At 39.7% G+C, this 123,458-nt stretch overlaps 5 protein-coding genes and 5 non-coding genes across 16 annotated transcripts; 6 read left to right on the top strand and 4 right to left on the bottom strand.

Moving 5' to 3' along the window:
* Positions 1 to 35,021: 35,021 nt before the first annotated feature.
* LOC146360813 (sodium/myo-inositol cotransporter-like) lies at positions 35,022 to 45,624 on the top strand. Of its 2 annotated transcripts, XM_084921979.1 has the most exons (5): positions 35,022 to 35,120; positions 38,529 to 39,457; positions 39,538 to 39,733; positions 40,887 to 41,014; positions 41,113 to 45,624. In XM_084921979.1, exons 2-5 carry the CDS (start codon positions 38,830 to 38,832, stop codon positions 42,357 to 42,359), a joined length of 2,199 nt encoding a protein of 732 aa, XP_084778105.1. In that variant the 5' UTR covers positions 35,022 to 35,120; positions 38,529 to 38,829; the 3' UTR covers positions 42,360 to 45,624. The 2 variants fall into 2 exon arrangements, with proteins under 2 accessions (XP_084778105.1, XP_084778106.1); XM_084921980.1 differs by lacking the exon at positions 35,022 to 35,120 and having other exon boundaries at positions 38,335 to 39,457.
* A 9,354-nt stretch (positions 45,625 to 54,978) lies between these two features.
* On the top strand, positions 54,979 to 75,207 carry LOC146360812 (ATP-dependent RNA helicase DDX3X-like). 5 transcript variants are annotated; one of them, XM_084920637.1, is made up of 20 exons: positions 54,979 to 55,313; positions 56,943 to 56,994; positions 57,488 to 57,535; positions 58,233 to 58,289; positions 58,971 to 59,171; positions 59,325 to 59,427; positions 59,636 to 59,752; positions 60,292 to 60,391; positions 60,479 to 60,614; positions 60,700 to 60,797; positions 61,621 to 61,719; positions 61,812 to 61,972; positions 62,062 to 62,206; positions 62,444 to 62,588; positions 63,202 to 63,252; positions 64,336 to 64,517; positions 64,655 to 64,772; positions 64,913 to 65,066; positions 65,199 to 65,326; positions 66,771 to 75,207. In XM_084920637.1, exons 1-20 carry the CDS (start codon positions 55,269 to 55,271, stop codon positions 66,848 to 66,850), a joined length of 2,220 nt encoding a protein of 739 aa, XP_084776763.1. In that variant the 5' UTR covers positions 54,979 to 55,268; the 3' UTR covers positions 66,851 to 75,207. The 5 variants fall into 5 exon arrangements, with proteins under 5 accessions (XP_084776763.1, XP_084776762.1, XP_084776765.1 ...); XM_084920636.1 differs by having other exon boundaries at positions 58,230 to 58,289; XM_084920639.1 differs by lacking the exon at positions 58,233 to 58,289.
* Positions 75,208 to 75,271: 64 nt separating this feature from the next.
* On the bottom strand, positions 75,272 to 81,840 carry tgds (TDP-glucose 4,6-dehydratase). 2 transcript variants are annotated; one of them, XM_084920642.1, is made up of 12 exons: positions 81,614 to 81,839; positions 80,416 to 80,482; positions 80,209 to 80,277; positions 79,921 to 80,011; positions 79,668 to 79,816; positions 79,484 to 79,582; positions 78,663 to 78,722; positions 77,933 to 77,976; positions 77,666 to 77,831; positions 77,515 to 77,570; positions 77,262 to 77,359; positions 75,272 to 77,189 (listed from the first exon to the last, which is right to left on the bottom strand). In XM_084920642.1, the coding sequence occupies exons 1-12, from the start codon at positions 81,658 to 81,660 to the stop codon at positions 77,071 to 77,073; spliced, it is 1,065 nt and encodes a 354-aa protein (XP_084776768.1). In that variant the 5' UTR covers positions 81,661 to 81,839; the 3' UTR covers positions 75,272 to 77,070. The 2 variants fall into 2 exon arrangements, with proteins under 2 accessions (XP_084776768.1, XP_084776767.1); XM_084920641.1 differs by having other exon boundaries at positions 75,272 to 77,359; positions 81,614 to 81,840.
* Positions 81,841 to 82,238: 398 nt separating this feature from the next.
* Positions 82,239 to 89,564, top strand: gpr180 (G protein-coupled receptor 180). Its single transcript, XM_084922269.1, has 10 exons — positions 82,239 to 82,491; positions 83,393 to 83,536; positions 83,666 to 83,760; positions 85,345 to 85,450; positions 85,747 to 85,927; positions 86,150 to 86,199; positions 86,325 to 86,482; positions 86,664 to 86,861; positions 86,942 to 87,019; positions 87,171 to 89,564. The coding sequence occupies exons 1-10, from the start codon at positions 82,353 to 82,355 to the stop codon at positions 87,324 to 87,326; spliced, it is 1,305 nt and encodes a 434-aa protein (XP_084778395.1). The 5' UTR covers positions 82,239 to 82,352; the 3' UTR covers positions 87,327 to 89,564.
* Positions 89,565 to 90,874: 1,310 nt separating this feature from the next.
* On the bottom strand, positions 90,875 to 90,956 carry trnas-cga (transfer RNA serine (anticodon CGA)). Its single transcript has one exon. It is a non-coding gene; the product is annotated as a tRNA-Ser (tRNA).
* A 676-nt stretch (positions 90,957 to 91,632) lies between these two features.
* smim11 (small integral membrane protein 11) lies at positions 91,633 to 94,803 on the top strand. The gene is made up of 3 exons (XM_084922637.1): positions 91,633 to 91,723; positions 92,495 to 92,730; positions 94,277 to 94,803. Exons 1-2 carry the CDS (start codon positions 91,709 to 91,711, stop codon positions 92,681 to 92,683), a joined length of 204 nt encoding a protein of 67 aa, XP_084778763.1. The 5' UTR covers positions 91,633 to 91,708; the 3' UTR covers positions 92,684 to 92,730; positions 94,277 to 94,803.
* Positions 94,804 to 95,055: 252 nt separating this feature from the next.
* Positions 95,056 to 95,174, bottom strand: LOC146360807 (5S ribosomal RNA). Its single transcript, XR_014799615.1, has one exon. It is a non-coding gene; the product is annotated as a 5S ribosomal RNA (ribosomal RNA).
* A 319-nt stretch (positions 95,175 to 95,493) lies between these two features.
* LOC146360806 (5S ribosomal RNA) lies at positions 95,494 to 95,612 on the top strand. Its single transcript, XR_014799614.1, has one exon. It is a non-coding gene; the product is annotated as a 5S ribosomal RNA (ribosomal RNA).
* Positions 95,613 to 121,980: 26,368 nt separating this feature from the next.
* LOC146360805 (5S ribosomal RNA) lies at positions 121,981 to 122,099 on the bottom strand. Its single transcript, XR_014799613.1, has one exon. It is a non-coding gene; the product is annotated as a 5S ribosomal RNA (ribosomal RNA).
* Positions 122,100 to 122,418: 319 nt separating this feature from the next.
* Positions 122,419 to 122,537, top strand: LOC146360804 (5S ribosomal RNA). Its single transcript, XR_014799612.1, has one exon. It is a non-coding gene; the product is annotated as a 5S ribosomal RNA (ribosomal RNA).
* Positions 122,538 to 123,458: the final 921 nt, after the last annotated feature.

The following is a 123,458-nucleotide window of genomic DNA, read 5'->3' as shown; positions in this document are numbered from 1 at the left end:
TTCTTTTACATTAGGTGGGCAGCCAGGTGCACGGGCAGCAGGCTGAACCATGGAAAGCCTCCAGAGGCAATGTGTTGTTCTAAACAATGGTCGTAATTATAGTGGAGAACATTTCAGAGATAAGTAAAGAAAAATCAAAGCAGGAGTAACAGGTGTGAGCCAAAACAGAACTTCTAGGACATGATCATGACCTGCTGCCTTGGTGCTGACACAACCAGCGTTGGATTTGTTATTAAAAAAAGTAGCGCATTACATGATGCTTATTACTTATTATAGGAAAGTAACACGGTATTTTACTTAATTACTCAGTAGTAATATAGCTGTAATTTGTTACACTACTTGTTACATTACTTTCACTTTTACTCTGTAAAGGACCTGAAACACACACCAACACAAATCCCTATCCTAGTGAGCGCAAGTGATTCTACTGTAGCTGTTTCTACAGGTAGAAATGAAGGCTACTGCAAGTTGCCTTTGTTACCTGGTGAAGTTCAGGCTCTGGCTGCTGGGCTGGGGTCAGCTCAGCTTTAACATCATCTAGGATCTTGGCTAGCTTTATGTTAGCATGCTATCTGTGCAGATGCTTGCAAAGAGTTGAGGTTTATTGCAATTGTTTTTGTCTTGGAGGCAGGTTGCACTCCACTATCATGCTCTTGTTCTTTTGTGCATTAAAAATAAATGTAATGTTCATATTTCCACTCCTGAACAGCTGTAGACTGCTCCACCATTTTCCTCCTCCTGCACACAAAGTGACGTCAGCTGCAACGTGCGAAGGAAAAAGCCACGTTTATTTGATTTCTTCCCTTTTCTATCCACTCACTGTGTGAATAACTTTGTAATGCAAGTAACAACATAACTATAATATATTGTAATACAATTACTGAATTTAGTACATTAATGTACAGTCATCTCTTTGAATGTGTTATACCCAACACTGGATACCACAGTCACCAAGACCTCTTACCACAAAGTCTTAATGGGTCAGAATATAAACGGTTGGTTTTAACGTTGAATGATTCTTAATTGTGTTATTGTACCAGTGGTAGATCTGCTTTCTGCCTTCCTCTCTTCCTATCTGTTAGAATGTGAGTGTTACTAATCAGACTTCTTCAGTGGCTGTGGGTGGTCTAAGAAAGTCTCCTGCAGATGTATCTGCTCTCGATCTACAATTAGTTATAGTTAAACCTTGTGCTGACCTCCATTCTTTGCCAGGTGGTTGTTCTACCTGTGGGGCTATAGCGCAGGCCTTTTGCACCACTTCATTCACTTACCACCTTGCTTGAATTCCCTTGTGTCTTGCACTTGCTCACCTGTCTCCTCCCTCTTCTTGGGAAACCTGCTGGAAAGCCTGCCTGACCCATTCTAACTCTGCCTGCATTATCGCTCTAAGTGACTGGGCCTAGTTACTTACCTGAAGATACTCACTTGAAAATAATCCCTGCCTTCATTTAAATTTCTCTCCATATTTGGAATTACTATTGGATAAGATGTGAAGCTAGTGCACATACAGATTTCAGCACCAATGTTGTGTATCTCAGTCTTGTACAGCAGTGTTCCCTTAGACTCACTTACGTGTTGGAAAGCCTCAACAACTCTTGCAAATGATTTGATCCAGTGAACCTTCTCTCTGTTCATGGTTAAACTGGATGTATTGTAAACTGATAACTTTGTTTATCTTGTCTGGTATTTAACCTCTACCATCTATGGATCCAGGAACTGCAGGTGATACAGTTACAGTATAACTGGCACAATCCATAACAAACAACTTAAGAGAAGCGCCATTAACCTCAAAGAAAGGCCCCGGGTCTGCTGTAACCCTTTAAAGCCGGTCGGAGTGGGCACGCTCCGTTTTGCGTAACTACTTTTAAATCCCGGTAGCACTGCAACCACGTAAGCTAGCGCAATAATTTTTTTTGCATATGAAACTGGAGGAGTTGTACTTACATCTTATGCCATCAGCTTGTCCTAAGTCACAGTTTCCTTCCACATATAGCTTTGCAGAAACTGCATAAAAAGCGCTTGCAGGAACAAAAACATAATATTCCAGAAACACGCTTTGCTGATCCGATCAGCTGTTTGTAACACTTCCTACATCCATCAGCACGAACTATCGCATGTCCGCCATGACCTGCCCGAAACCGGAAGTGACGTCATTTTGCGGAAATGTAGTTTCTTACCATCAGGGCCTTATGAGCCTATACTGGTGTTTTTAAAAGTTATGTTTGACTTTGTGACTTTCTGTGTCGTTTCTGGGATGCTTAGGACTCATGTTGCACTGCTGGAAATAGTTTATTTTGATGCATATGCTGTTTTTTTGCAAATTTGCATTATAATATTTCTTTTCGTTTTTCCTGCAGTATATAAAAATTGGTGTATTTCAGAAATAAAACTATGAAGACACTTAAAATAAATTTCCTGTGGTGGGAAACTATTTTGTGCAACTTTTTTGTATTTACAGTTTTGAGGGATAAGCCTCTTAAATTTCTCTAACTAGAAATATATGTTAAAAAAACAAAAACGATTTTTAAATGTTTTTTAGTTTATTGCACTTTTTTGCAATTTATGTAATTACTATGCACTTAATGCATACATATTATTATTATTTGGGCTATAATGGTTGTATTGATGTATAGCAACTTGAAATGCTCCCAGAAATGGCACTACAACATGTAAAAATATAATATAAGCTCTGGCGGACTTGGTTCTATGGTAGGTCTTAAAGGGTTAAACCCTAAACATCATCTCCAGTCTTCCCAGAAATGGACTCAAGAATCAACAATTACATTTCTTAAAAATAGCCACAAAATGGTGAATACAGAGCACTGTGGACACACACAGACACTGATGATGGTGCACAATGTGTATTGACATCATAGCTGTAATTCCACGGCTGCAGGGATGTAAGCTAATGCTCCATGAAGAAGGCATTAAGGCAGAAGTGATGAGGGGAGTCAGACCGACTTCGACATGTCTGTTTGAAGTCGTCTGAAGCCGCCGCGACTCTGCAACTGCTGTTCTGCAGACTCTGGTTGCTCCTGATCAACTTACGAGCCCGTGAAGTTCACGTTCCAGAGCGTGAACATAACAAACATAATCTCAGGTTCTAAAGTTAATTTACAGGAATTAATAGAAAAAATATGTACGCTGTTTAAAAATAGCTACAAGTGAATTTCAAGTACGATGATAATTTGATCGCTGGGACGTAACCCTCAGGCTGAATCGAGTTAGATCGTCACATCCTATCATCGTATCCATCACTCCTGTTTTTAAGATCAACAAAGCAGAAAATGAAAGCAGTATAAAGCAAATTAAATGAGGAAGCTCAGAGGGAAACTGCGTCTGTATCATCTTACTGAGTACTAAACTTGCTCATAAAAGTGAGCCCTGTAATCCCTCTCTCAGACATAGCTACTTTAAAAGGCTCACAGTCCATCGAACAGCATGTCTTCGCTAGGATTTACACAGAAGGTTGGATTTTTTATTTTAACTTTATTTTTTTACGGGAAATTCTCTGCTTTACTGGATCTTGTTCATGAGGGCAAAGGCAGAACTGCTGCACTTAGTTAAGTATGTGGGCTTTAACTCAACACACCATTGGCTGCTTTGGGCCTTACAGCTTCAAATTACCAGCACTGCTCACAAGTGAGGGGAAGCAAATGATGACTGTGGGACTTTTACATTATTGGTATGGTGTTTGATCATTTTCAGAATTAGCCTTAAGTTCATATACAGTACCATTAATTACCTATTTTGCTAAGAAACTGGGAAATATGTGTAGCAATTTATTAAAATATGTGCAAACATAGATAGAAATACAGTATATAAGGTAAAAACAGAGTTTGTACAATTCTAATGAGCTGGAAAGTGAATATTTAGTATGACCACCTTTATTCTTCATCATAGTCTGAACTCTCTTAAGCAGCTGTCTTGTCATGTCTTTAAGCAGTCTTCAGGAATAGTTCTCCAGGCTTCTTGAAGGACATTCGAAGCTCTTCTTTGGATGTTTCTGCCTTTTGTTCTGTTCTCCTTCAACATGATCCCACACTGCTTCAGTAACGTTGTGGTCTGAGCTGTGGGGAGGCCAGTCCATGACTGATAATGTTCCACTGTTTGCTTTCACTGCACTTACAGTGTGTTTTGTAGCCCCATAACATTACACAGCATCGACCACGTTCTACAGATTGCTTTAAAACATGTCATATCTTTCTCCTGACCTCCTCTGTACCTATTGATGATCATATGAACCAAAATTCTGGATTCATTATTCCTTGAAACCTGTTGCCACTGATTTTCAGTCCAGTTCTTGTGCAATGTGGTATACCTCAGCATTTTCTCCATTTCTCTTCTTTAACAATGACTTCTTGATAGTCACCCTTCCACTGAGACCATTTCCGCAATTTCTGATGAGGCTTCAATGAACAGTAGATGAACTGAAAGGCCAGGTGTATCTGCCAGGTCTTCACTTGGTTTTCTTTTTTTGTTTCTTAAGAACATGACTTTTAGATACTGTTTATCTGCTGTAGATAAATTTTTAGGTCTGACACTTCTTCTTTTGTCCTCCAGTCCTCCAGTTTCCTCTTTCCCCCCCCCCCTTTTTTAAGGAGAGACTGCCCACCATGCTGAGATATGCAACGTTTTCAGCTAATAGCTCTTTGGAATCACTTTGTTGCTACAAAAACACAATTTTATTCTAAAAACTAACTTAAGAAATTGAAAAAAAAAAGATGTGTTTTTGCACAGGCTGCTAGTAGCAAAGTGCCTAAAGATATAATCATAAATTAGTTCTTCGCTAAGTTGTCTTTGTAGACACAACACAGGTTCATTACTTGAGTTAGGCGCCTTTTTAATGCTTGAATGATTCATAGGTCAGAGTTCAGTGCTTTAACAAAGAGAAGATCAAAAAAATGGTCAGGTGCAAGGATTGGATTGAAAATGAGCGAAAAAGAAGCCAGTGTCCAAAGAAAACCTTTAGAGTGACTTCAGCCTGGAGAACTGTTGTTCTAGACATTGTAAGGAGTAAGAAAAAAGTTCTGCTCACTGGAACCAAATATAATGAAATGAGGCGTGGCTCGAGACTTTTGCACAGGGCTGCATGAAATTTATAACCCAAATTTTCCTGAGTTTTAAAATTTCTTCTTGTGGTCATTTTGGTGAACTGAACCAGCCATGATGTGGCATTACATAAAAGCTGCGACTACCGGTGTGACTTTCAACGAGGGCTGAATGGTTGATGTCAGACAATGACGTCTGCTGTTCTGCAGATTAATGCCCAGTAACGCGATACGTAACACTCTGTAACTCTGCTTCTCCTGCCAGGTGGAGGCAGCACAGCGAGGATGTGGGTCAAGTCATCTTTAAAATGTGATGCGGTGCTTGTGTGCAAAGTTAGTCGACGCGTCATCAGCGAGTTCACGGTCACACAAACCCTGATGGTGAGCGAGGAGAAAACGTGTCACACTTCACAGTCACCAATCTTTAAATAATGCATCTCATTACAGAAAATACACACACTCGCTGCTCGCTGTAATGGATCCAAGCATGGAGGAAAACATAACATTCAAGTAATTTTATTGTCGCAACTAGTTAAACTGAGCCCCTGGTGTTTATTGCAAAATTTATTTCAGTAGGTCTTTACTTCATTTTATGATGATTGTGCAATATTTAAGCCGTGTGGAACCACTGAGCTCTTTTTCTGAAAGATTAGCTCAGTATTTTTTACATGTACGGTTCCTACTAAACAAGCAAATGGAGCGTGTTTGTTTAGATCAGGAAAGAAGATGGTCCTAATTGGAGTAAAGGGATTTTTACAGTGGAGCAGACTAATTATGATTATGACTGATTATAAGAGTCTTTGATCTTTGTGCTTTTATTATTCCTCTAAATTAAACGGCACAAAACAAGTGAATGTTAAATAGACTGGACCTTGAAAAAGGCAGGTAGGCAGGTGAGTGAGTGTGGAAGCTTGGCTGAATTTAAGTGACATGTGTCATATTATTGGAATTACTTTCTATTCTTTTTATGAATCGGCTGATACAGGCTGATTATAACTATATACATATATGGTGTGTGCGTGTATACAGAGCCTTTTTTACATGGCACTGATCTTATTATCATTCTCTTGTGAATATTTAACAAGGCAGCTCAGCCACTTCCTTCATCCGCTCCAGTTTACATCTCACAGATCAGCCGGTGTAAATCTATTATACACATAAAGTGTCAGAGCTCATCATTACCACGCTGACCCTTCATTACTCTGCCTGTTATGATGCTCTGTGGGTGCTCACACACTTCCCGAGGCCTTCTTACATTAACCTCTTTTCCACTGGGAGAAAAGGACAGCTTCAGAGTCTGACCCGGTCTTTGGCCTTCACATAATGAAGAGTGTGGTTAACAGTGAATATCAGCATGCCGCGCTTGAGTGCAGCCATCTTCCTGTTTATGTATGTTTTCAAAATAAAGGTAACATGTTATCAAGCTGCACAATGATCATTAACCCTGTTATTGGCTTGCACGTTTAGTAGCACATTAGGTTTTCAGTCATCGTAAAGCATAATGAATCGTATTGTTTTACACCCACAGCTATTTTTGTTGTTTTGCCCATCCCATTTATATCAATGATAGTCGGCTCATAACAGATACAGCTCTCTGTAAAGTGCACCATGACATCTAAGTCCTCCCAAATTATCATTAAAGCTGATTTAGTGAAGTTTAAATAAAAACTTATGTGAAGATTTATTCCACGAGTGTTGTATTCTGTATTGAAGTTCTCAAATTCCTACTACACGTCGCTCGAGTTGTTGGATAACAGTGTGTGTCACTCGAATGCTAACTGGAGCAAGCATGGCCCACAGACCTGTTGTACCACATATTTTTGACACTGCCCCCTTCTGACAACAGACACTTTCTGCAAGGATATTATATTTAACTAACACTAAACTGAAAACATTTGAACTAAATGAAAGACAAAAACCAGACTTAAAAAAATTAAAACCAATTGAAATGATTTTGTGAAATTGGAAAACTAAAATAAAATAAATGTCTTTAGTTTTAGTATTTGTTTGTTCGGTAAAATTTGATGGACGTGTTTATTGAAACTCTGCATGTCTACAAGAATAACACTATGATTCAAAAGTACTGTGTTTTTATTGTATTACTTGTATAGAGTACTACTAAATATAATTATAGAATAGGCTTACTAAAGCTAAATAAAACTAGATTAAAACTAAACATTTTCAAATAGAAAAAAACTAAAACGAAACAAGAAAATCCAGTCTGGAAACTAACTAAAACTAAACTGACAAAAAAAAGAAAAAAGTGAAAATGAAATAAATAAAAAAAATACAAGTTAAGTAAAAAATACAAAACTAACTATATGAATTTCTCTGCTGGCAGATGTGGAACCCAAAGCTGCCAATGGAAGACCAACATGTTTTCACCGCTGAACCATAATTTCACCAGTAATTCTAAGTGAAGTTGCCGCTGACTTTACCCACAAAAAAACCCTTTTTTAAAAAAAAAAAAAACTTAAAATGTCCTGGTTATTTTCTGCTAGTACATCATCTGTTTTTTCAGTGGAAGTTGTGCAATTTATTTAGATATTTTGAGTGGAAGAAAATCACACTGATGAGGTTTCAAAAACTCACAAATAGAGTTGAGATGGGTGGAAAAGTCCTGCATTTCAAAAATGTTAAATGGAAATATCTTTACAGTTTTTTCCCAGTGTGCATCACATGTATTGTAAGGAGGCATCACATCAACATTCATGTAATACTGGAGAAAGCAATCTTATATAGCTTGCTGAGACACAGCAGTGCCCAAAACAGCAAACTTCTTCAGCATTTTTAGCCTTCACGTGACCAGCTAAGGTGAGTGGTGTAAACCTTAAACTTTTTTTTTGGCTGCCTAAGATGCACTTTGCCCATGTGTGAAAGTAACTGAGAGCACTTGTTCTGTGAGCTGGAGTATCTGCTGCACAAATCAATAAGCATATTTTGGAGCTGCAGTCTCACACTCCTCTCTCTGCAAAGAGGAAGGTTACAGCGGTTCAATAACGTTAGCTCAACGAAAGCTAAAGGTCGGAATTAAAGAGTCTAAAAAAACCCAAAAAATGGGAATTCAAAATGTTCTCACTTTCTCCTCTGACAAACCAAAAAGCAGTGAGCAATTTAGAATCTTCCATTAAAATAACCTCAGAGACATTAGATGGCAGCTGGGTGATATTACATTTTAATAGCACAGCTTGCAGTCATCCTCTGCTGAATCGCTCCAAAGGGGCGTTTGAAGAACTGTATGTGCTTATGGTCTAGATTTTTCCCTTTTCTGGGGAATGTGTGATGAGAATGCACGTTAAATATTACAAAAGAACTCTCCTGTCGGTATGTAAGTGCTGCTATGCTTGTGTGTTAATATTATGCACGCTGATAAATATAAAGCTTGACAAAATTACAAGTGATTATATTAAAATCCTCTTGTATTGCATTGCATCTATCGTAACTGACTGGTTTTGGGGTTTTTTTTATTAATTAATGAATGAGTTATTTTGCTTTGCCTTGGGCCACTGCTCATATCAAAATAAAAGTCTGATTATGCCTTAGGGTGTAAGCTAGATCGACCTCTTCTCTTCTGCCAGCGCACAGTGCATGCTCTCTTTGTCTGTGCTGCTTGATGTTTTCCACTTCTCCCGGGTCATTCCCTCCAGCTCTGCACCAACAATGCCTACAAATGATTTTCAAACACCCTATTCATTAATGCAGGACACTTCTAATTGTTGTTTTGTTTGTTTTTTGGGAGATGGTATGCTATTCTCCTAAAAATTTGTGTCTACATGAGTATAACCTGACTATACCTGATACTGATTTTTGGTCTGTAAATAAAAGCTGGGCGCCCCTTGCTTCAGTGCAACAGCTTTTCCACCAGCCTGTTCAGTATGTCAGTCTCTCCCTTGTCTTCCAGTTTGTGCACATATTGGTTTCTTAAACAGGGAAACATGACAACTGTGTCCTAGGTCTCTTCTAAAATTTCAGTGTGGGAAACTAAGTGCACCCCACAATTCAATAACTTGTAGAATCACTTCTAAGAACAATGATTTGAAGTTATTGTTTTCTGTGTGACTTTATCAGTCTCTCACATCATTGTGGAGGAATTTTGAGCCACTCTTCTTTACGTTGTTTCAGTCCATTGAGATTTGTTCCATTTGTTTATACAAAACTCTCCACATCATTTGAATCAGATTGAGATCATTGTAACACCTTTTCTTTTGCAGCAATTCTGTTGTTAACTTTCTGCTGTGTTTGGGATCTTTGTCCTGTTGTGTGACCCAGTTTGGCCCAGGCTTTAGCTGTTGGATACTTTGGTAAATAGAGGAGTTCATGGTTGACTTAATGACTGCAGGGTCCCCAGGTCCTGGCTGCAAAACAAGCCAAAATCATCACTCCTCCACCACCGTGCTTCACAGCTTGCATGAGGTGTTTGTGCTGATATGCTGTGCTAGGTTTTGATCTTAATGTGCTGCCGATCATTATGACCAAACATCTCCACTTTAATCTCATCTGTCCAAAGGACATTGTTGCAGAAGTCTTGGTTTGTTCAGATGCAACTTTTTACAGACGAGTCTTAGTCTTGATGAAGACAAGAGACTTACTCTTGGCAAATCTTCCAAACGAGCCAAACTTGTTCAGTGTTTTTCTCATTGTGCTGTCATGAACTTTAACATTTAACATTCTGAGTGATGCCTGTAGGCGTGTAGATTCTTGAGTGGGAAAATTACTTCTCCCACTCAAGAATGATGGTCTTCAGATTGTTTAGAAATAGTCTTATAACCCAGGGGTCTCAAACTCGCGGCCCGGGGGCCACTTGCAGCCCAAGTCACCTCTACTTGCGGCCCGTATATTGGTGTGAAGAAATATAATGCAGTTTGGCCCTTGAAGTTACTTTTTTTGTTAGGTAGGATTTGTATGTCTGGATTTTTATTTTGTTAAATACGAACAAATTTCTAGCAGAAGTGCTGCCACATGTCTGGGCGGAAAGAGAGTCTCAATTTGTTTATTTGGTAGTTCAATGAAAGGCTTCAGTTAGTTAAGCACGTGCTGTTTTTCATCTGATGCCTAATTTTAAGACCTGCTGAAGACCAGATTATTTTATATTTCTTGACGCACAAAACCGTATAAGGTAAGCGCCATTTCTGGCAATATTTTTCTGCTTTTCAGTTTCCTGTTGTAGCAACATCACAAATGTGGGCCGTGTTTCGGAGTGGTGTTAATTAAGTTCAGTTTTTTTTTGTTTTTTTTTACTTTGATCAGAAGTGGTTGATGATACTGCTGCCTGTTGTAACTAGTCGCACCATCCTTCCATTACCTCAGCACTGACACTTTCTGATTACTGATAGTGAGACGCCACAATGCTCATTCCCACTATGAACAGATCCACCAGGTCTGTGTTGCCGGAGGGACATGGGGAATTTTTACTGGTACGGACAAAGGTATAGGTACACACACTGTAGGTACATCCAGTACCTTCTGTTCTTGACGACTGCTCTCCGTTCAAATTCTACATGCGGTTCACAATAAAAAGAGCCAGATACACATCTCTAGTTCCTTTTTTCTGACCCTCTTTAGGCGTGTATTTACAGCAATATCCCGGGGCAATAGAAGCACACAGTCTCCCCACTGTAACCAGTCTGGATTGAGTTGGAGGTTTGCTGCAATTCAACCAGTTGCCTAAATGACCAGAGGATATGCTGTAAATACAACTGTAACTTCAGGGATCAAACCTGAGCAGTTTTCTAAAAGAATTCCCACCAGCTGCAGCTTTTTACTGGTTATGAATCATTCAGACGCTAAAAGCTGTTTTTTTTATATCTCTCTCCCTGTGGTATGAATCATTAACAATTACCCTCCAGGTCGTGCACTGAAAGGTTCCTCAGAAACAAAAGAGTGTCAAAACAAAGGTAGAAATGCCACAAAATACATTCGCATTTTTAATTATGGAGCAAACATATTTTTCCAGTCAGCAGCCTCACTGATGAGTTCACAGAGTCACAGAAACAGGAATATTTGCAGCACAGGGAATCCACAGACCCCAAAATGGCAAACACAGGTAGTCGGAGTCACGACTACAGCAGAAGTCGTTGGTGGGGTACATTGCAGTAAGACCAGCGTAAACGAAGGGCAAAGACTGTGAATGGCTTATTAGGAACTAGCTGGATGTAGGGAATGGGACAACAAGGACCTTGGATGAAATGAGAAATCTAGTGGTCTAACATCTGGTAACAAAATACCAATGTATAATGTTCTTGGTCCAAGCTGTATACAGTGTCATACCCAGTCCAGCAAACTTCCACATTTGGGGCTGAAGGAAATCGGATCTCTGCCCTCTTTGCTGTGGAAGAGAGTCCTTGGATCACCTTAGCAACTCCCTAAAAGCCTTTCAAAGACTGTGCTGTTGTTGGCCCCATGATCGGGCACTCAAGGCAATGGCTGATGGCAGCCATTAAAAACATCAATGAGTGTCATCACCCAAAGACTTGTAATTGCTGGAGAGACACCAAGCTAAAGCAAAGGATGGCCTCCTCATCACTGCATCAACTCAGAGGAGGACTCTAGCAAGCAACTAAAGTTTCCAGCCCAGACAAAACCATCATGGCTGCTGCCTGACATGATCACTATATCAGAAATTGATGGTGCTGGAATAAACAGTGCTCTGGAAAGAGCACATAGATGAGGTAAAAACAAAAAAGTGTGCCAAGTACCAGGACCAATGACTGTGTAAATGACTTTGAACGTTTTTAAAAAATTGACCAGAACCCAGGCAGAAGGAAAGGGTCGAGATGTGCTGCTGAGGATTTGCTGGACATTCACTATGCAAAGTGCTTGGATCAACAGAGGGCCATTAGATCAAGTACTGATGCTGCAGTGAAAGCCACGAATAGTTACCGCTGGAAAGCAAAATGAGGTCTGATCAACCCTGGCTGGGTTGCCTCAGAAAGGGTTTTTGATGCTGACACACCCAAACACCCGAAACAACCAACGACCCCAGGTTACATCAGTGATGGATCTTTTGAGATCTCATCAACAAAGTGCACTACATGTTTGAAAAGGATGAATACCCAAGTTAGCTCATTGTTCTTATTGGCTCTTATTACTAATGTAATAACTTGCAGACAGCATTTTGATTTTGCAGAATAATGTTGCAATGCAGAATAAAATATATAGAGTGGTATATAAAAAATGTAGAATCTTAATGTGAAATGCAAACATAGCTTTTAAATAAATGCAGTGGAGAAAAAAATTCCAATATGGAGTTTGGTTTCCAGCAGAATTCTGTAACTTCTGAGATAGTCGTACATTCACAGGTTACAGCGATGTTTCGAATTATCATTAGCTCTTTAAAATTAATGATTTGCAACAGAACAAGATGCAAACACTTTACTCCAAGATCATATCAAAGACCTTTTTATAATGTCTTTGAAAATACTTACATATTCTTCCAATTACGCAAAACCACCAAAGTGGTGGAGAGGTGGACCACGGGCAGAGGAAAACACCTTTAATTTTGAAATCATTCATTCATTTGTTAGTTTTTATTCAGCACAACAAAAATGAAGATGGTTAAGGTAATATTTAAGAAATACATTTTAATATTTAAGGTTTTGGATTAAACTAAAGTGGATAACTTTAAGATGTTTCATTATTTACAACTTTTCCCTTATTTATTTGTCTAACGTTATTGCATTTACAGTGGCGTCTAAATCAGGTCCTGGGGAAGTCACTGAAACTAATAAATGATGTATTCATGTCACAATGTTCCCCTTAAAAGAACATTCATATTATAGTAATGCCATTTTGTGTGTGTGTGTGTGTGTGTGTTAAGCTGTGAAAAAAATCAATTCTGCTCTGATTTGTAGCCTTCAGGTTTCACTTCCTCTTCGTGTCGTGGTACATGCATCCAGAGCATGAGTGTGACTGAACCACGAGGCTCTTCAAGTCCACAAACATTCAGGGTAACTGAGGTCAGGTTCTCTGCATTTAGCAGCTGACTGCCCTTCATCACTCAGATGGTCCGAATGACTGTCTGCACCCAGGATTAGACTCACACAGAGAGTGAGATGGAGGGCTGCTGGGGGTGCAGTTCAGCTCCGATCCTCCCATGGACCGTCTCCAAAGAGCAAGCGGATTCACTGCTGTCGAGCCACCAAGCACTGTTTTCTGTTTCTTTACTACTAAGCTCATTCACAGCTAATAATCTGCTCTAGAGATACAAAAGCGCAGCTTTATATTTTCATTTGAACTTTTCTTTTTTGAGATGATTTAGCTTTTTGGGTACTTGGGTGCACAGAAAAGAGCATAATATGATATAATGTGTATGCTGGTGTATGGGGAGGGGCGATAAGATATAGAAAAAAGCCCTTGTATGAACATGTGTGTGACTGTGTGAATGAGGCTTGTAGTACAAAAGTGCTTTGAGTGCTCTGAATACAAAAGTGCTAGTCCACTTACCATTTTGCTGCACTGTTGCATGTTTTAACATCAAGTCCACAGAGAAAAGAATTTACTGCCAAGCATATTTCTGTGTTTCAGATAAATGTAGGGTAACGTTGTGGCATCTAGTCAGATTTTCATGCCTGAAATTATGAATTTAGAAGTTTTGAAACTAAAACAATGAGTTGAGGACAGCTGAATGAGGACACAACTACCCACAACTTTGATTGATTTTTAATTTCAAATATTTACCAAATATTAAAAGTTATTTAAGTTTTAAAAGTTCAAACTTAATTGCAATTTTATAGCAACAACTATAATTTCACATATTCCTTTTCCAATTTCTTTGAATTCATTGAACTATACTCATAATATTCCCATATTAATAAGGATGAACTAACTATTTTTTAGTATCTCTCTATTAATTTTCCCTCTGGGTGATTTTATATCCTAAAAATTTGAGCTCCTGAGTCATTAAAACAATAGTTTATACAACCAAATTTGTTTCCAGCAGGCACAGAAGCAGGGAGCAAATGAGAACTGCTGTGTAGAAATGTCATTGAGTTTTATTTTATTAGTTTAGGTTTTCATTTCTAATTAAATTGCCATAATATGAATCGATGCGTGGACACACACATAACCAACATTCTGAGGATGGACTTAAACTGGGGATGAACATACGGTTCACTCTGTAGCTTTCATTTGAACTCATTACAGGGAGTGCAGAATTATTAGGCAAGTTGTATTTTTGAGGAATAATTTTATTATTGAACAACAACCATGTTCTCAATGAACCCAAAAAACTCATTAATATCAAAGCTGAATGTTTTTGGAAGTAGTTTTTAGTTTGTTTTCAGTTTTAGCTATTTTAGGGGGATATCTGTGTGTGCAGGTGACTATTACTGTGCATAATTATTAGGCAACTTAACAAAAAACAAATATATACCCATTTCAATTATTTATTTTTACCAGTGAAACCAATATAACATCTCCACATTCACAAATATACATTTCTGACATTCAAAAACAAAACAAAAACAAATCAGCGACCAATATAGCCACCTTTCTTTGCAAGGACACTCAAAAGCCTGCCATCCATGGATTCTGTCAGTGTTTTGATCTGTTCACCATCAACATTGCGTGCAGCAGCAACCACAGCCTCCCAGACACTGTTCAGAGAGGTGTACTGTTTTCCCTCCTTGTAAATCTCACATTTGATGATGGACCACAGGTTCTCAATGGGGATCAGATCAGGTGAACAAGGTGGCCATGTCATTAGTTTTTCTTCTTTTATACCCTTTCTTGCCAGCCACGCTGTGGAGTACTTGGACGCGTGTGATGGAGCATTGTCCTGCATGAAAATCATGTTTTTCTTGAAGGATGCAGACTTCTTCCTGTACCACTGCTTGAAGAAGGTGTCTTCCAGAAACTGGCAGTAGGACTGGGAGTTGAGCTTGACTCCATCCTCAACCCGAAAAGGCCCCACAAGCTCATCTTTGATGATACCAGCTTGCTGGCGTCCTCCACCTCCACCTTGCTGGCGTCTGAGTCGGACTGGAGCTCTCTGCCCTTTACCAATCCAGCCACGGGCCCATCCATCTGGCCCATCAAGACTCACTCTCATTTCATCAGTCCATAAAACCTTAGAAAAATCAGTCTTGAGATATTTCTTGGCCCAGTCTTGACGTTTCAGCTTGTGTGTCTTGTTCAGTGGTGGTCGTCTTTCAGCCTTTCTTACCTTGGCCATGTCTCTGAGTATTGCACACCTTGTGCTTTTGGGCACTCCAGTGATGTTGCAGCTCTGAAATATGGCCAAACTGGTGGCAAGTGGCATCTTGGCAACTGCACGCTTGACTTTTCTCAGTTCATGGGCAGTTATTTGGCACCTTGGTTTTTCCACACGCTTCTTGCGACCCTGTTGACTATTTTGAATGAAACGCTTGATTGTTCGATGATCACGCTTCAGAAGCTTTGCAATTTTGAGACTGCTGCATCCCTCTGCAAGATATCTCACTATTTTTGACTTTTCTGAGCCTGTCAAGTCCTTCTTTTGACCCATTTTGCCAAAGGAAAGGACGTTGCCTAATAATTATGCACACCTGATATAGGGTGTTGATGTCATTAGACCACACCCCTTCTCATTACAGAGATGCACATCACCTAATATGCTTAATTAGTAGTAGGCTTTCAAGCCTATACAGCTTGGAGTAAGACAACATGCATGAAGAGGATGATGTGGACAAAATACTCATTTGCCTAATAATTCTGCACTCCCTGTATTAAGCTGCCCTGCTGAACTTTGCTGTTGTAGTTCACGCAACCTGCACCAAACATTAGACACATCTGGTGAAAGGTCAGATTTTCAAAGTAAAAGCTATTACTTTCTTAACAGGAAGATTAATATGTTTTCAAATTTTGTATAACTATTCCATATAAAGCCCTCAATTCCACACAGGAAGTTATTCTGTGGATCGCTTTAATGTAACATTTAATTTAATTTAACATAATTTCTTTTATTTTTGGAAAATTTTCTTTTCTCACTTTTTCCAAAAATAAAAGCCTCAGATTACTTATTAAATTTTATGAAGATGCCTTAATCCTGTGAAACTTTTAAGATAAAAATACAGAGTTATTTTTTGAAATAATGAAAAACATGATGCTCAGAAATACCTCTGATTTTCAAAAGCTTTCTTATCCTTTAAGGTGACAGATTTCCAAAATAAAAACTGTGTTTTTTACCATACAAATGTTTTTACTTTTTTAGCCAATTGGTTCAACTTTTCAAAGACAAACAACAGACAAGTTCAACAAACAACAATGCAAAGACCATAACAACGGCTATTTTTTAAACCCCAAAACACAATCGAATATGCAACAGACGATGTCTGGCAGTAGCAACAATCTCCAGATTCTGCATTATCTAATTATTTATAAAACTCTACTTTGACTTAGAAATGAGTAGATTTGACATAAGTGAGTTTCTTCTAGTTGTGAAAGAGTATTAGTGTCAGGGATGGAGCCACATTTCTGTATTTCTGCTCCACCTTCCTTCCCTCTAGCAGTGGCACGCTCTTAAGCTGAATATTTGACTACATTTGACTTCCCACTTATTAGTCATCGGAATAATTTGTGTTGCCTGGCTTGTTTGGCTATTATCATAACTGTATTTTCTAAAAAATCTTATCTGCTGATCTACGTCTGTACTTGACTAACTCATCAGTCGTGCTGCATTATGGAAAATGGGGATTTGCAAGGCAGGTGTCGTAAATTGAGGATGTAAACTACTGACTCTTAGAGGAGTAAGACACTATGTAGGTAATGGTCATCCCTCCATTTGTAGTTACATTTCTCTAGATAAGGCCCCCAGGAAACCTGGTGGTATCATACTATCATACATCTATCTCTGCTATGCTGATGACACTGAGTTAGTTTTGGCTCCCTCTCATGTGATATTCAAGACAAGCTTACATGTGAGATGTTGCAAATATCCATTGTGCTGTGGTGGTAGGTAGCTGTGATTCTTATCCAGATGTTTGCGCCCTCTTATCTGGGCTACTGGATGCTCCCTGGAGATGTCGTGTCCAACAATGTAACTAGTCCAGATCTGCCTCAATCCCTTGGAATTACATCCATGTCGGACAATTCTCACTGTTTTTTTCTGGGTTAAGGCTTCTTCCTTCTAGTTAAGCCTCTTGAAAAAAAAGAAGTCACACTTTGCTGCAAATTTTAAAACTCCACTCCAGCTGCATTCCTTTTTTCTTTTTCTGGTATAGCACAAACATGAAGCTCAGAATGCAACACTTATCTTCAAATAGTATGACCGATGCTGGAAGCGTTTATTTCTTATTCAATTGGATTTATAATCTGCTTTTAATGAATCACAAAGCCCTCCAAGAAAAATATTACCAAGTCAAATACATGTAAGCGCGCACACACAGTCTCACAAGTTACATAACAGCTCTGAGTGCTGGTTCACTGCATCAGTTACTTCAAAGAATGGGGGGAAAAAACAAAAGAACGAGGCAGGGAGAGGATTGGGTTTATACCTCCTCATTCATCTGTCAAGTTCTCTCTCCTTCTCTCTGTAACCTAAAAAAAGCTGAGCAAGCATTTGGTGTCAGCATATTTTCGAGTTGTGTGTGAGAGAGCCAATATGTATGTGTGTGTGAGGGGATCAGATGTCCCCCAGACAATAAGACGCCCTTATTTAAAATAACTGAGAGAGGGGGGTGTGGGGGGGACAACTAAGGAATAGAACAGAGTGGAAGTAGAGAAAGAAATGTTGGAATGAAGTCCGCCTCTCGCTTTCTCTGGCTCTCTCCTCCAAATTCTGGGCAAACGACTGAAAAATATTTGAAAGAAAGGCATTTTCACATTTGATCACATTATTTCCTACCCCAACCACAAAGTCAAAATAATGCCAAAATACTGCCCTCCTTTTTCTGTTCACTTCTTTGAAATGGTGGCTACTGGCAGGGCTAGCTGGTACACTACTGAATGCTTAATGCATTTTTATTCACATGGTACTCCCTCGCCCACACTCAGCTAAATATTTGCCCGCAATCACGGTTTCTGTGTCCAGACAGATGAAGATTAAGGGTTTCTTTGTGCAAACTTTCATTTGTAGCCTATACTTTCCACTGTTTATATGACCAAAGCACTAACGGTAACTTTCAGAGTGCTTCCTTGAAACCTTTTCTTACAGCATTCCCTATTTGGAGTTATGTACTTAAAGCATTCCTACACAAGGAGGTTTCTACTGTGCATGTCATCCAGTCTGTGCATGGGTTTTCATATCAGGGCATATGGTTCAAAAGGAACAAGAAAAGTTCTGGATAGGTCATAAAGATACAGGTTAGATCTTTAGATCATATTAAATTTCATTCCATCTTATCTGTTTGGGTGGTAATCAAGCTCTATCTGGATGAAATCCAAAAGCTCACAAAACAAAAATCCTCACAAAAAAGTTCCTGGTGAGACAAACGTGTGACAGCACAGGTGCAGGAGCGCCAAGCTAACAATAAACGGCTAATAGCAAACATGTATCAATAGTATGATATAAATAATACAATTAACACACATATTACCTGCTCCTGCATCACTTCCACAGCTGTTCTTTCACGTTGATCCCCCAAAACACTTCTGCTGTGTTTGATGAGATGTTGTAATATTTAACTTCTGATATATTAGCAGGCTTTTAGCAGCGTTCTGGGATTTTTAACAAATGTTTTTAGATTCATGAAAAGATTTATAAGCTTTTATGTGATATATTATCAGAGTTGGCGAGCAGTATGTGTTCATAGGAGGGAAATCAGCACCCGATCTCATGCTGAGTTAGTTAAGGTAGAAGAAAGTTGACCTAACTTAGGATATGCTACACAGTATCAATATCTGGAGGACAGCAACAGATGGTAGAGCGCAGCTGAATTTACAGCTAATAAGCGTGTTCGCTAACAGCAGTGAAATGGCTTTTTTTGCTCTTTAATTCTCTTTCTGACAGACGCACAACATGAGACTCTGACACTGTCAGCTTCCTGCTGTCAGGGGTGTGTTTGCTGAGGTCGCAAAGTCATTTGAGTTTCTCAAGTTTCTCAGTCGTCTCTCTTTCTCCGTGTCACGCACGCTATCACATGTCCAGGGTGGGTGAAGCTCATATCATACACAAAAATGTTTATGTGTATTTCTGAGTCAGTGATTTGTGGAATGAGACATTTCTGCTGAGTATTAGTTGTTTTTTTAAATCACATTTCGTCTTTTTTGTTCATTTGAACACAAAACAAAAGTCAGTTTTCACAGCTGCCATCAAAACTGAGAAGTTCACACCAAAACCATCTGGGTGGATAAATGGCACTATAGGTCAGAGAAAAAACACATCAATATTTAATGACTGGATAAAATCTGTTTTTGACATTGGTGAGTATTTTTTCAAGTGGGTTGAATTGATTGCTGTGCAGATATTTTATGGAAGGAGCAACTATTCGTGAAGAAATGAACAGGAAATAGTAATAAGTGCTTTACTGCAAATTACAAAGAAAGAAAATAAATAGAAATGTGGTTTCACACCAGTTATTAATAGCTTTTGTTGTTGTTTCTCTCAGCCAGTTGAATATTTGGGGGCTTAGCCCCCTGCAAAGCTGTAATGAGCACTCTTTAGTGCCTTCTAAACTTTTATAGAGCTGCAGATTCACTCTCATGCAATGACTGGTTTTAGCTGGAAACATGTTTTCTTTATGCTGACAAAATTATAATCTCAGTTTAATCATATTCCCTTAAATTAATAACAAAAGTACTATACTTATACAAAAGTGCTCTATAGTGTTAAAGCAAAGAGGCTGTAACACAACAGTGCACTCTCCTGCTGTCAGGTCTTCTGCCCTGTTCATGGATGCCTGTAAAGACTTTATCTACGAAAAAACATACACAAGATGCATCATCGCCATACACACAAAATTTAAAGCCTCCTCCTGCACCACCGTGACTGTTAGCTCCGGCGTTTTTCAAATTCAATCACATTTTTCATTAACCCTCGGGGAATCCTCCCCCGCCCACACACGCATACACACACATGCACACTTCTTGATGATGATAAACATGTTGGAAGTGATTTTTCCATCTGCCTTTCATTCCGTCTGCCATCTGCCATCGCCAGCAACTCTGAAGGCTTCAGCTCTGTTTGTGTTAGAAGAATAGCGCTCTCCTCCTCTTCTCCTCTCCTCCTCCTCATCGTCCTCATCCTCGAGCTTCACTGTAGAAACATATCTACTTTCACCCACCAGAGTGATATCATCATATCATGTGATATGATGACACAGGTTCCCTTTTGCTGTCCAGCTGCCGGAGACAACATGCTTGAGAATGATAGAACCTTAAAGGAATAATATTATCTCTAAGTGTTCTTGATATGCTCTTCAGAAATGTCACAGCTGGTCATGCTAACAACGGCTAAATTCTTTGACATATTTGACAATACGCACATGTTTAGTGTGTTTATATGAGTATATTTTTTATGTATATTTGTCCAGGAGCAAGGGTACAGTTTAAATCCCCTCGGGGGTGGATCTAGAGACTTTTTCCTAGGATGGCATGGAAATCAGATGGGGTGGCAAAATTAGAGCGCTTTCTTTACACATATGCAGGTGTTACATTCTGTAATATGTATAATTGGTTGAAATGCAGCAAGTATACACATTTTGTATAAACATAGTATGTAACTTTGTTATTGGCTTTAGTCCAAATAATTAAACATTTCAGTTACATAAAAAATGTAAATTTCAATTTTAAGTACTGTATAGCCTAAATATAATAATTAATTATATAATTGAGCTTGCAACAGACGATGTCTGGCAGTAGCAACAATTGAGTTTCAGATCTTTTTGTTTTGGTTTTAGAACTAATCACATTGGCACATGCTGAAATTTACACAAAATATCAGAAATCTGCACCGTCATAAACAAATGAATGTGTTTTTCACCAAACATTTAAGCATTTATTGGGTTAATAACACTTCATGGCTTTTCCAGAGTGTAACAATCAACCACTGTTGTTGAAAGCTGAGTTGGTATTGATTCAAAATGTACTCTCGAATAATCATTGGTGTCAGTTGCTACTGAAAACAAGAAATAAAACAATTTTGGATGCTATGTGCTGCCCCATTTTTTAATGTGGGGGAGACAGACTGTACAATATATTTTGTTTTAAAAATTATATTCCATGTTATTGTACCTAGGCTCAAATGCTAGCTTATTTTAATAAACAACATTGTCATATGCAAAGCTAGGATGGCACATGCCACCCCATTCCACCACTGTAGATCCGCCCCTGAATTCCGTGTCCCTAAATTAGCTTTTAAATACTGAAATTGTGACAATAAAATAAATACTACCCTGGAGTCCAACTTCAGAAACTTCAGGGCTGAAATAAAGCCAATGCAGAATTGAACAAACAAATGCATACAACATAACAATTTAAAACTTATTAAGCCTAAAAAAAATACATGATTAAGGGTGTGGTGGTTTGAATTGACAGATGCATGCCAGCTAAGCTGCTAGCTGTCTGTTAGCTTTACCTCGGCTAATTTGAGCAACAGAACTAGATCTCTTGGCTGTGTTTGTACTTTCAGTTAAACTATGTGAATAATAGCATGCTTTGTGCTTAATTGTAATAACAACACTAATTACCAGTTGTCTGTTTATCTTCTTTGCTAAGGAAGCTACCTGGTTAGCTGATAACTTGAACAAATTGCTATAAGATTAAATCTGCAGTCACCTTGATCTTCAGAAGGTGAGATCAAGGTGGAAAGCCTGTTAGCATGACCACTGTTATGACTATTCATACAATGCCTCTTTATCTTTAGGGGATTGTGGGGTACCTTTAAAGTCTTTCTGTCGTCATTTAACTCTGTTAACTCTGGTTCCTTTGCCAAAAATATTTTCTGATGATTATCTGGTCAAGCCAGTGTCTGATAGATGATCCCTTGTGGAATATGAAATTCAGTGGGAACTAATAAAATTCAGCCTCTTGTTGAATAAAAAGGAAAAGCATATACTCACTTGTTAAATACACTGTAGGCTTGGTACTGCGTTGGCCCTGCTTTGACCTTCGGGACTGCCTTAATTCTTCATGGAGTAGATTTAACAAGCTGCACGTCCGTGAATCTGCTGTTCCACCACATACCAAACGTGCTCTGATGGTTCGAGATCTGGTGGATGTGGGGGCCATGCGATCGTTCAAGGATCCAGATTTAGATTATCTGAGCTTTGTGACATGGTGTTATACTACTGAAGACATCCACCAGAAGATGCGTGCACTGTTATTGTAAAGGGATGGGCATGGTCTACAACAGCGGTCTCCAACCTTTTTTGCGCCACGGACCGGTTTATGCCCGACAATATTTTCATGGACCGGCCTTTAAGGTGTCGCGGATAAATGCAACAAAATAAAACTAGTACCGGTACCGAAAAAAAAGAAGATTTATTCATAACACACGTGAAAAGACCCAGGAAAACCGAGTTAACGATAAAAATGATAACAAAATAACGCTGAAAACCGATAAAAACCCTGAAAACCATACATTTCACACCTGAACCTCAACTCTCGCGGCCCGGTACCAAACGACTCACGGACCGGTACCGGTCCGAGGCCCGGGGGTTGGGGACCGCTGGTCTACAACAATAATCAAGTATGTTGTGGCATTTGAAGGTCTCAAAGTGTGCCAGGAAAATATCCTTCACACCATTACAGCACCACCAGTCTGACCTGTTGATAGAAGGCAGGATGGATCAATGCTGTGATGTTATTTACCCCACCCAAATGTCACAGCGGGACTCGGGACTCATGAGACCAGGCAATGCTTTTCAAATTATGTGTAGTGCAATTTTGGTGACCCCAAGTGAGTTGTGCTTTTCTGTTCTTAGCTGACCTCTGACCTGGTCTGACCTGAGCTGGTTGTGTGTAAATCCTGTCTTGCACCAACAGCCATGTCAGGTTCAGAGTCACTTACATCATGTTTCTTCACCATTCTGATGTTTAGCTTGAACTTCAGCAGGTCGTCTTGACTGTGTCTACATGTCTAAATGCACGGATCGCTGCCATACGATTGGTTGATTAGAGCATATATTGTTTTCGTATCAGTATTTAACATCTGTGGTGTTAGAATTGCTTTTGAATTTACAATCTTTGTTTAACCTGAACAGCAAATTTTATAGCTGCTGAACTGAAGCCAAGAAAGTCTTTTAGCTGTTTGTCTCCGTCTGCCAGTTAGCTAAACACAGGAACGCAGAATTGTCGTGGACTCGTGGGAATGCTGGAGGACGCGATTAAATATAGTCTGTAAAAAAAAGCTGTCTTTTATATGATGTTTTGGTTTTCCACAGCAGGGATCCCTGTTTGTGTGTCTTTGACTGACAGTGTTTTTTTTTTTTTTAAATTTCAAGTCAGTATTTCACCACAAAAAGTGGCCTATTAATATTTGATGGCTGAAGAAAAGAGACGCTCATCTCTTTCTTAGTCTTTCTGAAGAGTGTGTTTGAGTCTGAACCAAAGTGGAAAAACAGAAAAACATTTTAAGGAGATCGAGATGAAGAATTCACAAATTTCATTCTGCTGTAAATCTGGTAGTAATTTCCAGTTTGCGTCCTATCCCAGAAGAAAAACTGAAATAACCCTAAAACGGTGGCTTTGTGGCTCTTTTATAACAGTGACTGTGACACTAAAACAGGCAGCAAAGAGAGCTCAGATAAATAAAAGAAGAGAGTTGAACGCAGAGAGCCAGCAGTGCTGTTTATCCAGTGTGAGCATGGCGCCATCTACAGTCTAAAATTGAACACATTATGTGCAAATGGACTGCAAATAACACCCAACATAAAAAGGTAAATAAATAAATAACTATCAAGACTCTTTATGTTGATCGAGTGTTTGACAGCTCCATAAAAGGCGCCTCTAGAACAGCTGACGTTCTTCTTTGTATTGACTATTCAAATCTTTGGACCCGTCATTAAAAAATCCAAAATATCCAAAATATTTTACTTCCAGGTTTTATTCCAAACTTTCTTCCAGCAACACAGTGTAGTACAGGAAACACAGAGAGGTGTCACAGTCCAAGTTTCTTCTCCTTATTTTGCATCTGGTGTCCTGATTGTTTTAGTTCCATGTTTTACACTTTTCCAGATGTTGTAACAATATTAATGTATTTATTCTTGTTTGTTTGTTTCTCTTGCATACTCTCTTAATTGTACATTATCTAATGTCAATATCTTAATGCAAAGTACAAAACACATGTTCAACAATCTAAGCCAATTAAAACCAGTGTTACAAAAGCTGCACTGCTTAGACACAGAGTACCGCGACTGGGTCCTCCTTTCCCCACATCCCCACGGTTTGCCCTGCCAAACCGTGACGGTAATATTTAAGAATTTAAATAAAACCTTTGATTTTATACATTTTTGTTGCATTTTACTCAGAATTGTTGTTGTTTCATAGGGTGTGTAAGGAGTGTGACTGAACATATACTTGTAAAAACAAATAATCAGATTTTTCTTCTTATTTATTTATTTATTCATTTATTTATTTATTTTACATCAGTCAGATTGTTTCAATACAAAATAAAAGAAATCAACCCAGCCTCCACAAGCATGCTATTATAACAAAGCCGCGAGGAACCACATTGCACTTATTGTGTAAATAAGAGTCTTAGTAGAAGGCGACACCTGTGAAGCTTACCTTCACTGACCTCATCAACCAAATTTGGTGGTTGTGTTATCTGGGATCTGAGCAAGTGCAGTGAAGAGTTTTGTGTATTCAGATAATTGATTGGTCTCATTTTGAGGCTCTTTTTCTCTGTTACAAAGCAATCATTGGTAGGAGCATCAGAAGCATTATCCTTAAAGACAGCTGTATAAACATCACCCAGAAAATCTCAACCACAGTGATGCTAGAACAAATAATATTATCTTTCTTTCCACTTCAATTATTATTCTTTTTATAAATTCATAATACTTTTCAAAAAAAAAACCCAAATATCGTTATTCAGTAATAGCTATGGCTATTTTCTTTCGCCTCAGTCTAATAGTGCGACTCTAATGAAGACTCGTGTTATGTGTTAAAATAAGGTCATCAAAAAGTCATTTGAGGAGTTTTCAACCAACCAACAAAGCAGCAGCGATTAGATTGCAGCTCAGGAAATCTTCTTACAATCATTGTTTTAATTGCAAAAACTGGAGATAATTACAAATTCGAGGCCTGCTTATGTTTTCTTCTAAAATTGAGGACCCACTTTATCAAAAATTGATCAAAAGTTTTTAATGTAAATAAGTCAGTGCCTACAGATCAGCTTTTCTGTGCATCGAATAAATTAGTGTGGATTGTAATGTGTTAAATGTCAGCTTGTAAAACCTCTTTCCTACCTGGCTAGTGCAAGAACAAATGCTTCACATCAAGGTCTGACTGGATGCATGTAGTGGAAGAATGTTGATGGACATCAGGTGATTGTGTGACAAGCCAAGTAAAGGTGGCATCTTTGATTGATTGATTGATTGATTGATTGATTGATTGATTGATTGATTTTATTGATTAGCAATCAAATATCTCAGTGAATACAGAATAAAGATTTACCACAAAGCGAGAGAGCACGAGACAAGGCTAATCAAAAGGTATTGGCTGAATATGCTTGTTATGCCAACCCTTTTAACAAAAGAGCTTTTAGCATGCAGCTCATGTACATAGCGCTCGAAGCAAAGAGTAAAACAAAGAAAAGCAAACAAACAAACAAAAAATTGTTCTATGAGGTTATTCAGTACTTTGATCCCATGAAGTACAGCAGCTTCATAATAGCAGATGAAGTGAGTCCAACACACCTCACCTCCTCATCTCTGTGGATGTAGTTCTGCTTCTCTGGTTGTGCTGGTAAGTGGCAACATGTGATGTGCTTTATGTCCTTGAAAGTGGCTGTTTGTGTTGGGCTCAGGATTTGTGTGTCCACAGACACATGTATCGTGGATGGTGTTCAGATTGCATGTTGCACTTTGTGCCCTTCGGAGGACGATGCTCACTGGTCTGTGAAGTAAAAGGTGTTATGTGTCACAGTTAGCAGATATTATTAGAAAGCAATGTGGACTTTTTTAATTAACTGGGGGGGGGGGGGGGGGGGGGGGGCAGCTGCACTTCCTTATAACTTAATTAAAAATGACTACTTATCATTCTACATTTTAACAACTTTCTTCATTTAAGCAGATTACTCTCATGCAAACTCTGTTCTGTGTCCTCTGTGTGTGTGACAGAGAGAGAGCTTTTTAACATAGCTTTCTGCTTTGGCTGCAACCGCAGATTACCTTTCCAAATTGTAATCAAAGCATCACAGCTTCGACTCTGCATCAGTTTCTTGTCACACGTGGGGTTTTTTTTCCAGGAGCTGCTTACAAACAGAGACAAAATGTGCAGATTTTGCATACCTTGCAGTCCTGTATTTTTTGCATGTAAATTTGCAAAACAAATGAGCGTTCAAACCATTTTCAACGTGTTGACGAGAAATAGAGAAGTATCTCTTTTTTTGCATTGTTATATTTCTAAATGAAACTAAGACGTGGGGATTTGCTTATTATACTGCCCTCCTTGTTCAGTGACCTGCACAGCCAGTACATGGGCTTTTGTAATGCTGCTGAGTCTGCAGTAAATTAGCACTATGTGATGAGCGACAGCAGCAATGCACTCTAATAAAATTTATTTAATTATAATTAAATCATAAGATTTATCAGTTTGTTACATTTTATATTTCTTTTGTTGTATTTTGAAGACTATAAGGACGTTTATTCAGAGTAAAAATGCTACACACAGCAACCTGAGAAAACGACAGCAAACAGAAAAATGTTACAAAAAGGCACAAAAACCCCAACACCTAAAACCAAAAACACTTCACAAAACACAACAGAAGTTGTTTTTTATGAGACTATAATGTGACAGGAGCTGATGTGAAGTATTGCACTGAGGCGCCATTAAAAGAAGCGAAGGATTCACGTGTTGTGAGGGAGAAAAAGATGAAAGGCAGTATATGTTTTAATCACATGATTCATATAATAATGTAGATAAATCTTTGCTACTGTTCTCTTGTTACTTCCACAACTGTTGTTTTGTGGGTTTATTTGTCTTTCTTGATTTATTTTTTGATAACTTTTGCAGTATTTTTCTGTTTACTGGTGGGTTTATTTAGGTTGCAGTGTGTTTGAACTTTCGGGGGCAACCATAAAATACATTTTGCTTTTGCTATAAGTCTTGAATAGCTGCACAATCAACACATTTCTCTCACATGTACCATAGGATTTGGTTACATATTGCATTTTTCCACAGAATCAAACATATCAGCATTTCAGAGGTTGGGATCCTTGTGATTTGAAGCCTCTTTAGTCTGTCTAAAGAGAATTAAATAAAGGAGAGGAAGGCTCAACTTCTGAGTATTGCCTACTGAGCTTTAATCAGAATCAGAATCAGAATCATGTTTATTGGCCAAGTATATGTGCAGACACATACAGGGAATTTGGTTCCGGTAGATGGCGGCTCTCAAGCACAGCAATGTAAATCACATTCACACACACACACACGTGTCTATATACACACATTACACATACATACACATACATACACAAAGCTGTGTAAACCCACTATAAATAACGAATCTAAACTTATATACATAAAAATACAGAAATGAAATGAGGTGGAATGAATACTACAGAATGTACATAAGGTGCAGTTGCAGTCTGGCAGTGGGAGCAGTGTGACAGGTCAACTGTTAAGAAGGGAGATGGCGAGGGGAAAGAAACTGTTCCTATGTTGGGTGGTCCTGGTCTGCAGGCTTCTGTACCGTCTGCCAGAGGGCAGCAGATCAAAAAGTCTGTGTCCAGGGTGTGAGGGGTCTGTGATGATTTTCCCTGCCCGTTTCCTGGTTCTTGAGAGGTACAGATCCTGGATGGAGGGCAGGGGGGCGCCGATGATCCTTTCTGCTGCCCGTACAGTCCGCTGCAGTCTGCTCCTGTCCTGTTTAGTGGCTGCTCCATACCAGACTGTGATGGAGGAGCACAGGACAGACTCAATGACTGCAGTGTAGAACTGGATTAGCAGCTCCTGTGGAAGACTGTACTTCCCCAGTTGTCTCAGGAAGTACATCCTCTGCTGGGTCTTTTTGAGGATGGAGTTGATGTTGGTCTCCCACTTCAGGTCCTGGGAGATGGTTGTACCCAGGAACTTGAAGATCTTCACAGTCGACACAGGGCTGTCTGATATGGTGAGGGGGAGCAGAGTTGAGGGATGTCTCCTGAAGTCCACTGTCATCTCTACAGTTTTAAGAGTGAATTGATTGTGCTGACTGCACCAGAGTACCAGCCGCTCAACTTCCTGCCGGTATGCAGACTCATCACCATCCTGAATGAGGCCAATGACAGTGGTGTCATCTGCAAACTTTAGGAGTTTAACAGCCAAGTTCTTGGAGGTGCAGTCGTTAGTGTAGAGGGAGAACAGTAGTGGTGAGAGGACACATCCTTGAGGGGCTCCAATACTAAGGGACCGAGTTTCAGAGGTGATCTCCCCCAGCCTCACTTGCTGCTTTCTGTCTGTCAGGAAGCTGGTGATCCACTGGCAGGTGGCTGGTGACACGCTGAGCTGGGAGAGTTTGGAGGAGAGAAGTTCAGGCACAATGGTGTTAAAAGCCGAACTAAAGTCCACAAACAGGACCCTGGCATACGCTCCCGGGCGGTCAAGGTGTTGCAGGATGTAATGCAGCCCCATGTTCACTGCATCATCCACTGACCTGTTTGCCCGGCAGGCAAACTGCAGAGGGTCTAGCTGGTGGCCTGTAATGTCTTTCAGATGGGCTAACGCCAGTCGTTCGAAGGATTTCATGACCACAGACGTCAAGGCGACAGGTCTGTAGTCATTCAGTCCTGTGATGGTGGGTTTCTTGGGAACAGGGATGATGGTGGAGCGTTTGAAGCAGGAGGGAACTTCACAGAGCTCCAGGGATCTGTTGAAGATGCGGGTAAAGATGGGAGCCAGCTGTTCAGCACAGGTTTTGAGGCAGGAGGGTGAGACGCCGTCTGGTCCGGGGGCTTTCCTGGGCTTCTGTTTCTGGAATAGTCGGCTCCAGGGGCGGAGCGTGGGGGTGGCTTACTGGGCTTAAGCCCGGGTTGTTTTGTCAGAAGCCTGGGGTCTTTTGGAGTGTAATTTTTTCATAGTTAGATGCCTGGCTGACAACTGTATAAAACAAAAAGTACACACAATATTCGAAGCACATAGTGCACACTGTGGGAATTTACGACTGTGCGTGAATCCCCCCTGATATTGGTATGATCCGAGCTCAGGCACTAAGCGACTGAGCGAGAGGGCGGGGCAGCTGCTGCCTGTGAGTACGCTGTTGGAGAAACGGAGCCAGCCATACTAAGGAGAGCTTAAGTTTGACCAGGTACCAAAGCAAATCATTCGTACCGTACAAATAATGTAAATATGACGGTGTATCACAAAGATTGATATCAAACTGATCACTTGACCAATATTACGTTACTTGCTCTTCAAGTGAATCAACAAATGGCGAAATGAAAAGCCGAACAAATGCTATTTTTTTTTAGAGAGTCTTAGCTTACGTGTGTTTATTTCATATTTTCAGTTCTTACCCTCCCCGACTAAATAGGTTTCAGTTATGTACTGAAATATAAGAATGGACATTAGAGGGTTCTTTCAAAGAAAAAACTCAGGTAAATGTTATTTTATATATTATGCTTTGTATGTTGTTCAGTATATTTCTATGCAAAACAAGAGGGATTTCAGTACACAGCAGGATATTCACATTTGTAACCAGATATTTACATACACTTTAGGGAGAAAACATAAAACATTTTTACTGTACAACATCAATTTAGAGTAAACTTTTGTTTTAGATAAATATTGAAATATCTTTTGAATTAGTTAAATGTCAGAATAAAGAGAGACAGAGCTGTCTATTTTTTATCACTTTCATCAAATGTAGGAGTACATATACACTAAGTTTATTGTTAATTAATAAGAAAACTCCAGACGATTCCATTCTGAGCTGAAGAAGCTTCTGATAGGTTAGTAGAGTCCATGTGAGTAAATTGGTGGCACACCTGTAGATGCATATAAGGCAAAACACAGAGCCTGTTTCTTTGAAATGGGAAAATCAAGAGATGTCAACCAAAACACCAGAAAAAGAACTGTGGAGCTCCATAAGTGTGGCTCAATTTTGAATACAATTTGGTGCCGTTTGCAATTAAGAAATACAGATAGTTTCTCTCTTTACTCTTAAAGTTAACAAATATGTTTTTTATATTTATCAATCTAAAAAAATAAACATTTAGTCTGATTTGATGTTACAATTAAAAAAGTGTTTGTGTTTTGATCTGAAGAGTGTGTAAATATCTGGTTTCAACTGTATATTTGATGATTGTCAGCACAAAGAGGGAGAGAGAGGAACAAAGAGGGAGATGGAGAATGAGGACAGAACAGAGATGGAACAAGAGCAGGTGAGACACACATGTTAGTCAAATGGTTGTTTACCAAAAGTATCACCGTATCACAGGTACTCATGTATCTCGTACCTAGTGTTTCTTTTTAGGTTTGCTATTTTTCAAATTCTACATTTATTAAGTTATGCAGGCTTGTTTGCACAACAAGGCTAAATAATTATATAAACTTTTCTCAATCTAAATAGTGGACTTTGGTAGAATTAAAAAAACAAGTGTAGTGCAGGTATATGATGATTTTTAGTGCTACTATCATCTAGTTCTGATTCTGGTTCTGTCTTGGTTAAATCCCAAGTAGTCCTGATTTTGAACTGTTGTAGTCCTGTTTTAATTCCGGATCAGTTCTGGGTCTGGTTGAATTGGGGTTTAGTCCTCGTGTCTTGATACAGCCCGACTTTGTTCTGCCTTGCTGCTTAATTAAAAAACTAGTTTAAGGTGTCCTGCACATGTGATATATATTTTTCCCTATATGAAGTCATTCTTTTTTGAACAAAACTCAAAACAGAGCCAATTAATCTTTCAGTCATTTCTAACCCCCCCCCCCCCAAAAAAAAAAAAAAAAAATCCCACATGCATACTACCCTTTAGGGCTAAGCCCCAGGTGTTTCAAATGTCTGGCTCCGCCTCTGGTCGGCTCACATCCTCAGTGTGTATTCTGAGTTTCAGGGAGGAGGAAAGGGGGGGTGAGAGGTGTGGTGGAGGTCGTTGAGTCTGGATTGGAGAGGGTGGTGGTGGTGGTCGTTGAGTCTGGATTGGGGAGGGTGGGGGTGGTCGTTGAGACTGGATTGGGGAGGGGGAGAGTGAAGGGGGGAGAGGTGGAAGGTGTGTTGGGGGTCAATGTCTGAAGCAATGTCCCTGGGGAGGGGAGGGTGGGGTGTGGGAGTCTGTCCGTCTCAAACCTGCAGTAGAAAGTGTTTAACTCGTTGGCCAGGTCTTTGTTTGCTTCAATAGTGTGTGGGGGGCGTCTGTAGCTGGTGATTTCCTGCAGGCCCCTCCACACTGATGCTGGGTCGTTGGCTGAGAGCCGTTCTTCCAGCTTCTGGGAGTAGATGCTTTTAGCTGCTTTGATCTCCTTGGTCAGTGTGTTCCTAGCTTGCTTGTACAGGGCCCTGTCACCACTTCTGTAGGCGTCCTCCTTGGCCTTACGAAGATGTTGGAGTTTAGGAGTGAACCATGGTTTATTGTTGTTGTATGTGCAAAAGGTCTTTGTTGGCACACACACGTCTTCACAGAAACTGATGTATGATGTCACAGTGTCCGTGAGCTCATCTAGGTTCTCAGATGCAGCTTCAAAAACAGTCGAATCAGTGGAGTCAAAACAGTCCTGCAGTTCCTGCTTTGCTGCGTTAGTCCACTTCTTCACAGTTTTGACTACAGGCTTCACACGTTTGAGTTTTTGCCTATAAACTGGAATAAGATGGACCATGCAGTGATCAGAATGTCCCAAAGCTGCCCGGGGCACAGAGCGATAGGCATCTTTTAGAGTGGTGTAGCAGTGATCCAGTATGATGTTGTCCCTGGTGGGGCAGTCTATATGCTGTCTGTATTTAGGGAGTTCGTAGTTTAGGTTTGCTCTGTTAAAATCCCCAAGAATAATTGTAAAGGAATCCGGGAATTTCCTCTCCAGGGTAGTAATCTGGTCAGCCAGCTCGCACAGTGCGTTGTTCGCGTTGGCCTGTGGAGGGATGTAAACTCCGACCAGCATGAAGGAAGAAAACTCCCGCAGTGAATAAAAAGGTTTACAGTTGATGAAAAAACTTTCCAAGTGTGGGCTGCAGTGTTTCTGTAACACTGTGACATCAGTACACCAACCTTCATTAATGTAGAAGCAGACTCCACCACCCTTTGTTTTCCCTGAGAGCTCTGTTTCGCGGTCCGCCCGGTGAAGTTGGAAGCCCGGCAGATTTAAGACAGCGTCTGGGACTCGCTCACTGAGCCAGGTTTCAGTGAAGCAGAGGGCAGCAGAGCGTGCAAAGTCCTTGTTAGTCCGGTTTAAGAGCAGTAATTCGTCGACTTTGTTTGGAAGAGAGCGGAGATTCGCGAGGTGAATGGAGGGGAGTGCCGTGCGGAATCCTTGCCGACGTAGTTTCACCAGCGCACCAGCGCGACTCCCCCGTCTACGTCTTCTCCAGGAGCCACAGAGAGCTGCTGCGCCTCCAACTAAAATCTCCAAAAAGCTTTCTGGGTTTGTGAAAAATGGATAAGAACTATAGACGACTGCCTGATGTTTAGCAGTTGATCTCTGGAGAAAGTGATGTGGTCTGAGTGACCAAAAGCGCAGAAAATAAACAGAAACAAGAAAAGTGCGAGAGAGCGCAGTACCGAGGCGGCCTCCCAACTGTATAATGTGCCACAAATACATTACAGTAGAGCCAACCTGAACTACAGTTATTACAGACATCATATTCAAATTGTGTTTCAGCCATTAGCTATTTCTCCCAAGTAATTTCTGTGGTCAGAAAACATCAGGGATAAAAACATTAATAGGAAAAATGCTGGCTAAAAATCCAGTAATTGGTTTACAGACTGACATTTATGATTGGATCTAGGAGGAAGAAACTACAATACTGACAAATCAGTGACAGTCGTTTTGTTAAAAAATATATTTTATTTATATAGCACATTAAAAAACACTGGAGACGACAGAAGTGCTTTCTAATCATCTATTATGGAAAAGTATAATAGTATGCTAAAATATACATAATTGATTGTGGCAGTGCTGAAAATATATTTAAAAGATGGTGGAGGTAAAAGAGTGAAGCCACATAAATAATGCTGAAGATATAAATACACTCATTAGATACAAATGTTCAGCTGCTCCTTAACACAAATATCTAATCAGCCAATCACATGGCAGCAAATCAGTGCATTCAAACATGTAGACATGGTCAAGATGACCGGCTGAAGTTCAAACCAAGTGTCAAAATGAGGAAGAAAAGGTTATTTAAGATGCTTCAGAGCATCTCTGTAGCATGGGCTGCAGCAGCAGAAGATCACAACAGGTGCTGCAGGTAAGAACTGGAATCTGAGGCTACAATTATTATAGTCTTACCAAAACTGGATAACAGAAGATTGGAAAAATGTGTTGTCTGGTCTGATTTTTGCAGCAGCTGGGATCAGAATTTGTCTTGTATTTAAAGCTCAGGGTGCTGGTGGTGTAATGGTGTTGGGGATTTCATTTTGGCTCCTTAGTACCATCTGAGCATCGTTTAAATACCACAGCCTGCCAGCCTACCTGCTGCTGACCATGTCTATTCCTTTATACCGAAAGTGTCCACATCTTGTGATAGCTGCTTACAGCTGGACAACACAACATGCCACAAAGCACAATGTCATCTCCAGCTGTTTTTTTGAAAATGACAATGAGTTCAGTTTACTCCACAATCACCAGATCGCAACTCAGTAGAGCACCTCTGGGATGTGATAGAATGGAAGACACATCTGCAGATACTGAGTTTTTCCAGCAATTGATGAATCTATAATATGAAGAATGGAGGCAGTTCTGATGCTGAAAGGGGATTCAGCCAAGGTCCTGCACTATGTACCTAATGAAGTGACTAACTAAAAGCAACTAAGTTAAGAAGGTTTACAGTAAACGTGGGAAAAAGCATATGCAGACTTAACAGAAAACAGCTGAATATAAGTGGGTTTATAGAGCTGATTTGCAACTGTCAGTTATGGACCGGACTTTTTGTGGGATGGCAGAACCTTTGGGAACCATGGATAACATAAAAAAAGTTGGGAATATGGAATTATCATATTCATGTAATATATAATTTGTGATGAGATTGAAATCAAAAACTTCAGTCAAGTGTGTAGATCTTGGGAGTGATGGTGATTCTTATGTGCAGATCATGAGAAAACAACACAGTGGTTGAGATTTCCAGTGTATCAATGGATCATTTAGAATAGTAGTTATAGGAGGAGATTTTGACACAAGCATCAAATTCCCATCAGTGTTGCTGATTTTACCTGCTATAACTTTATCGTCATGCGATCCGACAAGTAGCCTTACACCTCACCTCACCCATGCACACACAAACACACAGATAATTGTGCGACTGAAATACTTTGCATGCACGGAAAATAAAATTAAAAAATGTAGGTGCAAATGCAAAGTTGAACGAGTATCTGCAAACGACACACATACACAAATATGCACAAAACAATATACATGCAGACATGCACGAGTCAGGCACTGTCCACGTTGTAGTGACTCGCTCATTTGTCTTCATCTTACAGTAAGACCTTTAAAGTTATCTCACCTTGAAAGATCATGGGAAAATTATGGTTCAGATGTGGTAGGGCGCTGGCATTCTGTTGGCAGTCAAAAATATGTGGTACACTGGTCTGTCCTACATAGAATCGGTATTGGTGTCAGTAATGCTGAACCTGTATGTACATGCTTACAGCGCACTCAGTGGAAAGCACCTGCACACCACGAGCGCCCCCACACTTCCTCCTCGAACCTAAAGGTGACGATGCTGCTGTGGGCGGAGTCTCGCGGTGCCTTCATTAAGGCTGCGCCGAGGAGAGCTCCGTGCGGCGTTGCGCTCAGACCGGTCGGACCGGTCCGGTAGTTAAACGGCAGTTTAACGTTCAACCCGGGAGACACTCAGAGAGGAAACAGGTGAGTCTGAGCTTTTCTTTAAACTGAAGCTTCGAAAACATTCAGGAACTTTTTTTTTTACCTCTTCATAGTTACTGCTAATGCTAATGAACATATGCTGCGAATGAAATACGTGTGGAATTAATAAAAGACTCTTAGGAACACCGTGCTGCTTCATTCAAAAAGTAGTAGCAGGACTGTAAGAGGATATGACAGGACACTGAGACAAATGGCCCAGGATCATGGATGGAAACAGAGACTGTGATAATATAGTAAAGTGTGACAACTAATAACCCGTATTATACGCCTAATATTAATAACAGAACAGGAAATATTTTTATTAGTAATTAACTACGACACTGTAAATCATAAAAATTAAATAAAGCAGGTAATTATGCCTTTTAAGGTCCCTTTGAATTAAAGCTAAAGAACAAAACAGAAGTATAAAGTGGCAGAAAGCAGAGTGACAGGAACTGTTTCAGAATGTAACATAGTGTATTATTTGGTTATATTGCAACATCAAACGCTACTTATGATTTTAATTTGAGAACAAATAGATTTGAAGTATTAGCACCAGATAAATCATAACCAAAAGAACCAGCATGAAGCACAGCACAGGAGTAGTGAGAGGTTCCTGTCATAAAGTCCTCCAGAGTGCCCAAGAGTATTTTAAAGAAGTGAAGTGAATCAGGTCTAAAATTGGGTAACTATGTTTCCTAAAAAGGGGGCAAATATAATCAAGTCTGAGAAAGCTGGAAATAAAAGATGTTTCCTTAGCCTTTCCCTCAAGACCCTGGTTAACCATGTGCTAATTATTTCAATTTAATATTGACTCTCATGCAAGAGTAAACTTGCTACCTGGAAATGCACTAGGTCTCCTATGTACATGAAATTTTGTTTTCACAAAGACCTTCCGATTCAATCTTTGTCGTCCTCCACAGATCAGAGCACCGCAACAAAAACAGTAAACACAAACACCGGTCCAGATGCAGGACCCTCATACTACAGTCCCACATCATGGGTTGTGATTGCTTTGCTTACTGAAAGGATTTGCAGTTGTTACTAGATAGCAGCAGCTGACATAAACATCACTTCTGTAAAATTCAGCCAGTCTTACAGCCTTTTATCCCAATGTAACAAAGCAATGCTGGTGCATGTATGCAGCTTCCCTCTATCATAACTGCACACCAGCTTTCCTTAGAACCCGCCTGCTTGTTAAGGTTCTTTCAAATTACACACCTCAAGTTAGTTTCAAGTGATTTCTGAGATTTCTGTGTTTGTTTGTTTGTCTAATGCAGGGATGCCAAACTCATGTTGATATAAGAAAAAGAATTGTAATGTCAACAGTATGTCTCGGTTTATCTAAAGGATGAAGAAATGCTGATGTATTAAATGAAAGAAGTCTGTCACCATGACTGGTTGGGTTTAAATTGTAAGAAATAAATGCAGAAAATTACAAAAAAAAGTTCTGGTAGCTCATTGCTCAGATTGTCCTGTCAGTATAAAACAAAGTTTCTGTAAATTCACAAAAAATGACAGATTTTTTATTGTGTAATTTCTACATTAGATCAGATTTGTCAGTTGCTCAGTTATTTTGGAGTAGTATGAGCAGTTGCTGCAGAGGTCCTTATTAGGCGAAACAGGGCAAGTTGTAAAATTTATCAGAATACAGACCAAAATTTATGCCCTTGTTCACATGTTCCAAAGATGTACAGTGGGCTGGATTGGAGTCTGTGTCAGGCTGATTCTGGCCCCCAGCCCTTATGTTTGACACCCATTGTCTAACATCTCTGCTTATATCAACACATATTTTGCAGTGTGGACTGAATTTATAAAGGGGTTGCATAATAAATAAAGAAATTACCTGTTTTGTAAGTACAATAATGACTCTGCATTACTTTACTTACATTATAATCAATCTAGTCCTTGTCGGCCACTGAGAATATCTTTATAGAATTTTTATTTTATATTCCTTGCCATTTCTACTGCCCTCTTGGCCTTTTACTTACAAATGGAGGATATATAACACTCACTTTACCAAAAACTGATTGCAGTTTCTGACAAAAGTTTTATTTCTGGCTCAAAATGACTCAATGCTATTTATGAGCAATATATTTGACAGCTTATAGGCCAACATATGGTGGCCCTGAGAGGCCAAACGGACTGCAACTTAAGAAAACACCAGCAATAAGAAAAACGCTGCAAAAGCACACAAAACATAACGGTAATGGGAAAAATGACAACGAAAATGGGAAAAAAGAAAACAGAAATATGAAAAACAAAAAAAAGAAATGGGGAAAAAACACAAGGGAAGTGTTTCTGGGGAGACAACCCGATGGACCAGTTGCAGGAACCCAAAACATGGTAGCTGTGTTTTATCATGATTCATATAATACTGATGATGGATTTTTAGGCTAATAGTTGGGCTAACACACTTACCTCTCATCTTTTCTTTCGTCACAAAACCGATAGATCCTCCACTTCTTTTAAGTGTCTCCCAGCACAATTCTTAGCATATTTTGGTTCCTGCAACTGGTCCGTTGGGTTATTGTCTCCCCAGAAACACTTCCCTTGTGCTTTTGGAAATCTGTTTTCTCTTTTCCTATTTCCGTTGTGTTTTGTGTGCTTTTATTTATTTATTTTATTACTGGTGTTTTCTTAAGTTGCAGTCCGTTTGGCCTCTCAGGGCCACCGTACCAACAACTCATTTACAACAGTTGAAATACCAGCAAATATTTTTATGGCAAATCTTTATGCAAGATGATCATTCTTTCAAAAAATGTCTCTATTAGCTTTATTAGCTGGCAGTGTTAAAGTAAGAGGCTAAAATTAATAGGTGACCAACTTAGGATGACGACTTAAGCTCTGAAAGGTTCAACCACTGACTGCACTACTTCTCTTACACTGAACAGATTGCAAGGTTTAGGGAACACAATATCTTACATGATTTCTGGAGCATTTCTGCATGTGTACACATTGGATATGGCAGCCAGATTTACAGCTAACTCCACTGCAATTCAGTCAGCTTTTTACAAACAAGAATTAATGCTTGGGTTTTGAGACAAAAGAACCACAATTTCACCTCATTTTGCAACCTTTTACAGCTTATCTAGACTGCAAAGAAGTGTTCTAGTCTAGATCGAGAGAGACAGAGGGAGAGATAAAAATTTATTAATCCCCTGGTGGGTTCCTGTGGGAAATTCATTTAAAAAAAAAAAAAAAACAAGAAAAAAACACACCTATTCATGGCAGCAGTGGGATTTGAAACCATGCCCCTAAAGAGACTGGAGCCTTAATCCAGTGCCTTAGACCGCTTGGCCACGCTATCAAATGTTGTCTCCTTGTTTTATCAGCCGTTTTCAACTGTTCACATGTTTTTGCATCGCTTTGGTCATGCATCTTGTTCATGTTTTGTTCATCTTGTTGCAGGAATCGCACTTCTTCTGTAAAACCAAGGAACAACTCAATGCCATCCTGTGTGCTGCCAAACCACAGCTTGCACAGATTTCCAGATCTAACTACCAAGGATCAAAAAGTCAAGAGTGCTTGAAGTAATTCCTTAGAAACGCATGCAAATGTTTCAGATGTCTCTTTCATAAACGTCTTACACTGTCTGTGTATATAAGAAGATATAGATGACTGTAGACAGAAGTGTTCTAAGCCGTGTAACAAATTCACCATTGGGCACATTTAGTTTATTTCTGTCATACAGCCATAAAAGGTTTTAAACATGGCCATGGAAGCAGCGGACATGATCGTTGTAGCGATCTACTTCATCCTGGTGTTAGGGATTGGCTTCCTTGCAATGTGGAAAGCCAATAGGAACACAGTGAGCGGCTACTTCCTGGCGGGGCGCTCGATGAACTGGGCAGCTGTGGGAGCTTCTCTATTTGTCAGTAACATAGGAAGTGAGCACTTCATTGGATTGGCTGGATCAGGCGCTGCTAGCGGTCTCAGCGTGGCTGCATGGGAGCTCAATGCTGTATTACTGCTCCAGTTTTTAGGCTGGGTGTTCATTCCAGTCTATATCCAGTGTGGCATCTACACTATGCCAGAGTACCTGTCCAAGAGATATGGGGGGAATCGACTGAAGGTGTACTTTGCTGCTTTATCTCTTGTCCTTTACATCTTCACCAAGCTGTCTGTGGATCTCTATTCTGGAGCCTTGTTCATCAAAGAATCCTTAGGTTGGAACCTCTATCTGTCCATCCTCCTCCTCATCGCCATGACAGCTCTGCTGACCATCTCCGGAGGTCTGGTTGCTGTTATCTACACGGACACAGTTCAAGCGTTCCTCATGATTGCTGGGGCTCTCTGTCTGACAGGCATCAGCCTCTTCAAAGTGGGAGGGTTCGAAGGTCCTTGTTTCTCTTTCATGAATTTATGTCAATTGTTTAACTAAACAATGCTTAACCGTGTTTTGGCATGTCTTTGTAAGGTGTGAGACACAGTTACATGGAGGCCACTCCAAACATCAGTGCCATCTTGCTGTCTTCACCAAATCTGACGTATTCTGAGTCCTGCTATAACCATGCCACTCCGAAGCCAGATAGTCTGAAGATCCTCCGAGAGGCCCAGGATCCAGACCTGCCATGGCTTGGTTTCTTACTCGGCCAGACTCCTGCCTCTATTTGGTAATGCTATTTCTTTTAAGACTAATTTCCTTACCAATACAGTTTTGTACAGCCTTGTGTGTTTAAACACTCCTAATCCCTAAAAGATTTACTCTGAGCCAGGTGTTTTTCTTTTTTTGCCACCTGTCAGATTTGATTGCTTTAAGTAAAAGTAGACTGAATTTGTTACCATGAAATGCTGCCCGGAGGAGCATTTATTCTTGCTCCTTGGCTTTGCATGCTTCATTTAATTTTTTTTGTAGTGCTACCCTCATGGCAAGTATGCTAATCAACCATGCAACATGTGTGCAAGGTCCTGGTTGCTCGCTGGCATCGCAGCCAGGACCTTGCGCACATGTTGCATATGATTTATTTTCCTCAAAAAAACAATGAATTATACAGTTAGAAATTCTTAAAGTAGAGGCAACACATATATATTGAGTGGTCCTTCTTCACAGTAAGAAGGTCCGTGGTTTGGTTCAAGCCATGGAGCAAGAATCCACACTCCTCAGGTTGGCATTATTGGCAGTAAGGTCAGTTTCAAGCAGTTAAATCTGACAATTGAGAAATCTTTCTTTGTGGGTACTCCAGTTTCCTCCCACGGTCCAAAGACATGCACTTAGTGGGGTTAGTTTGTGATTGTTAATTGGCTATAGGAGTGAATGTGAGTGTAAATGGTTGTCTGTCTCCCTGAATTACCCCTGTGACAGAATGGTGACCTGCCCAGCGTATAACCTGCGTCATGCACTATGGCAACTGGGATAGGTTGTAAACCACCACAACCCTAAATTGGAAGAGTGGAATAAAATGGATGGATGGAAATTCTTAATGATGTTTAGTTCTCATTCTTTTTCTCTAACATCGCTAAAAGTCCAATAAAGGCTTTAAATATCCCAGTGGTCAATGATTGACCTATAAAGTCATTTCAGTGTCAACATACATTTCTTTCAGTGAAAATGTTTCATGATTTGTCAGACTGTGAGATCTGAGGTGAAGGACTGACTGAGAGACCCTCCGTGGAGCCACAGAACAAGCACGGTCTCAGAAATATCCCTAGAATAGTTCTCACAAAGCTGACTTTTGGGGTCATTACAAATGGCACAGGTAGTCCAGAGTATACTAAATAGAGGTAAGTACCAATTAGCAGACTAATTTCTGTGTTTATGTGCTCCAGGTACTGGTGTGCAGATCAGGTGATTGTTCAGCGGGTTCTGGCAGCAAAAAATATTGCTCATGCCAAAGGGTCAACAATCATGGCCGGTTTCCTCAAAATCCTGCCAATGTTTATCATTGTCATCCCAGGTAGAGACATTAACCACCCTATGAATATCACAGATAAAATTCTGACTCTATACTCACTAATTGTCTTACTGATGTATCCTATGTGATCATGATTCCAGGAATGATTTCCAGGATCTTATTCGCTGATGACTTGGCGTGTATCAGTCCAAAGCACTGCATTGAAGTGTGTGGCTCTGCAGCTGGCTGCAGCAATGTGGCTTACCCAAGGCTCGTCATGTCAGTAATGCCCGTCGGTCTCCGCGGGTTGATGATGGCTGTTATGATTGCAGCTCTAATGAGCGACTTGGACTCTATCTTTAATTCTGCAAGCACCATCTTTACCCTAGATATTTACAAGATGCTACGAAAGCGGGCGTCGTCCAGAGAGCTGATGATAGTAGGCAGGCTGTTTGTCGTTTTCATGGTGATCATAAGCATCGCCTGGGTGCCTGTGATCATCGAAATGCAGGGAGGCCAGATATTCTACTACATCCAAGAAGTATCAGATTATCTGACTCCGCCCATAGCGGCTCTCTTCCTGCTTGGCATCCTGTGGCGTCGTTGTAATGAGACAGGTGCCTTTTGGGGAGGGATGGTAGGGTTTTTCCTTGGTGCTCTCCGTTTGGCTTTGGCATTTGTTTATCGAGAGCCACTCTGCGATCAGCCTGATGAACGCCCATCCTTCATCAAAGATATCCATTACATGTATGTGGCAGCCATCTTGTTTTGGATATCATCTCTGGTGGCTGTTGTTGTGAGTCTCTGCACTCCTCCACCCGAAGAGGGACAAATCCAAACCACTACTCTCTGGGGACTAAACAAGACAAAGAAGCTAAAAAATCAAGAAAGAAATGCTGAAAAAGACGTCAATGTTTTGAAACCCCTAAATCACTCAACCTTTAATGGAAACGGTGTTCTTGGTGAAGAAAAGTGTCACAAGAACCCAAACTTGCTCAATGGCTCTGAGACAAATCTTGAAAATGGCCAATCAAGAAGCAGCAATAATGTCACAGCAAGTGATATAGAAACAACCTATTCAGTACAGAATGGTGGCTGTGCTCAGAGTTCAGGCTCCAAAATGGTAGAAAATGAGGAAAGAAGAGGAGTGGAGGATGTGGAGGAGGAAGACGAGAGCTGTGGAGCAGGGGACACAAAAGAGGAGCGTGGATGTTGTATTAAGGTTTTGGATTGGTTTTGTGGATTCCAGGAGAAATTGTCCAAAGATCAGGCCATAACAGTTCAAGAACAGGAGAAGATGGTGGAGGAGCTTCTCTATGAACCTCCAACGACCAGAATCATCTTAAACATCGCACTGGTGGTGGTTTGCTCAGTTGGGATCTTTCTCTTCATCTATTTCTCCTTATAGGTTCAGTTATTTCCAAACAGAAGGCCAAATTTGTCCAAGAAATACAGAACAGGCATGTTTGATACAGTTAATTACCCATTACACAAATGAACAAAAGCCACATTTTAAGGATACAAAAGGCATGGGGCTACCATATTTTATTTTGTTATTCAATATTCAAAAGATGGTAGAGTTTGAGATGTACTTGTTGGCAATACACTTAGATGCCCATATATATATGACAAAGTGAAACCCTTTAAAAAGCATTTACCCACGTTGCCTTTCGTATATTTTTGTTGTGCTGGGTATATGCATACATACGCATATACTGTAGGTCAGCGGTCCCTAACCACCGGGCCATGGACCGGTCCGTGAGTCGTTTGGTACCGGGCCGCGAGAGTTGAAGCTCCGGTGTGAAATTTACGGTTTTAAGGGTTTTTATCATTAACTCGGTTTCCCTGGGTCTTTTCCCGTGTTGTAGTTGTGTCCCTTATTTTGAAAGAAATATTTACACGTTACCATAGCGACCAGAGAGCATTAAGGGACAGAGAGGAGGATGTTACTCTCAATGCTGTTGGCGCATTTCAGGAGGACGCTGCTAATAAAGTTACACAGTGAATTCGCATTCATTATTATATTTTCAAAATGCCACAGTTTTTGTCTTGGTCGTATCATTTTATTGTGTTTAATTTATCCACGACACCTTAAAGGCCGGTTCGTGAAAATATTGTCTGACATTAAACCGGTCTGTGGTTTAATGTCAAAAGGTTGGGGACCGCTGCTCTAGATATTGTACCTAGAGTATGTAGGTACAATACTGTAAAACACCAAGCTGGTGCTTTACATGGTTTTAGTTTTTTGTAGAGAGAAAAGCTCTGATGTTTTGCCTTTAGCCTATATAATAAAAAAAACACGTCATGCGTTAGGCCAGACCTTCCCAAAGTGTGGGAACCATTGCACGGGGGGGCGCGGTATGAAAAGGAAAAAGGGGAAAAAAAAAAAAAACACTGCTAGCACTGGGCGCCTCCACAAACGCAAATCAGGAGATGAAGCATCGCTGAATATGTTTCCAAACCAACTTCATTCTAAGCCAAAGACTAGAAAATATGGTGAAGCAAATCTTCCCTTTGGTTTCACCTGCACAAGTGCCGAGGTAGCTCTCCTCTGCAGAATTGGTTTTCTGCAGGGGATCAGGAGCAGCGCTGGGCTCTCCAAATCACGGACAAACAGTATCCCACATTCTTGATTTTTAGTTCACAATCACTTGTTGTAATGACTAACTACTCCTGACATTTTGGAGATGTTTGCTCTTTATACAGTAAAGTTACAGTTGGATACAAATAACATCAGGCTGATCCTGCCACGATTTGTTCCCCCGGTTCAAATCACAGACAAACAGTATCTCACAGCTGTTTATGTTTTTAAACCCATTTTGCACAGAGAGGCATTTTTGAAAAATGTATTGATAGCAATGTTGAATATTATTAACACAGGAAAAAAACAACATGTAAAGTAATCACACCGTGACGCCTCTACCTTTCTAAATAGAAGAACAGTAGCTGCGTGTAAAACCTGCAGACAGTCAGATTAACAGTATCTTGTCTCTATCTGCCATTCTGCAATTCATCTCATGTAAACAATAACGTGGTGCACAGCGTGACGTGAAAAAAGGCACATACCTTTGACGTTGCGTGATGAACTCTGTATTCCTCGTCCACACGTAAATGCAAAAAAGGAGTTTCAAAAAATCTCAGTTTTCGGTGATTCCAAACGGCGTTTACGTGTGGACGACACAGCTGCGTTTTCAAAAATACCCGTGTAGGTGTGGACGCAGCGTAAAAGAGTTAGTAGTTTATTTTCTTACTACCTGTAATTTATTGCAGATTACTTGTATGTGCTTAATTGTTTACTAAATGTTTGAGGTGTGAAAGAAACCGCAATGGAGCAAAAGATGGGTGTGTGTGGTTGGAGGATGTGTTAGTGCGTGTGCGTGTGCGAGGGGGGGCGCGAACATTTTTCTTGTAAAACAAAGGGGGGCCCAGCAAAAAAAGTTTGGGAACCGCTGTGTTAGGCTGTTGGGAAAATACAAATACAAAAATACAAAAGAAGAAAAATGTGATTTCAGAAAGTAGAGTTTGACCGAAATAAATACATAATCTAATGTAATATTTTTTTATATACATTTTATAGTAAATTTATATTTTCTGACTCTATACTCACTAATTGTCTTACTGATGTATCCTATGTGATCATGATTCCAGGAATGATTTCCAGGATCTTATTCGCTGATGACTTGGCATGTATCAGTCCAAAGCACTGCATTGAAGTGTGTGGCTATATGTATAAATTATTTTAATTCATTTGGATTTTTTATTCTGAACTAACATGAGTAAATGTGTACAAATAATGACTCAAAGTGCACTCTTGTATAAGTACAAAGTTTATTTTAATGCACCTTGTGTTTTTACAATGACTGTCTGTCAGTGTATGATTTACACAGGTCATTAGTAAACTTGTTTTAGTTGTAAATCAGGTTTTACAAAAAATATGAAGTTGTCAATGAGCTACTCGCATAATTTTATAAATTACATTTTATTTATATAGCGCCAAATCACAACAACAGTCGCTTCAAGGCAATTAGGTTTAATTGTCTCGTACTCATTTGCATATAGGTACATGAGGTGTTTTTTCCGTAGTGCCACATTTATAACACTGTACACTTGATGATGTCAGTTGAAAACATAAATTGACTGCCAGATTTGTTTTTGTTGTGTGCTACAGATACAATTGCGTAATTTTGAATTGATGCCAATGGGAATGTGTTCATGATATTCATAATGAATGTGAATGGCTGAAATTTCTGTGACTACATCTTTTCATTTAAATGGAAATGTAGGTAATTCTGTTGTTTTTAGCCGTTTTTACTTCCAAGACATATGATCATGACACCTGGATTAGTACTTGATGCATATTTGAGTTCGGAAAAGCATTTGGTGTGATGGTCATGTTTTATTTTATCTGTACACATACGCAGAACTCAAAGGGTGCCTTGCACTTACTTTAATCACAAATTAATTAATTAATTGTGAATTAAAAGATGTCAAATTGTAAGAAGTTTTGCTGACCCTGATCATCAATTTAAAGATAGGACATACTTATATTGCAATATTTCCATTATATTATTTAGCACTGAGCACTTAAACAGCAACAGATTAAGTTGGACAAAAATTAAAACAATTTATTTTATTTTTTTTAAGAAACTGATTGAAAGTTGTACAGATTTAAAGTTTACCACTAGTAAGTTCTTTAAAAGCATATTTTACAATAAAAACTTTTTAAAAAATGAACTACTAAAAACAAGTGTCTTTTATGTAATTCTTTTATAAATTGATCTTTGCATAATGTAACTGCCATTTTAAGCACACTGAGGGTTTAAGTCTATTTATGTGTGTATATATCAGGACTATCACATGTTAATGGTGCGCAGTGGTTGGAAACTGGTGAACACTGCAAACTTTACAAGCTTTCTTTGACCTGATTTGCTTTATTGAGAATTAGGGGAAAATGTGAGTTATATCTGTTTATAACTACAGAACATATTTTTAAGACAGACATCCAGCAGATGGATTCATTTCCAGCAATATTACCACTCATGGTATTCCTGCAACCAGCTCAACCGATACATAAGAACACCCAAGCCGGGCATCTTTCTACCACTTTTGTTGACACTGCGATACTCCAACAAGTGTTGGCTGCACTTCAATGTACTGAAGGCCTCAATTTTCACATGCATAGTGAAATATTAACAAGATAAACTGGCACAAATATGTTCCTGGGGTGTGGTGAATTAAGGTGTTTTTCCTCAGGTTGCTATTTTAACTATAGCTGTGACAATTTAAACACATACTTGTTTCTTGAGAACAGAGAAATCTTTCTACCTTGCAGGATCACTGAGTAAAAACCTTCATTCTGCTGACTTCTGCATAACTAATGACACCTATGAGCCACACCTATACTTTACTGTGAATGATGAATGTTAGCATATTGAAATAATATGACGAACTACTAAATAAACCTCTTTACTGTCATAATACACTTCAGGTTTACACTGTAAATGTGCTTATTATCAGCTGTTGTGACGGTTATTGTGATAGTAATTCATTAGAAACATGGACATGAGGTTCTTAAATGTTTGAGCTACTATAAAACCAGCAAACACTGAGCTGTCTAAAGAAAACAATGTCAAACACGGAGCAACCAGGTCATGGTGCGTGAAGCAAACTGCATACGCTAAAGCCACAACAACAAGCATGCCAACACTCAGTTAAGTAAATTAACAACGGCCTCTACAGTGGAAAGTTACAGACTGGAAGTGGAAAGTTACTGGGGGTAGTTGTCACACAAGCCAACGCACATAAGTTTAGGTTATTTTTTCCTCTCTCATTCAGTATCTTCGGCTTTATTACACCTCAGTTGTGGCCACTATGCAATTTAATGTTTACCGAGATAATGTCAGTATAAATAGATGACTGATAATCGCACACAAAAAGGCCTTGCTGTATTTTGAAGTTTCAGAATACTGCTGGAACAGTCTGAACATTTGAAAATTCATATTACATAATTATTTAATTTAACTACAGATAAGTAAAAGTCTTGAGCCAGACTTCATTTCTTTATATTTTGGTATATTTTGTCATTTTCTGGTTTTTTCAGAAAGAAGTACAGGGAAAATATCTGTCGTTTTAAAAAGATTTAATTTGCTTCAGCAGTTAAAATTACAAGTTACAGCGCTGGACCGTGATGTGAACACAACAGCCTCCCTCACATCAAGGATAACCCTGGTTTGGGCCGTACAGTTTTTGTACTGCGACAATAAAAAATGATTATTATGTCTGTCTTCTTCCGGAAACCATCCTGATGTCTCCATTCGACCTCCTCTCTGTCCACGTCCGCTCCCCGTCGACCTCCTATCTGCTCTTTTTCCTGGAGGCACAAAAACCACCTTCCTGCCTAGCCTTCATCATTTTAATATTACTGATTCTAATATCTAGTTCAGGACATTTTGTTCAGACTCCCTTTGGCCCAGAGAATATCCTTATAACCATTATCAGTGATGTGTAAGCGTGCTGCAAAACCCTCTACGCTATTACGTCAACTCTTCAATATTTGATTGATTGATTGATTGATTGAATCTTTATTTTGAACATGTTGAAAAAGTACAACAAAATAGAATTAAAAGAGACAAATGAACAAAGCAAAACAAAAGGAAAACGAGCAACCACAACTCCAAATAACGTTCATGTTCAAAAAGGAGCAGGAAGAAGCATAAGCTTATTTAATCCCACCCCTTTTCCACTATCTAGTATCAATAGAATACCTCCTTGCAATTACATTATATGTTATGTGTAATTTTTTTTTTTAAATATATATATACATATATGTTTCTATCTATCCATACATACGTATATACACATACGCACATATACACATTTTCAATAACCCCATTAACACCTCAAGGATACACAACCTACAAATATATATATATATACCCATACCAGCATACCCGTGCACCCGCACACACATGAAAATGTTAGACAAGAACACCCTATCAAATCTCTACCTTTTCCCTGTACCCTGTAAAAACCATATCCTTAAACCGCTTTTTAAACTGCGCCATGCTTGGACATTGCTTCATATCTTTACTTAGTCTGTTCCACAGCTTCACTCCACACACAGAGATGCAAAAACTTTTTAATGTTGTACGGATACGAGGATGTTTTAAATTTAATTCCCCCCTCAAATTGTATCCCCGTTCCCTTTTAGAAAACATTTTTAGAATATTGTCAGGAAGCAGGTTATTTATTGCTTTATATATAATTTGTGCAGTGAGAAAATGAACCAGATCTGTGAATTTTAGAATTTTTGATTTTAAGAATAGTGGATTTGTATGATCTCTGTAACCAGTTTTATGGATTATCCTTATGGCCCTTTTTTGTAATATAAAGATTGATGATAGCGAACATTTGTAAGTATTGCCCCAAACCTCTGCACAGTAATTCAAATACGGTGCAATCAGGGAACAATAGAGAATGTGGAGTGATTTGTGGTCCAGAATGTGTTTTACTTTACTCAAGATTGAGACACTTCTTGAAATTTTGTTATGTATATGATTTATATGAGACTTCCAGTTTAATTTATCATCTATAATCACACCAAGAAACTTATGTTCAAGTACTCTTTCAATTTCCACACCATCTAAATGAATCTGCACTTGTGCATTTCTAAGGGAATTCCCAAATAAGATAATTTTAGTTTTACTTAGATTTAGCGATAGTTTGTTCCTGTTAAACCATTTTTTAATTTTGCACATTTCTGAAGTAATTGTATCCAGCAGCTCCTTTAGATTCCCCCCAGAACAAAAAATATTTGTATCATCTGCAAATAATACTAATTTTAATATATCAGATGCCTTACAAATATCATTTATATAAATAATAAATAATTTTGGACCCAGTACAGAGCCTTGTGGAACACCACAAGCAATGTCCAAGCATGATGAGGAATGGACACCCAGCTTCACAAATTGTTTCCTGTCACTTAAATAATTTTTCACCCATTGCAGTACAACCCCCCTGATCCCGTACCGTTCCAGTTTATTAATTAATATGTCATGATTGATTGTGTCGAATGCTTTCTTGAGATCCAGAAATACTCCAGCTGCATACTGTTTCTGATCTATAGCATTTGTAATCTCCTCAATTGATTCGATTAATGCCAGAGATGTTGATCTTTTTGATCTGAATCCATATTGACTGTCAGAGAGTAATTTATATTTATCTAAGAATTTGTCTAATCGTTTATTAAACAGGTTTTCTAGGATTTTGGAGAATTGTGGTAGTAAAGAAACAGGCCTGTAATTTGTGAAGTGGCGTCTATCCCCGGTTTTATACAGCGGCACAACTTTAGCTATTTTCATTTTGTTTGGCACTTTTCCCGTCTGAAATGATAAGTTGCAAATATATGTTAGAGGTCCTACAATTCCTTCAATGACCTTCTTGACGATTTTCATGTCAATATCATTACAATCAGTAGATGTTTTATATTTACACATGTGTACAATGTCAATTATTTCTTTTTCCTCCACTGATGTGAGGAACATTGAGTTAGGGTTCCTATCAATCAGGTTTTCACTACAGTCTACTGATGGCAGTGACTCAGGAATTTGTTCTGCCAGTTTTGGTCCAATATTTACAAAATAATGATTAAAGCTGTTGACCTTATCAGCAGTGTTTTCCATAATATTACCATTGTCGATAAAGTATTGAGGATAACTTTGTTGTCCAGAATTATTTTTAATGATACCGTTTAAAACATCCCATATTCCCTTCATATTATGTTTATTGTTGTTCAATATTTTACTATAATACTCCTTTCTACATACACGTATAATATTGGTCAACTTATTTTTGTATTTTTTATATTTATTTTCAGCATCTTTTGTCCTTTGTTTTAGGAATTCCCTATAGAGTGTATTTTTCTTTTTACATGCATTTTGTAAACCCTTAGTGATCCATGGTCTATCTGAATATTTGTGCTTTCTGTTGTATTTTATTGTTGGACAGTTTTTATCGTACAACTCCATGAATATTCTTAAAAATATGCCATATGCAATATCAATATCAGCTTCTTTGTACACATTGTCCCAGTCCTGATTTAATAGATCGTTCTTAAGTGCATTCATAGTTTCTTCTGTCCTTACACGTCTGTATCTCAGTTGTTCTTCATGCTGATTTTTCTTATAATTAGTGTCATAAACTGCAAAAACTGGTAGGTGATCACTGATGTCATTAATTAATATTCCGCTCACAATGTTGTTTTCCATATTGTTAGTGAAAATATTGTCAAGTAAGGTGGCACAATGTAGTGTAATTCTGCTAGGCCTGGTTATTTTAGGATGTAAACTCAAACTGTACATAGTGTTTAGGAATTCGTCGGTCATTTTATGCTTTTTCGGATTCAACAGGTCAATATTAAAATCACCACAGATAAACATAACTTTTTGATTTGTTTTAGAGAATATTTCCTCTATGAAGTCATTAAATACTTGAATACTAGAGCCAGGTGTTCTATATATACAGCTAATTATTACATTTTTCTCTTTTTCCTTATAAATTTCAATTGTTATACATTCTAGTAAATTATCAATTACAGTTGTCATACTTTCTACCACCTTGTAGTTTAGGTTTTTATCCACATAAACAGCTACTCCCCCTCCACTCTTGTTCCTTCTATTTACAAAATTCACTTCATATCCCTCCAGTCCAAAGTCCATTCCTTTCTCCGCATTGATCCATGTTTCAGAAATGGCAATAATTCCAAATGGATTTGTCAACTCATTTAGATATTCCTTTATATTGTTGAAGTTGGCATACAGACTTCTGCTATTAAAATGGATTATTGATAATTTATTTTCCGTGTTGATGGTGTGCTTAAACTGTTCATCAGTGAAGTAGCAGCAGTTACTGCTAATGTTGTAGACGAAATTATTTTCCGGGTCTATATCCTTTTCTAAGTCTAGAACATTATGGTCTGTGTATCGAAATGTTCTCAGTTCCAGATTATCATAAAGAGAATTCCAGTGAGTTATATTGATATTGTTGCCGGATGCAGATGAAGTTCTTTTGGACTGTGCCATGTGTTGTGTTGTGTGTCACGTCACATGTGTATTCATACCTCCAGAGTAAGTTGACCTCAGTATTTGTCCAGCTCCTCCATATTTCTGATGACCAACACTTTGGCTTGTTCCGGTGTTCCATTGAGTTTAATGAATACTTTGCAGTTGGTGGTCCATGTATTTTGAATTTTTCCCTGTTTCTTCAAGTAACGTGCTTTCCTGGCAATGTCCGCATTTCTTTTTATCAGATGTTCGTTCATGAAGACATCGGATCCTTTCAGCCCAGTCATAGCGCTGGATGAACCTTTTGACCCTAAAAACACGGCACGCCAACTCGATTATGAGGACACTGCATTGTGTATCTAAAAATAATAAAAAGAGCTTATTTAATCATTTTCAACCCTAACGGGATCAAACTTTCTTGGTCTTGAGCAATACTTTTCCATGAAAAGACATGAAAAATGCTACGAGTCATGGATTGGCCTCCCCAGAGCCTGGACCTCAACGTTATTAAAGCAGTTTGGGATCATCCTGACAAAGAAGAGAACAAAAGGCAGAAACATCTAAAGAAGAGGTTTGGAACTACAGAACAGAAATACAGCATGGTTTACGGAAGCTTTGCTTGACTTGGTTGTAGTCAGACTCGATGTTTGCATAAATAAGGGAAAATGCGAGTGTTGAGGCTACCCTTTAACATCACCTCATAGTCACTGCATACACATCCTGTGTGCATGTGAGGTGGCCGTAATCCTAATGGAAACTGTCTGAAAACCACAGAGAAAACAAAATGTGTGTGCACAGTTTTTTTGTGTGGTTTTTTTTTTTTTTTTTTGGTGGTTTAAAACCAACAACATACTGGGAATCCATGTAGAGTCTTATTTTGGTTAACCACCACCCTGAGACCAAATGTGGTGAGCAGTTAGTTGACACAAAAGACCAGAAAACTCCCATGTTTTTCACAGCTTTTAGCAGAAGTGGGTGAAAGAAAGATTCCCTTTGTGAGTTACGAAAGTGTGTCAGCAAAACCATTGCTCTATATGTGACCTGACTAAGCTCATATGGGGCCTGTGCTTTCTACTAAATGCAAGAGTATAACATAGTCACTAGTTTTAATACAGTCTGTTCTTATCTGGCTTTTGCAAGATTCAAGAGCAATTCAAGATCTTTAATCTTGAATTTATTCTGTTTTATCTCATTTGTGTTTGCACCACGCTGCTCCATTTTCCTACAGACTCCTGTAAGTGACACATAGCTGTGACTGTTTATCAGTTATCATAAATTAGATGTAAATGCCAAGTAGTATTAATAAAATGAGAATCTTAAATGTTGGTTCAACAGCTTACTTAAAGTTATAGTTTTTGTCAGACTACCCCCCCCCCATCGTGTGTGACCCTGTCTTTTCTTACTCAACTTTGTTTTGACGTTTGTTTTTTTTTTCTCAGAGTTGACATGAAAGGGTTTCTATTGAATCGCTTAATGTTAAATCAAACCCACATTTTAAGGCTTCGTCATTTCAAGGAAAGCCCACAACTTGATTCTGAGTAATTTTACTAAGACTTTGCTGTCAAGTGTGACAGTGTTGAGTGTTGAGTGTGGGCGTCCTGAATCTTTAAACAAGTTGTGCCACAAGTTCTTTAAAGTGATTCCAGAAGTTGCACACTAAATCAGGGATATATACGGGATGCTTTACACAGATGCTCCTCCAGAATCAGTGCTATTGATCCTGATGGAGTCTATTTAAAGTGACTCGCATTTATTAGAAATTAAGAGAAGAAAATACAACACAAAATAGAGAGCTGATACCGCTGAATGAAAACAATGCTATCACTAGAGAAATGAAGGTTATAGTACAATGAATTACCACATCAGTGTGCCAGAATGGACACTGATGAGGATATGTCAGTAAACACATCCAATAGGTCATGGGTTGCTGAATGCCTGACAAGTGGGCTGTAGTATCCGAGACTGGAAGGTGGTCTGTCTGATGTGCCGTACAGGAGCTCAAAGGGGACTGTGCTGTCTTCATTCCTGTTCACTTCGTACACCTGAGGGTTTCAGTACCACTTGGAGTCATGGCACATACAGAAATACTCAAATCTGCAGCAGATAGATGCAAAGGTGATGGGCAGGAGGACTAAAGAGTGAGTTTTGAGAAATTAATAATTTGCTTCTGAATGTGAATAAGACCAGATAAACGGTGATCGACTTCAGAAAGAAGAGGAGGGACACGCAACAAGAGTACCTGGGCTTTTATGTCGACAACAGGCTGAACTGGAAGAGCAGCACAGAGGCTAAACACAAAAAGAGGTTGAGTGGCATCTACTTCCTGAGGAAGCAGAGATGCTTTAATGTGTACAGCAAAATGATAGATTGAAGACTGATTTCATATCATTCAGTTGTGGCGAGCGCAGCATACTTTGCATAGCATACTACCAGACGGAATAAACTGATTATGAAAGCTGTCTGCAAACATGACACTTTGGAAGGAGCGCTGCAGAGGAGGTCACTGAACAAACGGTTATCCATCATGGATAATCCTGAACTCCCTCTGCAGCACTTGTTGGCAGACAGGGATTTTCTCTGACAGACTGATTCGGCTCTGCTGCCACAACAACAGAGACAGGAAATCTTTCATACCATGCTGTCACTCTCTATAATGCAATATTTCTCTCTGGCAGAAATCCTATTACATTATTAGACAACAATTCAATGCTATTTGTTTTATAACTTTTGTCCTCCTCATGTTTCTCCCTCCCCTCACTCCAAGCGGTCGTGGCAGATGGCCGCCCCTCCCTAAGCCTGGTTCTGCTGGAGATTTCTTCCTGTTAAAAGAACGTCTTTCTCTTCCCACTGTCATCAAAGCTTTTGCTCATAGGGGGTCATATGACTGTTGGAGTTTTCTCTGTTTTCTTTGTATTATATATAGGGTCTTTACATTAAAATATAAAGTGCCTTGAGGCAACTGTTGCTGTAATTTGGCACAATATAAATAAAATGGAATTAAATTGGCATTTCTTGATATATTTATTTGTTTGTTTTTTTCATTTTGATTAAAGGCCTACAGACATATGTATATATTCGCTTTATTAGCCCTGCTTAAGTTGTTACAGAAGCAGAAGAGCAAGGGTCGTGAATTAGAGAAAACAGTAAAAACAGAAAAAAATGGCAGAAAAAATATGATAGGATGCTAAAAATGCTAGAAATGCATGAATCAATAACTTACAACAGTCATTTTTACTCTGTACAAATGATACTAGGCTACATATATATATATATATATATATATGTAATACTTCAAAACACACATCACAGGAATTTACTTTATGAAAAAAAAATTATGAAAAAATTTACTTTATGAAAAAAAAGAGTTTAGTGGGAATGGATATATATATACATGTATTTTTATTTATACTATGTGCGCATTGTACACTCTGACCTCTGTCAGACTTGATTGCACAAATGCCTCAGACCACATTACAAATTGCAATTTAAACATTGTGTGGCACAACCTAATGCAAGATGTGTGATAAAAGCATTATCATATTTGTTTTATGTGAGTGCCGAGATTTTGAAAGCAAGTGAAAAAAAGCAACTGAAAATCTACTCAATTCTCCGCTAGAATATTTGTGTAACGACGATATCGCGACAACCTACTACTAAAATCTCGCGATTTCTAGATTAATAACATTCGAGAGGTGTCTGCCAAGTTTGCTAGTATTACTAGCAGTCCGGAAATAGGAACATTTCAAATTAAGGGGATGTAAGCCTCTTATCGTCTTTCTTAAGTTTAAGAACAAGTTTAAGAACACAAAACATTAATAGTATAATATTATACGTTATTGTTATTATTATTATTATCGCCTAAAATTTGATATAGCTATAAAATTATACCTAGTTTGTTTTTTTAAGCTTTTATTTTGGCGTCACCGGATGTTTGCTTTCACATTGTTCGCGTTCCCTTCACGCGCTTCGTGAGGGCTTCGTCTCAGCTTCAGCTAAAGAGCAAACAGACAACAGCTGTGTTTGCTTGAAGTATCAACCTTGAAGCTGAAAATACGGGACTTTATCGCCACTTGAAATTCAGTAATATCGTTTTAAAAAGTTATCTGAAACCATTAAGGAAATGAAATAGCTGTCATTTTACATAACCACAGAAACGGGCGAGACGCAAAGGAGAAATAATAACAACATCAAAACCCGGCAAACAAAGAGGTCCCCTTTTCAACGGCATCATTTTTCCTCCATATTCTATAGTTATGAGTCATGTGGCCGTCGAAAATGCCCACGGTCTAGAACAGCAGGTAAGCTGTGTTTCTTTTATGTCTTAAATGTTCGCTTTAGAAGTAATGTAAAAAAACGGCGGTGGTAAACATTAGCTTGCCGGCTAGCCTGGGTCTGCTAACAGTATGCTATTGTGCTAGCTTAACGTCGGGTGCGCTGCTTTTGTTCGCGCACACGTCTGACAGTGGCTGCGGAGCATACGACATGAAAAATGTTTTGGCCCCTCTACAATCTGACCAAGAATGCCTTTATTGAATTGCATTCTAGAAATAAAACATCAGTGTTTGCTGCTAGATTGATCGGTGTTCTTTAAAACGAAGAGCTAAATGCGAAATGACGCACGAGTGGTTCCTCTGGCCCCCTCATGTGAACACATGAAACGCACCCCTCAACTGTTACGTCCACTGCGCTTGTCTTGCAGCTCGATATAATAATAAAATGGAGGTCAATGTGGCTGGAACCTGCGGGTCTGCTTGCTACACAAACAATGCGGCGTGACTGTCGCCCTCCCCGGCTTTTAGATGATACGCAGCATTTTCCAGACTTCCATGTTTTTATGTTGACTGCGTCCCGCTAAGAGATGGTCATTTCTTCTGCGTCACCAGCAACGTAGTCTATCTGTGTCTGGCTGGATGGCAACAGAAAAGTACTGCATGTACTCGGTTGATATTTTGGAGAGCCCCTATTGGGGAAAAATGTCTAAGAAGGAGTGTGATGCGCAACCTAGGCCCCTATTTCAGCGACTTATACATCCTCATGAGTTTAGTTGGCTTAAGCTGAATGTCACCGCCGCCACCCCCCAACACACAGTTAGATTTTTGGTAATGAAAGCATTAAATACAAAGTTGTTCTTTGGACAGCAGTGAGATTTGACGCACCAGCATTGCATCTCAGTATCCCAGACCAGCTGTGGCTGGGTGCAGTTTGCTGACATCATCATGATAGGAATTCAGCACGCTGGAGCTCACATCTCTGTTTCCCTTTCCCTCGCTGTCTTTTTTTTGTTTTGTTTTTTAAGTCTGCTGCAGAATACAAAAATAAAAATGACTTCTAGTTTTCTTTTTCATCTCAAATCTGAGTACTCAAACCAGTCCCTGCAAACAAATTTTTCACACTCCTTATTATACAGAAACATTTTTTTAAAAGGTAGGCAGCAGCTCTCTGTGTCACCTACTCTTAAGGATAAGTGGTCTGTGGCCTCAAACACAGCCTGCCTAACAATCTAAAGACTAGTTTCCACTTATTTGGTTTTACAGGCATTCTTAATTTATGGGACTAAATGTTGCTTGGGTGTAATGGAAAACTACAGAAAGAAACAGGGGAACAAACGGTATTCGAGAGGAAAAATATTAACTTGGGGTTCGTGATGGTGGATACATATAACAGTGACACTGAGCTGTCTTGTAGCATTAGCTACTGAAAACCTAGACAACTGAGAACCAATAGGGAGATTACTACAGAAATGCTACTCTGTTTGTGTCTATGATGGAGAAAAATCAACTTGTAATGCGACCAGTTAATGTAAGAAATGGGCAGTAATAGCTTTGATAATTCATTCTGTTAAAATGTAACTTAAAGTTTTAGGTTGCTTGAAGTGGGTCAGTGAGTCGTTTTCTGTTTTTGTGTTTTGTTTTTTTTCCCCCCTCTAGCTCGCTGTCCTAGACTTGAGCGCTGCAGACGGACAAGGTGGCGGCAATAGCAGTAAGCAGCCTTTGTGTTTTTGTTAGAATTTTTCATTTTGTCATGATAAAAACAAACAGGTTTAAAAAAAAAAAAAAAAAAAGTGACTGCTGTATGTCTGCATGTGGTACAGTGTAAATGCATCCCTGGTGCTGTATGGTGATACTGAAAGCAGATGTTTCTGTTAACTTAAAATATGCATGTCTTTGGTTTTGAAGAAATTTTGTCTTTAAATCTTTTATTATTCATTAAACACGGTGACTTTTCAGTTACATTATCTATTTTTATTTAAGTGCAGAACATCTGTTTTTAATACAGTGACATTTAGTTGCAACCATGTGAAAATGAATATTTGCATATCACCTTTAAGTTTTTCTTTACATTATAGTTTAATAATCTTTTGTCATTGCAGTCATAATTTGGCGGTCAACCTTGAAATGGTTAGTTAGATTTGATTATAAATGCAGTGTGACGTAAGCACTGACTGATTTTTGGCTGTCTGTCTCTTTTGCAGGGCGATACATACCTCCACATTTAAGGAACAAAGATGCTTCCAAAAATGGTGAGTAGGATCCACTTAACCTTGTTTCCTATAAAGAAAAATCTGAATTGTGTTTATTTTTAGGCCACTGGGAACTCCCATCACTGATTCCTACCAAATAAATCATTTTCATTTTCAGCTTTCATAGCTGAATTTCCGTGTTTTCACTGATTGATTAGTGAAATCCATCGACATCGTGATATTTGATGTGATGTGCGAAGGGCAGGTCGAACTGCGAAAGTGCACTCTCATTGGCTAATGATTTGTGATTGCCAAGTACCAACGAGCGTACCCTGGATAATGCTCCTTTGTGACTCTTGAAACAAATAAAATTTAAAAATGGCCTTTAAGTTGTGTTGATTGTGACCTGAAGCAGGGAATGTTTTAGTGAGGTCACAGAGAGGGAGCTGATGTCAGGTTTTCCCTATATGGCAAATAAAAAGAGTGCAAGTTTAAAGCACTTCAGGTCTGGTTTTGCTTTTCAGACACAATTTTCAGCTCTGTCCATCTTTATTTCTCTATGGTTAGCAGTCGGTCTCCTTTATCTGTGCTCTGTTTTTTAAACGTTACTACCACCTATGGTTGATTTTTGGAATAGTGAGGAAAACATAGTATTCTAAAAGACCCCACACTTGTAACTCTACAAAGTATCTCTATTATATAAGCATCTGTTTTTAACCATGAGTTACAACTGGAATTTCATCTCCTAATCCAGCAGGAAATGCCTTTGCTGCTGGGCGACAGGGTGGTTACACCATCGCGCCTGCAGCCAACTGTAAGTTCCTCTCTGAACTTCTGATTTTCTTGGATAGAGTTGTGCAGAAGTTGGGGAATTGGTCTTTTTTTTTAATATTGATTTTAGAGTTGTTGTTGTTTTTTGTAAATTGACTTATTGATGAGTTCATAGTGAATGCCTTAACATTTAAGTGCGGCTGCATATCGGAAGCAGCAGCAGAAGCATTTGAAAGTGCTTCTTTGAGTTGGTTTAATCATTTTGACCTGATGCATCTAATTTCCTACCTTTTCACAAAAGTACATTTTTCATTCAAAATTAATTTGATAGATGTCAAAAGGGCTAAAATATAATCGCTGGTGTTTTATTGGTATGCTGAAACAACACTATATGGACAAAATACTGGGCCACCCACACATTACACCTACAGAAGCTGTTGATCATACCATGACGCTCCCAGCGCAGTTTTTGTGCTGATGTTAATGCTAGAGGAGGTTTGCTGAGTCAGCAAAGCCTTGGCGACTTTGCGAGTTCTACACCCGTGACAATGGGACTGAAAACACTTGAATTTAAAAGATGTAAGAGGTGTAGCCAAATACTTTTGCCCATATAGCATGTATTGTCAGCGCTCCACCAATAACAGCAGTGATGGTCATGAAGACGATGTTCCTGCAGGTGTGATGGTATTTATTAATTATTTTGTGCACTGTTTCCTCTCTGCAGACGGCTGGGACGGCACGCGCAACAACTTTGTCAACGGCTACCACGACAATCGCATGACGGGCAACTCATTTAACCGTGGCCCGCCTCGCATGGAGCGGGGAAGAGGTGGCGTTGGAGGTGGTTACCGCAACAACAGGGGTGGAGCCTTCAACCCCATTAACCCAGCACAGCCAATGGGCTTTGCTGGGTATGAAAATAAAGGTGCGATTCAGTTTTAGTGCTTCCAACATTTCTTTTACTTAACTCGTGCATCCAGTATGTGTTCATTTACCTGCCCCTCTACTACATGAATGACTGGATGTGTCTGCTAGCATACTGTCGAAACCTGATAGTTTTGTGGGGTTCTCCTTTTAGACGCAGGTGGCTGGAACACTGCCAAGGACGCCTATAGCAGTTTTGGCAATAACCGTGGAAAGTCTGCTTTCTTCAATGACAGAGGCAACGCTAGCCGAGGAAGGTGAGTGGATCACATACAGTGTTGAAAGCTTACGTTCAGCGTCAACAGAAAATTCCCATGTTTACTATAAAAGCTAAAAAACGATCCTCTTGTGAACCCTTAAAATGGTTTATTATTACCCAAAAAATGTTAAGTGGAGAGCTGTGGTTCTATAATTTGGAGAAAGTTGCCTCATTATTCATCATTAATGTGTGTGTGCTGTGTTCAGGTTTGAGCATGGAGGATTTGGTAATGGAGGAGGAGGAGGAAACAGCCGCTGGGTGGAGGAATCCAGAGATGATGGAGACTGGTCCAAACCAACCCCTCGCAACGAACGCCTTGAACAGTGAGTCTGTGCTTTTGAGCCGCTGTGGGAGGTGTAGTCTACTTTCTAATTTATTGTGATTTATTGTAAGATCAGGAAATTTCAGGTAAACTTTGCAAAAGATGTTAAAAATTAGAGCACAGAATTAGATCATTAGACTAATGTAATTTCACTATTAGACTGTGTCTGAGTCATATTGTTGGGATTTCATTGGTTCTTGTGTAACAGAGTAAAACACAGGAAGGTGAAAGCAAATTCTTTGATGTTTTGTTATTTCCAGTTGTCATCTTAATGACATTTGTTCTGTAACTTATTTGCAAGTTTCTAGTCTGATGTCAATATGGAAGTATCTTTAACTTTGTCTGTTATGGTTCTGCAGCATTTCCCTTACCTGACACATAATAAATTCAAATGGCTGACCAGCCCCAGTAAAAATAATGATAGGTTTTTATTCTTTTAAAATTCGTCATTCAGTTAAATTATCCCAAGAAATTGCTGCAGTTACTCTGAGCAATAAAGTTCCAGAGCATTCGACTAACCTTTGCTGTCTCTCTCCGTAGTGAATTGTTCTCTGGCAGTAACACTGGGATTAACTTTGAGAAATACGATGACATTCCTGTTGAGGCCACGGGACAGAACTGCCCTCAGCACATCGAGAGTGTGAGTTACTCACATTGTATCAGATACCAGCTGCACTATTGCTTTTCTTTGCTCTTTCTGTACATGTTTCTGTGTTTGTGATCTCAGTTCCAAGACGTGGACATGGGTGAGATTATCATGGGTAACATTGCTCTGAGTCGCTACACCAGACCCACTCCTGTCCAGAAATACGCCATTCCTATTATTAAATCGAAGAGAGACCTCATGGCCTGCGCACAGACAGGTAGCGCACAAACATAACAAAATATTGGAATTGGGTTGATGAGATGAACAGCAGAAATGGATGAGGCTGTCCTTGTGTGTTTCAGGTTCTGGGAAAACGGCAGCATTCCTCTTGCCAGTCCTCAGCCAGATCTACACTGATGGACCAGGAGAGGCCCTTAACGCAGCTAAAGCATCAGGACAGGTAAAAGAGGAAAATCAATATTATCTAGTTAAATACAGCTAATTTCATCATGGCCTTAAAAGGGGGAAAACAAATGGTTCAGGTGCTGTGGGGGATTTCATGGTAAAGTAATTTAATTAAAGCATATCCTCCAGATTAAAAAAAAGCATTAATTTCGGGCACGTGCACAGTTCTACAAATGAATGGGTATTGTTCATATGCTACCACAAACGGTGAACACGAGTTTCAGTCACTGCAACAAACAAGCAGACCTGCTTAAGTTGATCTTTTTTGATACCAGTAGTATACTAGACCATCAAAGAAGAGGCAAAACAAGCAGCAGTTAAAGAAAAGCAAAACCCTTTTAGACACAAGTCCTACCTGTCAGCAGCCATCTCGATATGACACCTGGCACCTATTTAGGGAGTTATTTTGTCTAATTTAATTTAAGCTGTTATTGAGAAAGAAAATTATCAGCAGGTAAGTCTGATTTTAAAGGTTGTCTTTTTTTCCTCGGGAAGTTTTTATTCTGCCAACTTCACTGTTGTTGAATTATTCCATGAACTTTAAATCAGGAATTATTTGAGTGCCATGTCTCTGATAATTGTCAGGTAATTCCTGTTACACGAGTTCTCCCCTAATTTACATTGTGAAACCTTTAGGGGATTTTTGCTCTCAGGAGTCAGACTAGTCCCTGATAGGTTTGCCACATGTTCTGTGTATATGTTTGAATTTAGTCTAGTTTCCAGCCCGCTCATGGTGCGGCCTCAGTTTTCTCTACTTTCAATCACGTTTGTTGCTGTGAGACTTAAATGTTGTGTGTTGTGTCTTTGCTGCTTTGCAGGAGAATGGAAAGTATGGCCGTCGCAAGCAGTACCCCATCTCCCTGGTGCTAGCTCCCACCAGAGAACTGGCACTGCAGATATATGATGAAGCAAGGAAGGTATTTAAACACATTAGTGTGTAATAATTTTATTTAATGATGTGATTTTTAAATTTGTGTGTAATTGTTAATACGTTGTATTTTCCTGTTAGTTTTCCTACCGCTCCAGAGTGCGTCCCTGTGTTGTGTATGGAGGAGCAGACATTGGCCAGCAGATCAGAGACCTGGAGAGAGGCTGTCACCTGCTGGTGGCCACTCCAGGAAGACTCGTGGACATGATGGAGAGAGGCAAGATCGGACTGGACTACTGCAAGTAAGACCTAAACGGGAGGAGTGAGTGATGGGTAAATGTCTGTTGTCACTTTTTCTAAATTTCAAACTCTTTTCTTCTGTTTCCTTTAGCTACCTGGTCCTAGATGAGGCTGACCGTATGCTGGACATGGGCTTTGAACCACAGATACGGCGCATCGTCGAACAGGACACCATGCCTCCTAAAGGCATCCGACAAACTATGATGTTCAGCGCTACGTTTCCCAAAGAAATCCAGGTATATCTTCATTATCTGCAGTAATTGTGATAGAAATTGGAACTTTTCTTCTTCCTCTTCTTTTTTTTTTTTTTTTGTTTTTTTTTTTGTTTTAATCTGCCTGTTACTAATAAAGAAAAGTGCAGCAAGCATTCACATGGTGATCAGTGCTTCATTTTAAAGATGTAAAATTTTCCATCTGTTTAGTCAGACGGCACAAAACAGTTGTGTTAAGCACATATTTTGCTCATCCTGCAGATCCTAGCTCGGGATTTCCTGGAGGATTACATCTTCCTGGCGGTGGGCAGAGTGGGTTCCACCTCGGAGAACATCACTCAGAAAGTGGTGTGGGTGGAAGAGAGCGATAAGAGGTCTTTCCTCTTGGACCTGCTAAGCGCTACAGGTGAGCCGATCTCAGCTCAACTGCCACATGTCCCAACACATAACATAAATACTGATTGCAGCCTGAGTAGACTTATCTGCAATTATCTCGAGCCACACACACACAGTGCAATTTTATTTCCCGTCTTATGGTCATCATCATATTGTCATCCTCACATCTCAACCAATACATTACTGTGTTTCCCATGCTTAGCACAGTGTAATGTCCATCAGCACCCTTTGTCTTTCAGTGAAAATTTCACTTAGATATGTTTGTGTGTGAAATTAGGAAGATGTATACCTCTAGGCTGCACTGAAAAAGGTTTAAAACCTCTAAATTAAAAGATGCTCTTTCTATATTTGTGGTAGTTGGCAAGAAACATTGTTTCCTGGATTATATTTGCCTCCAGACAGCAGTGGTCTATTTTTATAACAAAATATCTTCTTCTTCAGACTGAACTTAAAAAAAAAAAAAGAGGATTTTTATTTGTTTGTGGCTGGGAAAACAACCTTATTGTTTTGTTAGTGATTATATGGCAACATTTTAAACCTCTGTTAAAACAGCAATATCAGACACACAAGCATTGCTTTCAAACTGGAGTTTACATGTCAGTGGTTTGTGGTTTTATCCCAAGCCATCCCAAGTGAGGTACAGGACAGTACTGGAGACAACATAGAGAAACCTGGTAAGATCCTCAAACAGGAAACTTTTATCTGTCATTTCATATTTTAAATAATTTTGCTCGACTTTACTGTTCTGTTCTCTTTTTTTTTTTTTTTTTTTTGTGGATGGAGAATCTCCTGTTTATTACGTTTATTTAGGTTCTGTGTCCCATTTCACACGTCGGGTCCCCTCATGTGAAATTAAACATGCCTGTTGTTTGATTTTATAGCTTAAGGTTGTTTTTGTGTCATCTTTAAAGTATGTTGCTGTGATGTCTTTAGGTCAAACCCATAGCTTTAATGGAGAGAGTCTGGTCATGTTGTGTTCTTGGTGTTGCCGTGTATCTAACTTTTGATATAAGTGTAGGTCAATTGATGATGTTGATGCGGGAAGAATACAGTGACCAGAATCTTTCCATCAGTGCCTCTAGTGAAATCTGCATGAAAACACATTGCTGCTGGTCATTTTACCCACACTGCACCTCCTGCTGCCTGTTGCACTGTTTTGCTCATATAACAACATCTGCTGTAAAGTAATGCTGGTAGATTTAACCCTGAAACCTGCATGTTAGTCACCCCATGGACTGACACACACGTGTATATACATGTAAACATATGATCTGTATACAGGGCTGCTGCAACAAACCCACTAACTGATGAGCTATGGAGGATTTCATATACAATCAAGGGCGTTGATTTATGTATGCATGGCAGCAGAAAACCGTTCACACGTAAAATTGTATGATTCATTTAGATGCTAACTGATCCCATTGGCTAGAAGGCAAATCAATCTCATGTAGTGGACTGAGAAGCTTAAAAAAGGTCAGTTTAGCAGGCTAGCCCATCAGGGATGAATTTTAATTTATGTGCTTGGTTCTCATAATTGCTCGTGCACTTAAATTCTATATAATTCCAGCATGACTGTAACTTCATTATTTGTGCTTGTTCCACAATTTGGTCCAGTATGTCTGCTACATAAAGCCAGAGTCATAGTGGCGCAGGATTATTAAACTCAGTCTTTTATTTAGTCCAAACACAGCGCAGCCCTACAGTTGTTTTATTCTTTGTAGCATTAACACCCAGTGTTTCCCCTCTTGGTTGACCAGGTAAGGACTCATTGACCCTGGTTTTTGTGGAGACCAAGAAAGGTGCAGACGCCTTGGAGGACTTCCTATATCGGGAAGGCTACGCCTGCACCAGTATCCATGGTGACCGTTCCCAGAGAGATCGAGAGGAGGCCCTGAACCAGTTCAGATCAGGAAAATGTCCCATCCTGGTGGCTACAGCGGTCAGTAAAAACTTCCTGTTGGTTGCACGTTACGGTAAACCACAAGAGGAACCATTCTGTTAACTGACAACCACAATCGACATAAAAACTGAAGGTGTGAGTTTTTAAAGTATCTGCTCCTGTTTTTGTGATCTCAGGTAGCAGCTCGGGGTTTGGACATCTCCAACGTGAAACATGTTATTAACTTTGACCTGCCAAGCGACATAGAGGAGTACGTCCACCGTATTGGACGTACGGGACGAGTAGGAAACCTGGGTAAGGCTATAAGTAATCTGATTTAAGGGAAGCATCCTCTTGATTTAGGATGAACCCCATTTACTGCTCTTACTTATATTGCTTCAAAAAATGTCTCCTGTTTTTAAGTGTTTTTTGGGGGTTTTTTCTGTTTCCTGTAGGGCTGGCAACATCATTCTTCAATGACAAAAACGGGAACATCACTAAAGACCTCCTGGACATCCTAGTAGAGGCCAAACAGGAAGTTCCCTCATGGCTCGAGAGCCTGGCCTATGAACACCAGCACAAGAGTAGTAATAGAGGGCGCTCTAAGAGGTACACACACACACACACACAGATTCTGTCTTTAACTTGCAAATGTTTGTTTTTGTTATAAGTATTAAAACATTTGCTGGTCTAATCAGAATCCCTAAACACTGATTTATTTATTTTTCTTTTATCCCACAGGTTCTCTGGCGGGTTTGGAGCACGAGATTATCGTCAGACTGCTGCAGGAGTCAACGCCGGAGGGTTTGGAGGACGTGGAGGAGGACGCAGCCAGGCAGGACATGGAGGAAACCGTGCCTTTGGAGGAGGTGAGGCTCTGACCTTTGGATAGAAATTTATTCATTAATGTAGGGCAGGGGTCTCAAACTCGCGGCCCACGTCACCTCTACTTATACTGATGTGAAGAAATATTTTTTTTAATTATTATACGAAAAATTATTTAATACGACGGCAGAGTGTTACAGGCATGGCCCTTTAAGACTGTAGCCTCATGGGCGGTGTAGTCCGTGCTGCAGGGAGACTGTGTGGGACCGCCCCTCCCGCTGTGTCTGTGTGAGCGTGAGGGAGGGAGAAAAAGGAAAGTAGAAAAGTACGAGGTGCTACCGAGCAGAAACGGGAGATGGAAGCATGTAAATATAAAAATAACCACTGCAGCCAAAAAGAGTGCCGGACGAGCCCAGTTGTAAGTACGCTATTAAGATTCGACTGTACACCGTGTTCGTGTTTTCCTCCGAAACAATAAAGTTCTGCTGGAGCAGCCTTTCAATGCCTCTCTCTGTCTCTCGCTAGCAAAGTTGACCCAGACAGTAACGCTAGTTCTGGCTACGAGCCTGACACGGAACCCAAAGTATTAGCCAGAGGTGTCCTTACCGCGGTTCGGAGCCGCGGACCTGGCCGAGATAACAAGAGACTGCAAACATGTTGAGGGCTGTGTTAGTTCAGTGAGAGATTTATTTGGAAGGAAAACAATTTTTTCTTGCAGTCGAAAACTAATGTGTACGCTTATGCCTGCATTTTTATTTTGTTAAATACAAACAAAATTGTAACAAAAGTGCTGCCAGCTGTTTATTTGGTAGTTCAGTGAAACTACTGTACTACACTGCTGAGTGACTGTCGTCTGCTCGTCAAATACATCTCATTGCAGTGTTGACCCTGTGCTAACTTGCATATGACAAATGAAACTGAAAGGCTTCAGATAGTTGAGAGTGAGAAAAAAATTGCGTTCATGTTTGCAATTTTGTCTTGTTACACAATATTTGGAATTAAATAAAACAAACAAAACACTACATTTTAGGAGATATTAGTGGGTGTTTTCTTGTTTGTTTTTTTTGTACTACTTGGACACTAAAGTGGCCCTCCAATGAGATGATGGTGCCAGAAGTGGCCTGCGGCTTATTTGAGTTTGAGACCCCTGATGTAGGGTGATTATTGTGCACATGATTGTAGTCACATGATGTTCATTGTGTTGCTTTTTACTGGGCCCCCCAGGATACTCTTTTCCCGTTTTCTGAGAGCTTGTATAGAGAGAAATAAAAGAAGAGCACTTGAGTTTGCCATATATTGTTGTACTTTTAATATATTTTGATGGCGAGTCGGGCAAAATATATTCAGTGCGAATTATGGTTTTACAGAACTGCACATTCGGGATAAATGTTTTACATCAACACTAATTTCTGACACTTGGGCGATGAAATGCTACAAAAGTTTTACTTGTTTAAGAAGCCTTTTTTTCTCTTCCCTTTGTCTTCTCAGGCGGCTTCAGCAACTTCTACACCAGCGATGGCTACGGAGGAAACTACTCACACTCTCAAGTTGACTGGTGGGGCAACTAGGTTTCTCCATCCCTCCCTCGCTCATCCCTCTTTCCTCTTCTCACTCATCCTCCATTCTTTCTCCACATCGACGTCTGCATCCCATCTGTCTTGTTACCACCATTAACCCCAAGAAACCCCCATGCATGTTATTAAACTATTTATGCTCATTTATGTAGCTTCCATCCCCATCCTTCATGTCTTTTAAGTCGTTGGAAGAGTTTTCTTGTGCTTTCTATGTCCACCTTTTTTTGTTTTGGTAAATTAGCTTTTCTCCTCTTGAAAAAGACCACATTATGAAGAGATTGTTGAATTTTAGTTGTTTACTTTTTAAACACTGGACACAGGCTTACTTGTTAGCTTCCAGCTAGCAGCCACCTTAAGACCATTTTCCCTCTGTGACACATGTGTGCTGGTAAAAAGACCTGGGTGTTTAATTCCCTGAGATTTCAGAGTGTGGGCTTCTTCAAAGAGGGGAAAATCCTTTCTTTATTTCCCCCCACCTTATATTTGAGTTTGATTTCACTGTGTTTTCGTCTGCATTTACACTCCCCGCGTGACCTCTTGTCATCTTTGTATTTAACGCACGGCCATGTTGTAAATCGCTGGCCAAAAACTTTTCTAAAATATAGCTATAGGCAGGACATAAAAGCAAAACATGTCTGCGTATAAATTCAAAAATACTGGCCTTCACGTATTGGAGGCCACAGAAACAAAATCTTTTCTTTTTTTCACCTTTTTTAAAACATGAAACTTTATCGAGGTCTGACACAGATGTCTAACAAAGAGACGAGCGGCTGGACAAACTGAAATGGCGCTGTTGGCCATTAGCAGTGAGGCTAGCAGACAGTCTTAGGACTTACGGTTGTTACTGCAAATAGCATTTTTTTGGTTTGTTTGTTTAATTTTAAGATAAGTGTTTATGGAGAATCATTTGTTTCTGTACTGTGCCTTTAAGAATTTAAACTTTGTCTCTTATTTCCATTGTTTTTATTGCCGTAATACGTTAACTGTCCACAAGTATTGGCCCACGGTGACTAAAAGTGTGTATTCAGTGTCATTTGTTGGTTTAAATATGTTTTCTTTATTTTTATTTGGAAGGAAGCAAACTAGGCTTGAACTAAATCAAACCTTGGCAAAAAAAAACTAAACTAAAACTATGATGAGGAAACTCAAAGCATTTCCTTATCTGTCTATTAGAGACTGAGCTAATTCCCCAAAGCATATAACCACTGTAAGCATATTTGTGGATTACTTTACTCACTCTGGATGAGTAAATATAAAATGGGTCAAAAATTGCATTAATCGTACTGTTAAAGTCAAAGAGCCAACGAGCATGGCCGACCACAGTGGCTGTATGCTTTTGGGAACCCGAGTCCTACTCATTGACACTTGTGTCACATCTATAGCTCAGCTTTGAGCTTGCAGTTTGGTTTCTCAAAGCCATCTTGTCACTAATTGTTGGGTCACTGTGTGCCACTAACAGGGCCAGCAGCAGTCACGTTATGTTGTTCCTCCCCCTCTTATTATCCAGATATGTAGCCGTAAATGTCAAATTCCTCATAGCTTGCTGTAATTTAAAAAAAAAAAAAAAAAAGCCAAAGTCTGGTGCCACTCGAGTCATATTAAATTACTGTAACCGCTACACAGTTTGAAACACCTTTGCTTAGAAAACACTACATGGCTGCTGCTGAAAACAGTTCCCAGATTGTGTCGGTGTCTGCGGCCGTTCAGCTGACTCTTAGTGCCATCATGCTCTTGGGAATCTACCGCTGCTTTTAACCACAAACATTGAAACCCTTGTTTTGGGAGAAGCTTTCTCTTGAGGGGGGAAATACGCAAACTAAAAAGAGGTCCAAATTTTCTCGCTCACTCTATCCTGGAGAGTTGCATGAAGAGTCTTCTCTAAAAGTAGTCATTCCAGTTTATTCTGTTAGGTCTTTTAAGCTCTGTTGAAGTCGGGCGTTAAAAGTGAAGAACTGGATCATCCTTACGAATTAATTTCACTGCAGAGACAGCTTGGGGCTTCCCAAGGAATGCAATGCATCGTATCTACAGCACGTTTTAGCCACATGTGCAACTGTAATCAAGCACAAGATCGCTCAAAATCGCGTCTCGGTCCAATTCCTCCTTATACTACTGCTTTCAGTCAGCAGATAGTGTTTCTCAGTGTTGAAGTCACTTCCTCGATGAAATGTTTACAAAACTAGATTTCGGCCAACGCGCACAACAGCCGTACACTGGCAGCATATGATTGCTTTCAAAACACTTACCACCCAGCCCACAGAGTTCCCAGATGGGCCACACTCCTACTTCTTCGCACTGATGCACGTCCACTCTCCAGAGTAGTTTGCTATCTGGACTGGCAGTCTTGGCAGCTATTACAACGTAATCACCTTCTGCATGCATGACAGGTCCCAGCACGTGCTGCACATTAATAAACGATGACAGCGTCCCGCCGCGATTGTCGAATGTGAAACCCAACTCGGCTCAGCACAGTGAGAAACTGTCAGGGTAAATTGTGCTTGTGGAAAAGTTGCTGCACAGAACCGATCACATGCATTTAAATCCTTGGTTATCCCTACTTGGCTCTGCTTTGCAACCAGGCTTCAAGGGGCCTGTTGACCCAGGATGTCCATGTTTCGTCCCTGATTGAACTTGAAAAGGGATCTCCGCTGAACATTTGGATGGTTCAGTGGTAGAAATCCAATCCTCCTCCTACTCCCACCCCCCCAAACTGGGCCTATTAAGAGCCAAAAAAAAGCTCTGTTACTCCAGTGTGGGGGTGGATTAATTTAGTTATGTTTACATGTAGAACTCAGATTAAATGTAAATAGTTTCAACAGAGAGGAATCTCCACAGAAAAAGAATGTGAAGTTAAACAACACTTGGTGTGCATGAGAGTCACACTTGATCACTCAACACTAGACCAAGACGGGTCTGGTGAGCTTAGCACAGTGGGCAGTTTGAACACCGCTGACTAAAGTTCGAAGACAAAAGCTTGTATTCTTTCAAGAGAATACACACGTCTGTATAGAAATAAATTCACCCAAATTAATGCGCACCAGGTGGATTAACCCTCAAACTGCCCACTGACTCTGACAAAGCAGGACCAAGACTGTAAAACATATTCAAGTGTTGTTGTTTTTTGGTCAAGAAGTTTCAAATGCCAAGCAGATGAATCCAATTCTATAGCAGGCTTTAATTATGTTGCAGTTATTTATTTTATATCATAGTTTGTTTGTTTGTTTGTTTGTTTGTTTTTTCCTGCTTTTGATTTTTTGCCTCTTCTAATCAGTCTTAAGCTCCCTTTCCCTCGGGTTACATTTGAGGGGGACGTTGGGGAAACTTTGTTTAACAGCATTTTTTTTTCCTTAAGAGTTTGAAGGGGTTAAAGCAGTTAAAGCAGTTGGCTGTTCATTTACTAAATATACAAAGTAGATTTTTCCAGAAGCTTTTCTGGTGCTAAAAGACACCAGTCAAATATAACTGTACGATATCTCACTAAGCCTGGTCTGACTCAAAATGAGGGGCCTGGAACAATGCTGCATTCAAGGACGGCTGTGGAATGATAGAATTCAGCTGTACTCCTCGATGTCCACCTGTCCCTTTTATGCATTTACAAACGAACCAAAAACAGGAAATTTGAGTTTTCTTTTCAGCTGCTGTTACAGCGCGGGTCAGATAAACAGTTACTGTCGCAGCTGTCACTAAGTTTGAGACTGCAGTCTAACACGGGCTTAATGACTATGAGCGGTGGTTGAATCGGCGATTCAAATGTTGACCAGAACTGTCAGAGGTGTCCCAATAGATGATTTTTTTTCTTTCTTTTTTTTAAAGCACCTGTTTACTGATCAGCTTTCTTCTTGAGGTCATGAAACATTTTATTTTCTCCTGCAGACTTCTTGTAAGAGCTGTTGCAAAGCATTGAAGGAATGAAAAAGCAGGAAACAGGACAGCAAGTTGCTAATGACAATCACAGAACTCCCTTCACACACAAACAGAAGTCTTTAAGTTGCACTTTCACACCTAGAGGTTTTATTAAATAGCTGTCTTGCTGGCATTGTTATAAAATCAGCTTCAACCTTTAAAACTCTGTAGGAGGAACTTTACTGACTGAACTGGCAGTCGGATACTGCTGACTGATATTCCCTGTGTGAAAGCATTTCTTACTTGAATCAGTGGCTTCTGCTGACCATAAGCTTAATGTAGTCCCATTTGTTTTGTTACCAATGCTGCAGGCATGCGGCGTCGCAGGCGAATCCATTGAGTGGATGTGGTTGCGTAGATGTTGCTGTGCCTTCTGACAAGCGCTTGGCGGCACATTGAGAATCTGTTAAAAAAAAAAAAAAATGAAGGAACCGGTGAACCTTTTTAAATGCAGTGTGACTTGTGAGAGTAAAAATTCAGTTTACCTCTTGCTTTGTAGATCAATCGTGTCAAATAGTGTTGTTCATAAATATGCAATGTATTTCAGTGTTTTTCTAGGGCAGGCTGGTTTTACCTGTCAGTCGTATTTACCATTGAGCTGTGTTAGAGCAACACTTAAATACCACTGTGCCCCCAAATTCCTGCGTGGAGGGGGGAAAAAACCCTCTGAACTTTTACCCCAAGTGCAATAGAGTTCAGTAACTTGTGGCTTGCTTTCGCTGTGTGGTCGCCACGATTCTCTGCATGAGTTTTCTGCTCGAGTACAAACTGGCACATGTGAAATAGCCCAGAGTTTTACATGTGAACGGTGCCTTTTGAAGTGGCTGAATCACTAAAGACTGAAATTTGTTGGTTAGGGCTGGGTATTTCAAACTATTGCAAAATTTTTGATTATTTTATTTAAGTGTAGGAATGTTTGCTCGGTCAGATGCTGTAATGATGCGGGATAAAAAATTAAAACTTTATGTAAATGCTTAAGAGCTTTTGACTCGGAACAATTCAGGCACATTTTTTACTGACTGACAGCTGATTCCCGGTGCTAAAACTTGGACATGTTGCAGTTTTGTGCCGCTAATGTTACGTTTTTGAGAAAATATGAGCAGCAGGGCATTATGGATAGGAATGTAGATCAGGCACTTTATCTACCGGGTTGGTCCTCACAATTACGAATTCTGAAAGACTTCATTTTTTTTTTTTTTGGCAAAATACCGCAGAACTCTTCGTCTGCTAATTAGCAAATGCTACCTTGGTAACATGCTTATGTAACATGGTAAACAGTGCTACTGTTACATGCTAACTGATCATCAGTGTCTTGCTAGTGTCACTGCATGTACCTGTAACTATCACACACGCTTTCAGCAGTAAACAAAGTTTAAGAAAAAACACAAAAGTTTGTGTCATGCAGAAAATGCTTTGTTTACTTCCTGCGAAACTGATCCAGCACTTTAGTTCTTTTTGTTTTTTTTATTTCCCAAAACCTTCTGATGCCTTAAATGAAGGGTGATACCCAGCCCTAATGGAGCTGATAGCAAACTTACCTGTGATACAGACAGCACTGATGGTCAGAGAACAATTAATGGTGCTATGCTTCCATTGCTGCGGCCTGCAGGGCCCCCTCCGTTATAGAAAGACCACTGAGTTTTACACAAAAGACTTCAACAAAAGTCTTCTGTAGCACACGTCCTTTAATCCTAAAGAGGTACGACTGAGAGTGAGTGTGAAGACAGTGTAGAGATGTTAAATAAGAAGTGTGTGTGTGTGTGTGTGTGCGCGCGCGCAAAGGTTCTTTGAGAATTTTTGTTTTTAATTTTTTTTTTTTTTTTTTTTTGGGGACCAGGTGGAGTTCTAGTTAACAGCAAAGGTAGGATTCAGCTGTTTGCACACAGAGTTCTTGAGTCTACTTTCACTGCAAGTTTGTGTAATTTATCAAGCATTTTTGAGAAATATTTATTTTTCTATGCCTAATATAAAAGCTGATATTTTACAAAGTGACTTGACCAAAAGACAGTAAACAAAAACACTGGCACTTGAATGTTGAATGTCATTGGTATGAGTGAAAAATTTCTATTTTTCTGGGGTAGTGTGAGCTTTTTAATGTTAAAGATGCGACGTGGGGGAGCGTTTCTCCGTCAGCGTCTCACCATAGCAAGGCTGGGTTTCAACAGTGGTTGTAATTTTCAAAAATCACCTGCATTTCATAAATACAGACGCATATATTTTGTGTAAGACCATTTAAAAAAAACCAACAAACAAAAAAAACAACAAAAAACCCTAAAACCTAGCTCCTATGCTGTGTGCACATCTTTTCTTTTTTAACTGGGCAGTTTTTGCAGCCACGGTTCTTCCTTACATTTTTTTATTTAACTTGTAAGAATGAAACTGAATTTTATCAGGCAAATCTGGCCCATGTATCTGATCCTCAAGTCCCACTTTGAAGTCTTAATATTGGCATCTTCACTTTTACCATCTTGATTTAAAAAGAAACAAACAAAAAAACAGATATGACTGAGACTGCTTGCTCATTGGCTAAAAATTTGTGAATGATTACCATTGGGTGTACCATAGATAATCCTTTTTGAAGCATATTATGACCAAGATTTACAAAATAGACTTAAAAAACATTAAAAACTGAATGAGTGACTGAGCCCATAACTCAGCAGGAAAGCGTTCTTTTAGCAAGCACAGCTATCGCCATCTGGTGGTCTTCAGATAGAATGCAGGTTTTAGGCACTTCTGTCTTGGACGTAGCTATTGAGTCAGAAAAATGAATCTGTTTTATACCTTCTATGATCAGCTTGTTTAAAAACCTCTGAAAGCCGGGGGTTCTCTGGGGGTGGAGGTACTCGCAGTGCTTCCTGGTTATCGGCCATGCTAGCAACATGGCTGTGACGTGCTAGCATCAGCAGTCCACGACTTAGTCTAAACCTAAATAACTCAAAAACTCAATAAATAACCTTCATTATTATTTGTTGTTTTCATCCTGTATTACTTTTGCCCGTTGGTTTATACATTTTTAGCACGCTAGCACTTACCCTACCTTTTAGCGCTAGCCATCATTCTATGTGGCCTAAAATCTGCTGAATCTACGCAATGTCTATGATTTTATTTTTGGCAGTATTCATGCTGTCATTCCTGAAAATTCCGATTTCAACTAAATAGTCCAGTCAGTTCTGGCAATTACAGTTTAAAGATGCCACAGTATCTTGTGTATCCCTGCGTAAAGCTCAACACCAGTGTTTTCCAGCACTACAGTACTCTTCTCCCAGCTGAAACCTCCAACTTCAGGTCTTCTGTTAATGTGTAAAGATGTGCATGTGGTGTAACATGAAGGTTCGAGGTGTACCACAGATTGTTGATTACAGCCGATGTGATGGCGACACGTTACGAGAAACAGCCTCCACTGGTTACCTTTAAAGTCACATTGGACTCAGTATCACATCCGCAAACCTGTTTATGCGACAGGCTTCATTGCCAATAATAATCAACCATAAACAGCCATTTTTAATCGGCAAACAAATTGAGAAAATACCACCGTAAATGCCAAGGTTTGGATTAAAAAATAACAAGTTAACGATCAAAGACCATTTTGTAAAAAACGACAAAAACATGCAGTACAAAAAAAGTGTCCAGATTTTCTCCAAGTCGTTTTATTTTTCCTTTTCTTTGTTGAATCTTTACACTTTTCCTTCTCGTTAATACCCTTGTTGTGAATGTCTGGCAAAAACAAGTGGCGATCTTTAAAGTCTTCATAACACAGACTTAACTGTGGTTCTATTGCTCCGTTGTTGTGGTTTGCATCTTTTCAGGCGTTGGCGTGTTAGAGCTGTCACGGGTGTTTCTGGCCAATCAGAAATGGGGATTTTTTTTTTTTTTTTTTCCCTTCTTGCAGCTGATCAGTATTTATCTGACCTGCAGGAGAGACAGAGTAATATAACGGACATTTGTACTGGTGGTCCTCTAAGCACAGACCCACTGTAGTTACACAGGGACTGATTGATTTGTCCAAAGACTGTATCCTCAGCAATCACTGACGCATATCAGACGTTGGTGAACCATTACTTTACAGCCTTTTGTATGCACAAACTACATTTTGCAACACAGTAATTGTATTTTTTGTCAGGGTGTCGTGAAAGACACACAAAAACAAAACACTTTGTGGCTTTATTTCAAGTTCAGTTTGTTAAAGTGATCTGAAATTCAGATGCTGAGGTGCATTTAGGAACGATTGCTGTTCTCTTAGCGAGCGAACTGAAATGAAGCCCAGTGCTGTCGTCATTACTGAATGGCCAGACCCCATAGTGTGGACGGGCAGCTGCACCAGCCTGGTAGTTAGTATTTGCTTATGTATTAGTTTAGCAGATGTGCACGAAGAGCACTGCACGAAGAAAACAAAACTGTGCAAATATTCTGATTTTACCACAAATAAAGGTTTGGATTTGCAGATGTAATCAGTGGTTTTGGCTTTTGTGTGTGTACGTGTGTGACTTTACAGACATGGAAAAACACAAACTGTGAAGTTATTAAAAAGTGTTTATTTGAATATAAATACATTCTACAGCATCAAATTATAAAAACAGTGTGCATAAAATGCATCTGACAGGAATGATTGGGATTCCCTTGTTGTCCTTAAAACACAGATCATTAAAAATCATAAACAACTAATTTGAAATCTGAAGTTGCACCTACATATTTCTAACTTGGTACAGAGCCTTGCTGACTGGTAGCAGAGGATGACTCGAAGCTGTTTGCTTTCTTCAATAAGCAGATTAAAATGACCTGACAGCCACGTTTCTTAAAGTTGGGGTCAAGCTTTGTGTAGAACAACAGAACAGCAGCCTCTGTAACTCTGAATAAAGCTGCGTCCACACAGGAAGTGATTCGCAGTGATGCTGTGACGAGAGACCGTAAAAAGTCGATGAGATCTGGCAAAAGTAAAATTGCTTAGAAACCTTTCTCAACTTTGATGCAAGCAATTGAAGTGACTAAGTGCAAAATACTGTTGACTAACATACAATGGGGTGTCAAACATGAGGCCTTGGAGCCAGTTAGGCAAAGACTCCAAAGATCTTCCTCTGTGGCCATTCATGATACAAAGTAATGAAATATTTTTTAAAAAAAAAATTGTTTTGTTTTTTTTTTTTTTTTCAAGTCAACAGCAAAGAAAAAAAATTAAGTGAACAAAAACTTTGTCCAGAATGTACAAAAATTATAAAACTGAGCTACCAATTATTCACATTTCTTACGGTTTAAGCCCAAAGAGTTGTGCTGACAGATCTTTGTCATGTAGAAAAACTTATTTTATTAACATATGAGGCATTAAGTGTGGAGTTTCTCTGATCTAGTTGTCTTCTGATCACAGTATTTGGCCCACGATGTACAATGGCAGACATCCGTTCATTAGAGGGTTATCTAGGAATTACCTGCATAACCCTTGTTCTCTGAAACCTGTTCCATTATGTAATGTGTTGTTCCAGTCTGGGCCAAACGGCAACCAGAATATTTGCATTAACAATCTTAAAGGAAACACATGAGATAAAAGGCTGAGGAAGGTCAAATCAGTTTCTTCTGGTCTCAAAATGAGCCTCTTGGGTTCATAATCCATGTATACTGGAAATAAGGCACTGAGTCTGTGCTACCTACATTAACAGAGATCATTGCTATTTCAGGCCATTTGGTAAAAGAAGGCTAAAGTTAATAAAGCCCAACTTAAAAATCTATTCTTTCAATCCTGATTATTTTCTGTTGATGAAAGCCAACAGGAAAGAGGAGTCTTAATTTAAACTGTTGTGCCTGCACTGCATACTCAGCCAAACGCAATCAAAGGTGAGGCGTTGCTCTTCCCCTCAGTTTTTCTTACTGCGCTGACACTTTAACCTGTTTGTCTGTACGACTCCAGGATCCTGCCAACACTAAATGAAAATGTTGAACCAATCAGAGATTAATGTCCCTCAGCCCACAGTGTGCAAAAATATAATTTAAAAAAATCACAATGAGCAGGACAAGACACTGTTCATATCAGCTAAGATTGTAATTACTATGAAGTTAAGCAATAAAGTGCATTAATTTCCAGCTGTAGGTCTGCTTTGAAGACTCTCGCCTTGGTTATCTGGCACTTCAGGTCCTGTTGCTCAGACTGTCTTAACTCAGAGACGGCTGAGAATGAAATGTTCTGCAGAGTAAGACTGATGCTAACTGAAGTATTCAGTGTTTTGTTCATTGAGCTTTAAACCAGCCATGATGGCCTCTGTGCTACATAAATATCACGTGAAATTACTTGTATGGAAAAAAATTTAAAAGTCTCTTCCTGTCAGTCAAGATTCAGAGCTGATCGGGACCACTGTGGTGGTAGCATTTTCAAACTCGCGCCTGATTGGTGGTTGGTTTTCGCTGATGTCTGACCAGAAGTCTGGGTTGTCTCGGTACCATTTCACTGTAAAAACAAGAAACGCATGAATCACTAACACACCATACAGGAAGGGAATGTGTGTGTGTGTGACTGTACCTGTCTGTCTGATGCCTTCAGTCCAGGACACCTCAGCTCTCCAGCCCAGCTGCTGCAGCTTCTCACACTTGATGGGGTAACGCAGGTCGACCCGAGGCCTGGAGAGCAGAGGTCAAAGGTTAAAAGTGGACAAGAGTGTGCTTTTAAGGTCAAGATGTCAAAAGACGGAGATTTTGAGTCTAAAGCCAAAGTGGAAGGCCTTGGCTACTTCCTGGAATTCTCCCCTGCTTTTGCCAGCTCTTTCTCTACTTACCTGTCAGGCACAAACTCAAGCCAATCATTTACTTCAGATTCTGGCACTTTCTTGACCTAAACAGAACGAACACACCTTTTGGTATTCATTTAATTCGCTTACTTCCTAAAAACTCCTGCTAAATGTTTGAATAAACAGTTCCTAAACCCACCATCCTAACAAGTTCCCTCGCCAGCTGCATGATGGGAATCTCACAGCTTGTCCCCACATTGTAGATTTCTCCCACAATCCCTTTCTCCAGAAGCAACAGGAAGGCGTTTATGGCATCACTGACAAACAGGAAGTGGCGGGATTTTGGAAGGGTTCCCTGGATAGTGCTGCCGCAGAGCAAACACACAGAAACGGGTTTAATTGGATAAGCACTTCTGTTACTGTGAAACACAGACCGGAACGACAGCGCTCGTTTAAACAAACCCACCATTTCTTGTCCATCTGTAAGAGGGTGAGGAACCTTGGAATGACCTGAAAGATCAAGATGACAATTTATATTAAAAGCTTGGTGGCAAAGAAGAAGATATGTTTAACTCTTTAAAACCAGTTAAATCTTTGGAAGGAACTGAAAGTGAAAGTCTGATTTTTCTGTCCCTGCATTCAGTTGTAGTCAAATGTAAACACACAGCTGATTGCAGCATTTTTAAACCTGCAGGGTGAACTTTTGTCTCCCCCTTGTGGCAATGAGAGTAATTACAATAACCTTAAAACAAATCTTTAAAATATGTATCACTGTAGATCAGGGGTGGGCAATTCCAGGCCCCAAGGGCCGGTGTCCTGCAGGTTTTAGATCTCACCGTGGGTCAACACACCTGATACACATGATTAGTTTGTTACCAGGCCTCTGGAGAACTTCAGGACATGTTGAGGACCTAATTTAGCCATTTAAATCAGCTGTGTTGGTTCAAGGACACATCTAAAACCTGCAGGGACACCGACCCTCGAGGTCTGGAGTTGCCCACCCCTGCTGTAGATTAATCTTGCACAGATGACATCAGTGTGACCTGATGTTGCTTTACATACATGAAAATAGTTCTACATACAGCTGCGCAGATATCTTATATACAGCCTCAAATCTTAAACTGTACAAATGGAGCATATTTCTGCAAAATTAGCCACTAAATGTAAAATGGGTGTGCTTAGTCATGATACTGGACCTTCTCCGTGTACTGCCTGGGCCCGTAGATGTTGTTGCTCCTGGTAATGATGATGGGAAACTGGTAACAGAGCAGTATTCAAATGACAAAGATTAAAAAAAGTCATTCAGGTTTTAAAATTAAAGGGACAGTTCACCTCAAATCACATTAACCACTGGCCTCTAGTGCCATGTATCCATGTAGATTATTTTGATGAGAGTTGCCCAGTTTTGAAGTTCTCTTTCTTACAAGAATACAAGCGCAACTAGTCTGCAACAACAGGGGACTTGACTTATAGTTGCCAACTGGTTGCATTCTAGTCATATTCCTGTAAAACTGGAAGGTTGTGGAGCGCCCACATCATTTTGCAGTTACATCGCTTTCCTGCAGCAACGACATCACTATTTATGGAAGGATTTCTCATCAAATCGATAAGTCTCTGGCTGGACTCTGAATATAAGGACTTAATGTGAATTTCTATGTATGTAGACAGCGAAAGTTAACTGCTTCATGATCACTGATTGCAATCAAATGCCAATCCGACCGGGCTCAGTTGTAGACTGATAGCAGGCTGACTCGATCTTATTGATGTTTTATTGCCATCTAAATGCACCAAAGTATCTTTAAAGATGGCATCTGACTACAATCAGTGGCCAAGCAACTATTTCAAAGGCAACGAGCTCCAAAGTTCATGTCATATGGTCACAATAATAACGCTGTTTTCACTACTGTGATTGTTAAACTGAGTAACTAACATCCAAGCCAAAACTGAAAAATCAAAAACTAATATCTAAAGTCATTTATTTGGTTTGGAAGCTACTGGCCCATCTGTATGGGTTTACCTTGTACTGGTCCCAGTACGATCTGACCAGATACTCTGCAGCAGCTTTAGTAGCAGCGTACGGATTGGAGGGCCTCACTGGGCTGCTCTCATCAAACACCTGTAGGGGACAAACATCAGCGTCACTGCCTGATCCATAAAGAAAAACAAAAGCACGAACCAACAACCCCAATCTATCCACTGGCCTCATGCAGACTGGCTCCGTACACCTCATCGGTGCTGATGTAGATGAAGCGCTGTGGCTGGTGTTGGGCCTGATGGGCCGCTCCCAGCAGAACTCTGGTCCCTTCAATGTTGACCTGCTGGAAAGTGGACGGGGATTCAAAGGAAGCCTCTGACAGCACAGAGAGGAAGGAGAGAGGAAAAGAACTTTAACACGAGAGCTGAAACTGCAAAAGCTCCTGTTCATAAGAACTGCCCGAATAAGCTGCTGCTCACCGACGTGAGTTTTGGCTGCCAGGTGAAAGATGACGTCGATGTTTTTGGAACTGAAGATGTGGTTCAACAGCCGCGGGTTACACACATCCCCCTGTTGAAGAAAAGAGTCCAAATGAGTAACTGTGCACCCGGCACAGTTAAAGCTCAACTGATGATAAATCCTTCAAATTACACCTTATTTTAAGCATAATAAAACATGTAATTATACAAAAGTAGCATTAAATTACATAGACATCTGGTGTCAGTCTGGGTATTCTTGACCTGATGTGTTTATTTATCAGCGCTCACCCTGATAAAGATGTAGTTCATTCTGTTTTCAACGCTCTTCAGACTCCTGGGGCTGCAGCAGTAATCCAACTGGAAGAGATCAGACAGTGAGACTTGCCACAGTGCACACAGCAGACACTAGCTGCAGCTTTGCACGTCACAAAGACAACAAACCCAGTGTTATATTTGGAAACGGAGTGAGGGGGGGAAAAGAAAATTAAGACTTACATTATCCAGGTTGATAATTCTCCATTCCGGGTGTCTGTGGACCAGCGAGCACACCAGATGGGAGCCGCTATAGGAGCAGAGAAATTTGAGACAGTTCATTTACGCCCCACTGGTGTTTATCTGGGCAGAGACTCCATCAGCCCACACATGTCTGTGCCATTTATGTCAAGAAGACGACATGAGCTGACCACTTTGCATTGCCTATATGTAAACACTACAGAAATCACATCCCACAAACAGAGATTCCTTCATTTGTTAGTGAGATAAAACCATAATAATGAAATGAAACCTGATTTGTGAACTGAGCATTCCCAAATTTTACATTTTTCTTATAATAAAAGGGAAAACTTTGCTTGTTCCTCCATTTGCCGTTAATAAACCTGTCTCTATGTGTTTTTTATGTCTAATATCTTTGCTTATATCGGTAAAGAGGCTGTATTAAACAGGATTTGCTAAGGGGTTATATTTAACACAAAGAAATCACCTGTTATTGTACCTACATTATAAATAATCCAGTCCATTTCAGTCACTTCCAATATCTCGAAAGAACTCTGATTTTAAATTTGCTGCAATTTCTGCTGCCCACTTGGTCACATCTGTTTTGAAAAAGACATTTTTAATGCCAATAAGACTTTTTACCAGGATAAATAAAGGATATATGGAGATCACTTTGCCATAAACTGGTTCCAGCTTCTGTGTTGTCACAGGAAGTTCTTTCTTGACAGATTACAGGCAAAACAAGAAATTTACAAGTGTTCTGAGTGCTAACTACACATTAACACTCATCTGAGCATTTGGCTCCATGTGTTTGTGGGCTCAATTCTCAGTCTGCCATAATATTTTGAAATATACCCCAGGACTGAAACTACTACTCCAAGACTTGTGAACAGTTACTCAACCTGTAGAGACACCGGGATGATTTATAAGATAAGCCAGAGTAATGTTAGTTCGTTTGTTTTTTACAATAAATACTTTTTTCACTAATAAGATTGTGCTTATTTCTTAGTAAATAACTGCTATTGCTAACAGATGCTCCTTTATTGTTTACCTCTGTTTCACCTGTGCAAAGGTTTTCCTTACAGGTCCTAGTCTTGATAACTAAAAGAGGAACCACGGTCAGGTCTGTTTATCAAGCTAAATGCTAAGTTCGTAATGTTATTTCAGCTTAAGTGTACACTGATATGAAATACGAACGCACATGAATCCAGAGCCTCCAGTCACCAGAACAGTCCTGTTGAAGTCCATTTCCCGGTCTTCCAGCAGCTGTTACCTCACAACATGTACTCCTACAGGTATAATAAAAACATATTTTCCGACATCAAGCCTGGAAGCTAGCTATCCTAACGGAAACAGCAGAGCTTTATTTCCTTCCATAACAGTAGCCGGATTGTGCGACAGTCAAGGGCTGCTTCACGGCAGTGTTGACACGTTGAAAGCGGGCGGGTCATTAATAGTGTGTGTACTAGTTTCTACTCTCTGATTGGTTGTCCTACATGACGCAGGGAAGTTAGCGCGATGTGATTGCGTGAATCCCGAATCAATCAAACTGTCAACGTAGACCTGTCGGCAAGCGAAAACCAGTCAAGTCCTCTTAAATAAACACATATCATCCGGTGGTGCTTTCCAAAATAAAGGTCATATCGAGTATTTTAACCTATAACACTTGTGTGTGTTGCGTTTAGTTTTGTACCAAACTTAAATATAATATTATTTCAGGTGTGTCTTCATGTGAATGTGTTTTGTGTCATTCCGCGCGCGTTTATTATCCATTATTTCCAAGCTTAGCTTTTATTTGAGGGCAAGAACATCCAACTTCCGGTCACAGCTTGGCGAACTTTTGGGGGTCTTGACGCAGCTGGTTCACTTCTGGCTTCGTGGCTCATTGAATCGATGAGGCATCCTATATTTGTCGATAACGCTAAACTGCAAGCGGGAAAATGTCGTACTTATTAGCTACACTTGCGGCTGTTTTGCTGCTCACTTCGGAGGCTTCCGGGAAAACTGTTACGGGACTTTTTAAGAGCGAAGCGGCGAGACAGCAGAAGGGCCAGTTCATCACTAAATTCATGTACCAAGGTAACGTTGACGGTGCTGATGTGCTTGCTGCTGGCGTGTCATTCCAGCTCTGACAGCGGGCTTAGCTTCTTTTCACGCCACCTTAATGATTAACGTGGGGTAATAACGAGCTGACGGCTCAGTTTAGTGCCCGTGTTTGCTTTCCTTTTTTTATTTGCTAACGGCTCTCACTGAGCCGCTCAACAATGGGTGTAACTAACGTGTCATGCGAGTATCTGATAACGTGTGCACTGATTATTAGCAGTTCTGGCAGCATTCAGCCGGCGCTTTATCTTTACCTTTGCTGCTTAATGTCAAATTACTGTTTGTCTTAAGCCTCTGTATTTTATTTTATAGCATTTTTATTCGGGCTGACCTCCAACAAGTATTCCGGAAACTTGCTTCAGGGCACTTTTAGGTATTTTTTTACAGGTCTTATAGGAATCCAACTTCTTTCCGACCCATAAATGAGCTGATTGCACCCCAAGTGTGGGCAGAGGCTGGCTACACATGTCACATGGCATAGTGGGGTTTGTTTTCTGCAAGACTTTTTGCTTTAAAAATGTCTGAAGCTACCAGATGTCAGCTAATCTCACTTGTTTCAGGAGATTAACCCTGTGTGAAGCACAAGGGCCTATGGGTAGAAACCATGCTGGCAAACTAGGGACCCATCATTCGGCCTCAGAGATCCAAAGGCCACTGAAAGCTACAATCTCTTTGTTCTCCAGCTTATATATTTGAAAATGAATGTTTTATATATTAATTATATATTATATATATTATATATTAGTCTAATCAGTTGAGTACATTATTGAATTACTAGTTAGCCGTTTGGTCTGTAAAATTTCACAAACATACTATCTGAGTGTTAAATGTTACATCTGAGAAGCTGCTGCAACCATGGTGCCTTGTCTTCGTTTAGCTGGCAACGGTCTGCTGGTGTGCCGGGTGGACAGCTCAACGCTGGCTAAAGAGAGAGAGTCCAGACTGCTGCTGTATCAGGATATGGACTCGGAGCTGGACAACCTCAGCTGCTCCGAGAGGCTCGCCAAAGCCGACGTGACCAGTAAGAAACCAGCAAGCGCTGATACAATTCTGGATTCTCCTGCCATGACGCCATATTGATTTATGTCTCCACTTTCCTTCCTCCACACTGTCACCTCATCTCTCTTCCCCCACCCCTACCTACCCACAGTTACACTCAGTCAAGAAGAGCACAACCAGACGATCCCACGGCAGTCTTTGCCCACAGCCTGGCAGATCCTGTATGCTGACAGATATACATGTCAGGTAACACAATTATATATAATATTAATGTAATAATGCAACTAGGGCTTTAGTCAGGCAAACCTCCAGCAGCGATGCTGTTGTCACAAATATGAACAAATAAGAGGACACCTCTAAAGGAGACTCTGTGCAAAGACACATGCACTCTATATTGTAGTATACAGTGAAATACAGTCCTACTCCTGCAGAAACTGATGTAGGGTCGCAAATGTTTTGGTTTGCATCACACCTACAGGTCAGTGCATGCACAGTCATGTACGCATATATACAGTCAAATACACACACACGGTCATAAATCTGTCACAATTAGGGCTGCCACGATTAGTCGACTAGTCACGATTACGTCGACTATCAAAATCGTCGACGACTGATTTAAGATTTAATAGTCGACGCGTCATTTGAAGCTTTGTAAGATCACAAAAGACGCAGGAATAAGTAGTAGGATTTAAGAGTGTAATAACGGACTGAAACAGAAGATGGCAGCACTGCATGTACAAGGATGCCAGCTGCCGTTAAACCCCGAAGAAGAAGAAGTAGCTCTGTCCCAGAATTCATAGCGCGGCCCAGCGCAGCCCAGCTCATTTTCCAACAATGGCGGCAGCTAGTTAGTTTTAATATTACTCTTATTATTCTTTCTGGGTCACAAAATAAACGTTTAACATATTTTCAGGCGAGAATGTAACTGCGTAAACCTCAAATATCTGCTCAATTTATCAAGACACCACATACTTTCAAAAGTGCTCCGACGTTTTCGGAGACGTCTGTTACCCTCTAGCTCGATAGCTAGCCGGGGGCAAGACTCACTAGAGCCGGTGAGCACACCGGACTTCCGGCAAATCGTTTTCAAACCCACCGCCGTCTTTCGCTACTCAGGTTAAACATGATATATAAGTCACTTAGATAACTTAAAAATGTTATTGTTTGGCTTTTTTTTTTAGTATTTTATTTGTTCCTGAGTAAATCGGTTTGGCTGAGATTAAAGTTATAGTTTTTACACAGCTGAATAAATGTCAAGCAGACAACTGATTATCAGAAGCATGAGATGCTCGAGAATATACTCCGGTGTCCCGTTATATTTTAGATAGCAAGGAGTTTATTAAACTTCACCGAAACAATCTGCAAATTTCATTAAAATTTAACAAACTATCATCTTGTCTTTATTTTTAGTTAGCACATACCTTAAACACTTAAAGCTATAAGCTAATGATAGTTATATAAGAGCAGATGCATGCTGGTGCAATAAGCTGTCCGTTTTATGTCCAATGGATGCATGATCTGATTAGTCGACTAATCACAAAAATAATCGGTGACTAGTCCACTATCAAAATAATCGTTTGTGGCAGCCCTAGTCACAATAAACATTTATTGTCAGCGAGCTCATTCTAACACAAAACACAACACTGACAGTGTGAATGCACAGTTAAATACAATATTTAAAACTGGTTCTGGAAAAGTAGGTTGAAATATTGGTAGTAATGCTTTTATACTAGATAGTAATGCCTTCAACAGTACTGCATGATCGAGTAATAATGATAGTCATAACTATATGGATTCTGCTTATCACTAAGATTTCCATTCTCTCCTTAGGAAAACGTATTGATTGCCGGCCACGCTGATCTTGATTTCACTGTCCTGCTGTTTAATGCCGACTCGGCTGGAAACCCTCTGGAGCATTTCAGTGCAGAGGAGGCAGGTCAGACACCCCGAATACGCCCTCCGCTGTCAGACTACAGCAGATAATGTCAGTGCATCACTAAGCTCAAGCTGGTGATGCATTTCATGCTTGTTAGCTTCCTCTGCAGTGAGAGTATGACTGTCGGCATAAAGTCCCAAATCCCAAATCTAGTAAAACTAATAAAAAGTTGTAAGGGCTCTTCAGGTGCTATGTCAGACCTCTACACTAAATACATGATTAATGCATTAGGACAGGACTTTATGTTTGACCCTGATGGATTGCTGATGTGACTTTTTCCCCTCTCGCTCTCTTAGGCCTCCACAGTTTTTACTTCCTCCTGCTGCTGGCCTACTTCATCGCCTGCTGCATCTACATCCAGCCTCTGTACCAGGCTCTGAGGAAAGGAGGACCCATGCACACTGTCCTCAAAGTATTGACTACAGCGCTGGCTTTACAGGGCTGCTCTGCGCTCTGCAACTACATCCACCTGGCCAGGTAGATTCAGCAGAGCCAGAGAAAGGCAGCACAATATTTATAATGTTTCTAAAGCTCATGCTACTCTTGATGGCCCACTGTTACATATCAGTAATATTTTATGACTTAAAATGTATTTTAAGTCTTTCGGAATATTTGTATTTATTTAGTACAGAGTTGTTAATAAAAAACTATGTGAATTAAGACAACAGTGTTTCTGTTTGTGCCTCCTGTTGTTTGCAGGTATTCCAGAGATGGAATCGGTCTTCCACTGATGGGCAGCCTGGCGGAGTGTATGTTACCACATCATGGAGCCAACAATATGTCATTACATTTATACTGCAACATTATAAAGAGTCAATAAGAGAAAAAATGAACCTCTCTGATCATGTTAACCTCTCTTTTGGCTCCAATGCAGTCTGGGATATGGTGTCCCAGGTGTCCATGCTGTACATGTTATTGAGTCTGTGTATGGGCTGGACTCTGAGCCGAGGCAGGAAGCCTCAGTCCAGACCTCTGCAGTGGGAACAGTCTCCGGCCTCCACGGCTGTAGCTGTTGGTGGAGTTATTACACAGGTATGCAGAACTTGAGATGACTTCAAGTGTTTAATTTTTAAGGAAAATTTGATCCAGCACATAGAATCCCGATCAGGTAAACATGATGTTTTCAGAATGAGGTGGGAGTTCATTTGGGGTATTTGCCATAATAATATTATTTAAGTAATAATATTTGTTAAGAACCAGACTGTATGTTCAGGCGGTGCTGCTGCTGTGGGAGCAGTATTCAGAGTCGGAGAGTGAACACCACAGCTATCACGCCCAGCAGAGTGTGGCCGGTCTCCTCCTCATGGCTCTGAGAGTGGGCCTGGCCCTCCTGCTGGCCTCCATCCTCTACCAGATCATCTCCACCGAGAGGAGCACCCTAAAGAGAGACTTCTACCTCAGCTTCGCCAAGGTAAAAAAGATTTCTCAATAAAACTGACATAACAGACGCCTGCAGGTTCTCGGGCGGTCATGTGGTCTTGTTCTGTGCAGGGATGCTTCCTGTGGTTCCTCTGTCATCCCATCCTCGTCCTCATGTCTGTGATCTTCAACGAGCATCAGAAGGAAAAGGTTTGAACTCCCACACAAAGACAACAACAGTTTTTGCTATTGAGGATAATTCTTTCATGTTCACTGAGTTTAAATGTTCAGTTCTTACCTTTTGTCCTCCATTGGCCACCAAGTTTACACGCTGCCTCCCACCTGTCTTCCTCCTCTGCAGGTGGTGACCATGGGGGTGATCCTCTGCCAGTCCATCTCCATGGTCATCCTCTACCAGCTCTTCCTGTCTCGCTCTCTTTACTGGGAGGTGTCCTCTCTTTCCTCAGTCTCCCTGCCCCTCACCATGTCCAGAACGAACCACAGGGCGCGCTACTGAGCATGTACACCATCACAATTTTCCTAATAATGATTATCACGAGCTAAGGGTGGATGTGCCATGATGCTGTGACGCTTCTCCTCAAAAAAAAGGTGCTCAGACGCTGCAGGGACTGATTTTCTTTGCAGTTAACTGTTTCCTGGGAGAACTTCTGTAGTTACTAGGAAGCAAGTTACCAAGAAATCATTGAAAGAGGGTGAACAGAGGATTATATATGTACAACAACAGCCTACCTCTAGTTTTAAGTGATTTTTGACTGGAGCCAGCATGAGCACTGCTGAACAAGAGGAGGAGAGAACCGGCTGTCAGGCCGTTTCTTTGGTTCTCCATGACGCCAGCCAAAATACCACTGAAACAAAAGAAAAACGAGGACGGATGAAGACAGCCGGCCAGGATTGAGATTAAGGATGCATCACCTAGAGACGCAGATGTGAGGAAAGAAAAAGGAAGCGAAGATTTACTCCTCACAGGGCCGAATGTGGAGATGGCTGCCCGGGCCTCACGGACGCGGGCCAAGATTAAAATACTCGAGAGCGTTTTATTTCTGTTCTTGGATTTGATTATAACACAAACAGAAGCATCATCGATTTACTATCAAGGAAAAAACAAAGACACTACTATTTAGGTCTGGATTGAAGAAGCCTTCGTCTCATTGAGCTTTCCCTGCTCATTAAAGCTGCAACGACTTGGATCAAAGCCACGAAGGATGGAAAAGTCTCAGTTTGTGTCTGAGGCTGGCGCTTTATATCAGATTAATTAACCCCATGAACAAAGCAAAAGCGAGGACGTGCTACTCTCTGATTGACCTACGATCTCTAGTTTCTACTTAGAAACTAAGGCCTGGTTGGCTGAGCGGCCACGAAGGCTCATTGGTTTGTTTCTGGTGCAGCTCTGTGGCACGGAGGTATTTCGAGCCACTGTTGGTTTTGGTTTTCTCATAGCAGCCGTTACATGTGTTAGGATCGATCGAGATGGGCAGACAGACGGATGGACCAGCGGAAGTTTGAACAGATGGATGCAGCATGTGTTCTGTAAAGCAATGTATTGTCACACTGTTAACTGAGAAGGATGCGTGACTTTGATTGTGCAAAGCCAAAGTGAAGACGACGAGCCAAAACATCAGCATTTACACACTAACATACAGCTGCACCTTAACTTGGGTGCTGATGACTTTATCAGCTGAGAGCATGTGAGACTCTAAATCGCGTAGCTTAAGATGCGTTGCATGGCTAACCCATTATTAAAAAATCTTCAGTATAAAAAAGATCAGGAGGAACTTAAGTCTACTTGGTGGCTTCAAATGAATTTCACTGTGTAAATACATTCCAACCCCACATGTCCATTCCTGTGTCATCAAGTTATTAATGTACATGAGGCTCATTAAATGAGATATTAGTGTTATATAAGAGCCAGGCAGAACTGAGCTGCACTGTCATGTAGGACAAGTCCCACTTAGCAAACTGACAGCTAATATATTTATTAATCAGCTATTTATTTCAAGATCAGCACGCTATAAAGAAGCTTTGGTTGGAGTTTCATGTTTGGTATGTTTTTGCTGATTCTTTTTTTGTCTCCTAAATCATAAATCGATTGTTTTTAATTCATTAAAAACAAATATTTATATTTTACAAATTTATAGTGTAGCATGAAGGTGCAGTACGTTTACCTGGATACAGTCAATCCAGGTCCTTCTTTTAAGAGAGAAAAGCTGGGGTGAAAATATAATTGGCAGCTTTTTAAGTAGCACAGTTGAGCCAACTCCCATCTAAAACAAACACAGACAGACCTCCCATTATAATTTTAAATATATGCTATAATCCTTATTGAAAACCAGTATATACTCCTTATTTATGAAGTTCTACTTGACTATGAGCCTGCGTGGGTTATTTGTTAATCCCAAAATGTGCAACCTTGTTTAAATCAGCATACAGATTGGTTTCTCCTGAAAAAGTGCACGTTTTTCTTATATCCATGCATAATTTACTGTCTGCACACAGGATGTGAGCCAGTGCATCCTGTATGCATCATATTGTCCTTCAATGACAATCTTATTTATGAGGCCACCAGTTATACTGTATACTTTAAATGCTCGTCCTTCAGTTAGAGGCAAAGTGCATTTTGTTTTGTAGTGTTTACATTTCACACTTCAGTTGTCATATATTAATTTTTTACAACCTGTGTAACTATTACACCTGTGATCATGACAACTGTAATAAAATAGATCTGAAACTAATAAGTGCTTAATGTTGTCCTTCATGCTGCAGCTTCAAGAAACGTGACAGTTACATAAAGCACAGCAGCCACTGACTGTGCTTGAGGTTTGAATCATAAGGTACACTGTAACCTTGTCCTATATTTACACTGGTTAATCTAAGTAACCCAGTTCTAGCTTTTTTCACAGCAGGCACGCATCTGCTTGTTAATAGAAAATATGTCTACCAAAAAAGACTGTTGCTATCCATTAGGTCGTAGCCTAGTTGCCACCTTTCTTTCTATGCTTGGTCATCGACATACGTGTATCTGTCACACTGCTAAAATCTTCACGTGTTGCATATTTTGTAAAAAACAAAATCAATCAAGCAATGAGCTAAAGCTGCAGCCAGCCTTTATTTCTTTATATTTTGTTTCCAAGCAGACAGACTTATCATTTTTAAAGTAGTCTTTAGCACTAGTTCTGCTGGCTCCCCACAAAGTTTTCATTTGGACATTGGCTGCTTTTTCACTCACTTTTAGTCTAGTCTTTGAACCTGACTATTTTCACAGGAATATTTCTTCTTTGAGGGATGAACCAGTGTAGTGTCTAATTAAATTGTATCTTTAAGCACTGGAAATCATTTGATTAGCAACAGCTTCATTATTCAGCATGAAAATGAAGTCACAGATATCATATCAGTCAAGGATTGGCCTCCCCAGAGAAGCAGTGTGGGATCATGTTGTCAGAGAACAGAACAAAAGGCAGCCAACATCCAAGGAAGAGCTTTGAATGTCCTTCAAGAATCCTGGAGAACTAGTCCTGAAGACTACTTAAAGAAATGACAAGGACGTTCAGACTGCGGTGAAGAATTAAGGTGATCATACTAAATATTGGCTTGCAAGCTTATTAGAATAGTACAAATAGAAGTGCCACCCCACAATAAACACACATAATAAAAAAAAGAAAAAAACAAAAACAAAAAAAACAATTACTTTACAAATACATTAGTAATGTTACATTCAACTTTAGTGGGAAAGGGGGAAAAAGACAGATAAAGACAGATTAAAAAAAAGAATTATACTAAGTAGTTATCACCCATTTATGTAGCAGAAATATAACTAATTTGCATATGAACAATAAATTTTGCTCAAACTAATGAGTTATCAAAGCTAACAATTTAAAACTAAAAGTATTTACCTGTTATATTTGTAATGTGTAACTGAATATGAAATTAACAAAAGTCAGTTATATTGAAATTATGCTCGTACACTGTATATTTGTAAGGGAAGAACACTTCTGCTAGCTAGCACCTCAGCTTCAGCTTACACTTTGATGGATAACATAAATTAAATTTCGTCACGAACAGGATTCGAACCTGTGCGGGGAAACCCCATTGGATTTCGAGTCCAACGCCTTAACCTCTCGGCCACCGTGACTACGCATGCCCAAGATGCCGGCATACTGGTATACAACCCAAGACACAAAGCCGACGTTTGACAAGTTTATAGTTTATGTATTCTCGGACACGCACTCTTTATCAAAACGTCATTATAACATTATGAAGAATTCGTCCTATAGAACACAGCAACAAAGACTATGAATGGCCCAATTTCTTAACTGGCAAAATTATCCATTAGCAAGCACCAGTTATCAAAAGCCTTTGAGTTGCCTTATTGACCCAATAGACCGGATATATTACATATTTTACATTGTTTTTGAGCAAATGTTATTACCGACTTCTCTTCTGTGAGCACACAGAAATGGAAGATGTAATGTATATCTGGTTTACTTGACTACTAGAACCATCAAGCAGGTACGAGTCAGTCACACTCCCCGTACATCGGCACTGCCATTAGTAATGATGCATTCAACGTCAGTGGGAAATGAGGAAAAGCCGAGATTTAAAAAAAATAAACATTTAATAATTTAATCCCTTTAATATTTAAGGTCGTTTTCTACCATTAGATTGATGTAAATTATTTTTTTCACATTATTTTATCTTTTCCAACTCGTCCTACGAGTTGGTTCGATTTGATTTACTCCATGAACTTTGAATGTAGCATAAGTGCCAGCTAGCAGATATCGCATTTCTATTGGCCAGTTACTGTAAGCTCCGCCTTCTTCTCGCGACCATTAATAGCTCTCTGGCTGCTGACTGAGAACGACTGCACTATCACAGGAGTGAAAAATGATTAACTGGAAGGTAACCATCAGTAGATATATCATTTTAAATGGACCAAATGCACGCTTGGCTATAAGTGTATAACTCATGTGCTCGTTTAGGTTTTCTTTTGCTCCTTTTTTGCCGCAGCTGTCACTAGCTTAAAGCTAACGTTACCATAGACTCTCGCGTTATTTGTTACAACCGCGTCCAAAACTTTTACTATCGTCATATATCATTTAGCATATACATCTCTCTCTCTGCGTGTATATTTCTGTATATTTTAAACCGCAAGTGGCATCTCCAGTTTTTAAACGTGTTGTTATTTTTAACCACAGAAATAAGCTGATAATAGCGTTAAAAGAGGTGACAAGTAGAAACATTATTAAAACCGCGGTCACTTGTTAGATAATATCTATGCCGAATTCAAGAGTGATCTGTGGGAATTAGAAATTTTCTTATAGGATGCTTAATTTAAATTATTATGTAAAGAAAATTTTTAAAATGCAAAGATTTTGAATGCTGTTTCGGTAATGACAAGTGTGTGAGACCCGGTGCAGCTACAAGCTCATAAAGCACATGGTGTGCAGCTGTTTGTCCTTTTTATAACTGCCACCTCCTGCATAAGCAGCTGAGGTAGATAAGAAGAGAGGAGGAGGAAAATCTCCTCTGGGGTCCCAGACATTTCTTTTGCAGCAAACCTCTTAAATCTAACAGAAAAAACAGAAATAATATAAAGAAACTCTCTAACAAACAGTATTTCTGCATATATATTTATATTTATGTTAAATATGTACCCTTATCTATGCTCAGGCTTTGGACAACGTCCCCTTGCTTTTCTACATCTTAGCCCTGAAGACACTGCTGCTGTGTCTGGGGTTTGCTGGGGTGAAGATCTACCAGAGTAAGAAAGCAGAGGCGGCCCTGAAGAAGCAGCAGGCTGAGAAGAGGAGGCTGGCCCAGCAGACGCAGGAGCTCATCGACAACCTGAAGGAAGACTGACGAGTGGAGGGAGAGGAGCAGAAGCTGCTGTACACGGGGAAGAGATGGTAATTACATGATAAGCAACAAACAACGCATGACGGCACCACTGGTTGTTCTAAATGTCTTTCTTTTATTTGCAGTTTGGTTTATTATTAGTTATATATGGAGTCAGCACATAGTGTAGTATTGTTATTAGAGATGGCACGATACCACTTTTTTATGCCTGATACCGATATCATAAATTTGGATATTCGCCGATACCGATATGAATCCGATATAGTGTATTTTTTTTTAATAAATAAAAATGTTTTTTTTAATATCTTGCTGCATTTTGTATAAGTTCATACTCAAGTTTTAAGCTAATAAACCTGAACCTACACCATCCTTCCTATTCTGGTATTTTAAAGAGTACTTAGCAAAAATATTAAGCAACCTAACTAATAGGGTTGCCAACTCCCAGCAAAAAAAAAAAAAAAAAAAATAGGGAAACACCCCCCGCCCTCCGCCTCGTGATGCTTAATCAACGTAATCAACTTTAATTTAACGCACATGTAATTAAAAAAAAAATGCACAGAAATCAATTATTTTTCCACAATAATTAAATAAATTCAACATCTTTCTTCAACAAAATTGCAGACTGCACAGATGGTTCCCAAAGGAAAAAGTACTATAGCTTACTAGGGTTTATTAGACTTAATAGTTACCATATACAATAATGGACTTCTATACATTTTACATCAGATTAAAACTTTGGGTGTAAGATTGAGGTAATTATTTAATAAAAGCTAGACATTTTAAATGAGAATAAGACAGAAAAGTATGTCTTTGTGCCCCCTTTTCCCTGTTCATGCCCTACCTGCCCCACTGGCTAAACTTTGCTAGACCCGCCCCTGCACAGTTAGCAGCCATCAACCACGCAGAAAAAGGATCCTGGTGTAGAAAGTAATATTAAATAAATTCAAACAACAGCTTATCAAGCTTTAATGTGCTACTGTTGTTTAGCCGCTGGTTTCCTCTTTCTGGTGCAAAGTGGACCAAAAACAAACAAGAGAGACGGAATCGCGACAGCCGATCAGCTGATCATTGATCAGTTTCATGATTGAAGTAGCAGCAGGAGAGGGAGGAGGAGAGAAGAAGCAGTCGCTCCATATATCGGTTGTTAAACTTAACGTGGGAATGCTTTACAAATATTCAGAGATGAACTTGCACACTTGCTTTACTTCTCTCTGGGATCACTTTCTCGGAGATGAAATGCCGGTTTGGTAGCGAGGCTCCAACTGCTCAACCAGACCGCCGACAGGTCTCGCACGCCACAGCCACCCTATCACGTGACACATACTGCTCCAACGTGCTAAGGTTATGAGCTGAGTTACGCCGTGTCGCAAGTTTTGTGAGATGCTTTCGTGATATTTAATGGATCGGATTACTTTTTTTTTTTTTAATTTCTTTCTGATATCCAATCCAGTAATTTACGTCAGTATCGGACCGATACGTAGTATCAGATCGGTTCATTTCTAATTAATAAACTAATACAAGTAACCACTGGTTGCACTGATGTGATTAGACTCTTGTGAGTCATCAGTCTCTCAAATGTCCTTCTCTCTCCTCCAGGGAAACATCTTACCGACCAGAGCTGCAAGCCACTTCCTCCAAATATGATGAAGATGTGTGATTTTCAGCAACAGGGACACTTTCCCGAGTTTCAGGAAATGATGTGGTTAAAGTAGCAGGACTGTCAAGCACATTTTTATATTTCAAGGTGCCGTTTTTTTAAAAAGGAAAATATGACAGCCAAAAACAACAACAAAAAAACCCCAAAAACTCCATAACATGCAAACTTCAGTATGAATACTAAGATGAGAGGACAGGGATGAGGTAAAGCTTGCTCATTGGTCCAGTATTGGCCGTATGCCACATACATGATCTGCTGAGGCGGTCATTCAGGCTCCATGCAGATGAACTCAACACTTCCTTTGCTTTGTACCTGTGCAAGTCTGTCAGATTGGTGCATTTATATGAATATGACGCAGTGTTTTTTTTTTTTTTTTTTTTTTTTTTTTTTCCTGTAAGATTCTCTGTAAACTATAAACCAAAACTGTTTCTGTTTTTTATAATTATATTAAATTCAACATGTCACATCTTGTTGTTTTTTCTCTAACTTACTTCATGTCTCCATGTTATACTCTGCAATAGTAATGTGATTTGTTCGTTTAATCTGTTATTGACAGTGAGGTGCTGCTTTAGGTTTTATAGTAGTTACTGTCAAAAGGAAATATTCCTTAAATAGCATCTAGGAAATGATCATTGAGGCGCTTTTGTGCTTCAAGGAAAGCAGGAGGAAACTAGAGAAAGTTTTAGCGCCCTCTGCAGTTTGTGTGTGGAAGTGCAAAAGCTTACAGCACCTGGTATTCCCAGGCGGTCTCCCATCCAAGTACTGACCAGGCCCGACCCTGCTTAGCTTCCGAGATCAGACGAGATCGGGCGTGTTCAGGGTGGTATGGCCGTAAGCGAACGATCAGCTCAGAAACAGCCTTTTTATACATGCTGTAGCGACAAATGCACACGTTTTCTCTTCTATATAGAAGTTAAAGTCTCCAAACGACAAAAATGTTTGAATTACAAAACACACTGTTCTATAATAATCTAACATATGTTATTATGGAGATGTTACTGTGGGAAAAGCATTTCTGCAGCTCAGTGTTGAAGCTGCAGTTAACAACGAATAGCTGCATGCTTTCACTGTAACATATGGAATTTAGAACAATAATATATATCAAACTGTGAGACATTAGCCACTTATAAAATGCCCTTTATATAGCAACACTCTCGCTTACGGCCATACCACCCTGAACACGCCCGATCTCGTCTGATCTCGGAAGCTAAGCAGGGTCGGGCCTGGTCAGTACTTGGATGGGAGACCGCCTGGGAATACCAGGTGCTGTAAGCTTTTGCACTTCCACACACAAACTGCAGAGGGCGCTGCTGCTCATGTTTATGCTCACAGGCATGAAAAGTTAGATTTCTGGGTAATAAAATCTTTTTTCTATCTTTTTAACATGAGAATATTATATTTCCATCTTGTCTTCCACAGTAATCAGATTAATGATGAGACAAAAGTAGAACAAGGAAAGAATAGGCCATGTATCTCACGTTTAAACAAAACTGATGTTTTCTGAAAAATCTCACACAGATAAACATTTACAGGAAATTACTTTTCCTTCAAAACAAACATCAAAGAGTCTGTGGTTTTCTTTATTGATTGTACTTGAGTAGAAGCTGTAAAGGAAAATTTCTATTATTCTTATTTAAAGTGTTTAAGTTCTTAAGCATATGCTTAGTTCTGACAGTATAATAGACTGTTCAGTGGAAGTTTCTAAACTAGATGAACTTATTTCAGCCCCAGTAGTTGAAGAAGACAACTCCCTATTGCATGCATAATATACCACTGAAATTTATAAAACAGCTTTCAAAAACAAGTTTGAATTTATTTTGGATTTTCTCAAATGCACACAGTGACAAAAGCATACACACAGTCAAATCTTTTCATATGAGGTGCTGAAGGTTCTGCACCTCATAACTCAACAAGCCCTATTAACTTCTCATTAGTGATCATGGCTGACTACAAGTGTTAGTTTCTTTTCGCAGCATAAAAAGGATTAGCTTAAAAGCACTTGTTGGATTGACCAATATTTAGAACAACGGAAAGTCCAATGAACTCACTGTAAAACATTTTAAGCCATTTTTATACACTTACAGATTCGGTTCAAATAATCGTTTGTAATTACAAGTTGTTTGGATATGTTACCACTTTGCCAAGGACTGAAAGAAGACCAAAGAGTCCCCCTTAGATCAGAGGGAATTTGTTATTACTGTGAACTGAGGATCCCAACCCCTTCTGGAAAGAAAGCTTTCTGGGCAGACTAGACTATGACTGAGCTATATGGCCACAATGACAACAGTTATGTTTGGTGTATTAAAGATGATCCTTTGAAATCTGAGAACACTGTACCAGATGTTAAGCATGGTGGTGGTAGGATCATGCTCCGGGGCTGATTTGCCGGATGGAATAATAAAGGAGGAGGACTAGTAAAGTGATTTTACAATCAACCATTGAAACTGATCATCAGAGATAGAAAACGTCTATATTCAATGCTACTCCAAATCCTCAACCTCGACTTATTAGTAAAAGAAAACAAATTTCATAATATAATATGTTCTGATGACATTCAGTTGGATCTGATTTACACATCAGAGGCTTGGTCAAGTAAATGAACATGAAATTTAAAGAAGAAAAAACTGCATGAGAAAATATTCAATACGTGACTTTCCGTGAAGCTGTGCTGTCACACTGTGGCTGGCCAGCGAGTTTGTCAACCATCAGATGACACTGCATCAGAGAATTTTCGCTAACCACTTTCTTCTTTTCATGAAGACAACTCAACACCTTATGAGTGTTTGCAGCTTGGTAATGCACCGTGCGCCAAAACTGTGAACAACTGAATTTGTTCTGAGAGCAGAAGAAACTTCTATGAATGCAATAACTCTAGATGTTATCGCACTAACTACATATGTTATAATGCAATCTTTGTGTAATTTAAGGTTATAAATGGCAGTTTTTGGTTACTTTTGAGTTTACCTTCATTAATTTCACTTTTACAAAGCACTTATTTTGCCTTGTTTGATTTCATTCTTTTCAGAACAACAGCACAAATAAGAATTTACAGTTATTATTTCATTCTGACTGTATTTTTGATAAACAAACACACACACACACACAAAGCTAGACTACACAGTCAAAAAATTCCAGAAATCTCTCAAATCTCAAAACTTGCTGTCAGTGTTGCTGTTCTTTATTTTGCATTCACTCCAAGAACCCTTTTCCATAGCAAATGCCACATGCTGTCATATAATTTTGGCTGTTATGCTGCATTTCCCCCCCCCCCAATAGCAAATTGAAGTTGTGTTTTATTTACATTTTTCCTTAGAAGATGCAGTTTTTACTGTTTCTTCTTGCACTAAAGGTGATTTTCAAAACTGGTATGTAGTTTGGCGTCCGCATTTCTGACCCAAACTGAAACGAGACTCAGTGAGGGTTTGATGTCATCTTAAATCAATCACGTGATTTGGATGCTTTGTCTGTAGACTCTAGAGGGTGATACGTTCTCAGTTTATTGCTTCACACCAGACAGCCTCCTGTAATTCAGAAAGCAACTTTAATGCTTCAATACAAATGAAGAAGATAATTATCTTCTTCATTTGTAATAGCAGCCAGATGCTGCTAATGAACTGCACTTGATTAACTGTTTATCAGCAAGTGTGAGCACCTTTACGAAAGCATAATATTTGACAGTTAACACAATTATCATAATCTTCCCAGGAATCATGTCCCAGAAAATTCACGCCAAGGTCAAACTGTGTAATGGTCAGAAAAAGCTCAAAAATCCAAGATTATATGTCAGACTCTACAGGCCTCAGTTAGCATGTTAAATATTAAAGTCCATGACAGATCAATTAGAAAAAGGTTGAATAAGTGTGGCTTGGTTGGAAGGGTTGCAAAGCGAAAGTCTGCATGGATGCAAGTTTGGTAGTAAAGTTGCAATCTCATACCAGCCTTCAATACGTGGTGAAAATTTGAGTTTTCCATGAACTCCCCTGTATACCGAGTACTCTAGAGTCAATGGTGTGTTTCGATGTACTGCACAGCAGGGTAAAGTTCCCAAGCACATCAGGAGAGCTGCAACAGGATGACTGAAAAAGACAAGAATCGAGGTGTTGCAATGGCCCGGTCACAGTCCAGACCTCAACCTAAAATTCAGTGCAGGGAACTTAAGATAGCTGTACATAAATAAATGTCACAAACTTCAATGATGTGAAGAAACAATGTAAAGAAGAGTGAGCCAAACATCCTTGTGAAACACTGATAGTCATACAGAAACAATTTGGTGACACTATTGCTGCTAAAAGGTAAATGACTGAATCCTGGAGTGTTCTTAGTTTTTCAGAGTATGCTATAGATTCCTATGAAAACACACTTTTCCACATGACTGTATGTTTGTTTGTTTTCTTCTGACTGTGCTATGAGGATTAAGTTATGATTTTCTTAACAGTGCAGCAGCAGCTTGAGAATGCTGCTTGGTTAATGGGAAGTCTTAAAAGACCTGGTCAAATGTCTTACTGGAAATGTTTGATATCTTCAGTCAGCTCAGTGCAGATTTCCCCAACCTGTGTTTGAATTCAGACTTTACATGACAGCATTGACTTGCTGCTTAATTAAAAAAAAAAAAACTAGTTCAAGGTGTCCTGCATATATAATACAGTGGTCCCTTGCTGTAACGCGGCCTCGCTGTGTCGCTGATTGGTTTTTGCAATTTTACATGCTTTTTTTTTTTTTTTTTTTACAGCGCATTGTGTTCTGCGTCTTGATCAGCTGTCAAATTTACTTAAATCTTCGATCGCTAGCAGTGTGACTCTGAAGTGCTGTACTGTATGTTTGTAAGTTTTCTCGCCAACAAACACAATAATTTGATTTCATTCTGTAATACTGGACTTATTTTTCTACGAAGGTTTGAACTGTGATTGCAGCCATTCCCCAACTCTCTGTGAATGGTACTCATGGCTGTTGATCAGTCGGCTGTGATCAGTGGTTGTTGATCAATGGTCATGAGAATTTGCATAATGATGATGGAACTGACCTCCCAGCCCATTGTTCCTTCAGTCGGCTGGTTTCAGTCATTATGCAAATGTACTGTTTATAAGATTGAGGAAACCTGCAGTCAGCTGAGACTGAAGAAGTCACTTGGATGAGTGACGAAACGTTTCTCCCACAAATTGCTACGTCCAGATGAACAGAATCAACTTTTGGAGGTTCTATGTGCTTTGTTTGGCCTATTGTCATGGCGGGAGGGGACGTGGCCCCCCTCACGTGACATCACGCTCCAAACCCTATAAGATGTCTGGCTCCGCCTCTGCTCAGTCGGCTAGTGCCTGAGCTCGGATCATAGCAAAATTAGGGGGAATTTAGGACTGTGTGCTATGTGCTTCGAATATTGTGTGTAGTTTTTGTTTTATACAGTTGTCAGTCAGGCAACTAACTATGAAACAAATTACACTCCAAAAGACCCCGGGCTTCTGAAGCAACAACCCGGGCTTAAGCCCAGTAAGCCACCTCCCGCTCCGCTGATGTCGTGAACACAGCAGAACTCAGGCAAGTGAACTAAGAGGTTATTTATTATTAATGACTGAACAGGGACGGCCAGTTTTCTCCCTAATATTATAATGCTAATGTATATCAGAGAGCTGTTAATAGAATTGAGTCTGTTAATAGAATTAAAAGCATATTAAAAACAAAAATGTAACTTTGTTGGAGTCATTTCAAATTGAGAGACATGGTCATCATTAACTAGGGATGCAATGATACACAAAATTCACGGTTCGGTTCGATACTTTGGTGTCACAGTTCGATATTTTTTCAATACAAAAAGAGAGTTTATTACAGAGAAATGGCTCTTTCCAAAATAAAAGCTATACTATACGCTTCTTCTGGGCTATATTCTCAGCAGCATATTAAACATATCAGGTCCCCATAAGGAGAATCGTGTGCTAACGGCTGTCTAAATGACTCGGGTAAAGTTTGTAGCATGCGTGCTTGTTGTTTTTGTCTGCTTCCACTTGTCTTCGCACTAGGATGATGTCGGCGTAAATGTGCAGTCATATTCGTTCTGTTCCCACTAGTGCTGTCAGCGTTAATCTCGTTAAAATGACATTAACGCCATAACGCTGCAAATCTCCGTTAACGAGTTACCGCGGATCGCCCCGTGCGTGGGGCTGGACGGCGTCAAAATGTTAACATGCTAACTGCACTAACGCACTAGTTCCCACCAATTGAGCATTGCGTGGCACATCCGACATACTGTTTTACTTTTGTCCATGATGCGCTTACCATCTGGGTCATGCTTCACATGAAAACCGAGATAGTTCCAAATGCCAGATCTCAATGAGGGTGGGGGAGGTTCAATTGCGGGTAGCATGAGGCAGTTGCCATGTTGCAACGAGCTGAGCTTCTGTTTTGCTAGCTTGCGCTGCGCTCAGTGGATCTACACTCGACAGTGCAGCCTAGGCGGAGTAGTCGAACGCAGATCCACTGAGTGCTCAACACAGACAGCATCATCAGAAGAAAAGTTGATAAAATAAATAAAAAATGTTGTATTGTTCGATACATATGCGTACCGAACCGAAAGCACTGTATCGAACGGTTCAATATCAATACGAGTATTGTTGCACCCCTATCATTAACATCACAGGGTGCTTTTGCATAGAAACACATAAACAAGCACCAAATACAGAGCCATTTATTCTTTTTGTTCTCAAACTTGCTTTGGTGTAATAAACAGAGATGCTGAGGGGCAGTCATGTCTCGAGGGACTGCGTTTATACAGGAAGAGTTCAATCATTCTGGTGTGTGCATGGGTGGGGCCACACAGTTTTTGACCCTGATCTCTGCAGCAGTAGCAGTGAGAGCAATGACTGCATTACATTAGGCTACATAACAGAAACAGATCAGATGCCTGCTGTGGCGTGGGTGTGGTCTCTGGCCAGCTGCAGAGGAGGGGTGACGCAGTGAGCTCCCGGGGCAGCGCAGGGGCGTGGTGAACAGGTGTGCTGGGGATCTGACAGTGATTGTCTCTCTTTATATGTTGGCAGTGACAGTTGGAGGAGGAGAGCGGACGTGACAGCAGTGAGAGAGAGCGGGAGTGTCTGTGTCCCAGTACAAAACCACAGTGTTAAATAAAAGTTCTGCTGTCTTCATATTCGCTCCAGCTTATGTTTCTTGGGTCCAACGTTACACCTGCATTTCAAAATATATAAGTAATAACTGAAGAAACAACAGCATAAACATTTGGAGCTTTACTTCTTTTGGGGACATCCGTGAAGACTCATCAGTCTGAATATAATTTATAAGCAGCATCGTGACTGCTGCGACAGATTAAGAATATGACACATATATAAATGTGCCCAATATGTGGGTCTCAACAAAACAGCCATTTGAACTGTTATCTGATTAGGGCACGTGGATGATGAGTCAGCAGTCTGAATTCAATTTACATGCAACACCGAGTGACTTACTGAAAGTAAGGTTCAGTTAAACAGATCATCTGTTCTTAAGAATATGAGGACCATATTTCAGACCATAAGGCATACCAGATTATAAGGCGCATTATGCGAAACAAAACAGTCAGATAAGTCAAACTTTACTTAACTCATTCTTCTTGCTTTCTCCATTTCACAGAATGGGGTTCACAGAGAACCCCAGACACTGGGGTTCTCTATGAGTAACCTTGCGAGTAACGTTGCGTAGAGACAAAAGTGGACGAAAGAGAGGCAAAATTGTGGCTCCACAAGTATAATTATAATGTAACATAGACAATATTGATGTAAACGATATTGTCACATCTCATATCTCGTATAAAAATATATCGATATATTTAAAAGCTCGATATATCGCCCAGCCCTACTGCTGAAAGTTCTTTGTTAGTTGTCTCTGCTTATTCCCACACATGGAGCAGATAGAAATCCAATGCAGTCCAGATGAACTCCAGCACTAACTCAGACCTCAGCACTAAGACAAAATCTGTAGCCCCTCTCTTCATCAATGATTTTAAAACCAGTGAGTGTTTGTGGTTTTACAAGAGCTTTGTTTTAAGTATAAAAAAATTCTCCAGAGCAGCAACTTGTTTTTTTGTAGATTATTTATTGAATGCTGAAAGACAAGCAATGTCTGTGATCTGAGAGAACAGGATGAACAGCCAGTTAGAAAAAATGTCAGAATGTAATGTTTACTTATACAAGTGAGACAAGAAAGTCAAAAGTTGTTTCCATAACTCTTGCGATTGTGATATTTTTCCACATTCACTTACAAACAATTCTTCCATATTTCCTTAATAATAATATTCCCATTATTATTTATGCAAACTTTACAAAGTCTTAAGAACTCCAAATCTGAAGAAATCCAAAGCAACATCATGAAACAATGATAGAAAGATCACAGTGAGTACAGAGCAGCTCTCAAGTCAACAGCAGCATTCGAAGTGTACAGGTTGAAGAACATCGTCGATTTTCACACATGCAATTTCAATATGCTTCTTTATCTTTACGCCTTTGTATTTTTTTTTGTCATATTGCAGTTTGCAGTGCAAAAGCTCCATCTCTTCAGAGCTTCTATAAAGATTGTCATTTTTATAAACACATTGTTTTTCTTTACAAATATCTTTAACCTCTTCAAAAGTGCTAAAGATGAAGGTGTTTCTTTTTTTTTATCTTTACCATTAACATCTTTGATCTTCCTGTCTTCTATTAGTTTATCACATGACTCTTCTGTTTCGATGATATGCTGGTTTATGAAGTTGTCAACACGTTCGTCATCACTTTCTTGTGCTGATCTGCTAGAAGAAACGGACAACATTTTTGTGTCTGGTTCGATGATACGCTGATTTTTGACCTTCTTAACATGTTCGTAATCCACACAGAGCACAGTGACAGAGAGCACCACCAGCAAGAAAATGGAGAGCTTCATATTTCTATTTTGAAGACAAAAAAAGAACATTGATAAGAGTAAGTAAAGTAGTCAGTTTGTTTGTTTATTTCTGAAACGTTTTACCATTTGAACATGCTTACACATTAAAACACATTTAAAATACACATTTAATACAACAAACTGGATGATCCCAGTTGGATGAACCAAAACAACAACTGGTAAAGATGTATTACTTTTACCTCTTTCTTCAGTTAGCAGAGTGATTTGTTGTGCAGTGCAGTGTTTGGTGGGAGTCGGCTCTCTGACGCAGGGATCAATGAAGATCTTCAGGGAAGGAAATTCTCTGAAATGTCAGATTAATTGCTATAAGTTAATAAACTAAATGGGTGAATGAACAGCAGCTGCATGTAAGATCAGTTTGAATGAAGATGAATATTTGTTTAAACAGAAATTATGTAAAGTTCACTGTATATGATACATGCAAGTAAAATATGAAAAATAGTAATGTTAGGAAAGTAAACAGTCAACATGCATGTAAAAGCTGACATGTTTTTTTGGAACAAACGAAGTGAAGCAGCCAAATACTTGTGAGCAATTAGGAGGATCCGCCCACCTGCTGCACCTGAACCAGTTGACTAGCACTCAAATTTCCTAGCTCCAGGTTTTACTTCCAGTGTATTATTCTGTCTGGTGTGTTTCTGCCATGTCTGCTACATCTATTGGAGCTCACAATAGAAACTTCAAATATTTAGGTGTCGAGGTCAGTTGGCCTGTTTACAATGTTGACAACAGCAAATAGAACTTTTTTAAAACTTTGTTTTTCTCTACTTGTGTTACAAAAGATTACAAGATAACATATTATATTCATTATAATTATAATTTAAGTTTAAATAAAGTTTTAATTTCTTTATATTTTTTATTATATTAGTAATGAGGTTTGTTTAGCTTTGCACCAAAATAAATTGTAGAAATAGGCTTTACAATGCACTCAAGTACATTTTAGAGATTTTATTTTCCTCACTTTTGAGTAAAGAAGTTGAATCTCAAAGTTTAATAGACTAATTTTAACCCAAGCACATGTACTTGTACTTAAATGATAAAAATATGTGTTTTACCACATCTGCACTCATGAGAAATTGGACAAACTAACATCTTTTTAAATATAAAAATTGTTTTTAATACTCGGATGAAAAAGTTAATCGTGACCTGAAGTTTTATTACACTCAAGTAAAAGGTTATGCAAAAGTAAAGAGACATAAAAGTTAAAATATAACAAGTCTGAAGACTGACCTGTGTCAAGCTGAGGATCACTCAAAAAGGACCATGAAAGAAAGCCAAGGGACAAGAGTAAAAAAGATCAGTGATTTCCATGTCAGCCCTTTTTATACTACACAACTGCCTTAGCCATAAACAGATTCAGCGCACATAGCAGCAGCTTAGCAGCCACATTTCCTGTCAACTTTGTGTCTTTGAGCCCATATATGGCACATATACATCAACATGCAGCGCTACACAAACATGACTGCAAAAAAAACAATTTATAAGCTGTTTGTCTGCACAGCCAAATATGTAAAGATATGAGTCTCTGTCTGTGTACAGTTTTACACATGTTTGGTTTAATACTTAATAACAAAAGCTCATGAATTGTTAATTAATGCACCAAACATAATAAATATTACATGAAGTTGATTAATAAAAATGTTCCTTCTAATTATGTTACTTTAATTTTACAGGAAATGTGTACTACCCATTTTTTTGTGAATGTAGTGACGTAAAGTTCACATCTGGTCAGCTGGTCAAAATAGAACATGTTTGCAAAAGTGCTCTGATGTTTTCGGAGATGTCGCTAGCTCAGCTAACAGTCAGCTGACAGAGTGCACCGAGCTCACAGCTCCGGTGTTCCAGCTAAAATGTTTTTTACGTTAACTGGTTAGATTTGTCAGCTCTTTATCCTCTCGAGGATACTTGAGGGTGCATGGGAGTTTGCCCAACCAGTCTACATGTGTTTTGTGGACTTGGAGAAGGCATTCGACCGTGTCCCTCGGGGTGTCCTGTGGGAGGTGTTGCGGGAGTATGGGGTGTCTGGCCCATTGCTACGGGCCATTCGTTCCCTATACAACCGTTGTAAGAGCTTGGTTCGCATTGCCGGCAATAAGTCGGACTCGTTCCCGGTGGGTGATGGGCTCCGCCAGGGCTGCCCTTTGTCTCCGGTTCTGTTCATAATTTTTATGGACAGGATTTCTAGGCGCAGCCAAGTGGCGGAGGGCTTTCACTTTGGTGGCCTCAGAATCTTGCGGATGATGTGGTTCTGTTGGCTTCATCGGGTGAGGGCCTCCAGCTCGCACTGGAGCAGTTCGCAGCCGAGTGTGAAGCAGCGGGAATGAGGATCAGCACCTCCAAATCTGAGGCCATGGTTCTCAGCCGGAAAAGGGTGGAGTGCCCACTCCGGGTCGGGGATGAGTTCCTGCCCCAAGTGGAGGAGTTCAAGTATCTCGGGGTCTTGTTCGCGAGTGATGGGAGAAGGGAGCCGGAGATCGACAAACGGATTGGGGCTGCAGCTGCAGTAATGCAGACGCTGCACCGGTCCGTTGTGGTGAAGAGGGAGCTGAGTGTAAAAGCGAAGCTCTCAATTTACCGGTCGATCTACGTCCCTACCCTCACCTATGGCCACGAGCTGTGGGTAGTGACCGAAAGAATGAGATCGCGGATACAAGCGGCAGAAATGAGCTTCCTCCGAAGGGTGGCTGGCCTCTCCCTTAGAGATAGGGTGAGAAGTTCGGCCATCCGGGAGGGGCTCAGAGTAGAGCAGCTGCTGCTCCACATTGAAAGGAGCCAGCTGAGGTGGTTCGGGCATCTGACAAGGATGCCCCCTGGGCGCCTCCTGGGTGAGGTGTTCCAGGCATGTCCCACCGGGAGGAGGCCCCGGGGCAGACCCAGGACACGCTGGAGAGATTATATCTCTCGGCTGGCCTGGGAACGCCTTGGTGTTCCCCCGGATAAGCTGGAGGAGGTGGCTGGGGAGAGGGAGGTCTGGGCCTCTTTGCTTAGGCTGCTGCCCCCGCGACCCGGCCTCGGATAAAGCGGATGAAGATGGATGGATGGACGGTTAGATTTGTGTGTTCCACATTTTGCATCCGCAGATTCTCATTTTTACCGAACGGTCGTCTCTTTCCGCCTGCTCTCGTGTCTCTGTAACATAAATAACGAGCCAACATTTTCCTCACAACACCAGCGATCAGCTCGACAGACCCTCAGTTTACCTGCACACATCCTGCTCACCTGTAAGCTGTTTAACATCTGCTCCTTATTCGAAAAACCTGGTGATAGTCACAGTTTAATGTGGGCAGCTGCAGCTTGATATAACGCAGTGTCGGTGCATTATTCTGCACAAGTTAAGTAAATGTAGTTTTTTTTTCTGGAGCTCAGGGCTGCTGGAGCTTGTATTTCCGTCACAGTGACTGACCTGGGATAAAGACGACAAACGGGATTTAAATGGAGAGCGATGGACACCTAGAAAACTACAGAGCAATTCATCACCGGCTGACATCCAGTCACCGGCACACAGCTTTAAATCCTCCGCTCCGAGTTTTAGCTCTCAGTGGTTAAACACTGGACTTAATTCACTCAGGTTCTGTCTGTCGGTTCTGGCAGTCCTGACCCCTAGGGCCAAATGAAATAAATAATTAAATGTGTCAATAATTAATTAATTGAATTTGTCATAAATATGTATTTAATTAATGTTAGTTAATTAATGACACATTTAATTAATTATTGACACATTTATTAATTATTTAACAGTGTATTTAATTAATTCATTTTGGCAGTCCTGGCATTCCATACAAATGCATGCAATGTTTTTTTCTGAATAAAACAGTGTTGTTTACAGCGGGAAGAAACTGTAAAAACTGCATTTTCTAAGGACAGTGCAAGCAAACACTCTCCACTTGCAAACAACCCCCCCCCCCCCCCCCCCAAAAAAAAAAGAAAAACAAAACACCCCCTCCCTTCTCTATTGGTGTTAAAGCATACATCGTCAAACAATCAAAAGTTATATGGCAACATGTGGCATTTGGTTGTTTAGGAAGAGACGGACATATTTAAGAGTTTTGTGACATTTAGCGTGTTTGGAGTCTATAGTTAGTGTGCAGTTAGTGTGTAGTGTAGTTGTTGTTTTGTTTTGTTTGTCAGTTATACTGATGAATGCCACAATTGCTCAAAAAAGCCACCAAAGGCAGACTGCAGTGTAAATGCTAGGGGTGTGCTTGGCAAGAATCTGGTGATACAATATGTATCACAATACAGGGGAGACGATACGATATATTGCGATACTAAGAGCCAGATGATATTTGTGTTTGTGTTAATTGTAGGAAAACTCGCAGTAAACAGTCTAAACTCTTAAATGTTTGACATGAGCTATCTCAACTAAAATAGAGGGATACAGTTGACTAGAGAAAAAAGTTATTTGGATGTGTTACCACTTTGCCAAGGTCTGCAAGAAGACCCAAAGTGTCCCCCTTAAGCTGTGCATACACTGTGCGAGTTTTTTCAGTCACATTATTCATCAGCTCCTGCTCAACCCTGTATGATTGAATTGAAGGGGTTAGAAGGTCGTAGGTCACGGTGCATGGTCTCACAATATGTGGCCCGATGCTCTGATGCGACCTCAGTGCTCACACTGTGCGTCTATAACATGAACCTTATAACACAAAATCTGTCTCTCCCTCTCTATCTTTAACACACACACACACACACACACACACACACACACACACACACACACAACCATCAACTTTGCAAACTTGCTAATGAAAAACATTGACCAGACAGCTGCAATTGAGCAGCAATGTCCATCCAACTCTTTTCACGGTTGTTGCGGTCGTGATAATTTTGTGAGGCCACATAGAAAAGGCTCGGATGACCTTCCCAACGTTCTACAAGTTGGGCCTCCATCGCTTGTGTCCAGATCACACACTGCACTGCCATGCTACTTTGTTTTTTTCATTTCCATTTCTGTGTTTGTGCGTGTGCAGTGTGACAGGTTGTGTTAAATCGGCTCGTGGCACCGCTTCAACGGTGCGATACCCTCATGAGGGGTGACCAGAATTTCTAACAGGTTTGAAATTCTGGCCGCAATCATATGATTGCTGATCGGGAGCTGGTCATGAGGTGTTAATTGCTTCTCGTTACCCCAACCTACTCGATGCATGACACATGACTAAGGTGAAACTTGGGCCGATTCCCAAAACGGTTGCACGACTGAAAATTCATCTTAAATTGGGCCAAAAATCCCACAATCTGGCCCAATTTTTGCTAACCACTTTGACCAGCTTTAGATAAGAGGGAATTTGTTTTTACTGTGAACTGAGAGGATCCCAAGGATTCCACCACAAATGCTTCTGGAAAGAAAGCTTTATGGGCAGACTAGACTATGACTGAGCTATATGGCCACAATGACAACAGTATGTTTGATGTATCAAAGGTGATCCTTTGAAATCTGAGAACACGGTGCCAGATGTTAAGCATGGTGGTGGAAGGATCATGCTCCGGGGCTGATTTGCTACCAGTGGCACTGATCACAAAATGGATGGAATAATGAAGGAGGAGGACTACTAAAGTGAGTTTACAATCCATAATTGCAACTGACCTTCAGAGATAGAAAACTTCTATATTCAATGTTACGCCAAATCCTCAACTTATTAGTAAAAGAAAACAAATTTCATTATATAATGTCAAGAGATGCATTCTAAGACACTTCTTCAGCTGAGAATCAGAGAGGAGAAACACACAGTTTTACTTGTTGCTTAGCAAGGGCAGGTCTGAGCTCTCGCACGAGAGTGAAGGCTCAGGGACTCGCAACTCTGAGACTGCCCTGGTCTTTATTTATACATCAGTGGGTGTTTGTTCCTTACATTGGAATGTGGAGGTGTATATGTATGTGTGTGTGTGTGTGTGTGTGTGTGTGTGTGCGCGCGTGTGTGTGTGTGTGTGTGTCAGAGTGTGACCCCATAAACGACTTCCCTTAACCTGCTGGTCTGGAAAATCCAACAGTTCATCTATATGTAAAAAAGGCAGTTAGACTAAAACTGACATAGCTACGTTTATCCTACCGTAAAACAATAAAAGAAGGTACAACCTCTCCCATGCTCCCAGGATGTGGGTGTGAATGCCAGAGCACTCTGGAATGCACACAAAGCCTTTGCAGACTATTAAGGATCGCACATCCTATCACTACCATATGCAAACTTATATTATTAAAAGATTATACTGACAATTTTCTATTGACATATAATATGTTCTGATGACATTCAGTTGGATCTGATTTACACATCAGAGGCTTGGTCAAGTAAATGAACATGAAATTTAAAGAAGAAAAAACAGCATGAGAAAATATTCAAAATGTGACTTTCCGTGAAGCCGTGCTGTCACACTGTGGTTAGACTGAGGGTTTGTCAACCGTCAGATGACAATGCATCACAGAATTTTTGCTAACCACTTTGTTCTTTTCATGACCACAACTCAACACCTTGCAACCTGGTAATGCACCGTGTGCCAAAACTGTGAACAACTGAATCTATTCTGAGAGCAGATGAAACTTCTATGAATGCAATAACTCTAGATGTTATCACGCTAACTACATATGTTATAATGCAATCTTTGTGTAATTTAAAACTCTGAAGTCAAGGTTATAAATGGCAGTTTTTGATTACTTTAGAGTTTACTTATATATTTCACTTTTACAAACTGCTTATCTTGCCTTGTTTGGTGTCTTTTTTTTCTTTTTTTCTTTTTTTTTTTTAGCACAGCCGCAGCATATATTTGCCTCCACTCCAATAACTTCCCCTTTTCCTCAGCAACCAAATGCCACACTCTGGCATATAATTTTGTGAATGCCTGACATGCTGCATTTTTCCCCAATAGGAAGAGTCGTGTTTTATTTCAAAGTTTTTTGGTTTTTTTTCTATCCTTAGATAAAATAGTTTTTATTATTTCTTCCTGCACTCAAGCTGATGACAGTATTTGGGAAAATGCATGGGCTACATTATTTTTCACAACTCTGGTTTTACTTGATCCATCAGCACAATTTAAACACTTTTATGTAGTTTGAAGTCTGCACTTCTTACCCAAATTGAAACAAGACTCAGTAAATGTTTGAAGTAATCTTAACTTGATCATGTGATTTGGATGCTCCAGCTTGTCTGTGGACTCTCGAGGGTAATATGTTCCCCCTTTATTACTTCTAACAAACTTCACTGCAATTCACAAATTGTTTTACCAGCAAGTGAGAGCACCTCTATGAAAGCATACATTTTGGCAGTTTGCTGGTTTGGAGTATTCAGCTGTGTGTCATAATTAGGGCTGCCACGATTAGTCGACTAGTCACGATTACGTCGACTATCAAAATCGTCAACGACTAATTTAATAGTCGACGCGTCGTTTGAAGCTTTAGGACGCAGGAATAAGTAGTAGGATTTAAGAGTGTAATAACGGACTGAAACAGAAGATGGCAGCACTGCATGAAGAAGGATGACAGATGCCGTTAAACCCCGAAGAAGAAGAAGTAGCTCTGTCCCAGAATTCATAGCGCAGCCCTGCTCAGTTTCCAACAATGGCGGCAGCTAGTTAGTTTTAATATTACTCTTATTATTCTTTCTGGGTCACAAAATAAACGTCTAACATATTTCCAGGCGAGAATGTAGCTGTGTAAACCTCAAATATCTGCTCAGTTTATCAAGACACCACATATTTTCAAAAGCGCTCCGACGTTTTCGGAGACGTCTGTTACCCACTAGCTCGATAGTTAGCCGGGGGCAAGGCTCACTAGAGCCCGTGAGAGCACCGGACTCCCGGCAAATCGTTTTCAAACCCACCGCCGTCTTTCGCTACTCAGGTTAAATATATATACGTCACTTAGATAACTTAAAAATGTTTTTGTTTGGCTTTTTTAGTATTTTATTTGTTCCTGAGTAAATCGGTTTGGCTGAGATTAAAGTTATAGTTTTTACACAGCTGAATAAACGTCAAAAAGACAACTGATTATCAGAAGTGTGAGATGCTTGAGAATATACTCCAGTGTCCCGTTATACTTTAGATAAACACTTAAAGCTGTAAGCTAATGATAGTTATATAAGAGCAGATGCATGCTGGTGCAATAAGCTGTACGTTTTACGTCCAATGGATGCTTGAAATGATTAGTCGACTAATCGCAAAAATAATCGGTGACTAGTCGACTATCAAAATAATCGTTTGTGGCAGCCCTAGTCATAATCACAATGTCATAATCTTCCCAGCAAATTCACCCCAGGGTCAAACTGTGCAGTGCTCAGAAAAAACTCAAAAATCCAGGAGCTACATCTCAGACTCTACAGGCCTCAGTTAGCATGTTAAATGTTAAAGTCCATGACAGTACAATTAGAAAAGAGTTGAATAAGTGTGGCTTGTTTGGAAGGGTTGCAAGGAGACAGTCTCTCCTCTCTAAAAAGAGCATGACGGCATGGCTGCAAATTTGTTAACAAATTTGCAAAGCATAACAGCACAAACACCTCATACCAGCTGTTAGTATGGTGGTGAAGGGGTGATGATTTGAGCTTGTTTTGCAGCTACAGAACCTGGGCCCTTGCAGTCATGAGTCTTACCAACTAGTGATGTGTCGTTCGTGAACAAAACGGCTCTTAGAGCCGGATCTTTGAAGTGAACGACGCGAGCCGGCTCCTTATTGGGAGCCGTTGGTTTTTTTTCTTTCTCTCACCCTCTCTCTCTCGCACTTTTTTCCGCTTCACTTCGCACGTGAGCCTTGTGCTTTGCGCTGGGAAGAGGGGGGAGGGGCGGTAGTTACACTCGCAGTAGCACAGGAACAGAGCGGGAGGGAGAGACAGAGAAAGAGAGCCAGGGACAACATCGTCACATTAGAAAGGTATAGTAATCATCCACAACTATTTTCAGTTGCAGATAATAAAGGATTCAGAAAGTTTATTCATGCAGACCCATATGACAGAGAATATGCATTTTCTTTTTGTTTTCATATTTGAATTTATATTTAATTGTGTTGTGGTTTGCAGTGTTTTGTGTTGTTTCACTTTAAATTTGTTTAAAAGGAAAAAGCTGAAAATTTAAATAGTTAAAAGTTGAAATGTAAATAGTTGGTTTTTGTATCATGTGATTTATTTATTACATTTTATGTGGAGTGAATAAATAAAAGTATATTTACGGTGGCCCCTACAGACAAAGCACGTACAAACTTCAAAACACGTGCAAAACACAACAGAAGTGCTCCAGGATGCTAGGCGCAGTGTTGAGCTTTTGTTACCTAGTGGCTACACAAGCCAGCAAGTACCAACGACCGGATTTGGTGTGTGGTAGTAACAGGTAAATGAGTGCTTGTGTATAAATACACAAACAATACACATATGCTTTCAATTGTGTAATTTAAGTGATCTAGGTAGCTCTGTTTTGGAAGTTCAGTTAACGCTAGAAATGTGTTTTGGAGTTTGTACGTGTTTTGTCTCTAGGGGCCACCGCATATATTTATATATAAACATATATAAATAAAACTACTTTTTTTTACATTAGTAATTCCTTTTGTGCATAATTTTATATTGTTGTTAATAATAAATAAATTAAAGCAACAAAACAACCTGAAGAGCCGGTTGGGAGCCGAAAGAGCCGGTTCTCTAAAAAGAGCCGGAAATCCCATCACTATTACCAACCACCCTCAATACACAAGTGCTCATAATTATGTGTCTGAATGGGAATTCTGCAGTATAGGTACGTCACGGGGAACTATCACAATATAAACAATAGACTTCTCCTACACTTTTGATAAATGATTCCTGCAAAAGTTATTTGATCATTCAGTAATTACTGGTAAATGGGGACGACAGGAAGTACAGAAGACTGACTGAGGACTTTGATGACTGGTGCCAGCAGCTCCGCCTCCAGATTAGCACTGGGAACACCAAGAAGCTTATAAAAGTGAACAGGGAATAAACATTAAGATAGAGGACTCAGAAGCAGTGTGCTCATCTGACCTATAAACAGTAGCAGACACATCTCTACATCAACTGTTCAGAGGAGACTGTGTGAATCAGGCCTTTATGGCCAAATAGCTAAGAAAACACTACTAAGGAAGATCAACAAGCAGAAGAGATTTGTTTGGGCCAAGAAACACAAGGAATGGACATTAGACCGGTAGACATCCATACTTTGGTCTGATGGGTCCAAATTTGAGATCTTTGATTCCACCTGCCATGTCTTTGACTGATACAAACAAGGTGAACTGATGGTCTCTACATGCATGGTTCCCACCATGAAGCATGGAGGGGGAGGTGTGATGGTGTGGGGGTGCTTTGCTGGTGACACTGTTTTGGATTTATTCAAAACTGAAGTCACACCGAACCAGTATGGCTACCACAGCATCCTGCAGCAACATGCCATCCCAACCAGTTTGCGTTTAGTTGGACCACTGTCTTTTTTTTTTCAACAGGACAATGACCCCAAAGACACCGCCAGGCTGTGTAGGAGCTATCTGACCAAGAAGGAGAGTGATGGAGTGCTGTGGCAGATGGCCCGGCCCCCACAGTCACCTGACCTAAACCATATTGAGATGGTTTGGGATGAGATGGACCGCAGAGTGAAAGCAATAGAGTCAACAAGTGCTCAGCACCTCTGGGAACTCCATCAAGACTCTTGGAAAACCATTTCAGGTGATGACCTCATGAAGATTAAGAGTGTGCAAAGCAATAATCACAACAAAGGGTGGCTGTTTTGAAGAATCTAACATATAACATGTTTTGAGTTATTTTTAAAATTTTGGTTTGCTACATCATTCCATATATGTGTCATTCATAGTTCTGATACCTTCAGTGAGAATCTACAATGTAAATAGTCACAAAAAATGAAGCAAAATTAACTTTAGGGTTAGCTCTGGGTTTTATATCCTACAAAGGTGATTTACTTTTTACTGGGGTATATTGCCATGGTAACTTGTGCTTTAGACCCAATCTGTCCCAGACTGCAGCCATATCTGAATTCTCTTTTTATATTCTGTCTTTACTCTTAAACTTTGCACCATTCCACTGAATGAGGCACAGACTGCATCTGGAGACAAACTAAAGTCATTCCACGTCTCTTTTGTTAGTCTGTGAGAGAGTAAGCTTTAATGTTTGAATGTGTCTGTCACGGTCCCCGTGTCTCTCTGGTTGGCTCACGCTGGCTACAGATTTTGTTGTTGTTGTTCGTTTTTGTGTTTGTTTTCCTTGTCTCTCCTCCTCCTCTCTGCCTGGGTGGAGCTCGTTACGGGCTCTCGCTCTTGGCCCACGCACCTGTGTGATTGTGTCCACCTGCTGCTGATCTGGCTGATTTCCCCAGCTGCTATTTAAGGCAGTGGCACAGAGCAGCTCACCGCTGGAACGTTGAACCTCCTGAGTTCGTGCTCTCGGCATTTTCAAAAGAATCCCTTGTATGTATTTTGCTGTGGAACTAACGTTAACTTCTGTGTGTAGATATCCCTCTTCTGGACCAAATCACGGGACCTGCCCGGGTGTGGCAGCGTGTGTGGAGTTTTGGAGCGAGTGCGGCTGAAGAGGAGCTCCCTGGAGCCCTGGACCCCCCTCCCAACTCACTGTACATATATATAGCACTGAGGTGATCCCTGTTGTAAATAAATCTCCTTTTGGTCTCTTAGAAAGAACTGTCTGCGCGTGAGTCCGTTCAGTAGCCATGACAGTGTCCAATCTGATGTTTCAGAGCTTTAATGTGTAGCAACTGCCTTATAAATAATTAACTCAATTTAAACTGTTTAATCCTCTCTATGTGCTAAATGCTCATTTTAATGCAGCATTAATCTTATTGTTTTAACAGTGCTGCATTTTACCTCGTCTCTGATTGGAGCAGGCGGCACTCATCATGTTGTGTGGAAGAAGACTTCAGCTGAACAACAACACATGACATATTACACCCAAGTTAACAAAAACTAAGCCAAATGCGTTTTCGGTATTTTAAAAAAATTTAATTATTCTGATTGTTTACCTATTTTTTTAGACACATTTGTTTTATTTATATAAAAATAATTTCAAACAGCTGCCTGCAAATATGCCTCTTTACCATTAAGCCAGGTGTGAATGACAACCTGCAGCTGCATGCTGTTGTGGTCATTGGTGTCACATTAGGTTTTGAACCACAAACAGAGAAGTTTCTTAGAACTGCTGGGCTAGTGATGTAGGTATTGATGTAAATGGCTGCTTAAGGCGGTGCTACAGCAATGTATAAAAACTGAAGCTCCCAGAGCCAAATGTTATTTGTTCTTCTGTGACTGAGGTGAACTATAACCTGCTCAGGTAGAATTTAATAACAGCGTGTCTGAACTGCCCTTGACTTGATCTCTGCTCATCTCCAGGCTTCACTTCTCATTCGGTAAGAACTCGTTGGCTTTTGTATACTTCCAAGAAAGAAACTTACTCTCCTGCCACACTTATACTCACATTCAGACATGGGCTTCAAAACATGCTGGCATCATCTGGGTTCTGTGAGCATGCAAATCATGCATAAGTAATGCAATTACTGCATGTCGAGACAGATGCCTGTCTTCATTGATTCATGTACAAATCAAGTTTAACTTTAATTCCAATTTCAGGGCATTTGATTCACTGAAGTCATCTTCACCACCTGCTCTTCCAGACGACGGACTCGTGCCCGAACACCTGCAGTTAACCAACCAAACATTGATCAGTAAGGGAAAAAATAAAGTATATATCCTCATTTGGAAAAGTGTGAATTCAATCTTGATAAATTTCTAATATATAATTACATTTAGCAAAAGTGTTGTCTATTTATGATCACATCTATTATAAATATCAGTGCTAACACAGCTGTGACATGTATGAAGATAATATTTTGTTGTGATAGCTAAGACACACATACTATTACCTAACTGCAGCCATTTAGCTATGTACGGTTCAATGTGTGGATGTAAGTAGAGAACTCTTAATGCCTTTAGGTCCACATCATAAATTCATGCTTTTCGGGGTGTTTCAGTTTCAAAATAGAAGTTTCGAGAGCTGCGAAAAATTACGTGATGGTCGTAAATCAGTGAAAAGTGGCTCTTAAAATGTAGGAAGCAAGAGAGAAGAGAAAAACGGAGTCGTGCTTTTGGCCTCAATATGTGACTTTAAAGGGTCACCGAATATGTTTACATATTTTGTCTGGCCAAGAGATGGTCATAAATAAAGTACTCACGTCTCTTGGTTTACAGATCTTAGGCCACTCCTCTTTACAGAAACTCTCTAAATCCTTTAAGTTTCTTGACTGTGTGACTGTGAGGTCTGGAGACTGACTAAACCACTCTGTGACCTTATAGTCCTCCATTAGTACATACTCAGATCAGCTTGATGTGACTCAACTTGTTTTCCATTGCAATCAAGTACCACCTAATGTGCGTGGGGTCATTACAGCAAAGTGGCCAGATGTCTGTGATGTCGTTCATATGCAACACGAACACCACAACAAAGGAAGATGTTGCAGGGGGACTGTAGACCTGAAGGAGGTCGATGATCTTGTATTGTCCCTGTAGACCTCAGTAAAAAGTCCTTTGAGTGCTCTTTGGTCTCGCCATGATGGTGCAGAAGTTGGAATGGAAGAAACTGATACTGTGGACAGGTGTGCTTTTCACACAAAATAAACTGAGATCAGGAGTATCTGTAACTGATTAATTGTAATCCAATCTGTGTGCAAGAATTCTGGTTTGGTTATAGGTGATCAAATACTTAGTTCAATCAATAACATGCAAATCAATTAAAAACCTTCATGTAATGTTTTTTGTCCTGGATTTTGGTTGTTCTGTCTTTCTCCATTAAACTCAAACTACCATAAATTTTAGAGACTGTTCATTTCTTTGTAAGGGAGCAAAATTACAAATTAAGCAGGAGATCAAATTATTATTTCGACCAGTGACAATATTTTTGCTGCTTTAAATTCTTATTCTGGAAAATGTTCCTGTATTTCTTTCTCCAGGAAACAATGAGGACTGTTTGCTGCTTGTGCTGCTCTTTGCCACTGGATGCTCAAAACTAGCTAATCGCCAACTCAAATGGCCGCAGCAAGAAACCCGTTATGAAGAGTTTATACGAAAACATGTTGATGCTAATATGAGTGTGGAAAAATGTGATACAGAAATCGAAAAAAACTGGATCTACAATGTTGACCACAGTTGTAAGTACACAAACACGTTCATCCTTAGTAATAACAACCAGGTCAAAGCCATTTGTAATGGTCAAGGATCACCTTATGAGAATACTATCTTTACAAAGAGAAGAGCAAAGTTTAGTATTGTTATATGTAAACTAAATAATGGAGCAAGGAAACCAAACTGTCAGTATAATAGCACACTTCACAGTAACGTGAGTGTTGTAGTCCGATGTGAAGGAAGGTTACCTGTGCACTATGTAAGGGACATACAGACTTTTGAATCCAATAATGCAACTATAGGAAAAATCCCCATGGACTCTAATTCTGTACCCACAAATATAAATTTCTGAGATAAAAAAAGAGCAACATTTAGCATCAGCTCTAACTAGAAGTGACTGGAAACATCTTCCATATCATAAGTTTTTACTTGAGCCTGTCTTTTAAGTGCATACATGTTTTGCAAGTGTTCAACTTGTATTTCCACTCATATTGTATGAAAAACAGTTAAACGATTTTTTACTACAAATGCAGGTAGAAAAAAACTGTATTAAATGTTACTGATAAGAAAAAAAACAAAGAAGTAAAATTTTGTTATTTGGTTCTTTTATCATCGATACTGATATATTAATAGCAATGACTGCAGAATACAGATGTACAGTTACGTATTAAAATAATGTGAAAGGTGATTTTGGTAACTCTGGGATCCAGCTTGCTTCTAATAAATGATTTATTGTCTGATCACAGAGTAAATGTGTAAAAAAAAAAAAAGTTCTTTGAACACTTCAAACATCAAGACTCACAAGTTGACATGTCTTTGCTCAGTGCCCTGTGTGTTTTTATATTTTATATGATTTTTTGTTGTATTGACAAATTGCAGTTTCAGTGGTTCTTGTATAATTAGAATCCACTATGTACTTATTTTGTCCTCAATTACAATAAACAAACACAGCACAAAAAAAGCAAACACAATAAAAACTATTTGCTGCTTCTGAACCATTTGTTTTAGCATTTTGTTGCTGATGAATAAAACTCAGGCTCAGGAGGTAGAGCGGGTCGTTTACAAATCAGGTTTTTTACAAAGGTTGCTGCTTCACTTCCTGGCTCCTCCACTCTGTATGTCAGAGTACTGTATGTTCAGCATTACAAGGCGCTCTAAAAATCCTTTAATTTTCTCAAAAATCAATAGTGCGCCTTATGTATGAATTCTGTTTGTGGTTACTGACCTCAAACTGATTTTATGTGGTACACAGTGCTCAGAAATCTGTCAAAAAATGTTGCACGACGACTTTGGTAAGCTACGACGTCGCACTGCTTGATGGATTATCGGAGCATTAGGTTATCGTAGTCATGAGCCTCACAGAGTAATCTGGGTCAAAAACTCGGTCCGCTGCAGGTCCCAAAGTCAAACGAACACTGCAGCATCACTGAGAGTTAAAAACTGTCTAAATTCTTTCATCTTTAATAAAATGATCAGCGTTGCTGCTTTACCAGGTGTAACAATTAAGTTTAACATCCAGGCATCCATGAAAACAGAATTTATTAAATTTAATGGAGTTAGAAGCTAGCAGGAAGTTAGCTCACTGGTTTCCACCTAAACATAAGCATGTTGTGACTGAGAGATTTCTGAAAAAATTCAAACATACAGCTCTGCTATCACTTCCAACATAAACGAAGACAGAAAACAAAACACCAGTGACTCTTGGTACTGAAGTTGGACTAGCTGGTATATAATGATGTGCTACCTGATTGCTAGTGACACAACTATGTTAGCATAACATAACCACAGTGAAGCTGGAGGATAAATGCTAACTTTTTTCCACTCCATAAAAAATAACGTGAGGGTTCCCAATGGTTAGGGACAAATGCAATCACTCGAGGCCTGGAGTTGCCTACCTCTGGACTAAAGTCAACTCACTTTGGTACTGTAAATATAATATGGCCAATATTATAGTTATTATATTAATCATTATTAGTTATTACAGCATTGAACTTGAACTCGGGGTCAAAGATTCAAGTTGCAGTTATTTATATTTCCTATCACCTTAAATCTTCACTCAAAGACAAATATCTTTAACAGTGTATATATAGATGTATTATATATAAGAGACAAATATTGTTCTTTTAATATGTTGGCATTACTAAATTTGGTTCAGTGCTTACATATATGTAAAAACAAAATGTACGAGCTGTGATAACTGTTTCTGATAGAATGAAGAGTAGACTGATATATAAAATATTCCTTTATTAGGTGAGAAAATCAGACCATGTCATAACTGCTTTAAGTCATACAGAATAGATATCAGAGCCTTAAACAGGCTGACTTCTGCTAAATGGGTCAAACTGGGCAGAAAGTATACAAACTAGAGATGGCACAATACCACTTTTTTATGTCCAATACCGATACCGATATCATAAATTTGGATATCTGCAGATACCGATATGAATCCGATATAGTGTGTTTTTTAATCAATAAAACTGTTTTTTTAATATCTTGCTGCTTTTTGTATAAGTTAAAACTCAAGTTAAAAAAAAAAAAAAAAACACTAAAGCTATTCTTTTATACCTGTATGCAAAAAATGCACTGCACCCAAAATATTTCATAGTTCAACAATACTGATCAATCTAATAAACTTAAACCTGCTCCATCCTCCCTATTCTGGTATTTTAAAGAGTAAGCAACCTAACTAATAGGGCTCTAAAACTCCCAGCAAACCCCCCCCCCCCCCAAAAAAAAAAAAAACAGGGAATCACCCTCCACTTCATGATGCTTAATCGACGTAATCAACTTTGATTTGATGCAGTGTGAAATAAAATGCACAGAAATAAATTATTTTTTCAAGAATAATTAAATAGATTCAACATCTTTCTTCAGCAGCATTGCAGACTGCACAGATGGTACCTTCCCAAAGGAAAAAGTACTACAGCTTACTAGGGTATATTAGACTTAATAGTTACTATATACAGTAATGGACTTCTATTCATTTTACATCAGATTAAAACTTTGTGTGTAAGATTCAGATAATTATTTATTAAAAGTTAGACATTTTAAATAAAAGAAAAGTATGTCTCTGTGCGCCCCCCCTCCCCTTTTCCCTGTTAATGTCCTATCGGCCCACCTGGCTAAACTTTGCTAGATCTGCCCCTGCACAGTTACCAGCCGTCAGCTCCTGGTGTAGAAAGTAATATTAAATAAATTCTAAGAACAGCTTATCAAGCTTAAACGTGTTCAGCCGCTGGTTTCCTCTTTCTGGTGCGAAGTGGGCCAAAAACAAACAAGAGAGACGGACTGGCGACAGAAAAGCCGATCAGCTGATCATTGATCAGTTTCAAGATTGAAGTAGCAACAGGAGAGTGAGGGAGAGAGAAGAGGCAGTCCCTCCATATATTGGTTGTTAAGCTTAACGTGGGAATGCTTTACAAATATTCAGAGATGAACTTACACACTTGCTTTACTTCTCTCTGGGATAACTTCCTCGGAGATGAAATGCTGGTTTGGTAGCGAGGCTACAAATACACACAGCCGCTCTATCACGTGAGCATACTGCTCCAACGTGCTACGGTTATGAGCTGAGTTACGCCATGTTGCAAGTTTTGTGAGGTGCTTTTTTGATATTTAATGGATCGGATTACATTTTTTATTTTTCTCCGATATCCGATCCAGTAATTTACGTCAGTATCGGACCAATACCGATATGTAATATCAGATCGGTTCATCTCTAATTAATAAACTAATACACTAATACAAGTAACCACTGGTTGCACTGATGTGATTAGACTCTTGTGAGTCATCAGTCTCTCAAATGTCCTTCTCTCTCCTCCAGGGAAACATCTTACCGACCAGAGCTGCAAGCCACTTCCTCCAAATATGATGAAGATGTGTGATTTTCAGCAACAGGGACACTTTCCCGAGTTTCAGGAAATGATTTGTGGTTAAAGTAGCAGGACTGTCGAGCACATTTTTATATTTCAAGGTGCCGTTTTTTTAAAAAGGAAAATATGACAGCCAAAAACAACAACAAAAAACCCCAAAAACTCCATAACATGCAAACTTCAGTATGAATACTAAGATGAGAGGACAGGGATGAGGTAAAGCTTGCTCATTAGTCCAGTATTGGCCATATGCCACATACATGATCTGCTGAGGCGGTCATTCAGGCTCCATGCAGATGAACTCAACACTTCCTTTGCTTTGTACCTGTGCAAGTCTGTCAGATCGGTGCATTTATATGAATATGACACAGTGTTTTTTTTCCTGTAAAATTCTCTGTAAACTATAAACCAAAACTGTTTCTGTTTTTTATAATTATATTAAATTCAACATGTCACATCTTGTTGTTTTTTCTCTAACTTACTTCATGTCTCCATGTTATACTCTGCAATAGTAATGTGATTTGTTCATTTAATCTGTTATTGACAGTGAGGTGCTGCTTTAGGTTTTATAGTAGTTACTGTCAAAAGGAAACATAACTTAAATATTCCTTGATTAGCATCTAGGAAATCAGCGAGGCGCTTTTGTGCTTCAAGGAAAGCAGGAGGAAACTAGAGACTACAGGAAGGAGTAGTGACCGTTTTAGCGCCCTCTGCAGTTTGTGTGTGAAAGTGCAAAAGCTTACAGCACCTGGTATTCCCAGGCGGTCTCCCATCCAAGTACTGACCAGGCCCGACCCTGCTTAGCTTCCGAGATCAGACGAGATCGGGCGTGTTCAGGGTGGTATGGCCGTAAGCGAAAGCAGAGCTCAGAAACAGCCTTTTTATACATGCTGTAGCGACAAATGCACACGTTTTCTCTTCTATATAGAAGTTAAAGTCTCCAAACGACAAAAATATTTGAATTACAAAACACACTGTTCTATAATAATTTAACATATGTTATTATGGAGATGTTACTGTGGGAAAAGCATTTCTGCAGCTCAGTGTTGAAGCTGCAGTTAACAACGAATAGCTGCATGCTTTCACTGTAACATATGGAATTTAGAACAATAATATATATCAAACTGTGAGACATTAGCCACTTATAAAATGCCCTTTATATAGTAACACTCTCGCTTACGGCCATACCACCCTGAACACGCCCGATCTCGTCTGATCTCGGAAGCTAAGCAGGGTCGGGCCTGGTCAGTACTTGGATGGGAGACCGCCTGGGAATACCAGGTGCTGTAAGCTTTTGCACTTCCACACACAAACTGCAGAGGGCGCTGCTGCTCACTCACAGAAAACAGAATCAGAAAAAAAAACTTCATTAAAATGCTTATAAAAATAAGGCATTTCGCTTTTGTGCAAAACTTGACAAGCATCTCACTGTATCTACTTTTCTGGTGTGTATTTTCCAGCAGAGGTTTAGCTCTGTGTCACGTGTCTGACATTTTGTGGATGTCAGAGAGCATCATTATTATTTCCTAACTTTAGGTTTCAAAACAGGAGGAAGACTGATATTTACTCACAGTAAATATCAATCTTCCTCCTGTTTTCTATTTTGCAGAGCCTTATTGATGAGCCACAGCTGTTATTTTATTTTCTCCCCCTGATATCTGTAACTTTATCATTTAAACTGTTGATATGGCTCCAAGCAGCCCCATTAACTTTGTAATTGACTTTTGTTTCCTCCTTTCTCCTCTCTATTATTTACTGCCGATATATTGTGAGTTTATATCAGTAGCATTTGAGCAAAACCTGGTGAGGATTTAGAAGAGCTTCAACATCCCATTAAAATCAAATTTTATATGTCGCATACACAGTCATACACAGTACGATATGCAGTGAAATGCTTACACAACTGCTCGTGACCTAAAGAAAAGGCTATGAATAAGATAGGAAATAAATATGAAAATTAAAAAGGGTAAATTTAACTAGGAAGGAATAAAATACAATAAAATATAAAAATTAAAGTTAAAAATGAAATAACTGTACAACACAAATTAGAATGAAGGGTAAATTTAACTGGGAAAGAATAAGATAAAATATATGAATTAAAGTTGAAAATAAAATAACTGTACAACAAAATACACAATACACAGTATAGAAATATATAAGAATGTATGAGAAATATAAATATATATATACACACACAATAACAGCAGCTGTACA

Source organism: Perissodus microlepis, chromosome 23, assembly GCF_051167445.1.
Source record: "Perissodus microlepis isolate ML-2025 ecotype Zambia chromosome 23, ASM5116744v1, whole genome shotgun sequence".
Classification (NCBI taxonomy): domain Eukaryota; kingdom Metazoa; phylum Chordata; class Actinopteri; order Cichliformes; family Cichlidae; genus Perissodus; species Perissodus microlepis.
This window is presented reverse-complemented; position numbering and strand designations above follow the sequence as displayed.

Coding starts and splice junctions, on each gene's coding strand:
- LOC146360813 (XM_084921979.1), top strand. CDS start 38,830: ATGGCCATGGAAGCAGCGGACATGATCGTTGTAGCGATCTACTTCATC. Junction 39,458..39,537: donor CAAAGTGGGAGGGTTCGAAG/GTCCTTGTTTCT, acceptor TGTCTTTGTAAG/GTGTGAGACACAGTTACATG. Junction 41,015..41,112: donor GTTTATCATTGTCATCCCAG/GTAGAGACATTA, acceptor TCATGATTCCAG/GAATGATTTCCAGGATCTTA.
- LOC146360812 (XM_084920636.1), top strand. CDS start 55,269: ATGAGTCATGTGGCCGTCGAAAATGCCCACGGTCTAGAACAGCAG. Junction 59,753..60,291: donor CGCAACGAACGCCTTGAACA/GTGAGTCTGTGC, acceptor CTCTCTCCGTAG/TGAATTGTTCTCTGGCAGTA. Junction 61,973..62,061: donor ATCGGACTGGACTACTGCAA/GTAAGACCTAAA, acceptor TGTTTCCTTTAG/CTACCTGGTCCTAGATGAGG.
- tgds (XM_084920641.1), bottom strand. CDS start 81,660: ATGGACTTCAACAGGACTGTTCTGGTGACTGGAGGCTCTGGATTCAT. Junction 80,012..80,208: donor TGAACTACATCTTTATCAGG/GTGAGCGCTGAT, acceptor TTTCTTCAACAG/GGGGATGTGTGTAACCCGCG. Junction 77,977..78,662: donor CCAGGCAGTACACGGAGAAG/GTCCAGTATCAT, acceptor TTGATCTTTCAG/GTCATTCCAAGGTTCCTCAC.
- gpr180 (XM_084922269.1), top strand. CDS start 82,353: ATGTCGTACTTATTAGCTACACTTGCGGCTGTTTTGCTGCTCACTTCG. Junction 85,928..86,149: donor AACTACATCCACCTGGCCAG/GTAGATTCAGCA, acceptor TGTTGTTTGCAG/GTATTCCAGAGATGGAATCG. Junction 86,483..86,663: donor TTGGTGGAGTTATTACACAG/GTATGCAGAACT, acceptor CTGTATGTTCAG/GCGGTGCTGCTGCTGTGGGA.